Consider the following 143,413-nt stretch of genomic DNA (forward strand, 5'->3'; position numbering starts at 1 on the left):
TGTTGCTCTGCTAGTACCTTTCACTTTCTTGTTTTAAAAACTCTCATGTCCAGGAACTCCCTCTTAAGTGTGATAAACAACAGCTGTCAACATTCAGTCTACACAGAATCCAGTGTGGGCCCTCGACCACTGCTCGGGGTTAAAGACGAGTGTCCTACCTGCACCGGAGAGAAGAGGAAGAGGGAGAAGCGGCAGCCCTTTTGTCCCATGGCTGCCCACCGTGTGAACTGCTAACTAAAGGAACTCAACGGTGGCGAGTTTCGAGCCTCACCAGTGGCTGAGTGATCCCATTAGCTCATTAATCTGAGCAGATGGTGGCATCAGGGACAAGAAGCCCTTCCCCTTCATCTCTCAGCATGTGAGCAGCTCACGCACCAGAGGGAGGTGGACAGTAGGGGGCAGTAATGCTTCAAATATCTCAACCTCCCTGATTAGAACCAAAAAACCCTGACTCTGTTCTACGCCCTCTAACAACATCATCTGTGAACCAGCGGCTGTTTTGTTTCTCATTTCCCGTCACAAAATGTTCTGAGAGCTGCAAGATGCACTGACCTGCAGTTTCTCGATGACGGACGAGTTCCTCATCTTGAATTTAAAGGGATTTGGGGAGACAACAGTTTTCTGCAGGAGAACAGACCAGAGTTAGTGTAACACAAAGATAGATTCTCAAAATCAGCAGTTTGAAGACATGAAAAGAGGCCGAGCAGAGTGAGTGCTGCTTTGATTTAGTTTATAATGTGCACTGATATACTGGGACATACTGGGACATACTGGTACACGACCTGAAGGTATAAAAACTACAAGATATATTAAATAAAAATAGTTAAAGCCCCTTTTTCACTGGTCAAAAACCTCAAACACACACTAACGTCTGGCTTTGTCTGCAATGGGAACAATACAATCGTTATTCACTCTCAGGTCGAGTTACACGGCTGTAGACACAGGTTCTTATCAGCAGTGATGGAAACATGACACCCGGGTGAAATGGCAAATTTGGCAAGAGAGCGACCATGTTTTCTCTGGATTCAAGATGTTAAACAGAAAGAAGGAAATTGTAGTTTTATCTGGGTGACACACTTTAGAGATTCGCCTGCTCTGCTGCTTGTGTCAGACACATTTTCGATGCTAGTATCTGTATTGGAACATCGGTGAAAGTAAGATTTAGACATCGTGCAAACTTGTGATGGATTCGTCCGGTCATGCAAAGATTCTTTGTGTGGTTTCACAGTGTGTCATGCAGGCAGAGATAATAGGCAGAGAAATAGATAAAATTGCAGATTTAATACACTGTCTACTGTGCTGCAATAAAAACCTGAATTAAACAAATCGGTGTCTGTTTTCCAGGGGATTTCCTTTTGCGGCACATGGGTCAATAAAACAAAATAATAAATACTCACATCTGATTCTTCATTGTCATCTTTTGGTTTGTGTAACTTCAGGGAACACGGAGGTCGTCTTCGAAATGACTAGAAAAACAAGAAATGGAATCTGTCAACACACTGTGTGCTTTCACTATTTTAAGCAAGAACATAAACGATGTGAAAAAACAACGTGTTGTTCGACACAGGCTAAACAAGCTGTATTGTACACTGTTGCGTGGATACTGTTACACGCAGGATAAAAATAAAGAAGCACACCTCGTCATTTGTGGTGGGCATCGGTAGAATGTGACCTTTGAACCTGCCAGCCAGCTCGGCCACAGACGGCTTGGATGGAGAATCCTCCTGGAAAAACAGAAAACAGTCAATAAAACTACTCAAAAACACACATATATATATAAACACACACATATATTACAACAGTCTATCAACACAGTGTCACAATTTCAAATATTGCAGTGCCTCCCATGAGTTAAGGATACACATGTGGAATAAAGGTGTGAACACTTTAGTTGAAGGATTCCAGGTTTGACTTTTTGATTTGATTAGATTTTTTTTTAGAGATTCACGATACAAACTCCCCAAGTGCATCTGTGACACTTTTAAAACACAGACGGAGGTTTGAGAACTTTTACAACCAACAGATTAAGAAGAAGAAACATCTGCAGTCTTTCTACACTGTCATAATAAAGAACATTTCATTTAACATTCAGATCAAGGACCTTTTTCAGGTTTATGCTTAAATATGATTTATCATCTTTATATAGAGAAGGCATCAACAAAGCATTACAAAGTTTCATTAGTGGTAATAGGTTTCATTATATTGCTATAAAAATGAAGTCCTGTTTTTGGCTCAATAGAGATTCAAGTACGGACATGAGAGAAAATACAGACATACAACACACAATAATCAACACAATCAAAATGAGAAAAAAATGTCTGTGCTTTAATATTTGCACGAGAAACAAACTTTGACATGAATGCTTTGAATTCTCAAGATGGCGAGAGAAAGGATATTAAACAGCATATTCAGAAACTTAAGAATATGCTCTGCTTTAAAATATAGTAATTTCAAGTGACCACAACTACACAAAGTAGAAAAAAATGTTGTAAATGTGCAACAGGAAATGAGTTGATTGCATTTTTACATCAGGTCATTTCTTTGTGTTCACACTTGAAACAGAAAGTGTCCGTTTCTATAAGAATGTGCAGAGGGCAGCTGAACGAGCACGTGTTTTCAGAAAGAGTAAGTTTCACTTCCTGCTTCTCGACAGTAAGACGCAGACAGATTGAGAAACAGAGGGTCGAGATATATAAATATATATATATATAAAAAAAAAACCAGTTTGTTCAGTTCCGTCCTTGGAGGAACTCGTCTTTCTTCCAACTGAGAAGAGGGTTTGGACACAGGAAGTGAGTCTCTCTCTCTCTCTCTCTCTCTCTCTCTCTCTCTCCTCACAGCTGCTCAGCATCATGCCGCAGCCTCTGACAGGAAGGACCGGTCCTCGCAGCCTCGTCCTGTTATCACGTCTTGGCTCGTCCAACTCTCCGTCTCTCCCACCATTCCCAAGCTGATTGCTAAACATCCCTCGTCCACGCTGCCCTTTGATGACCACTGACTCACTCCACGTATCAGCCGCCTGTGTGATAAGTTGGCTCGACGCTGCGGGCCCGGAATGTGCAACCAGCGTCAGCCTTGAAAACAAGCCTCCAGTGTCTCTCTGTTTTTCCAGGATCTGGTGTTTGGGCTGTGAAAATGGGCGGAGCCGCTTGTTTACAGCTTCTCACTCTCATGCATCGTGCCACCGTGGATCGATCTGAATACATGAAATTAACTAATTGTGAGTTTAGGCTACTTGAGAGTAAGTAACCGTCAATGCCCACACGTCCTTCATATTGACATGTGTGTTAGGTAATCCATCCACCTGAGGGCGATGCAGAGTCAAGAGTTCCTGACAACGATAAACAAGCTGATGGTGAAAAAGGTTGTGACAATGTACCTCTGACAAAAGAGTCAAAAGCTGCCGTTCCGCCCAACTCGCAAAGTTTCTCCTCAAAAAGTTCCGTAATTGTGGAAATGACTTCCTTTAACTACTGGCTACACTGCCCCCCGATGATCTTCTGTGGTACTGCTCCGTTTCTTCCATTTCTTCCGTATCCATAAGCTTATTAAGACAAATACAGATGAAATGAACACAGTGTATGCACAGAGGGCTCCATCCGCCTGCGTAGACATATCTAACATATCAATCACGAACTTTCACCCCGTTTCAGCATCAAATAACTTAATTAAAACCAAACGTATCAAGAACAGTTGAACAAAGGAACAATAAATAACAGAAACCATCTTTGAAAAGAAAATCAATTCAGCATATGCTTTTGCCATGTCCCACCTGCTAACGTGGAGGAGACAGGGCCTATACCGCAGTCTGCCAACAGGGGGCGATTAAGTTGATTTGGCCTCACTTTTGGGGGACTGTCACATCGTTCATCCTGCTTTTATTTTCCCACTTTAAATCTCCCCTGTGGATCCTGTCATGTTTCCTGGGCTCGCCCCCTCAGTTCTCTCCCTCTCTTCTCAGTCACCCATGGAAACATGGATCTCTTACACACACACACACACAAAAACACACACACACACACACACACACACACTCCACGTTTTAATCGCACGCTTTAATTATTTTTTTCCCCTCCACCTCCTCAACATGACCTCACCTCCTTGCTCCCTCCACCCAAACCTATGACAGCACCGCCCCTGTCACTTTGTCCCTGAGTCTTAATCCACATCCCGGCCCCTCGTTCCTGAGCTCTCTTATCACATCCGTGATAAATAGTAATCACCCGGGACCACACAGTCACTGTAACCTCTAATTGTTTAACTCTTTCCTGTCTTGGAAAAACAAAAGGCCTCGAACTCGAGTCTCGATACTGCAGGCAAAGGAAGTGGAGCTTTGTTTGGTTCAATTGTTGCTCAGATTTTTCGAGTGCGAATAGAGGTTGAATTTTTCTATTGTTAAACTTTATTTAAATGACACAGGAAGATATTTCTGTTTTAATAACTTTAAAAAGTAATTATGGAGTAAAAAACATTACATTTCTATTTTTAAGGCGACCTCTGGAACTTGGCCATGTACAGCGCAGCTTATATTTTCCATATTTTAAACATTTATCAGTTTCTTTAAAAAATGACTTTAATGAATTGAGAGAATTCTGCCAAGATTCAAAAGGCTTCATCGGGGATAAGTGGGTGTAGAAGTTATTTCAGATTAACGTCCTTAATGTCTGTCCTCTCCCAGCGAGCCCTTATCTTTAATGAACTTCTTCGTGCAGAATGAAAATAACTTCGGACTCAATGCAAATACCTCCCCGACTTATAACAATGACCAAGCACAGAGGAGATGTTGTTTTATTCATGTTTTTAAAAAGGCTAACGCTGCTTTCAGACATGCACCGAACGCCGGATGTTCTCCTGAAATAACCTCCGGGGCTGAATGTAAGAACGTGAATGTCCGAGTGAGTAGCTCTGACATTTTCTGGGATCACTTATGTTAAAAAGGTCAGGAAATAGTCGATCGTGAGCCAATAGGAGACAAGAAAATAACTAATTGTGGGTGAGTTGGAGAGATGATGACGTTTTTAGGACGTGACGGATGTAAAATGGACAAATGCATCAACTTGGAAACACAACAAGACTTATTTCACGTCTGAAAATAGCTAACGAGTTGTATTGTAGATTTTTTCTTATTAGTTTATTCCCTACAATCATTTAAACAGGATTTTACAGCAGCAACCATAACTAAAATATACTTTAATATACATAAAAGTACTCAAACTACGCAAAAATCCTTTTCTCTCACTTGAAGTCCCCGGATTTCACAAACTGTATTCAGGGAGATGACGAGAGAGGCGGATTATACTCCAGTGAGCCATACAAGGCCTCTGGTCGGACATGAGGACGGCGTTCAACTCAGCTGGGACCCCGCACTCTCAGAACGAGTGGGAAACTGTGGTTCACTGCAGGAGAGGAGCAGGGCAGACGCTATTTCTGGGGCCCTCAGCCTGGGAAAAAGCTCCAGAGCCGAGCAAAGCAGCCTGGATCACAGCTCTGCTCTGTACACCCCCCCCCCCCCCAGCTCCTCAGAGAGAGCGTCCCTGGATAAGCTGGACCACATCTGAGCACACACTGTAATCTAGCATACAGAGGAGTTGGTCATGTCTAAACAAGGAGATGATAAAAAAAAAAAAGAAGAGAAGCTGCTTGAAGCGAAGCCTTCCCCCATGTGATTGTGGCTTTTAAAAAACAGGCTCTGGATCGAAGTTAAAGTTTGTTTGTTTGTTTTGGGACGATCCTTTATGACAAATCATATCAGATTTAGGTTATCAAACCACTGACTGAGGGGTAGAGTGGTCGTCCTCTAACCAGAAGGTTGGTGGGTCGATCCCAGTCTTTCCCATGCTATATGCCGAAGTGTCCTTGGGCCAGATAATGAACCCAAGTGCTGCAGATAAATGCACATATTTGGGTGAATGGCAAAAACTGTACTGTAAAGCACAATGGTTTTTGATGATCCAAAAAGTACACAGTAGATTTAATGAAACCTGGAAAAAGGATGGGACATTGGTCAAAATAGAACCAGTTCATATTTGTTATATACTTTCTTTAACATGCGAGATTTCATTTTATTCAGTAATTTCCGTTGATGAGAAACATCAGGCTTGTTTAGGAGACTGATAAAGTATCTAAACTCCGCCCTTGACCTTGAACTTGTGTAATAAAGTGTCATGAAATTGAACATGTAATTGTATGAACGTGTGTATTTAGATGCAGCGTCATTGAATTTAAAAGGGAGGGTTCGGCCTCGGCGGACGTTTAAACTCGACTCTCGTCAATGAGAGAATGTGTTGGTTTGAATCCCCATCAGGCCAGTTATGAAACTTCACAAGTCACTAGCAGCGCAGCACACACACACACACACACACACACAACTGTGCAGACGTCTATATAACAAATATTTTCCTCCTGCAGTCATCTGGAGGTGCCACACACAGTCCGACAGTCATCGGCTATTCTCAGCCACACTGCCACTTAAAAAAATCTGTCTCGACCTCCAGTGTGGTTTGACTGGGCACATGACCACACCTGAAAATCTCAATTTCCAGTCTTCGGACGGAGACACGAGTTCTGATGTATGACCGGCACAACGCAGAGACAAGCAGATCGCACAAAGCCCACGCTTGTCTGCTCCCGTGAGGCTTATTTCCAGAGGCACAGCGGAGGAAGCACATGATATACGTCCCAGTAAATCCTGACATATCTGCTCGATGTAACAGCGGTAGGTCAGAGAGCAGCAGGCCGTGTGATCTACCACGGAGCTGATGAAGATGAGGCCTGGCTCGGGATCTCTGACCTCCTCTCCCTGCTTTAACCCTTCAATCCTCCTAAGCTTGTGCTCTGAGCACGGTGGAAATCTGTGAACGTAAAGATAAATAACTCGCACTGAAGCGCAGCTGTTCAGCAGAATCTTGTTCATTAAGCTCACCGGGCGACTTGGGCTTAGTTACCAGTGTTTTCACGAGTCGACGTGTTCTGGCAGGAGGGGAAAGCAGCACAGTGAGCGGCTGCCTTCGGCCTTCACTTGTTAAAAAGGTACGAGGGACGACAGGCACCTTCCCTCTCGCTGCCTATCCAGGAAAACGTGATGTGTCTCTGGACCAGACCTCATCTGAATATCTCACTTTTCCACTACCCACACTGACCATGTGTTGATGTTTTCATTGCCCGTGTTGTGTGTGTTTGTGTGTTTGTAGAAGTGGAGCGGAGAGGGCCTCAGTCTGAGGGGTGAGGTAAACAGGGCGCACGGTTCTATGAGCCACTGCCGCCGCTGCCTTATGGGAAACGGGAGGTGATGCAGACTGGTGTGACAAACTGGAGGGCGGAGAAAAATAAAACAAGCATCCAGAGAAAAGTGACATGCGTCTGAAAGAGTTAGATGAAGTTCCACTGCATCACAAACTGCAGCATCCAAAGAAAAAACAAACAAAAAACTTTGAATCAATGTAAAACAGTTGCAGGATTTATTACAGGACTGTTGTTTTAAGTGTACCTAATAAACTGGAAACTAAAAATAACATGATGAAATAGTAAATGTGTATTTATTTTCCTCTACAGTACAGTTTAACCATTCACCCACTCTTAGTAGTAGTGGATCCAAAAGATAAATGGGTATATAACGCGTTCAAACTCGCAGCATGCACCTGCCTCCTCGCATCACCAGAATGAATCAAACACGGGGGGATGAAACCAGAAATATTAATTATCTAGATTGGGATGTGATCAATATTGACAAACAGCCTCAAGCAAATATGCAAAACCTGTCTTTTGATAAACTGGCCCATGCACAGTACGCGCAGCTTGCAGCAGTAACTGTGTTTGCTCTCCGTTCTGCCAAAAAAAGGAAATAGAAGAGGGTGGTAGTGGAGGCGCAGGCTGGACGGGTTAACTGTTCTGCAGGGAGATGTGGAAGCAGGTTAAAAAGTCATGATGATGGTTTTTTTGTTTAGCAGTTTCCACTTCCTGGTTCGACTTTGTCTCAATGAATCTGCCGCTCGTGCACTTTATGCCCAAACAATGCGACACGTCAGATAATCTGCAGATGGGTCTGAGAGGAGTCACAGCCGGCGGCACATTGACCTCCTCAGACCAAACCAGCCTCGATGGTGAAAACATGCTCCCCATCGAGACCACACCGACATGACAGGTTTGAGTTTAGTCTCTCACAAAAGCTGGGGATTGCTAGAAATCCTCATATTTCACAGACTTGCACACATTCAACGAACAGCGTGTCTGTGTGTTTCCTCTGCACAGGTCAGCCTCACCCCCCCCCCCCCCACACTGAAACCCAACCGAGGCCGAACCTGACGCAACATCCTCCCTGATAACCCTCGACATGTAGTTTGAGTCCACGTGACGGCAGAGAACAATAACAAAGCTTAACAAAAGAACAACAACAACCAATCTGCAATAAAAGAAAACAAAAAAAAAACAGCTGAAGCGGTTAGAGGCTTTACGAAGCATTTGATTGGTCGTAAAGGTGCAACGAGCCAGGCGCCCACAAAACCCCCTTAAGTGGTTTAAGACGGAGCAGAGATTTAAATACAGCCAGTAAACCAGAGTGAGTTAGTTTCCCATTAGACAGCTCTGCCAGTACGATACTTTATATCGATGGTTTTAGATTAAAACCATTTACGGACAATTTAAACGCCTCAGTCAGCATTTCTGTGTTTCAGCATTTATCTCACAAATCATCTAACGAGCTGCTCGTCACATGTAAATAAACGTTCCAGCCGATACTGGATGTTGAAGGAGAAGGAGAAGTATCATGAATTCTGCTGAGGGACGTTCCAGTTGGTTTGTTTGTCAGCAAAAAACTGTTTTATCGAAACTAAACCAAAAGGGTGGGACATGGCCCAGCGCCTCTACTTTCTTTGATGTTGCATTTCTTTAGATTTTCACAGAAGAACTCAAAGATGTTTATGAAAAAATCTGGCATATTAAGGGGAAGTGGTTTTGATGAGTTTGTGAACTTCGGTGCAGCTTCTTCAGTTTTTTTTAAAACCTGCATTATTTACATCGACAGCAGGTTCTCTCTTCATCTTTCATCAGCACATTTTACAACATGGGTTCTGCTCACGGCCAACACGTGGTATCGCCCTCAGCTGCCGACACCGGTTCATATCCCCTCCATTCTAAACTCTATGGAACCAGTGACTGGAAAACAGCCACAACTGGTGACAAACTCCACAAAGACTCTCCTGTGAGTTACTCAGATGAACTTTGATGAAGCTGTTGCTCACATGGTTCGTTTTTGCCCGAAGCACTTTTTTTACTTTACACGTTGTTACTGTTTTCACCAGGGAAACCAAATATGTTGTGAAACGGTGTCAACAAGAGGAAATATGAAGATTCTGCAGAAAGCGAATTCCCACTTCCCACTGTCTGCGTCTGGTTACCGAATGTTTGTTGCAACTACTACAAAACGCTGTCTGAGAAACACACAAACACGCACACACAGGGGAACAGAGGTGGAATCTAAATTGTGACTATGGTGGTTTGCTCTTCATCAGACTTATCGAATCAGGACTCGGATCAGAAACTCTTCAATCACTAGACTTTAAATGAATCGTGTAAACTATGAAAAGAAGGTTTATTTTATATACAAGTGGCTGCACAATGAGATTCGACCATATCGTCACTGAGACTAAGAGAACAGCTTAAAGTTTGAGTTACATGTTCACTTTGTTTTCATATATTTTCAAAATTAATAACGAGAGACGAGTTGGTCCATTGATCCAATCAGAGCAGGCAGATAACAGAGGCCATCTTTTAGAATCAGCTCATATTAATTAATATATAAACGTTTGTTTTCAGTAGCATCTACTGCAGCATTCTTTAATAAAATTATCAAATCTTGTATTAAACATAATAAATAGTAGACACAGTTAAGGATGTTGTATTAGGTTATAGGCTACTCTCGGCAAGTAACTACTTTTACTTAAGTAGAAAAGTTAATGTGGTACTTTTACTTTCACTTGAGTAAATATTTGTCTTTTTATTTGTACTTTTACCTAAAGCTGGAGTTGGTAATCCTGGAAAAACTAACAAGAGCCGTCAATGCTTTATGTTTGAGTATTTCCTCCACCACTGGTTATAAATACTACTACTAATAATAATAATACTGGTTTAAAGCAAACAAGGAAAACACTAAGTCATGACTGGCTGGTACAGACTGGACTCTTCACTTTACTGTGGATTACATCATAAATGTGCTCACCATATGGTTGGCAAGTGGAACCCAAATACTCACTCCTCTCTGGCTGTGTTGTTTTTCCATCAAAGAAAAACCACAACCCTTCCACCACACACACACAGTACACACCCTCAGGTGCACACACATACACTGTGTAAGTACACACATTCACACAATTTCCAGTTTGTCATCTCAGTATTTCGTCATTCCAACACAGTAAAACATAATATAAAAAATTATTCCATCTCGTTTAGGGTCTTGCTCGAGGCAGCAGTCTGCGAACATGAACGTCTCTTTCCTGAAGCTGGAAACACGCAGCTCAGACTGATGTGTGTGAGGTCATCAGAGCGTAGAGCTGAAGCAGCACTTTACAGGAAACTTCCTCGCTCGCTTACAGGAGCTTTAGGCCAAATGCTGCATCCAGATATTCAAGATGAGGCTGCAGCACAACAATCATCCATACTGCTCATCTTTTGAGGGTCCCTGCTGGCCGAGGGGTGGGGTGCACCCAGCGTACAGACACACACAACCTTTTACAATCTATGGACTGTGGGAGGAAGTGAGAGAACATGCAAACTCCACACAGATGAAAGCAGGTGACAAGGAACAACTCAAAAACCATCCTCAGCTGCGGCAGCAAACCGCTGCAATAAACTGCGTCGATGTTGCAAGATCCTGTCTAAACTGATTCGGTTTCATAAGTGGATTCAAACCAGAATAACCAACAGAACCTGTGGACAGCCTGTGGTCTGACAGACCACAGGCTGTCCACAGGTTTTACTTCAGGTTTTTAAGAATGGATAAAATCACTGTGGCTGCCAAAGAGAAGTCATATTTTACCATAGACTGCAAATAAAGATAGACGACTAGTCGCCACTTCCTCCGGAATTGAAGCTTAATTGTTATGGATTCAGGCGCCACCATCTGAATCTGGAGCCAGAGTCTGTGCAGCAGTACTCGTGGTTTGGAGCTAATGTATGTGCTCGACCGATCATGAGTCCGTCTCAGCTGTCAATCATGAGGCTTCCTCCTGTTGTTATAGCATCAAAGAACTCAAACCAAACTGAAACACGAACATCAGTGTGAGATCCGATCGTCGAGAAAAATGTATTTAACGTGTTTTTTGACGTTTTAGTTTGGTCCTTGTCCCATCTACTAACATGGAGGAGATGGGGTATATGACCTATAACACAGCAGGGAGGGATTAAGAGGATTGGGCTTCACTGTCATGTCGTCCATCTTTACTGTAGCCTGTGTATGAAGATGAACGACATGACAGCTCCCCAAAAGTGAAACCAAAGCATATTGATCGCCCCCTGGTGGCTGGCTTCAATATTGGTCATAAATCCCACCTCCTCCATGTTAATTAGCTATTTCATTCGATAAACATGGGATGAGGCGTCATAGAGGACAAGTGAGACTGACTTTGCTGCTGCGCAGCCTCCGAATGTGCGAGATGGCAGCATTTGTATCTAACATCTTGTAATGAAAACGGAGCTTGTGAGATTCGGGTTTGGTTTTTACAAACTTCGTCCAAAAAAAAGCAGAACTCAACAATAATAGCTGAACTTGCTCTCGCCCTCAAGTTCAGGGTTTTTCTCTCATAACAGCTTCATCTCCCAGAAACTAAGAGGTTCCTCTTCTTTCCTTTTATCATCATTCTTTTCTCATTCTTTCATCTTTTCCAGATTTCAGGGGAAAGTCCAAACTCTCTTTTCTGGATTCTTGCAAACAGTGGAAGATGAATAAAGTCTTGAACTGGAGCTGAGTTGTTCCAAAACACACGCGAGTCGTAAAGTTTCAGTGGTGAAAGTATGCGAGGGGGATTCTGGGGCAGATTACTGGTGTGATCCCTCGTGGGCTGTGGGAAAAGAGAAATGGGCGTTTCTGCTCCTATGGGCCACATGACATTAAATACATGGGAGTGATGTTAAGAGTCTGAGGGAAAAGGGGAAAGGGAGGAGGAACATGTGAGAAAAACATGTGTAGAAGTCGGGCTGCTTATAGCTCGAAGACCACGCAGGACTTTTCTCTTATTTTTAGCTTCAGTCAGTAAAAGACAGTCTGTCCTCCGAGAAGAGGAAGTGGAGCTTTTTTCAGCAAAGGGGCAGAATAATAATAATCTGAAGATTTACTCTTATAGTAAAGAAGAATCACTTGTTGGTACTTCATGGTAATGGAGCTCGTGACAGATGTTGTGTCAGCTCCACTTCCTCTCTCATCGTGGTCATGAAGGCGTGACCGAGAAACACAAGCATATCAGCCGGAGCCGGAGGAGAAGCAGAGACTTGGTGTGTGTGTGTGAGTGTGTTTGTATGTGTGTGAGTGTGTTTGAGTGTTTAAGTGAGTGAGTGAGTGAGTGAGTGAGAGTGTGTGTGTGTAGCATAACCATTGCCCCCTTAGGAAACTTACTCATGCAGTCATTCTTTAACAGAGTTTAAAATGACATTATGCAATTACCTCATGCATTTAGTTGGGTGTGTGTGTATATATATATATATATATACACACACACCCTTTAACAGGGTTTAACTTACATACTACATATTATATCTAATGCATCTAGTTTGAATATAACCACACACTGACACAAACATATATATATACACATCCATTTTTTTTAAATTACATTATATACTATGCATCTAGTTAGTTATGTGACAAATAAAGAAACATGTCATATTTATACACATATATACATAAGTATGTATATCCTTTGACGGGGTTTCAAATTACAATACATAGTTTTGTATTTGATAGGATATTTGTCATATGTATCTAAAGACACACACACACACACACACAAACACACACACACACACACACACACACACACAATCTCACATATGTACAAAGAGTATTTATACATAATATGACCACATGTAACTTTACACTTGCAGCCTATGAGGACTTTTACACTGGTAGTAGTCAACACAACTACACGTGTATACAATGTTTCGTGTATTGACTCGAGCCAGAGTAACATAACAATCATTTAAATAGTTGCTCACACAGTTTGAGGCTCCTGCAGAATATATGACAGTAATAACAGAGGCTCTATGATGTAATGCATTCATTTCAACCACTCTGTTGCTGCACGGAACCACACTAGAGGATGGAAACACGCGCTCCAGTGGTTTTTCAAAGTACAGGCCGAGCAGAGAAGTCAGAGTTAGTTACCTCCATCCTGGGGAATGTGCCAGAGATCCTCTCCTCCTGCTTCTTCTTTCACTTGTTTCCCTCCCTGTGTGTTTGGCTCTTGGATTGAACGTGTCCGCTGGAGCTCCGTGTTTATATGTGCAGCCCGGTGGAGGCACATCCATCAGCCAGGAGCCAGAGGAGGAGACCGGTTTTTACGCACAGCTCGGCTCACTGTCAAGTCTGTGGGAGGAAGATATACTACTTCTGCTCAAGAGTTTCAAAATAAAATGCACTTTTTTGGTGAAGTCCATTAAGTATTTGAAGTATTAAACCTCAGGTTTTCCCTCTTAGCTTGGTTGGTTTGGAATTAGAAATGAGATATTTTAACAATACAACAAGTAAAGTATTAGGTATTAGGATTAGCATTTGATTTAGCTTCTTCAAGGAGGTTATGTGTTCACCCCCATCTCTGTCTTTGTTAGTTTGTTTACGCAACAGTCACGGAAACTTTAAAGACAGATCCAGGATCTAACAATTTCCGCCAAGAATTATTAATGAATCTTGATTTTTGTTTTAAATCTGGTATTTCCAATGGAATGATATGAGTTTGTGGAGCTTCAGTTGGGTCTTGGGATGTATCCGTCGAGGAGGTTGTGTTTTCTTCTGGGTTTTGTGTTTGTTTGTTTGTCAGCAGGAAAGGATGCAGCATGGCTCAGGAAAGAATCCATTCAATTTTGGTGCGGAACCAGGAATTTATTTTATAACGGTCTTTAAAATTGTGAGATCTTTTTTCTTTTTTTTTACATTTTCGTGGATTTCTCTGAGAATACTAACAATTCTGATGAAATTGTGGGAAAGTGTGGGAAATTTGGTGAATGTTGGACATTTGTGAGACAAATCACAGTTTTTTTTCATTGTTTACAACGACAGCAGGTTTTCTCTTCATCACACTTTACGACACTTCAGCTCTGCTAACGGCTAACATGTGTCATTGCCTTCTGCAGCCAGTTAGTATCACCTCACTCCTTCTCATCTGGGTCCTGATAACATGCAAACTCAGACACTTTTTCTTTATCATTGCAGTGTAGAGACTGGACAGTGGAGCAGAAATCAGTTATTTCACCAGTCAGACCACACGGTGCCACAGTGGGAAAAGAAACGCTGCTTTTTAAGAGCTGAAACTCTCCAACATGTTTCAGTCACAACCCATTCACTGATGTCACCGAGTGTTGTTTGTCTTTTCCAGCTGATGGAAAACACCTGCTGTGACATCAGGGTTTGAAACGAGGCCAGATGTGAAACAGGGTTTTTTGCCCAGAGTCCTTTTTGCATAACAAACAAACCTCTTTTTTATATCTAGAGTTCCGCTCAATGTTTACAGCCATTTCTACTTTTATTTTGAAGGCTGTGTGAGTGTGATTCTCACTACAACACTGTGTAAAAGACCCTGAGTGTAACTCTGCTCTATATAAGCAGCTTATATCGGGTTGATTTTTAGATATTTAGCAGGTACTAAGTTTGCACATTATTGAATATTCTTATATGCACCCAAGTGTCAAGAGTCAGGTGGAGTTAAATCATTATTTTCATTATCTATAGTTATTTAATCTAAAACAAAATATCTGGCTTTCTCAAACATACACTTAAACTTACTGACTTGGCAAGATGCTAATTTGATGTAATCCGAAAATACAAATGCAGAACTGGAAAAACCACAGCAAATATTTATAGATATGAAAATGAGTTGCACTTCATGCATGGACCACAGGGGCAGATTCCCCATTCGGTCCAGGTTTAAATGTGTGTGTCTGAAATGGCTCATTTTAGGTGTCTGTGCTCGGTCTCAGAGATAAAGTGAAGAGCCTGGACATCTGGAAGGAACTCGGAATTAAAAACAGAATAGAAATCCCCAAAACTTCAATCAAAACTCCTGGTCCTGGTCAGGTCGCCTCCAATGAGCAGGTTCTGTTGGAGGTTTTCTATGCACGTTCAACTGGGAGGAGAACCCGGAGAGATCCAGAACCCACTGAACTGGGAACACCACTGGATCCCCAGGAGGTGGAAAGTGTTACTGGGGAGAGTAATGTGTGGAAAGCCCTGCGTAGCCCACTGACTCTGTGACCTGACCTCAAATAAGTAGAAGAAACACCTGCAGTTAAAGCTTCCCCTCCTACTAGAACCATATGCATGAGTATGAGTATTCATATATATATATATTCCTGCTTCTTCTTTTCCAAACGTGTTAAATGTTGCACACATGAGGACTCTCGCTCACAGCTGGAAAACCGGCCAATGTTACAATTAGCTGCTTTTCAGTGATGTCTTCACACACTGGGTTTGGGCCCGAGGTCTGGAGGAGGAAGAAGAACCAGTTGCTCCAGGAGCTTTGTAATGGTGCGGTTTCTTCACCATCAACCCTTCACACAGATCTGCATTTGTCTCTAAATTACAGGAAGCATTGACTCTTGGAAAGTGTTTTACTAAAAGCTTTGGAAGAGGAGGTGATTAGTGCTTTATAAATGATGCTTATTATCATTATTAGGGCCATTAGAGGCTTTTAGAAGGTGCTGCGGGAGTTTCTCGTGGTTTATAAAAGGAAAAGACGCACCGGAGGTTTGTCGTCTTACTGTCGCCCGATTGTGGATAGTGAAAGTGATCAGGAGGAGTTCTTATTCAGGGTCATTTTGGGGAAAAGGTTTAGATTCAGAGAAGAGGACGGAGAGCAGAGAGAACTTCTTAATAACCTCCATCTAAGCTCAGCCTCCTGTCGCCAGACGCATGGAGCAGCAGCCACATGGAGCCAAACAGGAAGTGAAAAAGTGTTTGCTGATAATTAGTGGAAATGGAGAAGCTGATAAAGAATTCTTACAAGGAGAAGTGAAGCCTTTATCTATCAGGCCAGTGTTTCCATTGGATTAGAAGCCAAGTTTGACCAGTTTTTATCACCGGAAATGTTTTCATATTTATAATTTTAATTATAATTTGTCTGTACACATGCACGTACATGCACGAGTTTGCTACTCCTGGTAGCTTTATACTTTGTCTCCCTCCTCTGGTGGAAAAGGACCATTGCACTGAAGAGATGTTGGTGTGCGCAGCTGTGTCATAACACAATGAGAAGTTACATTTAAACTGCAGCTATGGCTTCAACCTAAGCCGTCCATATGCCACAACGTTGCCAGATTGAAAATGTTGAGTTATTGTACCAGAAGCTAAAAATTATCATATTTTAAGGAAATGATGGTACATGACCAGTGTAGGATGGATACATATACTGGTACGCTGACGTTTCAAAGCTGTGTCCGAAATGTGGTTGAAAACACTCATGTCATGTCATACGTAGTCGTGCTCACTATTTGATAAATATGATGCCATTTTCCAAAACTGAAATTATTGACATCGAGAATAAAGTTGCAATGTTGAGAGTAAACTTTAAATTTCAAGAGTCGAACCTCTAACAAAGTGTCAAACTACTAATGTTAGTGCAGAAAACGTTTCGTTGTTGGTCCAACTTAAAACATTATGTCAGCCGGTAACATATAAATGAATTAAGTTTGTTCAAAAAGGGAGAAATTGATATTTTCCTCAGTTTTAGTATCAAGGAAATTCATGTAAAGCTCATAAACACAGTGTGGCGTCAGCATTCAGTCACTGAACTCGAGCTTTGGACGATGAAACAGCTCATATATCTGTCACGCCTTCTTCTAACTGGATTTCAGTGAACTTTATCCTCAACATTTCACCTTTATTCAGGAAAATAAAACCCTGCTCCTCTCATGTCTGGCCCTGCTGCTCTTCTGTGTTTAACAGACCCGATAGAGGAGAGCAGTGTGTTGATGGAGTGGAGGTCAGGGCCTTTAAGGAGAAGCCTGGTGAGACAAACAGTATATTTCTGAGGCCGAATGTTTTGAGTTGGTGTGAAAAAGGCCTCGGGGAGATGTTGACTCGAGCCGCTCGCACACACCCTCTTCATTATCAGCAAAGAAAATAAGCGAGTGAGGTCGAGGTGCTTGTTGATCTTTCCCCAGGTGATGGCAGGACGGTCTGTGGGATGAGAGCTTTTCACATCCCACGTCGCTCCAGCTCATCTGGCAGAGACAGAGCGGCTCGGTTAAAGAAAAAAAGAAAAGAGAAAACTGTCATGGGGATGAGTCAGCCCAGAGCGACTCGGTCTCTTTGTATCTGTGCAGAACCAAGGCCTGATGATTCACTGGCAGCATCATGACAGTTCCTTTCTAAAGAGCAAGACGGATGGTCGACAGACACCTGGTAAAGTCTGGGTTTATTCTGGGATTAGACAACGTTCAGGGTTACAGTTACACAACTTTCCTTGTGCAGAGGTGCATGAGGTACGAGTACAACTTTCTCATTCAAAATGCAACACACCGACAGAGGAGTTGTAAAATCAATATTATGCAAGTGTAGGACAATAAAAGCAATAACCTCCGCCGCAGCTGACGACCTAATATCTTTTTTTCCCTCTTTGAAATACACTTAGAGCGGCCATTACTCTGGATATGGAGATGCAGGGACGTCGTCTGCCGGTGCAAATCCAATTCAGAGCCCTGGTAATAAAATAACCACGTCAGATTACATGTGACGGCCGGCACGTAAGCAGCCCCGGAAACCTGAGGGCTCAGGTGGCCTCTGGAACACACAATCACACACACACACACACACACACACACACACACACACACACACACACACACACACACACACCCATGCACATAGAGCGAGATAGAGGGACAACAACTGCCCCATTTTCATACTAATCTGCTTTTATCAAGTCATGTTCCATCTATTCCCTGGAGAGATTGCACACAGCCCTGCAAAAAAACACACAAGCACACACACACACACACACACAAACAAACACACACCGGAATACCCCATCTCACATCTGCACAACTAATGGCCCACGGCTGATAGGTTATTTACTTGTTTTCTTTCCTCTGATTTATGACGACAACCAACAGCACGATAACAGTTGCTCGACATGCATTAAAACAAATTCGATCACAGGACAGAGAGGAGCCGAGGCCACAATTAAACATAACAAATGAACAGTCGCATGTGAGGAAACATCATCTGTCAGGGACGAACGCATTATTCCGTGCACGTGTTCAACAAGTGTTGACGCCGAGCAAGACGAACAAGGAGCAGCGCACAACGTAGAGGTAAATACTCATTGCATTAGCTGCATAACACTGAAACAGGAGAATATATATGATATTTTTTGTTTGGAATCGAAACATATGACATAAAAACTATATGTGACATGGTGGACATGGTCCCTGTGAACAAAGCGCTGCAGGTGTTGCACTGAGGAGCTGCAGCTCTCAGCCCTGGATTCCCACTCAGACCTTTCCCCTCTGCACATGTTCAACGGGTTTCCTCCTCGGCTCGGGTGGAGCAGCTCCGGGCGCCTCAGACGCCGGTCAGGCTCTCGTTCAGGGTGGAGATGTGGCTCGTCACGCACAGCTGTCTGGGGCCGTGGTGGGCTGGTCTGGGCCGCTGGTGCAGCAGGAAGAGGCGCTTGGCCGCGGCCCGGTACTTCCGGGACATGAGGTTGTAGACGACAGGGTTGATGGAGGCGCTGAGGTAGCACAGCACCATGGAGGCCATGTTGAAGTTCTGGCTCAGCATGGCCGTCTCGTAGTCGTCCACCTGCGCGAAGAGGTTCCTGCCGATGTGGTACGGCAGCCAGCAGATGATGAAGGCCAGCACCACCACCACTGAGAGCAGAGGATGAGATAGAGAGGGGATCAGTTTCATTATAAGGAATCGTTTGACCTGCTACTCACTGCTGTAATTTACCAGCTCTGGCCTTCATGTGCAGGGAACCCTGTTATACAGTGAAAGACGACAGGCCGATCTGTATTAACCAAATTTGAATCATGAAGCATCCATCAGGTTGTTCATTAGTTGAGCACAAACGGCACAGAGCTCATGCTGGCCGACTCGCTGCCATTTGTATCCACGGTGGTTGAATCCTGAAATGAACAGACGCCTCCATAAATCAACATTAATCGAAATGTTCATGCTTCTTGACTCCTGGTCGTGTTCTGCTGCTGAGGCTCAACGACATGCGATCAAGAGTTGTCCCTCTGCAGATCTACAATATGTCTTTATCTCATTAATAACTCTTACTGCTTATTATCCAATAACTGGGTTCCTGTAGGCCGCATATTCCCCTCTTTAATTTTTAATTTGACATTTATTATCTTCAGTGAAATTGATTGTACTTTAGTGTGCAGGGTCTTGTCGATCGATAACGGTGACTCAGCGATTACCTCAGACGGCACCGACATGTCAGGCAGCTTTTAAAACCAAAAAGTTCTTCTTCCTTTTTCTTTTTTTTTAGATTCATGGCGTCATGCTGTGTCCTCGCTGGATGTTTTTCTGCTGCTTACTGTGTATTAGCTCTAATTAGCTCGCTGCTACAAAACGTGACCGTGTTGTTGGAGCCAATCACAGGTCGCCACCACTCAGGAAGGGACATGACGGGTTGTGCACGTGATTACTGGTTGTTTTCCGTTTTTGGTCACAAACTATGAAAACAGTCTGTTCAACCAAAACATATTTTTGTAGCTATTTCTAGTCATATGTTTGTAATATGCAGTTTACTGGAGTTCAGGGAGAAAACTTATCAAACAAAGTACAAGTAACACAAAAAAAACTCCCTGTATCTAGATACTGTTTGAGGTAATATGAGAATATGTCATAATTTGTAAAGAGGCATTGATTGCACCAATTTGACATTTTAGGAATAATAAGCCAGGGTTAAATGAGAAGATTCATACTTTATGGTAAATAAAGAAAATATGGTAAATATGAGAATGTGGATATTTTTTAAATGCAATTTCTATACGTTCCTTTTTAGTGGAGCTTTTACTTGAGTTTAAGTTATTCATCGGTGTATTACTCTGAGTCAGAATACAAGAGTCGTATATAAAAACCATGTCTCACCCAGTATCTTGACAGTTTGCCTGTGGGATCTCTCCCGGGCCAAAGTGCTGGGGCCCTGCAGGTCATTTTTGCTCTTCCACAACTTGCACCCGATGGAGCCGTAGAGGAAGATGAGGCAGAGCATCGGGCAGAAGAAGTAGGTGGTGGACACCCACAGCATGATGTGCAGCTGCCCGGAGATGATGGCGTAGTTGGTGTGCTTGCACTGGCCCGTGTTGTAGTCCGGGTGCGTGTCGTTGTCGTACTCCACGCCGATCAGGAAGAGCGTGGGAGCTGCGGAGACCAGGGCGAAACCCCACAGGGCGACGATGATGTACTGCACCCGGCGCCTGGTCACCACCACCTTGGTCTTGAGGGGGAAGCTGATGGCCAGGTAGCGCTCGATGCTCAGGGCCGTGATGTGGAGGATGGTGGCCGAGGTGCAGCCTTCGAAGATGTAGTGGTAGAGGCGGCACACGGTCTCGCCGAACAGCCAGGGCACGTACTTCCACAGGCGGTAGAGGTCAAAGGGCAGGCAGAGGAAGATGATGAGGTCGGACACCGCCATGCTGGACAGGTAGAGGTTGGTGGTGGTCTTCATGTCCTTGAAGTGCTGGATGATGAGGATGGTCATGGTGTTGCCGGTCACCCCGACGATGAAGATGAGGATGCAGATGACGGTGACGGGGATGAGGGTGGAGGTGGGGAACAGGGAGCCCTCGTAGTGGTGCTCGTCCGCGCTGTAGTGGTCCATGACTTCTGCTACAGCGGCGTGAGGGTCCACCTGGGATCTGGTCCAGGGCATGACGACCTCCAGTGGTGCGACTCAACAGGCGGCTGAGGGGAGACAATGAGACGTTAAAGGACCAAACCTGTGTTTTTAGCTCCTCAACTACAAATGATTAAGATGAGGTTTTAGTTGGTTGAGGTTTACTTCAGTCTCGTGGGTTATTTCAGTCTGAAACTAGTCTAAAAATTACATAATACAGCATAAAAATATAGAATTCAAGCATTGCACATTATAGTATTTCCACTTAGTGTCACCTCGGTTTAGACCCTTATGATAACATTTTTTGAGGCAGTTCATCTGATCAAAATTCTGAATTGTGGCAATTCCATCATTGCCACATGAGGGTTTGTCAGTTTTGCATGAATGTAGCTGCACCACAAGTTACCGTGTACAGTGGAGTACAGTCGGCTCTAAACATTATATTCTAACACAATCTGTGCACATAGAAAATTTGCATGCCAACCTGTCAGCTTGTGCAAACAGTTTACAGCACTTACGCTGCACAAATCGCTCCTTATGATGTGACCCAGATATTCTTATTTGTTCTTTACATTCAGATTCATTCGGATCATCCTTGGTATTAAAAACCTTTTCAGTGTCATAGTGTCGCACCATAACTTGGACATACTGGAAACAGCTGCTGGAAACCAGCACCGTGAGGAGAATACCAGCATGATGATTAATAAGACCATCCCCCACCGTACAGCTCCATCTTAAACTCTCTATCATCTTCTTAGAAAGACCTCGAGTCTAAAGACTGAAGAGAATTGGTGACCAACTTCCACCTTGTCAAACCCAAAAGTTTGAACTATATCTACTTAAATTGTGTATTTATTTGAATTTTGAAGTGTATTTACCTAAATTTTGTATTTATTTCAATTTTAATGTGTATTATTAGTGAGTTTTAAAGATCAGTTGGTTTACATCGATCGTGAAAACCTATTAGCAGAATGATAAATGATAAAAAAAACTGTGTTTATATAGAACTTATCGATTCCTGAAAGCACTTTACAGGATCATCATTCACACACTGATGGAACAGACGTCGGGAGGGGGGGGATCTGGGGGTTCAGTGTCTCAGGCAGACAGGAGGAGCCGGGGATCGAACCACCGACCCTCTGAGCAGCAGCCACACAGATACAACTGTGTTAAATCCACTCTAGTTCCTTCCAGCAGCAATGAAAACTAAACTAGAATACTATCAGTGAACAACTGACTAGAACTATGTGCAATGACAATAAAGCTGAATTTAATCTGATCTAATCTAGTATTTAAAAATCCAAATTCAATTTTCACTTGGTGCAGAAAAATATATTAAAAACCAACATGATTTTTGTTAAAGCAGAATATAGTAAACTCACTTTCATCGTGAAAACTTTAAATTCTAAAAGCATAACTAAAAAAAGGAAATATTTGACGTTACCTTTTTAAAATGAGCTGGATTTTCAATCGTCCAACTTCCTCTTGGTCTCAGTTTGTGTCGATGGAGCAGCAGCAGGAGAGTCACATGAAGTGGCAGAGCTGGTTCCTGTCGAGCTCTGGTGAGAGACGAGGAAGAAAAGAGACCCTCCTCTTCCTCCTCATGCAGCACCCTGAGGAGTCAGGGTGTGTGTGTGTGTGTGTGTGTGTGTGTGTGTGTGTAGCGGTTTGTGTGTGTGTGTGTGTGAAATCTGCGTAATCAAATGATGATAGGATGGATGGATGACGTTAACAGGCGTAAGAAGGAGGGCATGAAAATGGAGGGAACCCCAACTCCATCAACACCAACAACACCACCATAAGAAATCTGATTACACATAACAAAATATACATATGAATAATATAGAACTTCATTAATGAACTCATCCATCAGGGAAACACCAGCTTGTTTGTGGAGTCACTTCTGTTTGCTCGATCTTCCTGGAGCCTCATCTGTCTCCATCACTCCACACCCACCAACTTCATCACCTCCTCCTCCTCCTCCTCCTCCTCCTCCTCCTCCTCCTCCTCCTCCTCCTCCTCCTCCTCAACACCCTCACCCTCCTCCTCCTTCTCACCCATCACGCTTCTTATAACAAACTCTACATCAACCACTGAGGGAGGATGAGGCCTGGAAAGGTCAAATTTAATTTAATCAGTGGAATCTGTCAAATCTGAGCTGATACTTTAGATTCATGTGTCAGTTTAAAGTTACAAATTTGGTTTTCAATATAAAGCTACAACATTTATAAAATTTTTAAGGTTTATTGGGGCTTTGTTCGTTTTGATTCATGGTACATGTTAAAGTATTATTTTATTGCTTAAATAAGGCATGACAAACTAAGATAAAGTAAGCTTATCCAAACTAAACTAAATCAAGTTAAATTTAGCTAAACCAATCTGAGGTAAACTAATCTAAACCAAACTAATCTAAACTACGATAGGTTAAACTAAGATTAGTTAAAATAAAATAAGCCACGCAAAGCTAAACAAAACTAAACATAACTAAAGATAAAACTAAAACTAACATTAATTTAGCTAAACCAATCCAAACTAAACTAAGCTTAGAAAAAGCCGAACTCAACTTAACAAACCAAACAAAGATAAGATAAAATAAGCTAAACTAAACCAATCTTAGACATGTAAAATAAGCTCTACTTAAATAAACTAAGATAAGTTTGAATAAGCTGATCTAAACTATGTAAGTTAGACTAAACTAAATAGTGTCACTTACTGTGAGTCAGAGCACAAAGTTCTAGACATAACATAAAGAAGTAGATCAAAATAAAAAATGGAAACATGTGGTCGCTCCCTGACTGGAGCATCTTGAGTAGAGGGTTTTTAATTCTTCACTTCCTGATCGGATCCAGATCGACAGGTTTTCAGGTTGGGTCCAGAACCAGTATTCATCTGGAGGCCTGGTCGACCTGCTGGATGACTTCTGTGCTCTGTTGGTTCAGAGCCACCAGCTCCATTAGATCTGAATGAACCTTCACAGGAGTCACACTGACATCAGGTCTGAGTGTTTACTCTGAGCTGACCCGCGGCCGGATGCAGAGCTCGGACCTGACGGGGCCGCGGGACCGTCCCTCCTCTGTTTACTCCTGTCAGCCACAACGAGAGCTTGTTTGTTCTGCCCTTTGTGTTCGAGACCAGCAGGTCCACTTTCCCCCTCGTCCATCATGACTCTTACACCACTCAGGTGTGTTTGTTTCTCTCAGGGGCTTTTTGTTCGACAGCATCACTTACATTGATTTCCTGGAGACTTATTCTCACCTAAACCAGTTACTACATACCTAACCCAAAACCTCAACAATTAACCTAACCTTAACCATAAACCAATCCCTAAACTAAACTTTGCCCAACCTAAACCAAACCCAGCCTAAACATAAACCCTTAACCTGTCCCAAACCACACCCCTAACCTCATCCTATATCTTAACCTAACCTTAGACTATGTCTTCACCTGTAAATGTAAGGTTACGTTATGGGGACTTATTTTTTGTCCCCATTAGCTAAACAAGTCCCCATACTGTCAGTGGGAAAACAGATGTAAGGTCCCCACAACCCGGGTAATACCTTGTCCACACACACCCAGAGCAGCAGTGATGGGCTGTTCCAACATTAGACCAGATTACTACCCCTCGTTCATGTGGACATATTTGTTTCTAGACTTACATTCACTGGTGTTTTTGTGTGTAGTTTTATATTGTGTACTTCTTCTGCTACAGCTGCACATGCTGTCAACTATTATTCCCTGTGATTGATTCTGATAAACAGTGGAATAAAATAACTAAAACCTCCACTCTGAGTGCATTATTGTGTTAATACTACAGCCACCTATCACCTTTTAGTTAGTTTTTCTATCTTAGTTTATTCAGTAAAAGTTGGAAGGGTCTGAAATGTGTATATGTGCAGTTTAATGTCTCTCCCACTGATTAACCGCAGGATATCGAACTGTTGTGTTGAACCACGTTGCCTTTGTACAGTTTCAACAGCACAGTTACTGCCAAAAATCCACAAGTCAGATTAGAACCATGTTATAACCAGACACACACAAATACCCAAGCCATTAAGAATTATAAATCTTTTATTGTGCATGGATCCTTTGTAGATATCATGGCTATACAGATACACTTTAGATACATACCTATGATTATACATTTTTCCCATAACGAACATTTTAAAGTGATATGTCTGGTAGTATGTATAGTATAACAAATTTCTCATTTTGGAATGTACGGTGTATGAGGTAACTGCAAACATTAAAATTACATAAAAATGGTCTATTTTTGTGCATATTTTACTCATTTTTGTAGCATTTTGTTGACCCTCCGCCCCGCCCCACCACCACCCCCAGCCAGAGGTGGTGAGCCCCCCGGGTGAAGAGGTGTTAAAATGGCACACGTTGCAATCGCTATCAAAAATAGGAATTTGACTTCTTTAAATGACAAAGAGAAGACATTTGCAGAATGTCTCAAAGACCAAATCATGTAATTATCCAAGACGTTTTGCAAGGTACCTGTATTTAATTTTTCTTTTCTTTTTTTAAACGGTGCTCAGAGGCAGGAATCTGCCACCGAGACCAAACGACACTAGACCTAACCTAACAGCCAGATTACCAGTGAGAACTCTGCGTTAGCAATCTGTTACGAATACTTCAACACACAGAGAAAGAAAGGCAAATTTTTGATTCACAGGAAGTACATGATATTTTGTATCTGCCATTTGCGTTCCATGATTCATGAGTACTCAGGATTTATTATTTTCTCTGGAGAGTATTAACTTATATTACTTCAATATTATAAAAAAATATACTTCACAAATGTATGACCTGACAAAAAAACAAAAAATCAAAATCAAATCATAGGTAATACAGTTATACTACTTTCAATATCTCGCACAATTACGTAGGTTTACTAACATCAAATAAATGATGCAAAAAATAAAAAGGAAATAAAACACAGCTTAGTGTTTTCTAACACTAAAAGAAAAACATTGAAAACTTAAGAGATATTAAGAAAAATTCTCCCGAGATTTTTTTTTCCTCTCCAATTAAGGCCTCTGAAACAACTGGTTCATACTCAATTCAATTAATTCTTTTTTTGTAACATTTTTTTTTTGTTTTAAATGCAATTGATTTTTTTTTGGCTGAGACAGATCAGCTGTTTCAGTGACATAATAATGTGGTAGTACAACTTTTAAAACACCCAAAACACAAGTAGGGCTCGCACAATCTCAAAGTGTGTTCTATAAAATGCATCACAAGACCAAGACGCTGTCGGTCGAGGTTTTTCTTCCACTAAGGTGCAAAATCAATTACTGGGGGGGGGGGGGGGACAACAACAAAAGAACGAAATAAAAGAAAACATACAGTTAAGCATACATTTTTTGTGCTGAACAACAATATTTCGGAGTAAAGCAGCTGCATGATTGTAAAAACAAGCTACAGTATAACTATATGATAGTAAAAATAATTAGAATTCACTGTTAGTTTGGTTTTTGTTGGTTTTTCTAAACTTTATACCGAGCATTTATTTTTCCTCAAACTTACAGGTCCTTTTGCGTCTTCACTGTACAAAAATATACTAACATTTCTCCAGTCATTTTTGCATCCTTAAACATTCGGAACATCTAAAAGGATGGAAAGTGCTAAATGAACGTGAGCGAGATCTTTTTTTTCTTTTTCGTTTGCGGTTCTTCTCTCACTAGATCCCCTTAGACTCCAGCGGGGGCTCGAGTCCCTTCATCTGGCCCTGGAGCTTCCCAGCCGTGTACCTCGGTGGCACGAACTACAAACAATACACACATCTGGACACACACACACCTTCACTGTGCAAACACTGGCCCACCAGGTCCCAGGATCAAATAGCAGATAGGCTAATGACACACCTATGTACTATCTTAGGAACACACCTAGCAAAAAAAACAGTTTCATACTGGACACATAAATGGAAATATAAATAATGACTATATATACTGTAATCAACGAGTACATGAGTCGAAGCGCCCCCTTCCCCCCCTTGACCCTCTCCCCCAAAATAAACCATTTCCCTGCTCTTTTCGGAGTTCCTTACGCACAGGAAGCTTATCGTAATTCAACAAAAATCTGAACTGAACGACAGATATCACACAAAGTCGGGGGCGGGGCTGACGAAGGCAGGAGTGTCAGGACGATATCGCAGGTGCCAATTAAGGTGTTACATCCTTGATTCATATCCGGTTTTCAGCTGTCACTCATCGGCCCTTCCTCTCCCCACACACACCACAGCGAGTAATGCGATTACTCTGTCGACGACGAAAAACAAATATGTATAAAATGAAGGATACAAAACAATAGAGACCAGGAGGGGGGATGGGAGAGAATAAAGCTATAACCCTGCAGCTGGGTTGCGCAAAACCGCTCATTTAATGACAAAGTACTGGATGACAAAAGCGATGAGGATGGCGATGACGGCGAAAACCATGAGGAGTAGGAACGCGCACTGCTCGTCCGTCAGGCTCCGTCTGGCTCGGTTGGACTCGGTGCCGGCTCTTGATCCCGAGCCGGTCGCGCCGCCGCCCACCGCCACTTCGTTCCGCTGAGGGGAGAGGGTCACCGTGGGGCTGTAGGGGCCGTTCAGCTCGGGGGCGTCCTGGCACTGCCTGATAGCACACACCCGGAAACGGTAGTCGCTGCTGGGCTGCATGTTCTGCACGTGGAAGGATGTGGCGGAGCCTTTGTAGGCCTGAGGAGGAGGAGGAGACGAGACAAGGAGAGGAAACAGACGGTTTAACTTTAATGTAAACATAAGACCACAACTTTTCTGAATTGTTTATTCTCTAAAAATAAAAGTTTTTATATCAGCAAACCGATTTGTCTGTGAAAGGCTCTTATTAGCAGATAGAAAAATATTTCAGGCTCTATTTACCTTCCACATAATCCTCGAGTTCTTACACTGACTTTATTCCGTTGCTTAAAAGAATCTTGATAAACTGAACCTGACTCATATCAGAGAAATTAGGTCGTTTTTATTGACCATGTCCTGAACTCTGAAAGTGACAAACTTCCTCTCATGTCACCTTTTAGCTCCGTGTCAGGAATAATGGATGATACAGTTTTGTCTTCCTCTTTTAGCTCCGACTATTTTCAGATGTATTTTGAAAATTTGTGAGAGTTATTTCGTTTTTTGGCAGAAGTGTGGAAACCATCTGCCTTCACTCTTCACCCAGCCGAATGAGTTTTTTGGAGAGCCTTGATTTGTCTGGTTGCTAAAGTGACACTTTTTTGATTTTCCATTTTCTGAGTGAGCCAACTTTTCATGTGAATTATAAAAGTGGGTGTTAATGAAAAAAATAATTTCTTGTTTATAATTTGGCAGGATGAAAACACGAGGCAACCGGAGGAGGGTACAGACCTTTTAGAATATATATTGGGACTGAAAATAACCATGGAAACAAACTGGAAACGAAATTTCACCTCCCTGATTCAATTGCCATGTATCATGTGGGGAGATTAGCATAATCCGGCAGTAGCCATTATTCCACGTTAGCGTGGTGGAGGCCACTGAGAGCGATGAATGTGCAGGCAGGGGCCCCGACACCTGGGAAACCTCAAGGATCAATGACGTTTGCATAATGGGCCATTTAAAGCCACTAGTGACTGATGCAGGACGCTGCAATGCCACACGGTGAAAACGTTAAGGCCCCCGGTACCATCTGCATCCTGATCTGTGACAAAAGGCCCCCGTGATGAATGGGAGGTCACCCGCAGGTAACAAGGGAAGGACACAGAGCCCGAAGAACCTTCACACGACGACAACGCTGCCAGTACCTGTTTGAACTCAGAGTTTCCCATCATGGACTGCAAGGTGTATGTGATGGGGTCCCCCTTCATGGGCGGTAGGGCCTCCCATGTGACTTCACAGGAGTTGTCATCGAGACGCTCCACTTTAGGGACTGGAGGGAGAGCGCGAGAAATGAAATATGAATAAAACTTAAGACTTAAAATCAACAAGAACTAAATTACACTATAACAATCAGATCAGACTGTTGACCACTGAGATATAATCAGTTGATCAGTCTCAGTGAACATTTGATTCTCTTGATGCGTTTTAACACGTGCACAAGGCAAGATCAGATTTGCACACATACATTTTCTCAAGTTTCTATTTGAATCAAAGCTTTGAGATATTAAGTTTCTGAAGAAAGCGTTTGTTTTAATACAAAAGAACTTGCTTTGATATGTGAAGTGACTCAGCTGAACCTGCATGCAACATCTAACTTTTTGCCATTAGCACAGTCGTCAGTGTGACTCATGCTCCTCTTTAGGTAGGTGGCATTTTAAGCAAAACAATAAAAATACGTGGTGGTACTGAACTGCTGAAGTCATGATACACAAGTGTGTGGGTGGGGTTTCATTCTTTGTATCATATTGATATTAAGCTTTAGACCCGAAGTTCAAATTGGACCGAATTCAAACAGTCGAGAGTCCACTTCACTGAGTGGAGACCAACTGTTGAGCAACACTGACAAACTGGCACATAGGAGCCAATCAGGGATCAAAAGAGAAACTGCAGAAGAGACTCGACACATGAGGATGACGTGAGTCTCTTCCACACGAGTCTTATCAGAGCTGAGAGAGAGAGAGAGAGAGATAGAAGAAAGAGTAAAAAAAATAAGAGAGAAAGGGAGTAAAAGTATACAAAGAAAGAGAAAGAAAGAAAGAGTGGATAAGTAATAAAAGGAGAAAGAGGAATGAGAGAGAGAAAAGAGAAAGAGTGAATAAAGAAATAAAGGTCAGAGAGAGAGAGGGAAAAGACGGAGAGAGAGAGAAAGAAAGGATATAAAAAAAGAGCGAAAGAAAGACAGATTTAAAAAGAAAGAGAGAAGGAGAGAGAGAACCTCTGTACCTTTGACAGGAGCTGGAGGAGAGCGTGGGGTGGTGAATGTGTAAACATTGGAGAAGGGCCCTTCGCCCGCCTCATTAAAGGCCTGGATGCGGAACATATAAGAGGTAGACTCATTAAGCCTCTGGACTTTGTGTGTGTGGCAGGGTCCTTTACACAAGGATATAAATCTGAGAGAGAGAGAGAGAGAGAGAGAGAGAGAGAGAGGGAGAGGGAGAGAGAGAATTTAATGAGCAAAAGGGTAAAGATGACATAAGGCAAACAAGAGGGGCAACTCCTCTCCCAGGAAATATACAGTAAATCATCAGTTCTCCTTATAGAGCTCCTTCTGGTGCGTTATGGTCCACGTGCCCCACCCTGCTCTGCCCTGATCACACCTGGTGCTAACACCTCGTGTGTGATCAGGTCACCGGTCGTTCAGATTACATTCACAGTTCTTTCAGCACATGAACGTGCCCTCAACCACCCACATGCGCCGCCGTTGAATGGCGTCCTCTCCGTAAGCAGGAGTGCATAATTATCCTGCTTTGTTCACCATGTCTGAACATTTTTGAAAAAGCAACGCCGATATAGAATTTACGAGTGAGTCAAACGTGATTTGTTTTTTCCTCCTGCAAAAAAAATTATATAAGTGTTTATTTCCTTTTAGATCAAAGAAGTGAGATCTGATCCTTAGACGTTATAATCATATCACCTAGGAAACATCTTAATCTTAACAATCAGGTATGATCAGGACCCTTAATACAGTTATCTTGAGGTTTATAAGAATGTGTGTGTGTGTGTGTGGGGGGGGGGGGGGGGACACCAACCTGCCACTCTTGTCCCCCATCTGCAGCTGATACTGGAGGGCGTCTGAGGTGGCGGCTTTGGCTGGGCCATCGCCCCACTTGAGCCTGAGGGTCTGGTGGCTGAAGGCAGTGCACTCCAGGCGGGGCGGCTGCGGGGGCAGGGGCTTGGTCTTCAGCTTGAAGGTGTGACTAAAGGGGCCGGCTCCCAGGCTGTTCAGGGCTTGGATTCGGATCCTGAGGAGGAAGAAGAGAAGAGATGTCAACGTCAGAGAGCTGCAATGTGCTGAGGCTACATCCACATGAATACGTCCCTGTTGCTGTGTTTAAGCCTCGACACTCTTCAGTAGTTTTCTGGTGCATTAACCTGCAGTTACCCACATTCACTCCTTGATTGGCCCTTATCAGCCACAACTCGACTACCAGAGGAGAATGCAAAGCGATGCCCAGACTTCCTGTCGGTAACAGTTTCACCTTGTTGTCGGTCAAAGACAAATTAAATCCCAAATCGTACTTTTCACCACTGCTGTTCCTCGTTTATAAAATGTTCTGCTACTAAGCAAACAAGAAAATCTGCTTCCTCTTAAACATCGAATGATGATGAAGCTTCTCAGTGTGTTGGTTTGGACCATGGAGATAATTTTTGATAAGAAGCTTAAATTACTCGTCTGGACAGGGATCGTTTTAAAACTGTTTTTTTAAATTAGCCTTGATATGAATGTATCCTGAGCCGACCTGAGCTGAAACCCTGCAGTGGCTGTCATCATGGTATCAACAGTATTTGATCTCACTGACAGATGTTTACGTTCACTCACGGACTCCGCACAGTCCGTGAGTGACATGTTGATATTGTTTTGACTCTGGGTCTCCTGAGAGCTAAAAGTCGGCACTTTAATTCAAACTCTGTGTTTCAGTACAAATCAAACGTGTGGGGGCCAAGTCAACGGAGAACACGTCACCGTCAGACTTCACCGTGATTCTGCCACAGAGCTGTGTGGGCTTGAGACAAACGGCCTGTAATTACACATCCTGTGCCGACGACTTTTGAGATAAATACAAATAAATTGATGAAGAGGATTGCAACGATGCACAAGAGTAGTTTCCCCGTAAAAATAAACCTCTTCTATAATCCGGAATCAAAAACAAGCCGCTTTCGTTTTGTCTTTGATGGTAAAGGATGTAAAGTCCAAGTCTAGTTTAGTCTAAATGTTGCCTGTCCTGAATAAACCAGACTTTACAAATGTATTGAATCATATTTTGTTTTCCTCTTTTATGCCCAGAGTTTAAATTGTGTGTATAATTTGATTTGTATCACATGTTATGTTCTAGAAGTTTCTTATCTGTTCGCACTTGTTGACATTGGAAAGGTGCAATGTTGTGTGGTACAAATTTCGTGACCCTTTGACCTCATGACGAAGAGGAAGTTTCTACCTGTAGCTGGTGTCCGGCTGCAGATGCTGAATGATGTGTTTGCTGACGGGGCCGATGGAGACGGGCTGGCGCTCTCCGAGGTCAATCAGGTAGGAGGTGATCTCAGAGCCGTGGTCACACGGGGCGTCCCAGGAAATGCCCAGGCAGGTGGACGGCGAGTAGAGCGGCGGCGGCGGCCGGGAATCGCTTTCCTCCTCTTCCTCGTCTTCATCTGCATCCACCGGGGTCTCGTACCTCTGCAGCTCGGACTCCTTCAGCGTGTAGATGTTGCTGACAGCTGCAGGCACAGAGCAGGGGGTCTGGCACAGCACTGCCTCGCTGAAGGGCCCCACACCGGCCACGTTCACAGCCTGCACAACAACAACAACAACATCAACAACACCCGAGTCAACGCCAACTCATACGTGTCATGTGAAACAACACGTGTAACAACCATATTTGACCACAAGGGGGAGTGCCAATGTAAACAGCTGGTAAGATTCAACAAGCCCCTACAGGTGTAATGTTTAAAATTTCTAGCCATGGATATTATATTTTTTGAAAGGAAAGGGTTATGTTGTGTTTTTAAACAACTTCTAAAATAAAAGTCTGGATCTATAGCCCGACTAAAGGGTACTCTTTAGGGTCGGCACTGCCTGGACTGAGGACTGTGTGTGACGAGGGAAACCAAAGTGTGTGTGTGAGGGCTCATAAGCAGCCACTGTTCCTTCCTTCATCCCTCGTTGAACCACAAAAGAGGCTGCGAGAGAAAGAACAGCATGGTCTGAAATTTCAGCCTAGACGAGACCCAAAGGACAAAGCCGAAGTTTTAATGCCAGCCTCTAACGTCTCCTCGAGTAGACAAGTGCTGGATTCATTGGTGGCCGGTGAGAAATTCATTCAGTGCAACAGCACAACCGAGATGTGGTTTAACTCGCTGCTGCACCAGTAGTACTCATCATGATGAGATCAAAAAAAAAAATTATTGCACAGTGTATCTACACTTTAAAAAAGCAAAATCTGAAAATCTTTTAAAACACCCCCTTCCTTTGATCAGCTGATCTTTGCTGTATTCAACTTCCTCCATTTAAAAAGGAGGTGTGAATTTCCATATTTTATATACTGATGCTGTTAAAATGATTTCAAACCTGTGAGAGCAACAAACCCACTCACTGGATCAGATTAATTTCCACAGACCCACACAGGGAATTATTTTGTTGAATTAGTGAAATTCTTGTATTCTGCTGAACGGCCCTGAATTCTTAATACGTTTTCACTCAATATTTAAACAGAAATTACTCAAACAGGGTTTGTAAGATGAGCTTTTAATGATCTTAATGTTTAATGAAGAAGCCTCACAGAACAAATCTGTTTAGCATTTGTTATTGCTCACCTGCACCCGGCAGAAGTAGTTGGTGGCAGGCAGCAGCCCCTTCATTTCATGGCTGAGCCCCGGTCCACTGTAACACACCTGCATGCTTCCTTCAGCAGCGCCCCACTCCAGGCGACACTCTGTCACCGCTGCTCCGTTGCATGAAGGAGCCTCGAAGACAAAATCAGACAAATTACACATCAGCACTCACACAGAGGAGACTGTGATGTCTTTTTAATAATGTAACCGATAGGGTTCTCAGAATGATTTATATGTGAAATGAGAATTTGTGTGCATCTGAGGGGGAAATAGTGGAAAGGAGATGGCTTTACCTCCCAGGTCACGACTACACAGCTGGGGGATTTGCATGTGATGGAGGGAGCTCGACACTGCTCCGGCGCCCCGGGGCCGGTTGTGACTTCACAGCGCTCTGAGAGAGGTCCGAACTATCCACACGAGAGAAGAAACAACATTTTCATACAGCTAGAGAATCTAATATTAGACGTTTCAAATCAAATATATTGAGAGAGGGTTGAAAGCATGAATCAGAAAAAAACAACCCCTCTCCCTGTTATTGATGGATCAGCTTTGACAGACGTTCTCACCCCAGCTTTATTCGCTGCCTTGAGCCGGAAGCTGTAGGTTTTTCCAGGCATTAATCCTCCCACAGAGCAGTCCAGCTCTGGACCCTGGTAAACCTCCCTGCTGTCCTCAGACTGCAGCCCACACACTTCCACGCTGTAGCAGGACACTGGGCTGCCTCCGTCTACCTGTGGAGCACCTGGAAAATTTGCGAAACCAGTGGTTATAAATCTATATCCTTTAAAAGTGCTGTACGACACAGTATATTTACAAAGATAATCTTCCAAACTGCATAGTCAAAGCTTGCAGGTTTGAGGTTATTTGCGAGACAAATAAATGCATCAACAGAAGCTGCATCCCACACAGATTTGAGTTGGAGAGGAATGACTCACCCCAGCGCAGTTGCACCTCCCTGGCTTTGGGCTTGCCCACCAGCCGAGGGGGCTGGCAGGACCCTGGGGGCACCGCAGGAGTCTGGACCTGCAGGGTCTCCGACAGCTTGAGAGGGAAGACAACACACCAATTAGGACCCAGAGAGAAAAAAAATTAAAATAAACAATCGCACATCCTGCCCGTCTTTATCTCCCGTACAACACAAAGTCAATGCGTACATATTGTCTTTTTCAGCAGCTTATGGGATTCAGGCTACAACACCCGAGCGAGGAGGCAAATGTGACTGCAGCGTTCAGAGGTGCGTTCTGTGTTTCCTTTCAGAGCCTTGGGTAAAGTTAGGCAGATTTGCTGGTGACAGAAAATAGGTCTTTTCTTTTTCTTTTAATGCAAACTGAACTACTGTGACAAAAGGCAAACATGTGAGTGTTATGTCACATTGTGCTGCACGGAAAGGCAGGAGCTCGCCACCGTGAGTCATGTTTCTTTAGAGGCCCCATCATGAATAAATGCATGCACTAACAGCTGATGAAGAAATTAATGAAAAGGGTCTGTGAACTGAACTAATTAAGAAAAACATCCTCTGACACATGCAAGGAGGGTTAATCGATGAAAGGGCTTTGACTTGTACTCGAACACCAGGAAGCACTGTCTCATCTCCCAACATAAGAGACTGAGAATGACAATTTCCTATTAAAACTCACCATAAATAGAGAAGCATATCTTGACTCATGCAAAATTTATCAGATCAACCACAGGATGTGACGTGGGGAGATTCAGAGCTTCTTGGCTTAACAACTGCAGTATCTTTAACAGCCAAGAAATGCATCAGCAATAAGAAAGCCAACAGAAGAACTGTACACAATAATCAGGGGTACTACATTGTTTAGTGGGCAACCAATATTAGGAGGGTGTTTACAAGTACATGTACTTGGGGATATGGATTCATTTTTTAAACAAAAATAGCTGATTTGTGATCAATGTACTGATCAGCAACCTTTTTGAATTCCTGTGGCGAGACACAAGGCCCATGTGCGCGGCTGTGTCTGTGCACGTGTGCTGATGCTGATGCTGAGTGACTCACCGGGCTCTGCCCCCCCTCGCTCATGCAGTAAACTCGCGTCTGGTAGGAGCAGCCCGGCTTCAAACCCTCACACACGTGCTCCATCGCTGGGCCTGAGTACACCAGCTCCCATGACATGCCTGGGCACAAAACATTTCAAATAAATTGCAATAATTTCAATGTTTTCAAAGTGCAAAACATCATTTGAATATTTCGTTTTTTTAAATGTAGAACTCACCACTTAAGCCCTCAGACAGCTCCACAACGTATTTAGTAACTTCTGCTCCACCAGTATCTTTTGGTGGCTCTGAATTTCAAAACAAACCAATACAAACATATTTGTATTAAACTGCATTAACCAAATCCCTCACCTAGGTAAAGCCTCTGAATAAGAGTAGTCTGGACATCAACTCGAGAATCGATTATTTCCAGCAAAAATGTGCTTGAGTGCCTTCATGGTAGCAGATTTCCCAATAATTCCCCCAAATCATGAACAAAAGGGAAAATATGACTGTAGATGAAGCACTGCTTTTCCAATGATGTGGCTTTTCATCACTGTGGCCTTCAGAATCTCATTTTATTTGCAGATTTTTATGATCTACAAACATGGCATTTCCCAGCCTTCGGAAAATGGAGGCAGTGATTGATGCGTGTGTCCCATGAGAAGGAAGAACTCATGCTGACGTCTGAATGACAGAGACCGTCACTTCATCTTTTATACCAACTAAAAGGAAAGTCATCTGTCTCCAGTAGAACTACCTCTGATCAGGCAGAGCTCAATGAGAACCGTGAGCGTAACTTTGCCTCGTCATGCAAGACTTGAGTGTCTTTATGTAAGAAAGGGCACATGATAAGTAAAAGGCTCACCCCAGGCCATCTTGAAACTGTTGGGCAGGACTCTTCCTCTGATGACAGGCCTGCAGGGACCACTGGGTCTGTCTGGGTTCGTGATGAACTCAACCACCTGGCTGGGGTTGCTCTTCCCTTCCGAGTTGTATGCCGCCACCTGGATAAAGTACATTGATACAGCCATTGAGGTGTCATATCACTGATGTCAGTCAGTGCATGGTGAGTGCATAAAGGTCATTATGTTTCCTGATAACAAGCACTGACTAGACTCAGAGAAGGGTAATGTAGGGATCTGAGACACAGAGTGAGTGTAACATCTCAAATGGCCTCGGAAAAACACCACATCAGAAAGATTCAGCTCCTTAAATCTACAGGGTCATTTCAACAAAACAGTTTCTGCACCACAAGCACTGCAATTGAAAAAATGAGGCAATAAGCTTTAGTGGCATTTGCATTTCGGCACGGCACATCTGCAGTTATGTGAAAATCTCCGTGGGCCTGCTGAGTGCAGCTCACATCCATACTGTACCAAGACAAACGTGCACAGCACCCAGCCCCTGCTCACACTGCACAGCTGGATAATTGGACATGAGGGAGAGAGTGAAAGCGGGAGAGAGTCTCGAGGGTGACTAATGAACCTTTCATTTGGGCATATGGTGGTTTGTTTGGGTAACAATAACTTTCTGTGAGTATTGTTTGAGAATGCTGTGGTGTGGTTTTTTCTGGCTTTGTGAGTAAAGCCTTCTTATTCTCAGTGTTTACATTGGGCTCTAAGCAACATACCTACCAAGTTTGAAGGGGATGGGACAAAAGTTTTTCGAGATAGGTGAAAATGCAGAGATTCCATGCATTATAGTGAGATTACCTGAGCACAATAATACAACTGATATTCACTGAATTTATATTCGTTATACTTTAAATTTCAATGTTTATATTCTTTCTTTATCTTTATTATTGTCAACAAGTCCCATAAAAAGACCAAAACCAACAATGAACTGTGACACAACTTTCTAACTTTCCTGTATCACTCACTCTCAAGCTTGTTGGTTCTTCTTGCTAAAGAGAGTTGATCTAACAATAGGATTACAAATATACACTGATCACAACACGAAAATTAGACTTAGACTAATCGATGTATAGTTTCATTTCTAGAGGTAAATGTAATGAAAATTTAACTAAGTATGTGTGAAACCTATGTTGTAGTTGGAAAGTAAGTTTTTGCAGCCCTGTCTAAAGACTTTTATTACCAGTATCTACATACATATACAAACTGTCCAAATACTTTATGACCTGGAGTGTTTTAATGGTCTGAACTATGTATGACCTGAAAACTGTCAACTGACCCTTTAGACTCCCCAAAGAACTGAATGTATGTCTGCTCATCTCCAAAGGAAACATATGTAAATCAGTTGTCTGTGTCTAGATTCCTCTCCCATCCTGCGCTTACAGAACCAGTCTGAACTGGTTCTGAGAGAAAGCCTTAGTCCTCCTATATAAGATCGTTGTATTTCACTGTCCTGCATCTTCACTGAGATCCTTGTGCCTCTCTGTGTTGATCCTTTCTGCAGAAAGCCCCTTATTAAATACACAAAGGCAAATATGGTGTTCCAGCCTCTTGTATTTCCATCACATAAATTATGTATGTTGTTTGTATGTTTTCTGTACATTAATACACCTAGCTGAGTACTTATAGAAGTCGGCTGGTATATGTGGGATCATCTCAAAATACAGCTGTGGTTTCACTGGAAAAAAAAAAATCCACCAGTGCGACAGAGAGCCTCATTGAAAATATTGAAATGTTTTTGGACAACAGCGACATTTGGCACAGGAGCTACACACTCGGAAATTATATAAATTTACCGTTTGTTTTGGTCTTTCCATGGGCTTTGCTAACAATAAGGAAAATTGTGAACGTTACGAGCCAAATCATTTAAAAAGGCAATAATGTTTATGTTTTTTTAAGTTGTTATACATAATTACATTACAGGCCCTAGCCCTGGTTTGAACAAGTTGGCTCACGCTCAGTCTGAATGCCCTGTGGGGCTGCCAGCCGCAGGCAGAGCTGAAAACCTCAAGATACATTTATCTTAAGAGCCTTAGAGAATTATGGCTGCATATGTATTTAGCATGAATGGCCCGAATGGGGATTAAACCACTAATCCCAGCAGCGTTAGAATCACATTTGAGTCGGTTTGGTCCTCTTCAAAATTTGCCTCAGCCTTTAAATTCATTAACAAACTCTTCATTCATGTGTTGTGAGCGAGAAGCGAAGAGTCTAATTCTGACACACGTTGCCGACACATTGCACAGAAAACCTGCAGCTTTGACAGTCAGAAAATTTAAGATTTACAGCCCGGAGCAGATTCTATGAGTTATTCAAAAACCACGGGATCGAGTAAAGCTGTCAAAACCAGCAGATTCTATTTCCAATATAAAGGTGTTAAAAAAGATATGTTGTAAAAAAAAGACAAAGAACTATAAATCAATCCAAACAAATGTGAGATGTTTAATACTGACCCTTCCTGTCAGTTGCCCACCACCCTGTTGACACAATCCTGCACATGGATGAGTCATAGGGCCACTGTGGGCGTCTGCACTCTCCCTGGCAGAAGCCTGTCCCCTCTGCCCATACACACTAAACTGCGGTTCAAATTAAAGCCGTGGATCAACAGCTTTGACTGCAAAACATCACAGCGCGATTTTCTTACCCTAAACTTGTACTTGGTGCTCCTGTGGAGACTCCTGACGGTGCAGGATAGCTCGTCGCCATCGTAGCTTGGCTGGAAGCCATATCCCTGGGACAGAGACAAACGACAGTGGGAGAAAGAAAACAACCAGGTGAGCAATGACTTACAAGACAACCATTGTAGCGCAGAAAACAAAGTGGTCTGCTGGAGACAAACAGCTACAGGGGATAGGAGCTTTTTTTGGGTGATTTCCCTGGGAGGCCCTATGTCTGCAAGTAGAGGTGACAGTAGGTATAAATGACATGTAACTTTAAGAGAAAACTGTGAAAGTATCACGGGACATAATGCGCCGTTCCATTACACCTCGGAGCCCGGCCCGTGGCGTGAAGTCACATTGACCTGAGTGGATGGTGCTCCAGTTTCACAGCAACAACGTTTACATTAAGCAGCGAGAAATTGTTAGCCATAACAGTTCATAATAAAGCATTACGCTGCATTTTACACATACTAACACCGTAATACATCGTCCACAGACAGTAATTCAACAGTCCTATGTGATTGACAAATTTAATGACATAAGTGCTACTAAACAGTAAAAACTACAGCTTTCACTACTCTTGATATATGGAGGGGCCATCTTGGGTTTTGAAGTCAGGGTGGTCCAACTTGAGGGGACTTCCAGTTTCAACTTCTGACTAAGGGTTGGTAATTCCGAGCGGTGAGGTTGAATGTAACGCGGCACAAGGGGCGAGTTAGATTTCTTATCTTGGCCAGGTTGAAATGAATAAACTAAGAAGCTGTGAGAGGATGCAGGAACCAGGGACATTGATTTTTATCATTCTTTGATTATAACTGTGAAAACTGTAAGTGTACTTTGTTAATGCTATAAATATTTAATGCAGTCAGACAATCAAGGAGAAACACTTGGCGGTTCCAGCCTCTAAACAGTAATGACTCTCCAACTGCAGAAAGCACTTTACACAGAGCGGAAACAATACGTTTAGTATTTTGCAGATGCTGCTAAGTCATTCGTGCAACTTGTAAGAAACAAAATATGCGAGACATACCGAGCCTTCCTCCTCCATCTCCAATATATAGTAGATGTCATCCTCCTTTGGCGAGCTGGTGGGTCTCTGCCACTTCAGACACAGCCAGGTCACCCCCGCCTTCTCCAGCTCTGGAGGGAAGGGTGGCAATGGCACACTGCATGAAGTGAACAGGTCCACCACTTCACTGAACTCGCTGGGGAGGGCAGAGAGAGAGAGAGAGACAGAGGATGGGAGAGAATGGGAGAAAAGAGACAGGAGAGACCGAGTGAGAGAGACACACACACACAGATGGAGACAACGAATGGAAGGAACGGTAACATAAAAATGGACAAAATGGGGGATCCAGGGAGTAAACTATTAGCGGGGGGAGGGGGGGGGGGCTACCTTTCTCCCATGTCATTTTTGGCTGCGAGGCGGAAGGAGTATCTGGAGGCCGGTGAAAGCTTGGTCACTCTGTACTGCTTCTGAGGTCCAAAGTAGCACTGTTCATATATCCCAGTGCCCTTCCCCTTCAGAAAGAAAGTCTTTAGTTTAACTCGTAATTGAAAAAGAGTTTGGTTCAACGTTTTCTTTCGGGATAAATAAATAAAATTACCTCATCCCATTGAAGAATGTAGTTTTGGATTTTGGAACCGTTGTCACATGGAGCCTGAAAATAAACCACAGACGGGTAGATCATATAAATATATAAACAAGCTAAATATTTCCTATGACTGCGACTCATCTCTGTGAAACCACTTTCTTTTAGTGCTTGCAACTCTGTGACTTAAATGGAGTCAATCAAGTTTAAGTACCACACCGATGGGAATCTCAGCAGCAGTTGTCAAGATGGGGGAAATTTTGCTCCGCCAAGATGGTTATGGTTTGTTTGTTTGTTTGTTGGCTGGTTTATTTATTTGTCAGCATGATTAAAGCAAAAACTTCTGAAACTGAAACTTGGAAGGATGAGAAATGGGCTTAAATAGAACCCATTACATTTTTATGAAGATCCCCAAAAAATTATTATTGCGAGATTTCGGCCGTTTGTCGTATTTCCCAGGAAATTCAGGGATCTTGATAGAAAAACTGAAATTTTTGGGACTGATAACAATGAGTGCCAATTGATGCCGATCCAAATAAAAAAATCTTGATCTATTAAATACAAATGTGGTTTCATAAAGAGGACTGATGGGCCTCATGAAGATATGAACTCTACTGAGTACATCTTGTAAATCTACTTCATGATTTTTTTCTCTCAGTAAAACAGTTCTTTGATGTCAAATAAATGCCTGAATAAAAGTTCTGAATCCATTCATCATGTCCCCCTGTTTTTACCTTCCACTGGAGAACGAGTGTGTTCTTGGTCCCACTAGCCTTCCTGGGAGGATTGGGAGGTTCCGGCTCAGAGCTTGAAGTGGTGAAGCTCACAGCCTCCGACGGGCTTCCCTGTAAACAGTTACACACGGCCTGCACCCTGAGGAAAGGAGAAGAAGGCAGTTGCAAAATGTTTCACTGTGGATTAACACTAGCTAAAACCAAGGCAGCTGGAGGGCGAGGCCAACCTGACGTGATAGTCTGTAGCTGGTCGAAGGTCTTCTAAAGTTGCACTTATTTCTTCCCCACTGCATCGGAAGAAGAAACAGAAACATATTTTAGTTGGTGTTGAACTTCATGGCATCCTAGCGCTTGTGCTCATCCTACTGCTTGTGCTCACCAATACATGCTCTTGTATTTCCCATCTTTGCCGCTAAAAGAGATGGAGACTTCATAGCTGATGGCCTCCGGAGGGCTGCAGTCGTCCTCTGCACTGCTGCTGTCGCTCTCTGGCCTGGAGGGCGCACTCCAGCTCACTACCACTCCTCTGGCCTGGATGTCTGACACCTATCATGTGAAAGTGGATCATTATCAGGTCTATGTCACACTTAGGATGTGTATATCAAACCAAGACATGGAAAGAAAGATTGTATTCCTCCAGCTGCTAAATCTGCCACTTCTTTCCTACGCTAAACCCAAAGGGGCCATGTCAGGTCAATATTAATGTTTCAGGTTTCTAATTCTTATTTTTAAAGATCTAAAAATATCACAAAATTCTAACTGCCTGCAAATAACAGAGGATCAAAAATATTCCAGCTGACGCAACTTCTGAGTTTTGCGCACTTGGTGGGGTTGTGCTGCGCAATCCTAGGATTTTTCATTCTGTTTTGAGGAGGTTTAAAAATAGCCTGAGCTACGCTGCAGGGGGGATTCATATGAGGAATAACTCAATCAGGTCAAGTCTGCACCTCCTCCTCCCCTCTGCCCTAGGGAGAGGGAAGAAGGTGCTGCCCTGGTGAAGAGGGCCTTACGACTTTACTTCCTACACTTCAATTCTAAGACCTTTAACAAACCAACGTGGCAGAGAGAATGACTTTCCGTTGAAGCTGAACCTTCCGTGTATTAGACGCCCCCCCCGCCTTAACCGTAACCATCAAGTCCTCAATAGACTTGTTTTGCTAGATTTACAAGGCAGTCTGACCTTCGTGTCTGTGTGTGACAAATCCATCTTATATTAGGTCAAGGATATTCTATTTCCAATTCTACTGCTTCCCACTCGGCTGCTGGTGAAACAGCAATTCTCCTCTTAGTTTATGTACACAGCTGCTGCCATTAAAGGGGACATATGATTTTTCTGGTATTTCTTTCCTTTAATGTGGCACATATGTTTTTGTAATGTATTCCTAAGGTCTGCACTAAAGGGACTGCTTCCCCCAAAGCTCCTGAAGCTCCAGAAACGACCTTTCAGTCGCCTGGTCGATACTTCCTGGTAATTGTAACATCACGATGCCCCACATTTGCATAATGCATAGTTTTCTAACCATCGGAGAATGTAAACCTCTTCAAGTAATAACATCAAGTAGTCAAATTAGGAACCAAAATATAAGCATAATATGTGTGCTTTAAAACTATTTGAAAAGGGGTTTCAATGGTTATTTTAAAAGAATGAAGTGTCTTATATTGTATTTTGGGAATAAACATATAGTGGTCTACGTGCCGCAAAGAACAGAGCAGATGTGACAGCTTAGAATGTGTTCAGTTAAAAGTCAGTGCTTATTTCTAAGCAAAGCTCAGATCTTTTAGTAACTGCCAGCACAGTTGTTTAGAGGCAAATTTGGGAATAGGAATTCCCACATGGATTCTAGTCAGCAGGACTGACTCCATTAGCAGGTTGTCAGCAAGAATTCATCATGGATGTTAATAGAATGTTTAATGATGCACTACATTTGCATCATTACAAGTTTTCAAGAACGTAGCACTAATAGTCACATAAAATCATGCAAATTGCATTAATTAGATGAAAGAAAGAGAATTGAATACTAACCACTGGTTTACTGATGTTGCTGAGAAGTGCCTGCAGGGCCTGGGCTTCCTTGTCCAGCTCTGAGAAGACAAACAAACAGAAATGTGGACAGCTAATAAAACCTTGTTTCATTTTTTGAGAATAAATGCTTCTGAGATGTGACAAACCACGTCAGCTATAGATAATACTGACTAATTCTCTGATTTTAATTATAACTGCTTTATATTTTGAGCACTTTAAAAATCGATGTGTTACATTAACACCTGTACACATGTAGTGTAGTAACTGGTGTTACTTCGCACCATCTATCCAATATGTTATCCAGTGGTACTTGCTGAATAAATATGTGAGAATAAATTGAATGAACCTGTAGTGCAATGACAAATCTCAGTTGCTCTTAAAGGAAGATTATAAATCTCATTCTAAATCCACCTTTACAAATACTTTTGGAAAAAAGTTGTGGTAAGAACTTCTCTGTTCCCACCAACCTCAACGGACCTGATTCCAATGAATTGTGGCTAAAAGAATGAGGTTATGTTTCGTTTCTACTCGAACTTCCTCTACCTTCTTTAGGAATGATCAAAAGTAAGAAAGAAAGTTATGGTTCATAGTGGTATATTTTTTTCCACATCACGTTACATTTTACTCATAACTTTTCCTCCTTAAATTTCTGCCATTTTCATGAGGTCATAGAGATTATTCTTTTCTTTTGACAGTAATTCCTTAATTATGTACTGGTGTCACCAGGAAGCAGTGTTAAATTCTGTGATTAATGAGCAGTCAGATTTATTGTAATCAAGAATAATGTTGGCCGTGTTGCTGATACTTTCTGCCACCGGCTGCAGCAGTTAATGAGGCACTTCTCTCTGCACCTTAACGCAACACAATCCACTCCTAACATCTTGGAAAATTCGGTGTCAACCCAAACTATGAATTTTCACAAACCTCCACCCCTTTAAAACATCCTTACCTCTCGACTCGCCATTTTTCCCTCTGCCTGCTGCCTTGTCCGGGCTGGCCACTGCATGACTGAGCTGCTCCTGCTCCACATCCAGCCCTTTCCCTCCAACGCCATTGTGAATGTCCGCCGTGGGAGGGCTATTGCAAGACTTCTGCGGCGAAAGGGGAGGGCTGTCCTTCACCTGCCCTCCTCCTCCACATCCCTGACGGTCCTTCAGTTTCTTCTGCAGACGCTCGAATGTTTTGCTAGTTCTGTCGTCTCTGTGAACAAACGGCGGGCGTCCATGTTGGGAGTGAGAATCTGCAGAGACTGGAGGAACAACATGACAAGACTTGTGAGTTGAGACACATGGACACAAAAGAAAGAGCGTGAATCTCAAAATGGACACACAAATAAACTTCTTGTCTTGCAAATGAGGCTTTGAGAACAAATAAAATACATCTTAATATGACAATACAGTCCAGACACTGCCGGTTCAAACTCACCCTGCTCTGAGTAGATATGAGCTGGATGGTACTGGGAGTTATACTGAGAACTCATGTCCCCCATGCCTGTGTACAGGTGGTGTGGTGGGGGCATCATGGCAGGATGCGGGATGAAGGCAGGCAGGTGGGCGTGGGGTGGAGGTGGAGGGTGGTGAAGAGGGGAGTGCCCCCCTGGGTGGAACTCTGGTTGCTGAGGTAAAACCAGAACCCGCCGCACTCCGTTCTCTTCTATGATCTAAGAGGGAACAGGCAAAGAGCACAGGATGCAAAAATCTAATGGAATCTGGGTTAAACAGGATGCCGATCAGATACACTGGACCGGAGGTAGGGTCGAGTGAATACCTGTGAAACGTATCCAGGAGGCACATAGATTGGAGGCACTGAACCATTTGGAGACATCATGGGAACCTGAGCAGGACCTGAGAAGAAGCAGGAAGAAGAGAGATCAGTTTTCCGTGGTAAACATCCGTTTCATCTGCGGTACATTTGACTGGAATTTCACCCCGACTCCGACCAGATTCATCAAAGCCCAAACCTGAACTCTGCTGAGGAAACATGTGTTCAGACAAAACCCAATTTACAATCTCTCTACATCAGAGAATGTCTCTCACATACAAATGCATAAACATGAAGTGAGCTTTTTTTATACCACCCACCAACATTAGACATTTTGGTTCACATGAGTGTTTGCTTGAATAATTACAGTTACAATATCAGTTGTAAGTTTGGTAAATGACTAAATACTACTGTTTACCTTAATTTAAGAGTATAAACAATGCAAAGATTTTTCTTTTTACATAAGAAATATGAATATTTTCTTCATTCAAGTTTTATATATTTGGTTGTATTTGAGTGACCCTTTTAATTTTTTTAACAATAAAGTTTATCATTAAACTGCAAAATATCCAGCCTGAATTACATTTCATTGTCAGAAGGGTTTGATGATGACAGCTTAAGAATAATTTTATTGATTTTATGAATTGGTATTGCATATTATTTCCCTGTCATATCGGCCAACAAAAATTAACATCCCAGAAACACAGATTTGGAGAATTAAGAGTTTATTAACAGTGGTATTGTGCATCTAAGCCATGATAAAGACTTTTAGTCACAGAGAGAAGACTTCTGCCTAGAAGGCAGAAAATACTCACAATAATAACTAATTAAATATTATCTCTGTAAGGGGGTGGAAATCCCCAAACAAACTGCCTTTTAAGTACTATTGCATTTTTTTTATATCCGAGTAGGAAATGGCAGAAAAACACATTAAAAAAACTGACAAATACAAGAAGACACTTCACAAAAGTGCTGAGGAACAACAAAGTTTCCTGCGGGGCTCTGTTGTAGGGGCCAGTGCAGAAGCTTAGCTCAGCTCAGCTCAGGGAAGTGACAACTCAGCAGAAAGAGAGAGGGACCTCTGTGCCAAGTTTGCACATTCACAGATTTCTCTTGTTACAAACCTAAGACATAAGCACCACGTGCAGAACAACATGTGTCATGCAGGAGAACAAAAGAGATCCACAACACACACTGACCTCCCCGCAGCGCGCTTGAGGAAGAGTTTTCCTTCATGTTTTGTTAAAGTTGGTTTACGCAGAGAGGCGCTTCTAAATAACCATCCACAATGGGCCTGGACTACAGGAGCTGGCTTGTGCAATGAGTGACTGAAGCCTCCCACTTCTAGCCCTCAGCACCACCCCTTCAGGTGCTGAAGTCCAGGCTCCACCTCTCAGGGTGAAACACTAAGTGAACGCTGATGCGGACAGCAACCTCATTTACTGAAAGTTATTGATCATTTTCTGGTACAGGACATTGATCCCAAACACCTGACTCTTCAACTACAAAAAAACAACAAAATAGAAGACAGAAGATGCACCCACAATTTATCACACTCTCGTTCTCTTGGTTTGAAAATCATTGGGAACATACTGCATTAGTCTACCTGCTAATAAACTTCACTGGACAAGACAGATTGCAGGTTCTGCTCTTAAACTGAAATCAAAAGGGCAAAGAGCCAGCAGAGTAATAGGCAGTGAGTCATTTCCCTACCTAGCTGTGAAATTCCCTCCCCTTTTTTACTCCCGCACTCAGGGAACATGGGAAAGCTCAGTCTGAATCAAGGCAGCCACACAGGCTCAGAACCCATTGATTTCAGATTACAATGTCATCTGAGTGGGAGTTCAAAGTGTGTATTGTTAGCTCCACTCACTTTTAAGTCTAATAAAGTCTGTCAAGCTAATAGGCAGGTGCTGCTGTGCACCGACGTGATGACCAATTAAGGAGGAGGCTCAAAACGTAGCAGTGTCTGGGCACGTGAATGCACTACGCCATCATGTGCACCTGAGAGAACTTAATGCTGGTCGCCACAACGCGCCCAGCCAATGACACTGTGAGAGAGACAGCACATGCAAAAGAGGAGAAAAGGATTCCTGCACAATTCCAAAATTAAGTGACAGCGCAAAACAGACATTTGACTGTTGTATTAATATAAGCTAATTATGAGTAGGGCCTGACGGATGTGGGCAACAGATATAAGGGAGAAAAACCCATGTAAAATAATAGCTTTCATAATGGCACATATCGGGAAACGGTGATACCAATATGTCTGTGAAAGGCTCAAACCAGCCATTTTATCTGCCATCTCAAACTAGGCTCAAATTATAAAAACCTCTGGGACAAATAATTCTATGGCAGTCGACTGATTTCAAGGTAGAAGTTTAGTTTTTGGGGATATTCAGACCAACCTTTTGCAGATGAAGGTCAAAATGGTCTTTATCAATTCTGAAATAAGCTTTGACCTCCATATGTGCAAATTAAGCTCCCGTTTCAGTTTGCGTAAAGGGCAGGTGCAGCCAATAACCTTGGATGAAAGGGGTATTGCTGGCGTTTTCCACGTGTTTTTAGCCACACAACATATGAATGGTCCCTCAGGCAAATCTGGTTATTGCAACTGATGCTGACTAACTAGGAAATCTTATGAATCACAATCTTTTTTTAACTCTCCACTACTATATATATCATTGTTCATCCACTTAGAATGAAAGGCATTGTGTGTTCTTACTTGGAGGACATTTGAAGAAGAGGACCAGCAGAAAGCATAGGGTGAGGGAGGTCACACAAACAAACACACAGTCACGCAACCACACACACACACACACACACATCTAAGAGAGTGAGAAAGAGAAGGAAAAAGAGAGAAGAGAGGTTGGGCGGAGAATCGGGAAGGGGGGGACATCCACTCTTTTACATCAGACTGACGCACGAGTGCTGACAGAGATCAGATAGAAAAGGCCACATCCCTCTTCCCCTCCCCCTCCCCCCTTGAGTCAACTGGAGCATTGGTTGTGCTGACGTGGCCGTGGAGTACCAACCTTCCAGAGGAAGCAGCCACGGGAAAAACATCGGTCCTCCTCCACAAAACAGCAGGCTGCCATGGAGCCAAGAATAGCCACAAACAAGCTGCCCATTCTAGCAGTGTAAATTGAGGCTAGGTAACACTTTGGGAGCACCATCATCTCTCCTGTCAACATCACACAACCCCCGTTTGCCTCTCCGCCACCCCTGGCAGGCCAACAGGATCTTAACTCATAACTGGTGCACTCGCGTTTGAGTCAAGTGGGGGCTGGAGGTTATGGCAGGGAGATGGGGATAATTGTGTGGGTTGGGTGAACAAGCAAAGGGAGAGACTCGTGAAAAGGACGGACACATGTCCACACACAAAAACACACACTCACATAGATGTGCGAGGATGGTAAGACTCCCACCTGCTTCCTCTGCAAATGGTTAGAGATCACAACAAAGAAAGATTTAAGTGGGACTTCACACAGGTCTTATAAGGCGTACGCAAACGGAGGGGACTTGGCAGCATCAATCCAAGCAGACTGCCAGCTTTAATCAGATGTACAAATAAACCCTCAATTAGATCCGGAGAATAAAAAGAAGCGTGGAAGACAGGCTAGACAGCGGCTGGCTGGATTAAGATGAGAGAAGAGGGGGGGAGAAAGGAAAACGCACACAGCTGGAGAAGGCAGGAGTAAGATTGGCAGAAGGAGAGACGGTGTGGTGTCATATGGGAGCTCTCAATAAGCTGTGAATGGCAACATGATGAACTGTGAGCCTATAAAGATGGAGCAGGCTTGATTATTAATCAGAGCTAATAAATTGTCTCCATCCACATAAAGAATAGGCGAGGGAGGGCAAGCAGGTTGACTGACAGGGTTTTATAATTACAACCAAGCAAGGGAAACGGGCTACATTAAATTACAGACAACAAATTCCAAGATTCAAGCCTTACAATTGATTTTTTTATTTTAGTGATGACCCTGTAGCAAATTGTTCTCTTTCTGCATGGCACATCCTTCTTGGAAGAAGGAAAGATCTTCAAGCCGTTAATTGGGTAGTAATTTGCAATAAGTGTAGCATTCAATTAGTAGATTGTGGAGGCATGACCAGGCTGCCAGTTCAACCACCACCACCGATCCAGGCAGAACGAGGAGGGACGCAAAAGGGAAAAAGACAAAACAGGCCGATGCTATTGATCACTTCGCAAACCAGATCCTGAGGGAAAAAGCTGTACAGTAAACAATGAAACAATTTAATTAGAGCGGCTATTTTCTTATTAGGTGTGAGAAAACTCTCTAAATTCCTGATATTTCAAGGCTCCTGCGTGGCTCTTGTAATCCTAGCAGCGTGAGTGGCGTTTTAGAGGAGGGGAGGAAATCAGTAACCTTCATGCCTAAGCTTATTACAGAACATCAGACGCTGCTGCTGCTGCTTCTCTCAGCCAGACGGACCCAGAACAAGAGAAGAGCCATGACCACAGGGGCAGGGATATTTTCTTCTCTTTTTCAATAACGAGTTATTTTGCTCAGTTCTGAACATGACGATAACACTCTCAAATGACTGTCTCCTGCTTCAACACGATGTATACTTCACAAACCGAGTGGCGTTCGTGATTTTAAAGAAATTATACGATACGAGTGGGTATGAAATCACCCTGCGTTGGACCTTCCATCCCCTGACTAAACTTGGCTAAAAAACAAAAAGGTTGTTTTTTTGGAACAGCCCTCCCTCTCATCATCCTCTATGATCCTCTTTAGGCTCTCTCCCTCTCCCCTGGTATCAACGCAGCAATGGGAGAATGAGTCACAAGCTCAGTCATTCATAGAGCTACTCGCTGCAGAAGCTCTGAATGAACAAGTGCCTGTGTGTGCGTCTACACTCACATGTTTGTGTACATGTCCTTGGAGTTGGGTAAGGGGAGGGCAGCGAGTATAAAAATAATGTGCTAATGTGGCCATTGTGTCTGATGTTGGCAGCGCAATTATGTGAACCATATGTCATGAGTTCTGTTTGGAAGACAGCGCTGGGGGTGAGGAAACATGCATCCGTACCACAACTGTGCACATGGGGCTAGTCAGAATGAATATGATCATGCAAGCCCATGTAATTTTATGTGCTGTGTTCCAAGTTAAAATAAATTGACTGACTGCACTGGAAGCACAATTTGTGTGCCACTTGTTCCCCAGTGGAAACCCGATGTTTCATGATGGTTATGAGTATATCATCTGTTCTCTCCCTTAAAAAGACTATTATACATGTATCTTGATATTCGGGCCATGATGGAATCCTGGGATGGAGCGATTAGGTGCCAAGGGATTCTATAAAATTCTATAAAAGCATTGCTTATCGTCAAATAGATATTTCATAAAAGATCAGGGAACACCACATTTTTTCCCGTCAAATGTTTGATTTAAAAGCACAGCAAACCATGTCGGTGTTGTCAGACATGTTGCTTTTGACTCACAGACAACACTACCCTGCCAAAGTTACTTTAACAAGTCTCGCACTGAACTCTTACAAGGTTTGAAGGCGCGATGCATCCCAGCAGCTTCAGTCAACCGATTCATAATTGTTTATAGAAACGGTAAATTTAGCTTCATCAATGAGTCTGAATGTCAATGTAAAAATGTCAAAAACAGCGGTAGAGATTTCTAAAAGTAACTTCCAGTTGACGATACCAGTGTATCGACAGGATGGATACCCACTCACCACACAGTCAGATGTTCAACAGTGCACATCCTGCCTGCTCAGTATCAGACACAGGGTACATGACAGCTCTAAGTCCCTCCGATAGAAAATAGACTAAGCATATCTGCTGCACTATCAGGAATGACACAAGGTATTTCACAGCTATGGTATCAGTGATGAGGGACGAGTCGGCAGATGAGCTGGCTGACCAACCAGTATCTAACAGGGAGATAAGCCAGAGGACACTGGAACCAGGGCCACAAACTGAGCCAGGTGTATGCATGCAGACACACGCGCACACACATGCAGTATTGAGCTTCCTGTTGAGATGCCAGAATGGCTGCCTTGTCTTTTGTGGGAAAGCACATCTCTATCAGGCTCAATAAACCCAGTGGATCTAGACGGTGCTGTCAGCCATCAACTAGAGACTGAATCATCCAAAGTGATGTGAATCACCGGCATGCTAAGTCAGATAAAGAAGTGGATCTAATCAACCCAATGGTCCTGATGCAGACTTGCGTCATCAGTCACCAAGCCTATTAGGTGGTCCAATGCTTGGTGCCAGTGATATAGCCTTCAAATCTACAGTGGCAGATTCTGAGAGAGGCCGACCCTGGTTGAAGCAATGAGGGACTGTCCACTCACGTACAGAACTCCCATTATGGCAAGGAGGATAGCGAGCAAGAAGTTGCTTAATAGCCACTCTAATTAGCCGCCCTCGCTAAAGGCCCCTCCTCCAAGGCAGATATATAGATATAAAAAGCCTAATATACTGCATTTTACAAGAATGTCTCTTTCTATTAAACAGGCTGTCATGCACTAATACGAAGCTGTTACGCACATTAAACTGCTAAAAATACATGATTGAATAAACAAACTGTTGTGGGATGGAGCACATCCAGAAGGAAATGCGTGTAAACCAGATCATCCTGGTTTTGTAACTGTGTCATGATGTACCTGTCAGTACATACTACATTTAAAAGGTGAAAGCATGCATATGCACAACAGACAAGTGAACAGGGATAGTCTGTTGTTGCAAACACACAACAAATCAAACCAACCAACCACCACATGCGCGTACATGCATGCATGCTCACCCACCCGCACGCACACTCTTCCTCCTCCCTCCTTGCACCGCAAGCGGTGAGTCATCCCTCTATTCACGTCACAGGGAGATGAGCGCACCCTGTGACAGGCCAGTTAGTAGCAGTCACACTGATCTATGTGGCACCTCTCAGCTCTTTGTTTCTCCTCTGATGGAGAGACTATGTATGCTCGCTCCCTATTAAGAGGGTTTACTCAGCTCGTAATGGGGGGCCGGTGTGGGAGCTCAGTCAGACAGCAGTAAGAAGAAGAGCCCCGGTGTGAGCAAGCGGTATGATGGCTTCTTGCCTGAGCAGCATCACTTTATATTTCTGCTTTGGCTCCTTTGTTAAATAAACATGGATGCCTTAGGCCTTTTGTCCCGTTGTTATTCATATAAATCACAAAGCACGCTCAAAGTCAGCAGACAAAAAATATCTATATGTCTTCCTAAGTGAACACTACACACATACATGTTTCATTGGATGTATGCTTAAATGTTGAGCACCTGCCTGCTGCGAGTATCAAACATTATTCACACATCCCTTATTTTCTTTATCAGAAAAAAAAACAATGGCTGTGAGCTCACAGAACGCATCTGTGGAGTAAGCCATAAACATAAATTATCTTCAGATCAATGTTTTCCAAAGCAACTGGATTTGATCATGATCATTTGAAATTATGAGCTCTACCTCCTACAACTACTCCAGCTGTCTTCTGTTCACAATGTCAGCGACATGTTGGAGCCAGACGGCATTGTTGCTGTCACAAAGACAAACAGAATCACCAACAATCGAGGAACAGGGAAATGACAGCCATGACAAATAAGAACGTGTAACACAGCTTTACTCCAACCCCATCGTTTACTCCTCCAGCAACACACTGTAATTACAGTAGGTTTAATTTACATTGTGACGGTATATCAGGACACAAATAATTTGTATCACCTGTCAATCTAAACAGGATATGCAGGAAACACATAGGGTTGATTGAACACAAGAGTATAAGGTTCCCGGTGGGGAAATGTTGCTGTGAAAAGGTAAACGTTTGTTTAGTTAAAAGAATGAAGGTGTTGGTACATTTTGTGCATTTGCTGGAGTCCAGCTGTTTTTTTGCACTTCTGTTATTAAGAGGTGTGGAAATTTCTAGATGCCAGAATGCTCCGTCTTGAGCAATTGAAAGCTGGTAGGTGGTGATAAAGTCTACTTCAACATTCGGTCAAATACCAGAGAAGAGCGCTGTGGTCCAAGTGAGAGTGGGCAAGGCAGACGTCTGTGAATGCAGGTAATGTGGAGCGATTATTTTAAATGTAGTTGCACAGTTGTAATTAAACCCATCAGCTCTAACAAGACTGGTATAAACATTGTTGTTGACTAGGGTCGGGCCTCAGTAAAACACCCGCACACACAAACATTAAGACAGCAGGGCAGAGAGAACTCAGTGGAGCCAGTGAACCAGGTAAACTCAAGGCAACGTCAAACTGGAGCTGATGTCAGCTAGGTAAAAAAGCAGAAAAAGTAGAGCAGCGATGTGCAGTCTGCAGCGTACTTGTTAAGCTAATAGCAATCTGTTATAGAGACGATAAAATGAAAGCGGTTTTTATGTAGCCTCAGTCTGTTCATGTTAGTTTCCCATGAATATTAAAATTCTTGTAAACTAGCTATTGCAGCCCCTCGCCCGCCCCCTTCCCGTCTCCTCCAGCTGTACCTGCCGACAGTGAATCACACCAGCAGCCGACGGAGGAGGACAGGGCACAGACTAATACTCACGGACGTCCGCATTCTTCATTCTTTCTAAACTGAACTCAGTATTTAGATGTCGGGATATAACTTATCTTACAGGCATTTTAAATTTGTTTCCACTGAGGTATTGCATGCAGGCTATAAAGGGATTTTGACTGATATAAAATGTACTGCTGCTGCTCTAGAAACAACATTAAGTTTAGTTCTAAAAATCTAAAATCATTCTAATCCTGTTGTGAGTAAGAGAAATAAAGATTCATCGTCTTGATGTATAATGGGGTATGCATCAAGATGAGTCAATAATCATTTGAGAATCACACTAACGCTTTAAAATCAGAATTTAATAGAATCGTGAGGTGCCTCGTGATTCACACCCCTGCTTGCTGTAGCAGCTGTACTATTCATATTATTGGCTGAAACCATATGATGCAATTATGTCATTAAGCAACCTGGAAGCTATGAGACATGACCAACATCCTGTTGTCATTTCAATAAAAATACATCGGTGCTTTCTGGTCAACCCCTCCCCCCCTTCTCACTGCAAACACCAGGGGAAAAAGAACGAGTGAATGTGGGTGAAGGTGACGCCGTCTATTAGATTATAACTACACCTATTATTTCATACTTCTCGATCCTCAACACACACACACCTTTATTTAAAAAAAAAAATTGAACATACAAACCACAGTGTCTACGTATCCTTCAAGTGATAAAAGAAAAGACTAATAACATAAAACAGAACACACACATAAACTCGAGTGCAAGGCAGCAAGCGGGAGGTTAATGAAGTAGTAGTGACAGACCATTAAAACACATATTTCAGGTGCTAATGTTATCAGTGTTTCTGTGTGGATTTGGTTATTTAGCAGTGGGAGCACCCTACCCCCCCAACCCACCCTGGAATGAGACACATCACTTTGTGCCAGTCAACAAGTGACTCTGCTCCCCTCCATTCAACCACACCTCAACAATAACCCACTGAGCTTCCGTGTTCCTGGATGAACATCGTCAACGTTCAAAGTTGTATTAATTACTTCACATGGCTAAACTTGTATAACCGGTGTGACGGTAAACATCTTGAATCTTGGTAACATGTGAAGAGTTGTCGGATTCCAACAACTTATTGCACTGAATATAAGTTTTATATTCTTTAAATGTGATTTTGCTTGATTGTTGATTTGCGTATTATGTGATATACATCGATATTAGGAAAAAGTAATGTTCACCTCGACTGTATGACCAAGCACTATATATTTTCTATATTTACTGTATTAATGAATATCTCAGGTTCATTTGAAATAAGCTAAACGTTATACAGGAGGTTTGTGAAGATTGTTGCCAGGGGGGCTGCTCGTCTTTCCCGATGCCCGGAAACTCCCAGAAACTATATGTGCGTCTCCTCTCATTGAAGTACTTTCGGCTTTGTGTAGAGGTTTGCCTACTGAATACAGTGTTCCTCATTTCACAGTCTTCATATTGGGGACATGCCCTTGAATGAAACTTAAGATAAAACTATTCCATTCGTTTCTTTTGTGTTTGCAATATGAGTCACAATTTTAGAGGCAGTGGTCATTATTGCATTTCATTTTCAATGCAAAATAAAATGATGCAAGTTAGATATTTTTACATGAGTCTGTGCCATGGAAGCTCCTCTAATTCTCTAAAGAGTAATAGCATCTCTATCACAACACTTAATTCACAGCTGTGAGATGTGACAAATAACTTCTTTTATAAATAATGCAACTCCTGAACTTGGCTATGTTGTGATTTCAGTAATTTTTCCACTGTAAAAAACCCAAATGCGTAAAACAATGACCAATTAATATTTTTAAATGTTGGCGGAACGGCGCACACATGATTTTTATAAATGTTCTCTCTTGTGGGTTTACAGTAAAAGACGATTCGGGACTTATTGAATGAACATGGGTGCAAATATACCTATGTGATACGAAATTCAGATTTTTTTATAGCTAGATTTTTTTAGACAAAATGCATTTAAATCAAGAATATAATGAATGTAGCTTTCTCACCTGTGATACACTGAAACTGACCATCCTCTCGTCGAATAGTGAAGGCCTCACCTGGGTTTACCTGCACCAGGATTACCTGTAGAAAAACAAAGAGACGTTAAATTTAATAATATAAGTTCATTCCTTCTGAGGGAGGGAGATAGAGCGAGACAGACACAGAGAGCGAGAGAGACAGACAGACAGACAGAGAGAGAGAGACAGCATGTGACAACTTGAAGAGAAACAACTTCCACACACCTTCTCCAAAACCTGATAGTGACCACAGCAACCAGTAAACACCACAAAGGGAATGCAAGTTTCTGCAAATGCAACCAATATAAAGATGGTCAATTTGTGGATAGTGGGAGGAAGTGGAGACGTTTTGTCCATCTTCATATACATTCTAAATATGACAACATTATTTTTGTAAATATTCCCTAGTGGACCTTTAGAACTGAAGCCTCCACAGCTATAGTGTGAATAAAAGCAGCATCATTCCTTAGGAGAAACACACAGTTTATCTTAACAACAGTAGTCTGCGTTGCACTGACGGTGTTAAAACACTGACAATACAGTCAACAGAAAGTAGTACGAGGAAAAAATTGCTTTCCATCTATCATTTGGAGCCTATCTGTAATGATGTGAGGCAGGTGAGGCAGGCAGAGGCAGGTACAAGCAGCAGAAATATTACAGTATCAATAACGACCAAAACTCACAAAGCTGTCTGCTCTTGCTACAAGTGCTTCAACATGCTTGAAATATGTGCAGCAGACTGTGCAGCTGGAGGGATAAACAGGAATTAAACTGCAAAAAATAAATAAATCAGCAGATAGATTTTCTTTCCCTATGGGAGACTTAATGAGAATACCAATAATCTCTGAGATACCTCGATAATTGAATCTATGAATAATAGTTTAAATACATGCATGTCTGAGAGGGGGTGTTTACTACAACACATTTCAGGAAGAAAAAAAGAAAAGAAAAGAAAAAAATCGATGGATTGTTGAGAAGTCTCATAATAAATTCACTGTAGGATCAAATATGTATTATCAATTAGTTTTGGTCATATAAATCCGACTATGGAACTGATGAATGGTTTAAATGGGCCAATAAATGGAAAATAAGATGAGAAATGGGGGGAAATAGTCCATTTGGGATATGACCATTGTGTGCAGGTAATATAGTAATACAGTTAATGGTTAAAAAAACATCCTCAAACCTCAACCCATGGGATTTTGGTTTGGTTGTTTGCCACAAAACTAAAACAGCTGCACAGTTTTAAATGAATCTCATAAAAAAGGGATAAATCTGAACTGACACTTGACGTAAACGTACTTTTATCTTTTCCAAACGTAATTAGTGACAAAAGTCTGTAAGCTGTATTTAATGTGTATATTCCAAGAACATTGAACAGATGTTGCCTGAAGGCAGTGAAAGACGTGAATTCACTCGTCTTTTAAAATGGCAAAAAATAAAAAACTATTTGCCTGCAAGTTTTAAATAATGGATTGTGTTTATAACATTTACATTTTTTTTATAGTTTTTAATACCATCTCAACTGAATAATGAATTATAGTTTGACTGTTTTTGCTTATACCTGATGTTTATATACAGAAAAAAATTATCTGTCCTCTTTAGTTATTGGGCTAAACATGCATATAAAAGCTTCAACCATTAATCTTAAACCTCTAAACCCAATGATTATTAGATTAAAAGTCAATAACCTGTATATTGCAGGAACATTCAACAGATGTTGGCTACAGACAAAACAAGCAAAACCCAGGCAGCAAATGACAGCTTGCCTGTTTCTGTTTATATCTGATATTAATGTGCAGGAAAAATTTACTTAAACTTTCAAAACCAAGTAACTATCCCTACAAGAGTCTGTAATCCCTTGGCACTGAGACTAATTGTTATGTTTTTCTGTTTTAGAAAAAGGTATAAATATTTTTTTTTTCCTGGAATACAATGCTTGTGTAGATATTTTAAAAAAAACTCCTGAAAACTGTGCCAGGAATCATGACTTATAATTTGACAATTTGTGCTCATATCTAGTATTGGAGTACAGAAATAAACTGCCTCTAGTTACCACACTGTACATGCATTTTTAAGCTAAAACCATTAACCTAAACTAACCCTGACCCCTTAACTATTTATATCTCACACCATTCAGAGAGTTCATCGCTGCTACCACACACCTGCTTCTTTAAATCACTACAACACACCCGAGCGTCAGAACTGAAAAAGAGGAAGCCTCAGGAAATACGTCAAACTTTTTAAACCATTAAACATCTCTCACAATGCCACCTGTTTTAATAATAAGCAAATATCATGCAAACTATTAAACAGACCTGGAGACAAACACTTTTTCAACCAGTGAGATGATGTCAATGAAAATCCTCCTAATCATCTCAAATCCATCAGGTTCCTCATCCTGATAAAACGCCAAGAGAACCCACGTATAATGTGTGTGAGCGCCGGTTACCTCGCTCTTGTGGAAGTCGCCGTCATAGAATCTACACTCCCCCGGCACAGGGCTTTGGACACGGCTTGCTTCAAGCACAGAAATCATCAGCACCTCCATCTCTGACACTGCTCCCATTCATGTGCTCGGCAGGGAGAGGAAAGAGCCCTTTGACTGCCACACACAGAAGCTCATATGTTCCTACACACCCACACAAGCAGCGTCAGCAGCAAGTGTAGATGGTGGTGGTGGTGGTGGTGGTGGTGGTGGGGGAGGGCTGGAAGTGGGTGGGGGTGTTCAGGGGCAAGGGAGGTCTGATTGAATCAAAGTCTCTGCACTTCACAGTCGGGTGCGTGTATACGTTTGTTGTCCACCACCTCCAGTGTGAGGAAAACACCCTCCCCTAGATTTACTTCTCTCTTTTCCAATCTGATCTTTATGGTGAAAGTTACATTCGAAACATACACATGACAGAGTGACATTCACTGCCGGTTAATGAAATAAAAAGGAAGGAAATCTGGCTTGCAAAAGATCCAACTGCTACTTACTGTTGCCCGCATTGCTTGTTCTCATTCAGGCGTCGCTATACACGCAGTCACAGCAAAAGAAAATGATGCTCCAGGGTCTACCAGACCCTCCACCACTTCAACCAACCCTCATGAGAAATCACATGACCGGCGTGGCTAACACATCTGGCTGGGATGATCCTTTACACCCTCCGCTTCCGTCAACTCTTGTGCAAAATCCAGGAAGAAGCTGGAGAGAGGCGTGGAGTGCAGCAGGAGCTTTGTAGGCAGATGGGGCTCGGTCTCCTGTGCTGGATGTAGCCTTCACAGAAAGTGTGGCGTGAATCTCATGTTTGCTTCGCCCGGTTCAGCCTCATCTGCTCCATAGCGGCGCGCTCTGCAGCAGGCGGCTCGCTCACTCTATCCTCTAGCTCCGGCGCTGCCTCCCCACCGTCAGTATCCACAGCAACCCCTTCAACAAATAAGCCACGGCGATGTCCGCACCAAACCTTCAGAGAAGGCACTGAAACCTTATCAGCAGCGGCCACTCTCCGGAAAAAGGAGGCGAATGAACCAAGGAAAACAGTTTGCTTCTTGCCTCAGTCACTGACTGTGTGCCGGTGCCAGCTCTGTTAATGCCTGCTGTGCTCCTTAATGCTTAATTTCAATAGCATTCCATCAGGGTGTGATCATAGTACAGCTGAGCCGGCAATGGTTTAAGGGTTCCATAGCTTGGGGAGTCCTTTGTTCTGCCTTTTTTCAAAACAACAACAATGGCGTGAGGGAGCTGAGCGACCCACGCAGCTTCTGAGGCTGACATACACGACTACGCTACAGTCTCTGCCTCCCTCCTTTTCTCTCCCTCCCCCTCATACTCTCCCCTGGCTCTCTCTCCCATTCACAGAGCGACATGCCATACACCCTCTCTTAATACTCCGATCGATGCGAGAGGAGATGAGGTTGTGGGAGTTCAATTGCGGAGCTCCAATGCTGCCGACAATTGCAGCCTCGAGTTCTCCACCGTCTCCAAAGATCACAAAGCAGCCCGCTGACAGTCCAAACAGAGACACGATTTGTGCGGCGACACAATAAACAGGGCTTCTGTAACATCTGTCCTCATTCATTTTAACAAATGGTCCTTAAAGCGACAGCGTTGATCACTCGATCAGCATGTGCCAAGTTAATAGTTACTGTGCATCACTGATACTACTGCGCAGGGGGTAATTCAAAATCCTCCACAATATGAAAACCTTCTGTTTAATTCATTCTGTAAAATGATTGAAGCTGAATTTAGGGATTCTGATGAATATGGCGAGTAGAAGGAAAGATCAGGTGCCAAAATACTCAAGGTTTCTGAAGTGAACTGTATTTATAAAAATGCAAAGTTAATGTTATAAATTTTACACTAATCAAATCAACAATCAATTGTTTTGATTATGTTGGACTCGTGAAGTAAGGACTTTTTAAACAACTATAGACTAAAGCGCCTATATCTAGAATAAATATTGCCAATACCTGTGGTAAAATGTCAGTGTGTCAAAAAAACGAAATTGGAGAGGGGCTGTCGAAGTCAATAATGACAGACAGTTCAGATAGCATTCAGCAAATGAACAACAAACCCCACTAAAATATACAAAACCCACAAAAATACACAAAACAAGCAACCCCCCTGCTGTGGCTTTGGAAGAGAAAGCACCTTTTTCTAATTACTTGCTCTCATTTGTCCTCATACTTACTGCAACAATGGAGGCTGGTATTTTTAAGAACAATTTGCATAAACCGTCTGGTACTGAAATGGGGTTCTTGGCCAAAATGTTCTGATTTTAACTGGTAACACTGTCTTCCCTGTTTATCTTTAGTAAGAATTGACTCAAAATGTTACAAAAAATATTGAATAGACCGAGAGAAAAACTTAATTGCCAGGGAAAAGTGCCACAATGAAAAATAAGCAAATTTTGAGATTAGTCAGGTTCCTCTTCTGATAACTCCACTTGCCTGAGGCAACTGTCAGTCACAGTTAACCTTACGCCACATTTTCAGAGAGACACTTGCTCAGTGCTAAAACAGTTCAAGGGCCTGCGTTGGTGGGAGTGTGTTGTTTCATGTACCGGTGACACAGTGAAATAGCAGCCGCCGAGTCCAGTTGGAGGAACAGGCTTGCTCGCCACTTGCATACGTGTGATTGGCCAACACGGTGCCTGTACACATGACATCACACTGCTTTGGAGCTAAAGCTGAACCAGGTTGGACTGTTTTTTTTGCCAAGTGTCGCAGCACTGGAAAGACTTGGAAACATTGCCAGGACGCTGCAAAGGTTACTTTTCACACAGATGACTAAGCACTGCAACGTGCGATGTTTTCCTGGTCCATTCTCGACAAAGATGATCTTTTGAGCAGAGCACCGGATGGAGGTATTCGTGCATTAAGAGAACGGGAACAATGAACATCACCTGTACTTCTACAAATTTATAGGAGGGGATGTTTATATACCTTGTTCCCACCACTGTAAAGATTTATGTCCTTGCGGGTGCCATGTGCAAAGAGATTGCAGATCAATTAGTACACACTGTCACACAGGTGGCCACTGCTGTGCTTTATTACCCAGGAGAATGGGACCACTCTGTGTGTTCATGGCTGTTAGCTCTGACATTTCTTGGCCAATGGTGACTCAGAGTTCAGGTTTCTCACCATTTGTTCCTCTTAATTGTTTACTGTGCGTTGATGTGATACAGCAGCTGCGTGGACAGGAAACTGGAGGCAAATGATGGAGAGAATCCTGCCACTGTCGGAACTAGCCAGGCACTAGAGCTGTCTCCTCGCAGCTGATGGCATATGCTTAACTGTTCAATTATAATTCGAGGCAATTTGATGATGCCAGATTCTCTTGGAAATATTGTATGATGGGATAGCTGGACAGAAACAGGCAGGGACTTCCGTGTAAATATTAATTATCTTTTTAGAAATATTAATTCACATAGGAGATAATCTGTTATTTGTATTTATCCGAGCAACCACAAAATGTTATCTAAGCACATACTCAGAGTCTGGGTGCACGGTTTGGATTACTGTCCTGCTTAATGCCAGTCAGCATCCAAATAAATAACGATTTTAATCGAGCCTTATTTCTGTCTTCTCTGTGGACTTTGATTCTTTTTGTCTGATGCTAACATCGCCAGGCTTCACGGAGGAGCTGGTGCAAGAGGGGATGGACTGAGGTGGTCCTGATACAGAGCTCTCCACTACAGTTGATCTACCACAGTATCCTTCGCCTCAGGCCTTTGGCAAACTTCACATGAATTCCTGCAACCTCCGGACATGCTGTCATGTGCTTTTCTTCTCTTCAGGAGCACCTTCCATCTGGCTCCTCTACCGCAGAGACCAGACTTGTGAAGTGCTGCACTTGGTGTAACTGTTCCGGAGCGATCTCTCATCAAAGTGAGAACACTTTGTACTCGTGTTAGGAGTTGTCCTTGGGTTCCAGGTCAGCTTCCTGGCGAAGGTTCTTGTTTGGTTAGTCAATATGCTCGGGGCAAAGACCAGGTAGTCTTGCATTTTAGTCATTTTTAGTAATGATGTCTTATGTGCTCCTCTTGGATATCGTGTTTAAATATACACACATGGACAAATGTTTATATTTGATGGTTTTTAGCTTTCAGGAGAATATGTTGATCACCTGCAATACTGGTTTCTCTCAAGCTGTTTTCAGAGATTAACTCTGGTAAATGTGGGTCAGGACTTTTGTGTTCTCACAAACAGTCTCTTGAGAACATTTCAGGAGAAAGTCCGGAATTCAGTCCATGTCTGAAAGCAGATTAACTGTTTCAATAGACCATTCAGTCAGAAATGAATGGTAACTGAGTGGTGCTAAGATCGATGGACTGATTTACTCGGACAGCACTTGTATCTATTCTGTAAATTTGTATGGTTTGTCTCACTGGCTTAGAAGAAAGTGTCCTAAACACTGCTGAGTCACGCTCTGTCCACCTCCTCACAATAGCTGACAAATAGTGGGCTCACCCCCATCTTCACAGATGAATCAGTGGCTGACGAGGAGAGAAAATGAGTGGGCTGCATTTTTGTCACAACATCTCAGGCCCTCTGGCAACTTATAAGGGGCACAGGTCCAGGGCCCTGTCTCCTGTGTCTGGCTATAGCTTACAAGGCCAGCACGAAAGACGGCTGAGTCGGGAGTGAGGTCTCACTATCCCACAGTAACATTAGCCCACGCATGGCACGAAGCCACAAGCAGACCACACACTCATGGCTGTGTGCTCCCTGTTCAATTCATGTTGTTACTATTCATTGCCGGGTGTTCTCACACACGACCGGAGTAAACATCAGATCTATAAATCTCAGCCTATCCCACAAAAGACTTAGAATCTGGCATGAATAACAATATGTCAGAATAAAGAAGTACTTCGTTAACTTTTTATATTTGTCATAATACATATTTCCCCATAAGCCTTGATGTTTACTAGTAAAATGTTTCTTACTGAAACTGCTAAGCAGCAAGTCTGTAACAAGGAGCAGTGCTTTCCAATTGAGCATTTATACTAGAGGCTTATCGAATATTTTTTTTTCTCCAAAGTGTTTTTATCACTTACATGCTGTCAGGTTACAGACAGACTTTCAAACCCTCAAAGCAGTGGAACATAAAAACACAAGCACAAAGAGCACAGGAACATTAAATGATAGGTCTAATGAAAAGCAGTAATGAACTAAATGGAAGAATATATACATAACCATCAGCACAGACAACAGCTAAGTACATAAGCCATTAGCTAGGCTTAAACATTGACAGAAACAGACTGATTCATCTGTTACCAATTTAGCTTCAAACCAAATGGCAAGAGCAGGAAGAACTTCGGGATGAGAGGGGCTTAAATGGATGGAAGCAGTGAATCATACTGTACCCAAAGTCATCTCTAAAAAGGAATCATCTCAGGTAATGACCGCAAGACAACAGCTTCCTCTGTGACTCAGAATAATTGGTCCAACAGAGCGTTAATACCAAGCCGAGACTGGGATAGAGAAACAGAGAACAAAGAATGAGGTGTCCTTGTAGCTTCTCCACCTAAAAAGGTCAAAATCAGAGGGGTCAGACATCGCTGTGAATCCTCTTCACTGTCACCGCAGCCCCGCCTCGCTCTGTCAGGGCCCACGCAGACCCCTCCAGTGGTTCCTGCTCCTCACTCTGCAGCTGTCATGATATTTACACACCTCCTCAGACACACAGCACACACAAGCTACATCTTAGTCGAAGAAACGCTTAAACCACGAATGCGAAGAATGATGTGCATCAAGCATTTGTATCAGAGGTGATCATGAGTCAGACTGAAATTATTAAAAAAGGTACTAAAACCTTCCAATAAGCAAACTAATACAGCTTAAAGATTAACAGAATTCAAAAGCTTAATATTCATTTCAGAACCAAAGATCAATCAATACAGATGTCAGAAACCTAGTTAGGACAAATTACAGTCCTAGTCTCTGTGCTCCCGAGACTCTGGTATATATGCGGTTGTTTATGAGCCACCACACCTCTACTAAAAAATTAATGAATACCAAACAGGAGACATCCGTCTTAACCTTGCAAACCCTGGCAATCAAATACTCAATCTCTTCTCCTGAAAAGGTAATAAAAGAAGTAAGAAACCATGTTTTTGTCAGAACATGCACCAACACAGCATTGTTTAAAATCATAGATGGATTATAATGACCCTGAAACCACAATGCATAACATCTAGTACTGACAGTAATTCTTTGAAACAAAAGCAGAATAGGCACTGCCTATTGACTGGAATCCTTACTAGAGATGTTCTGATACCATGTTCCCTTCAAGGTACTGATTCAGAAACCTGAACTTTGCATACTGATACCAAGCACCTATCTGAAAGTAGTGCATTTAAAAAAGAAAACCTTATGTAACGGATGTTAACAGCTGTACGCTACTAACTTTGCATGGAAGTATTGAAGCCATAATTGAAAGAATGTATGCTATACAACCTATTTTATCATCTAGTTTGAGAACCAGAAGTGTAAAAGAACACAACATCATTTGTAAAATGGGCAACACTAGTGTTATCCCTCAATACTGGAGTCTTGCATACAGTACATAGGATGGTGTAGTCCCTGATGCCCAACCCAGCATTTTCAGTATCGGTAAACCTCTAATCCTTAATCAATAGCTAGCTACTGAGATTCAAGCCTCGTACATTCAATTTAAATCAATAGATATCAAATCTCAGCTCAGTAAAAATACATTGTTTTTGTATCCAGCTGAAGATTTTGCATGCGAGTATTCATACGTCTAAGACCGAGATACAAACACCCTGACTGCAAAAACAAAATCATCATGCAGTAGCTCGAAAAAAATTATAAAACATAGATACTGCTGTGTTATCTGATACTTGTTTTTCGTCTTCATGGGAACACATTTCAGTGTGTTTCAGTGATCATGAACATGCAGTGTCTCAAATTGGTCTGAGCAGCAGGGTGGTAATGATGTCAGCCAGGAAGCAACAGCAGCATTTTATTCCTCTAGCTCTAATCTTCTTCATCTTCATCTTCTTCAGCGTAAACACAGACACAGGACATGTTCGGAAAATCAGGTAACCTTTGTGGGACGTGGTAAGGTAACAGAATTCCATGAGAACGACACCCTCACACAACAACACAGCCAGGAATATTTGATCTCTACGTGAACAAAGCCTGATTCAGATGTGGGATTTTCCACTGCGGAAAAATGACGGTTGGAAAGGCCTGTTATAGGGCAGTGCTAATATTAGCTGGTCTTATCTGGACAAACGGCACAAGGCTGAGGAAATGACGGAAAAGATATCACTGTGGGTTCAAGCTATCCCCCAGGAAGTCACGGAAACTTAGGCAAATCGAACTGATGACCATCAAAATGACAGGGAAATCACCCAGGCTTGTCAGGGCCACTCAATCTCACTCTGATATAGTTAAGAGAAGCTGGGCACTATCACTCCACATCCTGTACCCATTCAGCAGAGGCTGCTATCAAAACTGAGAGGCATGTGGTTCAGAACCATCAAGCACCTGTTGCCTGTGAAATATGTTACATGAGAAACTGAAGTTAGGACAGCAAATCCATTTTGGGTTGTTTCACTACTTGACTGAGTAAGAACCATAACTACTTATCTCGTCTATCAACAAGCCACCAAATGCTTTTAGGTTTCACAAGCGGTAGATACTACACGCTGCTGTCACTGAAAATGTAGCAAAGACAGTTTTTCAACTATTTGTTTGGTGTAATCTCTTTGGACTCTTAGCAAGGCAAGAGGTAAATATACAATAAATGAGTTAATATAAAAAGGTAAAATTCACATTGGATTGCAGGCTTATGTAGTCAAGACTCCTCAGCTCAGAAACTCATGCTTGCAGAATAAGTGACGCCCTTTAAATAAAAAATATTTGACATTTTCTCACAAAAAAGCTGACACACACCATCATGACTTCATTTTCAAGATGGTAGACTCAGCTGCACAGAGACAAACACAAACAGTTTGACAACAGCACACTTGATGCCATTCCCTGACTACATAAGAGAGGCACCACTCAACTGTGATTATGAAATCCAGTTGGGCAAAACAGACTTTGATGCAGTGAGTGTGACTAATAGCAGAGAGAGACGTGAGGATGGAGAGGTTATGAGTGTACCTGCTGGGGGCCATCCCCGTTGACCATGGCTGGGGGTGGTGGTGAAGGAAGCATTGGGAGTTCAGTGCTGAGAAGCTGGCCGGACTCCAGAGGTGGGGTGTGGTCTGCCATGTCTCCCTCATTCACACTACTGAAGAGGTTCTCCTGCAACAAAAGACACAGCAATCAATAGAGTGCTGCAGGGATGACGCACTTTGAACGCCAATCCGGAAGTAAGCAGCACACTGGTTCCTTTGACAAATGCCAATGGGATTTTTATGGTGGCTTTTTGATTCCCTTGATTCTAAGCTTAAGATACTTGCATGGTTTTTGTGTTTACCGCCATAGTCCCACTTAACTGCTTGCTAGCAGACACACAAAAGCTGTAAAAAATATGCAACTATACTGGGATATTTACTAATGTATTTTCAGTCTTAGAAATTACATGACAATGTCTTGAGCTTGATGGATAGATTCAAGGGATGGATGTAGATATTGCGATTGCCTAATGCAAAATTATTATATTACATTGCTCACTAGAAAATCAGATTTGTTTTAACCTGCTGCCTGCAAGCAGTTCTCTATTAATATTAAATCCAAGTGAAACATCCTGAATTCAATAAGAATCTAATAGTTTTAGGATATGACTGTTTGGGAAACAGGATGAACACATTTGCTATCAGGCATGAGGCAGATAGTCTCTAACTGTGCTGTTGTTTCCAGTAAGGAGATAGTGACAAGCTGAATCACACTGAGTGGGAATTTGATTCACATCCAAATTAATCTTCAAACACATCTATTGCTTTTCCTGCTGCTGATCATTTTGTGGCAAAGGAGCCCAATTGCTTACTCTGAAAGATATTTACTGGTGGCAGCCAGGTTAGACCATCTGATTCATCTCAACTAAAGAGGCCTGATCACAGACCACAGGGAGGGTATAAGTGATTGGAAACTCTCATCTGTGCTCCTTGTGATAGTCTGTGTTGTCCATCACTCCTGTAATGTCTTTTCAACAGTACATGTTGCATGCTTTGTTTGCATGGAGCTTGTACAGTCGATATAGAGCCATAAAATAAAATGGCAACACATGAGCCACAGTCAGGAAGAGTTTGTCAATAAACATCAGAAGATGTCTCCTCTCAAGGGTGATGTAAAACAAGATACTATATTAATAACAATAAATCACAGTGATATTCTCAAACAGTGTACTCACATCCTGCTAAGCATTGTGGTGTATTAGGTCTATTGAATTCAAGCAATCAACAAATGCAGACCAAGAGGGATTATACATAAGGTCATGTCAAGTCAAACTCTTTCAGAGTATGGAGAGAGGATAGATAGGGTGCCTTTTAAGACACTACCATGCAGTTAGACACAGGGTCACAATGAGGGCAGACCACTTGTGATAAAAAGTTGAAGCTTGATCACACGGCAAACAACAATTCTGCCACAAAACAACATAACAGCGTGAGGGAAATGTAACATGTGTCCTTGAACCTAATTACAATCTCACGCATGCGCCCGTCGACAGACAGTGATCTGGCTTATCTGTTGGCTTTAGCCCCTCCCTGCTTGAGCTTAGACAACAAAGTCAGTTTACTTGGTCAATGAACTGTATTTGAGGAACTATTGCTGCGGCGGAGGACTGCTATGGGATTAGCCCAGTATTACCAGCAGGCTTCAGATAATGGCAGGCTTCTTCAGCGGCCATTCGGCCTCCGACACACTGCAATAAGTTTGTTTAGTACTCAAAGCCTATTTTAAACCGATCCATGTAACATCTTAAGGTTGTTTACTCTGGACAAACTTCCAAAACAGCTCCATGGGGTCAGGGAGGGAGCAGATTGTTAGAATAGAACCTCTTGTGATTAGTGACCCAACCTCCTGTGATTAGTGACCCACCCTATAATATACTCTTACAATTTGCCCCCCGAGCAACCACCTTTGACACAGTAAAAAAAACCTACTTTGGAGTGGTATTATCACACAAGAAATTAAGATTATTCATTAATTTCAGCTATGGTATTATTTGATTGGGGAGAATGGGTAACTTATACTCCTGTTATTGAATGCTTGGAGGTTGTCAGTGGATCTGCATGAGTGCCAGGTTACCTACAATAAAATATGACATGTAATCCTAAACCTCCGCTACAAAAATAAAGTTGATGTTACATTACTTCTATAGAGAAATAGTGGCAGTGTCCGATTTCATTCTGTATTTGACTGTGGCTAAGAGAGCAGCCGTTTCTCGGTTGCAGTTTTGGTGATACCAGGGAAAACACCCTGAAAGGTTAGTATCACGGGCCACTGCGTCTTCTGCTTAATCCTCATTAGACCAAAGAATGGATGAGGAACTAACGTGAACTAAAGTGTACAAAGAAAAACACTGTTTGTGTGAAAACCTGCTTAGCAATAAACTCGAGAGGGAAATGTTTGGTTGTCAGTTTATACTGATTAATCTTATTTCCAAACAACACTTTCGTTAAGCTGAAACACCTGGAGACATGTTTTTCCACTCATCAGTGTCCAGTTGAACAGCTGGCTTTCCATTCAGTGCATGTACGTGACTTGGCATTGATGTTGACCTAGCATTACTGTTAGCAGGACTGACACTTGTGTTCAACACGTCACATTATTGAATACAAGAATAAAAGCCAATGTGCAGATTAAGTGGTCCTTTTTTGCCATATATATGCTAACACTTGTTGTTAGCCACTTAGCTAACCCTGCTACTTAGCCTTACTGCTAGCAGGACAGACACTTGTGTTTAAAAAGTCTCATTATTGAAGACAAGAATAAAAGCCAATGTTCAGATTAAGAGTTCCTTATTTGCCATATATATGCTAACACTTGTTGTTAGCCACTTAGCTAACCCTGCTACTTAGCATTACTGTTAGCAGGACTGACACGTATGTTTAACATGTCTCATTATTGAATATAAGAATAAAAGCCAATGTGCAGATTAAATGTTCCTTATTTGCCATATATATGCTAACACTTGTTGTTAGCCACTTAGCTAACCCTGCTACTTAGCATTACTGTTAGCAGGACTGACACGTATGTTTAACAGGTCTCACTATTAAGTATATTAATACAAGTCCATGTTGTGGTGCACTGCTCCCAGTTTGCCATATTAATGCTAACCAGGTTAGCCGGATCGCAGCCAAGACAACTATTTACTTTAGCTACAGGTGTGTGTGTCTGTGTGTGTGTTTGCTCCGGGTTATGTAAAAGCTCTCGTTTGTTATCTAACTGCGGAATAAAAAACGTAACAACACTGACGGCTCGTGAACAAACGACCACAACATTTTTCGTGTGCTCCCCGAGTCCCCAGCCCCTGCCCCCCCTAGAAACCCGGTGAACACGTCGCGCACACAGTCTGCAGCACCGGAGACGTTATTATAACCTGCGGCTAACGTTACTCACTCTGTCAGTCGACACAGCAGCGGCAGGAGTCCCGGACACACACGCCGATGCACGGGGGATGATTCCTCTCTCCCTTCGCCCTCCCAAAAAAAGAAAATGTCTTCACGTCAGCGAGCTCCGGTGACCGGCAACTGTCTGCAACACCTGAGACGGAGAGCTAGCTGGCTACCTAGATAAACACACGACCAGGCAGGGATGTGACATGCTAGCGCTAGCCCCCCCTCCTCCACCACCTCCTCCTCTAATGCTACCCAGCTTATAGTTAGCAAGATGAAGATGCGCTCTTCTTCCTCGTGAGTACGAACGACGATCGCGTGCGCCGGTCGGCTGCACCCAAAACAACTAGGAAGAGCTGGCGGGCGTGCGAGACGGTGCGAAGAGTCGATGTCTTTCTCCCGATCGCCACTTTTTATCGAGATAACTTTCCATCCAACCCTGCTCCACGCAGAAAAGGCAGGAATTTCACCATAGCTCACAGGGCCGTGTGCGCATGCGCGTCACGGCAGATCATGACGAGTCCCAAATTCCGCGATAAAGTGCAGAGAAACGTTCGGTCGCGGCTGGGTTCAGTTTCGGTACATATCGCGGGGACTTGACCGACATCCGGTTGGTTTAGAGTCAAACTTCCTGCGTGTTCATCCCCTTTGAAGAAGAGGTTAAGGTTGACGTGTCTGTGGTTGGTTCGTGGGATCGAGTCAGTCATGGAGGAATACGTGCACTGTGTGGTGGGGCCAGAAACAAAATCACCTTTTGATTTTGCTTTAACTGTGACATTTCACTGTCGGTGTCCATCTGCGTGGATTTAAATGCACTGACACACGGTTGACTCGCTGCCAGTGTAGTAGTGGAATGTTGACACGCTGTGTTATGAACAGGGTCATAGGAAATGGAGGATGAGGCAAGTTTGCACAGCTATGCTTGTAAGGACTTTGCGTTTACCATTAATAAATGTGGACAACCTGACCCTAACCTTAACCAATTAATCAATCAATCAATCAATCAATCAAATTTTATTTGTATAGCCCATATTCACAAATCACAATTTGTCTCATAGGGCTTTAACATGGTGTGACATCCTCTGTCCTTAACCCTCAACAAGAGTAAGGAAAAACTACTAAAAACCCTTTAACAGGGTGAAAATACGTAGAAACCCTAGAGAGCCACATGTGAGGGATCCCTCTCCCAGGACGGACAGAAGTGCAATAGATGTCAAGTGTACAGGAAAACATCAGGATAAAGGTTTTAGCAGCAATGATGAGGGTAAACAATTAACCTCTGACCAATTCATGCCTAACCCCTAACCTTGACCAGGACCTCAGCAATTACATTTTGCCACATCACCACTGAGTTTTGGAATCTATTAAGTCTACTGGTCCTAACAAGGTCAGTGTGATAGTGGAAAAAGTCCTAAAGAGTTCACAAAAATAAATACGCACACACACACACACAGTGTAACTTCAGGGGACTTTACATTGTTACTTTATATTATGAACAGGGTCATAGGAAATTCCCCCATGGATTGAAGTACAGACTGTTATTTTGAAATATGCAGATCACCACTTCCGTTGTGACGCTTATTTTGTTTGCTAACTATTGTTGAAATCTCATTAGTAGCTTCTTTCATAGTTTTGTAAATAAGTAGGTTGGGCATTATATTAAGGGCGTGTGTCTTCTTAAAGGTTCAGTGTGTGGGATTTAGTGACATCTAGTGTTGAAGTAACATGTTGCAGCTGAATCCCCCTCACTCCACCCTCCCCTTCTAAAAATTATAGAGAACCTGTGGTAGCCTTCAGTTTTCATAAAAACTCAAAAGGTGTTTAGTTTGTCCAGTTTGGACGACTGTAAAAAAAAAACATGGCTGCCTCCGTAGAGAGGATCCGCTCCTGATCTAAATATAAAATATGTAAATGTAATGGGCTCATTCGAGTAAAGAAAACAACAATTCCTGCAATTTAAATGAAACACACTAATGAAAACCTCACTGGGATTATTTTATATTCAATGTATCCAAGGAGCTCCTCATATATGGCATAGTTTTTCATACTTGACTGCTTTTGTGCGTGACCAGCAGGCCGCTCTGAACAACCTTCACAAGCAGACTGGTTGTTGAATTATGAATATGGTACAGTGTTAGCACGTATCACCGTCACAAGGGATGTCAGAAGGATCATATTCGACCTTGTTATTGCCACAGATGAGGCCTCAACGTTACCAACCAATGTGGCAGCAGCTATCAGCCACGCAGGGAAATATCTGAAAGTGGGACGGTTGAAGGGTTTCCTGATGGTTTGCTGGAACTTGGTGTCTTCCAATCTGAGCACAGACCTTGTGTGGAGCCAAAGGGATCATTTCCATATGCCTAATTGCTTAATAAAAGAAGTGTGGACCTGATGGATAGTTTGACTTTATCTGTGTCATTGTCAAAAATATATTCAATTGTGTAATAAATATTAACAGTGTTAGAAATTGTATTTCTAAAGCACTTTTCTATTGCATAAAGTGCAGTTCAATGTTCATTGTTAAGCTATGAAAAGTTCCTTATAAATAAAACATTGTGTACACAGCGCACTGTTTGTATAGTCCAGTTAATTATACTGTCTTAGAATAACTGTTAGAACTAATATCTAAATTGTCCCTCCCTTAAACATAGCTGAATTGAAACAAATAATCCAAAACCACTCCCACAATGTTCCAAGTATCAAGAATCTTTTAGGACTGCGACTACATATCTGTCACTGTCAAAATTATATGAGAGAAATCTAAATGTACATGGTAATAATTCACTTTATGTAGATAATATAGCAGCTTTTGAAGCATAGGTGCTTTTTTAATCAATGTAAAGTGTTAATTATAGAAAAGGCCTTTAAATGTGAGAAGGTATTTTCCAAGTAAAATATTAGCTTTCAAAATTATTGTCTAGAAAATATTATGCATATGTAATACACATGTACCTGTGTGTATCTCTCCACTGCCCCCCCTGCTGGACGCTATTGAGGACTTCAATGTTGCCTCTGCCACTAAAGTGAGTAAAACACTTTCTTCTTCAATAGAACGCATTCAAAAATATAATGTGAATAAATGTCTATGACCATTGATAGCTGGTTTCTGGCCTTGTACATGTGACGTCATCTTATCATTACTAAATTAGACCACACCCACAACCTGTGACCTGGGCCTGAATTGTAACATCAATTGTAAAGTTTAGTGACTGTGACTAATTCTGTCTGCACAAATATGCCAGATTTTGCCATGATGGCACCATGGAGGATGAGTCAAGTTTGAACAGCTATATTTGTAAGGACTTTGCGTTGACCATAAGTAAATGTGGACAACCTGACCAAAACCTCAACCACTAACCTCTGACCAATTCATGCCTAACCCCTAACCTTAACCAGGACCTCAGAAATTACATTTTGCCTCAATACGACTGAGTTTTGAAAACTTTGAAGTCTACTGGTCCTAAGAAGGTCAGTGGGAAAGTGGAAAAACTCCTGAAGAGTTTACAAAAATAAATATGCACACGCACAGACACACACACTCACTCACAGTCTAACTTCAGGGGACTTTACATTGTTACTTTCTCAGATTTGCTGGAGACTTACTCTAGCCTTACCCTTTACCCTAACCTTAAGCGTAATCCTAATCTTTAACTAAACGTACCTTGACTTTATCTAAACCTAATCTTAGTGTAAACCTGATCCTAACCTAAACCAAATCTTTACCTAAACTTAACCTTAACTTTAACCTGAACCTTAACCTTAACCTAAACTAAATCCTAACCTAAACCTAAACCCAATCTTATCCTAACCTTAACCTTAACCTTAACTTTAACCTTAACCCTAACCCTAACCCTAACCTCATACATGTGTTCACTTAAAAAAAAATGTCTCATGATTTTTGGCCTTTATTTTTATCCCCATAAGAAAGACAAGTCACCATAGTAATAAGTAATAGTAATTCTTAGAATACACACACGCACACTCTGAAAACACTAGACATACTGTAATTATGAACGCAGATAGGAAATAATAATCAGAAGCTCCGATCTCCGACTGTCAGTGAACGCAGCAGCTGGCTACAGGAAGTGAGGAGGTGCGGTTGTTGTTCAGTCGGTGGCGATGTAGCGGCTAAATGCTAAAGCTAGCGACACCAGGCAGCAACCAGGAACCACTGACGTGAAGTTATGACAACCGACATGATTCTACCAGCAACTTGATTCGCCAATAATGTTGACGGCCGACTTGTCAGCGTCACTGTCGAGCAGGAAGCGACGCCGCGCACGAGACGCTCGCTAAAGGGAAACTGTAAAGGTAACTACAACACTTTGAAGCGAGCGAGCACCAACAACAACACGTTAATTAGCTTTGACGTTAATTAGCGTTGTGTTGTTTTTCCCACTGTTGCGTTGAACTGCTCTCATCGTTAATGTCACGGCCACATTCACTTGTGGTGCTGTTAGCTTGTTTGAGCTATAATGCACAACACGCCTAGCTCATCTTTGTTGTTGTCTGTTTGCAGCCCTGTTTATTGGAAGTGTTGCGTGCTCAATGCTAAGTGCAACTTTGTGTTAGTGGCTCAGTGAGGTGCACCCGCTGCAGGGTTTACAGGTTAGCCGGGGACACAACCCGAGCAGGAAACGATGGGCTTCGTTAGCTATGATGCTCTGAATCACAGAGAGAACTTCTGCATAATGATATTTAATATGTTTTGGCCCTTCTGTGGCTTTTTCCATTTTAAAGTGCCATTCACAGTCTTGAGTCTGCAGGAAGCAAATGTGTTCCAAGAGACGAGTAGGGTTTTTACGAGCATATATTGATCTTTGGAAAAAGGGAACCTGAGCCAAGCAGATAAACCATCTCCATTAAACACAGACAGTATATTTCAAATAACTTTTATGCACATCTGGTAACAGCCAGATTGGGAATTAAAAAGGAGTTTGTTCTTGGCAGAAATATTGCATTAGGCTTCAGATATGGTGGAGGAAAGAACTCTGTCAACACAGTTTAATGGGTTTATCCCAGTCAACACTGGTGCATGTTTTAATCTGCCTGTGAAGATGGACTCTGTGCCCAGTTGCTGTCTGTGCCCCTGAGTGCCTTTTTGAGATATGAAAAACCCAGTGGATAATTTACCCACCTAGTTTTGACATTAAGCATTTGTTGCTGCAGACTCGACAGCACTTAATTTCCAATTTCTTTCTTTTCTTTTAAATTAAATTCTACTCTGACCTTACTCCGGTCTGATTTTGCAAGACTTTATTGTAATCACTGTATTATTAAAAAGAAGAATGATTTGTATGCAGTCAAGGATTTATTAACTGGAGTGGGAATGGCTTTTAACATAACGACTTCAGCATATTTCTGCTTGGCTGTGACTCAGCATTTTGCTTTCCAGCATAAATCACTAATTCTTTCAAAGAATACCTCAAAGTACAATGCTTCAAAGAATTAAGAAGACAACACACAACACGTCTTTTCCAGCATATTTTAATTCTTATCTTCTCTCTATGACGTTCCACATTTCTAGCCTCAATCAAATTCTCTCGATGACTCATTTTGACATCTGTTAAACTTTGCTTTCTCTTCCGTTCACAGCTGAGTAGCATGCTGGACGTGGGGAAGTGGCCAGTGTTTGCACTCCTTCCTCCTGAGGAACTGAGGCTTATCCGGCAGGCCTGTGTCTTTGGCAGCGCTGCGAATGAAGCCCTCTATGTCACCGTTAACGATGAGGTAACACTCTGACCTTAAGCCAGGTTCCCTTTAATCTTTTTGTTTACATTCAAACAATTAGCAAGAATCGACTTAACATCCTTTTTTAAAATACCAGTTTGATTATTTTCTGCCTGCAAGTGGTTAGAAAATAGCCTCAGTTCCCTCTGGTTCTCACCGGCTGATACTAGATGGGGTTTCCAAGCCTAGGGATAAGCAGATAGAATGAGGCTATCTTTAGCCATATAGGCCTAATGCCTGAGCAAGCTCCACTTTTATCCCGTGGGAAGGTGCCTCATCTTTCCACCCTTGCTCATTTGTTTTTCCCTTTAGTCCAATTAGTTTATATTTCACGGTAGATGATTGAGGTGTAGAAATGAATGTTGGTTGAACTTATTACTTTCATTTATCAGTTTGTCATTTGGAAAGATGACAAACTGCCACTGGGACGGTGTGATGGACATGTTTCTCTATTTTCTGACATTAAAGAGACTGAACAGACCATTAAGATGACAAGACCAATTAATTGATAATGATTTGTAATTGATTCACGCACCAGTCTACTTTGCTATCTAGTCCCCTCCCAATGTGTCAACTCACCATATTTGTGCCGGGGTGTCAGTGTCAGTGAACACCTGAATGTCACATTCATGTATAATTTCTCAATATCAGAAGCATCTCAGCAGTGATGTCTGTTTGGTATTTGCAGGTCTTTGCGCTGGGCACCAACTGCAGCGGCTGTTTAGGGCTCGGAGATCTTCAAAGCACTATTGAGCCGCGCAGGATTGATGTCTTGTGCGGAAAGAAAATTGTGTCCCTGAGCTATGGAACGGGACCACATGTGGCTATCGCTACTGCAGGTAATCCAGTTCAGTTGACTTGTATTTGTCCCAGAAGGCAATTTCCCTCAGAACGCAAAGGAAAGGCATCACAGAGAAATAACATCACAGACAGACAAAGATGACACATGCAGAGGTCTCAAGTCAGATTTTATTATGTCGCTGTTTCTTTACTGGCAGGGTTATTTTATTTAACCTGTAGCTACAGTTTAAATGCTAACATTAAAATATGTAATGATTTAATTAACATATTTTGATAAATAAATATAAAAGTTGAGGCTGTACACGAGAATTTAACTGTTCAGTGGAATGTGGAATGAAAGGGCCTGGACTTGGCTGCAGATGTTTCACCTCATCAAGAAGCTTCTTCAGTATCTACAACCAAGTCCAGTTGCCCTCAATTCAACTTTTCTTTAACATGTCAAGTGGCACTGGTGCAGCTAAATAATATATAAACACAGTTTTGCATCAAAAAGTAGATGTGATGTACTTATTGGACTCCTTAATGGCTCAATCAGTGTTTTCCTATTATATAAGGTTGATATTTATTCACATACACTATATTATAGATGAACAACAGCTTTTTATTTCCCAGAAATCCAATTGCCAATATGGTGTTAGTGATATAAATAAAAAATATTATTCATACTGCTAAATCTACTTTATGGCAAGTGTGAAAGTGACTTTAACTTTCGGTATCTTTGGAAATGGGGCTTCTCTTGTGCAGGATCAATAACAGCCTCTTTCCACAGCCCCTCTTGAACCTCTTCCTCTCCCTTCATGCTATTCCCAGAGCTGTGAGGATCCTCCACACAGACTTGTGGAAACCTATGCATTCATCTGGAAATAGCCAGCGCTGCCCCCCTTATATACACTGCATTGTTGTCTCAGTTCCTGGTACTTGGTGGCCTTCCTCTCTTTGCATCCTTTTCCCTCCCTCTTGCCTCCTCAGACCATATGGCTATATCAGCCCTTAGGTATGTTTGAACAACCACAGAAATGTGCAGTTTTTCCCCCCAGTTTCTTAATCCTCTGTCTTCTCGGTGGTCTCCTCTTCCTAATGAACTGCATGAATGGAACTGGTCTCACGTATCTTATGTTTTTCTTTTCCATCTGTCCTGCTCCGAGTTGTCAGCCTGCGCTCTGAGGACTTTGTCGTGTCGCCATCTGTATCCCCCCTGGCAAAGCACAGTCTTGAACCTTGTCAATATGTGCGCCAACGTGTTTCTCTTTCCACATGACTCGCACGGTGAATCCTTCTCATTCCACTCTAGTGTTGGAAGACTTTAGCTCATCCATCAAAGCGTGACAGCGATATGGAAGTGCTCCAGTCTCCAAAGTTCAGGGCACGTCATCTTTTGCTTTGATCGCACATGGTCCACATTTCTTGTGATCCACATTCCACATTCCACCGGCCTTTTACTGTAACCCTCCCTCCTCCAGGTGTCGGGCCTCGGCTTGGATCAGATCTTTCATCTGCCTTCAGTCTTTTTTCTCCCTTTTGCTGGAAGTGGGTGGGTCTAACTCCTTGTCTGTCTGTCTGTTCCTGACAATGCCCTTCAACCTCAGCCTGTTGTCTGCCAGTGCCACTGTGTGACTGAGCTGTCCACTTGTGTCCTGAACTTGTGGTGACACGTCCGGCATTTTCCATGATTGGTGTCTCTGTGCATCCTCTGAAACCTGCACTTTGCCACCTTGGACTCTTTGATTAGTGATGATGGGGGCAGCTGTAACCGGCCAGACTTAATGTCTAACCCTAATGACAGGAAGTTCGGTGGAATTCAGAGCCACACGCTGAGGTGTTCAATGGCCCGTGAACTCCTTCCACTGACGTCATAGATACTTCACCATGGTTCCTTTTGTTTTAGCTTCAGAATCCACCGGGCTCGTAGATGGGATGAAGTTGTTATGGGTTTGTTCATCCATTAAGCCTCTTATCGAAGGTTTGGAGGTAGCTTGACATAATTAGTGGCCATCTGGATTCTTTTCCTGCGGCTGTGAGCAGATTCATTCCCATGATAAACCAGTTAGGGGCCTGTTTTATTTACTTTTCCAGGTCCTGCCCCTGGGTTATGAAGTGGGCCTTATTCTTAACTCTTCATCAGTGTTGTACGTCACATTAGGCATAATGTTATAATATGTTCTGATTATTTTCCTTCTGCAAATACATTTTAGTTTAATAAATGCCAATTAAAGAAAATTTAGATCTCTTGTAATTTCTACTAAAAGTTGTACTGGGGCTTTTCTGTAATCTATGTGAAGTCGACTGGTTCTTATCTGTTCATGTTGTCACAGTGGTTAATTTTTTATATTGCCTGCTGGTGTGTAGATGGAGAGGTGTTTGCGTGGGGCCACAATGGCTACAGCCAACTTGGCAATGGGACCACTAACCATGGACTGACCCCTGCCCTGGTGTCCACCAACCTCCTGAGCAAGAGGGTGACAGAGGTGGCCTGTGGCTCCCACCACACCATTGCCCGAACAACTGATGGAGAGGTGATTTATCCTCACTTTTCTCGCTGCTTAATCTGTGTTTTTCTTTGGACTGTGACAATATTTATCTCCGTGTTCAGGTCTATGCATGGGGTTACAACAACTCGGGCCAAGTGGGTTCAGGCTCCACCGCCAACCAGCCGACACCACGGAGGGTCAGCAGCTGCCTGCAGAACAAAGTGGTGGTTAACGTGGCCTGTGGGCAGCTCTGCTCCATGGCTGTTCTGGACAACGGAGAGGTAAAGCATCACATCAGTCTGCAGATTTTTAACACGAATAAGTGAATCACTGCTCTCAGCAAGTCAATTTTGTGGCAGTCAGCAAATCGTAACTATTTTTTTAAGTGGTTGGCCAATAAAAATGTTTATTGCAGCTTAGCATAAGATAATCATGAGCTTAGCAGTTTGTACATTAGAGGCCTGGCTCATCGTTTTATGAGAGATATGGATTAATTTCATCCGATTTAATGCTCTCATTCATGCATAAAGACAGTGTTCATCATAGTTTACAGTGAAATGAGTTTCTTGCAAATAGGGACATTTCAGAGTAACTATTCCAGGAAAAACCTTTTTTTAAATATATCTACCAAAAGAAAGTGAGGAGAAAAGTTTAGAGAAAAAGTAAATTATTTATTTAAACTCTGCACTTAACTAGAACTGCGCTCAGTAGGGCGCATACTTCCACGAAGACCCAACCGTCTCATTACATTTAATCAAGCTGCACCATATTATACACTCATAAATATCAACCCCCTAAATACATTTTATTCGGATCTATCCCAAAGTATTATGGTTTCTTTCTTGACCCATGTCCCATCTTTCCACCAAGTTTCTGTTAAGTAGTTTTCACTTAATCCTGCTGAAAACAAACCAATGGACAGGGGTGAAATCCTCCTTGGCGGAGGTAACACTGCCTCGACATAGTGTGTGCATTGATCTGAATTTGTCCCGTTTGTAGATCTATGGTTGGGGCTACAACTGCAATGGGCAGCTCGGTTTGGGCAACAATGGAAATCAGCAGACGCCATGCAGGATCGCTGCTCTTCAGGGTGTCAACATCGTCCAGGTGAGAATCAAAAACAGAGCTTCATAATAATTCTCTCTTTTTCAGTCTTTCTCTATATTTTTCTGACTATTTATCTGAGTTAACATTCACAGTAATTTCTCCCTATGTGCAGGTTGCCTGTGGATATGCACATACATTGGCACTTACAGATGAGGGGCTGGTTTACGCCTGGGGTGCCAACTCGTATGGGCAGCTGGGAACAGGCAATAAGAGTAACCAAGCTCTTCCCACGCAAATAAACACAGACAAGGACAGGTAAGTGTTTTGTTTTTTACCCCCAGCCTAAAAATAGCCCTGCCACCTTCCTGCCACCATGACACGTCACCAAGGGCTTCATGACAAAGTCCTTCAGGACATATGTCAACACACAGTCTGCATGATAAACCTCAGCAGCACTTCAGAGTTTGAATTCTATCGTTGTCACTAGGATGGTGGAGGTGGCTGCGTGTCACACCAGCCACACGTCAGCTGCCAAGACCCAGAGTGGGCAGGTTCTGATGTGGGGTCAGTGTCGAGGTCAAGCTGTTGCCAGTCCCCACGTCACCCACTTCAGCGGCACAGACGATGTGTTTGCGTGCTTCGCCACGCCTGCTGTCACGTGGCACCTCCTCTCAGTAGGTAAGTGTCGAGGACGAATATAAAGGAAAACTAAAGAGCCCCAGAACACAGACATTTTTATATAACAATGTATTATACGTTGTTTGTTCAAAGGCAATCATCCCCTCTTATGGCCACAAGTTATAGTTAGAATTTCCTGGAACTAAACAGGAAAATATGTTTCCTCTCCACTTCAAACAATCATACATGGTAGTGAGTGATCTCAGCTCGACCTGACTACACAGGCCACTTTGAGGTGTTTATTTTTGACATGCTCCAGAAAAATCAGTTTATCAAACAAGCCACTGAAACCACCAGCACTCTGTTACCTGCTATAGTTTTCTGATTTGAACCTTTTCAACTGAAGGAGCGATTTAGATTGATGATTGCCTTCAATTTCCTTTTCAAAAGATCTACTAGAGAGTCTTATCTTTTCATCTTTTCAATTCAACATCAATGCGATATTTGTACAGAGAAGTGCACCAGTTGTTACATGCCTGCAAAAAAGGCGTAACGCACAATAAAGCGATGGTTTCTTTGAAAAAACAAAACAAAACTTGTTTTCTTTGTTTTTGTCAGATGGTGACGACTACCTGACTGTGGCTCAGTCTCTGAAGAAGGAGTTTGACAGCCCGGAGATTTCAGACATGAAGTTCTTGGTTGATGGGAAGTGTATCCATGTCCACAAAGCCCTGTTGAAAATCAGGTACAGAAACCAAACTCCCTGTCCAGTCACAAGGGAAAATGTTGAACCAGTGCTTTTTGGTTGTTGTGATCAAATCGCAATGTTTAAAAATGTTGGTCTAGCAAAATGTCCCGAAACAACACATTCAATCGCATGCACTTTAAGAGCAGCTATTGTGTCTCTGGTTTTTGAATTTTACCCACCCACACAGAATTACCACACAAAAAACCCTGGGTGCAGATAATGATCCTTATATAGGATTAGAAACTGTGTCTGTGATGTTGTGCTGCTCATCTCTGCGTGACTGTGTTTTCCATTCTGGTCACATGAGTGTATTTATCACTTTCAGTGGTTGAGCGTGGTCATGAGGGATTAAGGTGCTCTTTATAGACCACACTGAACACTCATGTTAAAAAATTTTAGTGACCTACAAAAGCATCGTGAATATTTTGCTATAGAATTTACCATACATATACATACACACCATAAACCGACTAGTCCTGTGTTGCCATCTGTTGAACATTGTGTCCTCGTCTTTCCTGTTAATGTCACAGGGAAGCGAAGACAGACCTTTTGTTTCCCATTTTTCTTTTTTTAACCACACTTGGACACAAAGTATCTGCATTCCAGTCGCTTGCTCTTTTGCACCGTCAGTAGGAAGGAGTCAGACTGTCTGCGACATCAACCACGGTGCACATGATCACACGAATATGCAGCAGTGGGGCGAAAGAAAACAACCTGCTCTGGCTAAATCCCATGCAAGTGATATGTTTGAGATGGTTTATTCAACCATGTCCTGAGAAGGAAAACTTTACATATCAAAGCAGTTTGAGCAAGTAGACGTCAGAAATCACAAAAACAATACAAATATCTCAGGATAGAGAAGTGGAGCCGGCAACGAGATTCATGAGCTTTGGGTGATAAAGGCTGATGCTGGTGTTTTAGTGCTGTAAACATATATACTCAAAATTATTTCTTTTGTGGAATTTATACATTATGGCCTACCCCCTGCTGCTCTACAGCCCCCCCCTCACCCCAACACTGACCCGATTATCTGCAGCCGCCTGCTTCACATGTGAAAGAAAAACACTAGAAAATGTCTGGACCAGATTTCCGGGTGATTTTCCAGGGTTCATGTCTTCAAATAGCTTAAGTAACCAACATTTTTGGCTATTTTACTGTTTAACAGTTTATAAACTAATTAGGCTCTTAAAACTAATCAATCTGAACAAGTCTCATAATTGTTTTCCCCTTAAAGTGGTAAAATACAAGTAGCAGAACTGTAAAAGAGGCATCATTTTCTAATTGTTATTGATGACATCCTCTCATTATGTCTGCATCCTTTTATTATGTCTGCTTTCCTTCCCGCTGTAGGTGTGAGCATTTCCGTTCACTGCTCAATGAGACAGACGAGGACTCCATAGAGGTCCACCAGTTCTCATACCTGGTGTACAGAGCCTTTCTGGAGTACCTCTACACAGACAGTATCAACCTGCCACCAGAGGATGCTATTGGTAAGGGCCCGAGCTCAATCCCAGTCGCTCTGAGAGCACCAGGAATGGAGTCAGTGCATAAGTCTTGAGTAGACTCACTTGTGTGTCGCGTGTTGTTTTCACAGGGCTGCTGGACTTGGCTACTTTCTACCGAGAGACGAGGCTGAAGAGGCTGTGCCAGGAAACCATCAAGAGGGGCATCGCCGAGGAGAACGCCATCACCCTGCTCTCTGCTGCTGTCAAGTATGAGGCGCGGGTAAGCTCATAGCCACTGACACACAGTCAGACACCATGGTGGTGGGTGCCTTGCCTTCACAGTAGCTAGTCGGTTATACCCCTCAGCATTGACAAGACGGCCCTCTTCATTTTTAGGACCTGGAGGAGTTCTGCTTCAAGTTTTGCGTCAACCACCTCACAGCTGTCACGCAGACCCAGGCCTTTGTGGACATGGACCACGACCTGCTCAAGAACTTCATTAGCAAAGCCAGCCGCTACGGGGCCTTCAAAAACTGACTAGGCTGCCCCTGTAGTGACTAGTTGAAGCTCACCCGGGTCTGCAGGGTCGACCCTAGACCAAAGTAAACAGGAGACCGATCAGTGCTTCAAAGCCTTGTGGCCGGGGGTGCAAACACTGGAGGGGCAAAGGGTTTAAGGTTTCCCCCCCTCTAGCTGATGCTTCTGTGTGACTGGCCTCACCTCAGCCACACACAGCGGCTGCACTCTGGGTAAATACTCACCTCAGTCCCGAGCAGACAGCGTGGTCGTCCTTCTGTCACCTTTGTGTTATTGACTAAACGCTCGGCTGATTCAGTATCAGATTTTATTTGATCACACTTGTCACCAGCCTGATGTGGTGCATCGGTGAGCAGCTCAGACAGGACACGTCAAGTCACGGCATCAATCTTTGCAACACCCGAGGTTTGTTGCTTTGAAGATCACAGCCCTGCATCAGGAAGTAAAGCGAATGATCAATAGGTAGTTAAGTGCACGCAATGTGTGATCAGCAGCGACAGGAAGTGATCGGAAACCAACGCGTCAGCCAGGACTTGACCTTTCACATTGGGCTGCTTTTCTTTGAAGCCTTTTTTCCAGATTGAGGAGTAGATTTTAACGAGGGGGGAAAACAAGCTGCTGTTCTATTTTACAAACTTCAACTTGTTTTCTTTCCTGAAAAATTATAATTTGCATCTGATCAACAAAACCCATTTCTTGTTTAAGTCACTGTTAAACTTTGCCACGTTTGTTTTGTATCGTAGTTTTTCACCTTTGCCATCCGAACTTTCCGTTACCGTTGGATTAATGTATTGACATTTGCTCTGGTCGACCGTCAGAGGACTGATAGAGGAAGGTGTAGTCAGTTGCACTTCACCGGAGATAAGGACGTCCTCCTGCGCGTCAACCTGTTTTCAGATTAACCCTTTGTGTGCAGCTGGAAACTGTGTTGACTTACACAAGCTTTTATTGTGTAGCCTGTCGATGATGCGACGCTGTAGATGCAACTGATTTACGCTATTTGGTTTGTTTACGGAAGTTTGGTGGGCATTGTTCTCTTTTCTTTTTTTTAAATCTTGAATATGTTAGCATCAAACTTCTGCTTCTTTTTACGAGAGGTTTCTTAATATCTGTCGCCTGGTAGCACTTTGTGGAAATTAGCTTATTTTTAAATGCCAACTGTGACTGCGTTGAATATAGCCCAGTATATACCAGGTATGTAGTTACCACATAATTCCATATAAAATTCCTAAATGTGTCTAAATATCGTAACAAAATACTTTTTTCTCTAACAAGCAAACTATTATTATTTTTTATTTGGAATATTTTGATAATTTGTAAAAAAAAATATGAAAAAAAAGCCTACGCTGTCATTTTGTATGAAACATTCTGTACAATGCTTTCAGCTGTGACGGTCTAAAGGTAATAAAATGAAAAACTGAATAATTTGATGTATGTGTTATTTTTGTATTGGTCTGTTTATTGCATCATGAGCTCGACGTGAATGTTTACACACTTTAAACTGGTGAAGAAAATATTGCATTGCTCCATAAAGACATCTATCTACGTACATTCTTCTGTGTCACATTTACAACATAAACAACATGAGTGATTAGTCTCACTTTCAATGAGTCTTATTGGAGTTAAATATGTGAGTAGTTTATTTAGAGTAAAACTGCCTCTGGCTTTTCTTGATCTGTTTGTTGTTGGAAAGGATTCCTCTCCCATGTCTCTCCATCAAATTTATAGCCTATGCGTCTTTTTCCCATAATCCTTCGATGCCAATGATATAAACCCAAAGGCATTTCCCACCACTTTGATTTCTTATGACGGATTGTTGGCAGTTGTAGGTTGTACTTTCATGTCTTTATTCATTATCTAATATGCAAAATATTTCCAGATATGAACATACAGGTAGAATTTTCCCCTCAATGAAAATTGATTTACCGATTTACCTTTTCTTAGCCACAGGGCTCAATAAATAGTCACTATTTTAGCATATTTTTATATTTTATTTTTATTAACATTTTTATTGTATTTGTATCTTCTTGCCAAATTATGGGATTGATTTCCAGGTATTTTTTATTCAATTTTATTCACAATTCTTGATGTTTTAAGGGGGAAGTAAGTTCCAGTTCAATCAGGTTTGAATCCAGTTCAGAGTTAGTTTCCTGCAAGTGTTTGTTCAGCTCAAGAAATCCGAAGATAATTGCTGCCTGATTGTGATCGGCTCTGTCTCATACAGCTGGGCTTCAATCTAACAAAAGGGTTTCATCATAGTGATTTATCTTAGCAGAAATTACTGTGGAATAGGATTCCAGATAAGTCATTTATCTGTGGGAATATGGTCATGTTTGTTTTGATGTAACGTCAAGGGTAACTTACAGAAGTTGTTCTCAAACCTTTGCACCTCAAGGATCCTTTTACTGACACTGACTACACCACGTTCGACACACTTTTTTTTTTTTTTTTTTGTGTATGAAATTCAGGACCAAAATAGTCAGTGTGTTAGATATGGATGGCAATATAGTGAAAATAAAGGTTCCTCCCTTTCCAGGGACCCCCTGCAACCCCCTCAAGGACCCCTGGGAAACCCTGACCTAGACTGTGTAGCACTTGAATTTGTTTTCATACTCGTGCATCTCTGTGCTGAACTCCTGCAGAGCACACGTTGTGGTTTTCACACCTGCCCCCTGTTATCTAATGCCTTCTGTAAAAGACTAACTCAGCACTCGACTGCATGTTAATGCTGCTTTAACTGAACCATGCATATCCAACTGAGAGAAACACTTGTTATTCGTTAACCGCAGGCAAATGAAGCTTGCAAAATCTCCTGTTTTAAAAACGTGTATAATAGTCTTATCCAATTTAAATGCAATAAATGTGAACATGTGAAAAACATCATGTCTAGTTTGAACATCTCCCTGGAAGCCGAAGCTCTAGTAATTCTGCGTTTTGTTTCCTGATGTGCAACTTCCGAGTTTCACATCATTCTGTGTGATTTCGGTCGCAGGAAGTTTAAGGCTGTTGTCAGAACAAGTTCACAGTCAACATACGAGATAAGTCTCACAGAAAACAGATTTTTATATCTTGATAGAGGCTCAGCTGAAACTAAACATTAGAGGCCTTGTGAGGGTCAGGCACATTGTGATGAAAGCCAGATCAGCAGCTCGCAGACGATAATTCACTTACTGGGCTCCAGCTCATGGCTACTCCCAGAATTCATGAGCGTATGGCTTCGGTGTAATGTTCCCTGGTGACTGAGCTTCCAATTGAGGAAAGGTTATTGTCTTATACACAAATACATCAAGGAAAACAAACAGGGCATTTTATTTCCTTTATCACACAAATACTATTTGACATAAGAGAACAGATATATTTCATTTCTCCTCCTACGGTTTCCCCCTGCAGCCGTAGGGGCCTTGTATTGGTATATGCAGATTTGGCAGCCAGTCGAGATAAGACATTATTGGAGGAAAAGTTTTAGTCTAAACAGAGTTGACACAAACGGGTTCACGTGGAAATGAGGAAATGCACACAGCTGCCAACTGCCACTGGCGCTGTGCCACATGCGAAACCTCCCGGCGCCATTTCCCAAAACATATATTGTCGAAACTACAATTGGATTCGATCACAATGACGCCCTTTTGATTCTCCTTGTAAACGTGAAGGGAAGTAAAAGCTGCAGCAACGTGCATCAGTGTGCAAGAAACATTTACATGTTGCAGCAGGTCGGGGGCGGGGGCGGGGGAGGGGGGGGGGGGCAAATTGGGCAGCTGATAATCTTCTATAACCCGATTACACATTATATTCCATAATGTAATAAAGCCATCAGGAGTAACTCTGCCTTATTGTCTGCCAGCTTTATTTCTCCTAGATTATCGGAGCTAAGAAACAAAGCACCAGCCTCTGAGTTGATATTTGTGTGGACAGCAAGTTGTTGGCTTACTTGCAGAGAGATGTGCTTTGTGTATTTGATATTTTGCTGCGACACGTTTCTCAGGTGGTAGCACCGGCTTGTGGCTTCCGTGGAGTTGTCTCAGCTGCGGGTTGGTCTCCAGACCAGATTATAGTGATCGAACCACATCCTGTCAACATGCCCGTCGCTTGCTGAATAACGTGCAAAGCTGTACTTCACCTTTTTTTTTTGAGTTTCCTGCCCTCGAGTTTCTGAGGAACCCATCAGGGCTGGATTGACTCTGCCTCAGAATGGACTTGAAGCACGCAGCTTAGCTTCTTATTTTTAAATAATCCTCAGGACAAAATCAGATCAGTGGCCTCATGGTCTGCTCTTCCGGGATTTTAGACTGTAGCACTAACATGTAGTTAAATGGTGAAATGGGAAAATGCAATGTATTCATATACAAATCTGCTTAAACCAGAGAAGGGGAATGAAAGCAGAGGTTTTCAGAGTTTGTTTTACCTTTAGCTTCCGACTCCTGTATGTTTGTTTGTTACTTGGTTTGTATATTTGTTCATAAGTGAGATTATGGCAAAAACTACCGGACGGATTTCCCCACATTTCTGAGGAAGGATGAGTCAGAGAAAAATCCCTTTTTTTTACATAGTGAGATAAGGCGTTGTTTGGGTTATATGATATGAGTTTGTGAAATTCGGTGCAGCCTCATTCAATTTCAGGGTTTGTGCTCGACTTGGTGTCTTTCTGGTGAAACCTCGCCGTTCAGGCCTTTGATGCCAGAAACCTGAACAACATCCCTCAGACTTATTCTGAGTTTTCAGTGTCTGCTTGTTAACGGTCACAGATACTGTCGGTACTGAGTCACACAAACACACAAATCTCAACACTTTGATCATTCAGTTGATAGTTGAAGTCTTTTAATCAACCAAGGGCTTGTGGTTTAATTCCATCAAACTGACTGAGCAGGCTGCGGGGGGGCTTCGGCTCAACACTGTTGACACTGAGTTGAAAAAAAAACTCTTTTTTTTTTAAAATGACGGTACATTCAGTCCGGTGTGGGGAGGCTGAAGGGTTTGTGGGTGGGCACTGTTTGTTTTACAAAGCCTTCAGTTGATAGGGCCGTGTGGGGGAGCACACACACGAATACAGGCTTTCAAATACCCACAGCATAGACTCGTGGTTATCTTATTTTAAATGTCAAGACCCTATTTTTTTTTTTATTTCCAGATCAAACTTTACATGCACCAAGGTTTAAAAATAGAGGCGTGAGAATATGAAGTGTCTTTTCTCATTGCTCATTCAGACGCGAGCTTCTCTTTCGTTTTTCTCTCACATAAAACCCTGTTTCTTATATTTCCCATGTTGTTATTCCCTCAGAAAGTTGTGTGTGGTTTGAGTCGGGCCTCTGGTCTCCACTCCCTGAGAGTTTTTGAAGCAGTGGCAGCTCTGGAACGCTTCCTGAGCCTCAGGGCTTCATGTGCTGCTCTGCAGGGTTCTGCTGCCTCCACTTGTTTTCATTAATGTTGGTTTGTATGTCGCTGCCAGAAAAACATTCGTGAAGTCTCTTCTGCTTCCACGGGGAACGTCAGAGAATCAGGCTCCAAGGCTCTTCAACACGGTGTCATTCTGCCAAGTCACACTGTCTGTCTGTCTGTCTGTCTGTCTGTCTGTCTGTCTGTCTGTCTGTCTGTCCATCATTACTCTGTCTGTCTGTCTGTCTGTCTGTCCATCATTACTCTGTCTGTCTGTCTGTCTGTCTGTCTGTCTCTCTGTCTCTCTGTCTGTCTGTCTGTCCATCATTACTCTGTCTGTCTGTCTGTATGTCTGTCTCTCTGTCTGTCTGTCTGTCCATCATTATTCTGTCTGTCTGTCTGTCTGTCCATCATTACTCTGTCTGTCTGTCTGTCTGTCCATCATTACTCTGTCTGTCTGTCTGTCTGTCTGTCTGTCCATCCATCCATCATTACTTAGTCTGTCTGTCTGTCTGTCTGTCTGTCATTACTCTGTCTGTCCATCATTACTCTGTCTGTCTGTCTGTCTGTCTGTCTATCATTACTCTGTCTGTCTGTCCATCATTACTCAGTCTGTCTATCATTACTCTGTCTGTCTGTCTGTCTGTCTGTCTGTCTGTCCATCCATCCATCATTACTCTGTCTGTCTGTCTGTCTGTCAGTCTGTCTGTCTGTCCATCATTACTCTGTCTGTCTGTCCATCATTACTCAGTCTGTCTATCATTACTCTGTCTGTCTGTCTGTCTGTCTATCATTACTCTGTCTGTCTGTCCATCATTACTCAGTCTGTCTATCATTACTCTGTCTGTCTGTCTGTCTGTCTGTCTGTCTGTCTGTCTGTCTGTCTGTCCATCCATCCATCATTACTTAGTCTGTCTGTCTGTCTGTCTGTCTGTCATTACTCTGTCTGTCTGTCATTACTCTGTCTGTCTGTCTGTCTGTCTGTCCATCAATCATTACTCTGTCTGTCTGTCTGTCCATCATTACTCTGTCTGTCTGTCCATCATTACTCAGTCTGTCTATCATTACTCAGTCTGTCTGTCTGTCTGTCTGTCTGTCTGTCTGTCCATCATTACTCAGCATGCCCAGTCACTTGAGGTCTTAGTCTCTTACAGTAAGTTTCGCAAGTTTAAATCCATATTAAGTCACATTTACAACACAGATTGCAAAGTCCGGACTCGTCATCACCTCTGTAATCCGTCTCCGTCCATTGACGATCCCCCCCCCCATCCCCCCCCCCCAGGCGGGTGTTGTCACCCTCTATCTTTTCCTCGTGCATTTCTCTCTGGTATTCGTAAAGCCTTCGCTCCCGGCCTTGCGGGGTGCCAGACTGCTTCCTGTCATTGTGAGAAATGCAACAGTCCAGGGATTTCAAGGCACATGTTTTTTGTTTAGTAACCACATACTTGCATGTGAAGAGCTTGTTTTTATGTGCCGCATGGAGCTGTTTTGCGAGTCAAAGACAATAGCACAGGTTTTTCTGTTTTCTCCCGACGCTTGGCCCCAGCCTTGATGGTGTTTGTTTTGTGGTGGACGGACAAAGAGAGGGCGCACACTGGCTGTTAAACACCCACTGTCTCTTTGATTCCCCCCAGGCGAAGATTTGTTCCTTCATTTGTTTGGCTATTGTTGGGATCTCTGTGAAGTCCTGAAAAATCTACCATCTCTGGATTAGCGTGTCATGTTGCTGAACGAGAACGCACATGTCTGTATCGGTGGAGTCTCGTCCAAATGGCAAAAGCATTCAAAAGCAACGCGGCAAATGCTGTTAATTTGCTGTTTTCAAAATGTGAGCTTCAAAGAGACAATTTGGCAGAAAAACACTTAATTTGCCAAAGAAGCATTCATTAGCTGCCGGGAAACCCTCATCTGTGTGGTGCACTTCCTATTTGAAAGGGTGACAACCACCCAACACTAATACATTCACACACATCTCAGTATTCCCTCGCCTAACTGCCGATCAAAAAGCCAGAGAGATCTTTCAAGTTGTCTCAGATTAATTATTTATAAACTTCACATTCCTCCCTGCTAAGCTACTTCACCCTCCACAAAAGCCCCAGTGTGTTCTTTTTTTCTTTTTTTTTTTTGCTGACCGCCAAGAGAAGTGTTTCTATTAAAAGGGAGAAGTTGAATGCGACTCTCACGCGGCGCCGCGAGGAGAAAGCTTGTGGCCACGCACTGACAAGGGGCGGCCGAGAAACCGCTGAATAGAGAAAGTGCTCTGTTCTGTCTCGTGTCCCCTTCAGAAGAAAACGCTGTTCGTCTCTGACGCGGAGCGGCGGCCCACGCAAGGAGTCAAAAACAATCAGGAGACAGTTCAATTCCCACTGCACCTCCCAGCAAGGGTTTTATTGACTGTCTCTGGTACTTTTGACCTCCTGCGTCTCCTGTGACATCTTGACTGATAAAGGCAAAACAGGTCAACCGGCAACTCATTAAAACAAACTGGTTTCCCTCAATTTGTTGAATCATTTTTCATCTGTCAGGCTGTACAGTAGCACAACAATCTCACCGGAGTCAAAGTTCATGAGTGTTAGCAGTAAAACGATTGAAAGTAAAAGCAGCTGTGATGCAAATAGAAGGGCCTGTGTCTGTTTTAGAACACAAGTTAGGTATTATGAGGAAGATACAACCTACAGCAGTTCACTGTGTTTAGACGATAGGTTTTTATAAAGTTTCATAACTTGATCTGCACAGTAACTAGAGTGATTAAAATAAATATAAATTCTAGCGTGTGAGTCAGTAGAGTATATACCTACAACAAGCCCGAACAGAAAGAAACCAAAATATGTCTGGTTTTATTTCTTCATCAAGATCTGTGAAGTATTTGCAGCGGGGGGGGACATCCTGGATCTACCCCTGTTTACCGATCTGTGCCAAAATGTAAAATAGTTTGGTGTTAATCTCTTCAGTGTTTATTCCGTAGTTCTGTTCACAAACAAACAAACACGTGGAAACACCAGCAACTACGTGACCTCCTTGGTGAAGTTAAACATGTACATGTATATTTTCCTCCAAAAAGGAAGTCACTTTTGTTATCTGCATCAGTTCATCAGCCTGCTTACGCAAAGAAATACTCAATTGAATATTAGGAAACTCTGTGGAGGTGTGGGACGTGACTCACAGGAGAAATAAAGTGTAATTTCCACTTTCTGTAACATTGTGATATATTTTTTGTAACATGTCAGGTAAACTTTATTGTCATTTATCCACATATACAGTATAAACACAAATATACAACGTATAAAACTTTTTAAAAAAAACAAAACATATATAAAAACAACTAAAATGTGAAAACAGGGAAGAGCTATAAGCGTTTATAAATGTATTTCAAATGGTACACATAGAATAGAGAAAGGTAAATAAATAGGATATTACTATAATGTTATTGTAAGATTTCCCCTGATGGATAAAAGTCTGAATTTGAGAAGAACTCTGAACACTTAATACTCAATTTGATAAAAATAGAAAAGGTCATAAAGATGTTTTTTTGTTTGTTTGGAACCTACATTAAGTTGTCCCTTCATCATGCAACCTGAAGCACTTGTCATTATTCTTATATAATGTTTGACGTCACTCAGACTCATGTTTGCTCACTTGCTGCTGAAACGAGATCACTTCAAAACTGCTTGTTTTTAAACTCATCAGGATCTGCTGAGCACATTGTGGAGACTTGATGAATTGTTTGCCTGATTCGTTAACTGCCAGGGCAGACAAAGGAGGAGGAGGAGGAGTTGGACCCGGGGCAGAGGGAGGAGCTACCACTGCTGCTGCCTCTCCAACTCACAGCACAAAATCTGTCTGCCACAGAGGCACAAAGGAGAAGTAGGAACTGGGCCTGAGTGAGATGCGTGCAGAGCAAAATCCCTGAGGCTGAGAGAGAGAGAGAGAGAGGGGGAGAGAGAGAGAGCTGTAGATACTGAGTGTCTCAGCCGGTCAGACAAACAGAGGGAGAGAGAGAAGGAGAGAGAGAGGAGGGGAAACAGGAAACTCTGAAGACTCACCCAAGCAGGAGTTCAACTGAAGCTTTATTCCTGCTCCTGGGGGGGGGGGGGGGGGGAGAAGCCTTGTGGATGGTGGTCAGGACGCGAGGCAGACAGCTGAGGACAAGGAGCTGAAAAGGACAAAAAGAAACCCCCCCCAGATTGAGAGCTGATAAAGAGGAGGGATAATGCCATGAAGACATTTCCACACGGACCATGACCCTGTGGATGTTCCATCACCATCGCCGCTCCCTCAGCTTGCTGTGGCTGGAGACTCCCTGACTGAGCTGTGGACGTTTGTGTGGCTGAATCCTCTGAGTAAGTTTAAGCTCAGCCTTCAACTCGTGGGGTGAAGCCGGGTGGAGAGATAAAGCAGGGGGAGGGGAGGACGCACCAGCCTGGAGCTCTGTCCCCAGGGAGGGGTCTCTTCAACAGGAGGTTACCCCCAAAATAACTACATCAAGACAAGTGGGGGGGGGGGGGATCATGTGGTTGAGTTGGAGGAGAAATCTTTGTGCTGACGGCCTGAGTATCTTTTTGTTATGAGACTGTCCTGTGCCTTTCTCTCCATTCATGGTGGATTCTTCGCCTTGTGGGGCGGCCTTTTCATTATAAAGCCATTTCCTAACAGACACCCCTCATCCCTCCACTCTTTCAGAATGTACAACACTACGACACTCCTCCCTGGCAGCTCCACCTCGTCCTGGGCTGGGAATCACTCGGCCAACTGCAGCAGGAACGATGAGTTCAAATACCCTCTGTACAGCGCGGTGTTCAGCATCGTGTTCGTGGTGGGACTCATCACCAACGCCGTGGCCATCTACATCTTCACCTGCTCCCTGAAGCTGAGGAACGAGACCACCACCTACATGATGAACCTGGTGGTGTCGGACCTGCTGTTCGTCTTCACGCTGCCGCTGAGGGTCTTCTACTTCATCAACAGGAACTGGCCCTTTGGGAGCACGCTGTGCAAGGTGTCCGTCTCGCTGTTCTACACCAACATGTACGGCAGCATGCTCTTCCTCACCTGCATCAGCGTGGACCGCTTCCTGGCCATCGTGCACCCCTTTCGCTCAAGGACGCTCAGGACTAAACGCAACGCAAAGATAGTGTGCGTCGCCGTGTGGGTGCTGGTGCTGTCGGGGAGCCTCCCCACGGGGTTCCTGCTGCAGTCGACCTCCATGGTGGACAACAAGACCGCCTGCTTCGAGAACTTCTCGTCCAAGCAGTGGAAAACTCATCTGTCCAAGATGGTGATATTCATAGAGTTGGTGGGCTTCCTCATCCCGCTGCTGCTCAACTTCTGCTGCTCCATCATGGTGCTGCAGACGCTGCGTCAGCCCGAGACCATCAGCCGCGGGGGGAAGCTGAACAAAACAAAGATCCTGCGCATGATCATCGTTCACCTCTTCATCTTTTGCTTCTGCTTCATCCCCTACAATGTCAACTTGGTCTTCTACTCTCTGGTCCGGACCAAAACTTTAGCGGGCTGCTCGGCGGAGTCCGTGGTTCGGACCATCTACCCGGTGGCCCTCTGCATCGCTGTGTCCAACTGCTGCTTCGACCCCATTGTTTACTACTTCACCTCAGAGACCATCCAGAACTCCATCAAGAGGAAGTCGGTGGTCGGGCGCTCGTATGACGCCAAGTTCTCCGAGGCGCTGCAGTCAGAAACCAGCTCCAACCTGCAGCACAGCCTGAGGAATCTAAAAGCTAAAGTCTTTCACAATGAGTCTTCTGTGTGATCGGGTTGTTGTTGCACTCAGGTATTAAAAAAACGTTTCCAGAGGAAAAACAATCCAACACACGAGACCACAGGAATGGATAAGTGCTTTATCAAGCACCTGCCAAAGAAGTATTATCTTATTTCTCATCTCAGGGCAAATATTCGGACCTGTCACTGACAGACCCTGCTCTGCGGCGCTACTGACACCTGACCCTTTGTTCGCATCTGTGGATTTAATACTTATTTATTACTACTTATTAATTCCCCCTTTTCCTGTGGAAATTGCGTTAAACGCAATTACTCTGCCGGTGACCTGGAAGGGAATGTGATCACTGGACAGCAGGAGGGTTATGATACTGAAAGCTACATGTGCCTGTATATCTGTACACTTCCATGGTGAGCTGTGGTGCTAACTTTAGAGTAATGTCTTTATTAAATTAACAGAAAAGATATATCAAGCTTTTAAGTGTTACAGGGCTGTGTTGTGTGTTTTTTTTTTTTTTTTGTTGTGAATTACAAGTAGGTCACAGAAGTGCCTCCTTTGCATTTCATTGTAGACTGTCGATTCCCATTAAATGCACTGACATGGATTTCCACATACTGCACTCATGCCACAGTAATGAATAAAAGTCATGTACTGTCTAAAACTAATGAAACATGTTTTTCTTTTGAATGAGGAAATTGCCAGTTTGTCACAGGGACACATACGTTGACTTGTACAAAGTACGTGAAGACTTGGGATTTCAACACAATACGACAATACAACTGCATGTGAATGAGGAGGCAAAGAAGTGGAAGTAGAAAGTCTGTGTGCTTGAGCTTCCTGTGTGGCAAACAGCGAGGGAGAAGAGGAAGTCCTTGTAAATGGAAGTGAGAGGAACAGACTCTTCACAGTTTAAACCGTGAAATACATAGTTTGGATGTGAACGTGGCCGGACAAGAACCGCCATGTTCCATTTCTGCCACAGTGATTTGTTTTAAACAAAGAGAGCAGCGTTAACACAGCGTCATGTCTGTTTAACTTGAACTGAGATAGGAATTCCTGTTTTTTATCGTCCTGATAAATTTTGTTTTCTCCCCCCACAAGGACACTGTGTGTTTTAATAACTTACAGTCTGGTCTGCACAGCTCTGTCCGACAGACAAGGAGGTTTACGTCTGCGTTTGTGTGTTAGTTAGCAGGATTACACAAAAACTACTCAACTGATTTACATGGAATTTCATAGAGGAGTGTGGGGGGGCATGACCCAAGGAGGACGTCTTTAAATCTTTGTCTGGATCAGGGGGCAGAGTCAAGGAGAGAAAGGGGTTTTCAACATTTTCTTTGTGTTTAAGATATTGATATTTATTTATTGATATTTATTTATAAGTGTGTGCAATTTGCTGCACATCCGATACAAATATGGATCTAATCAATTTAAATGTCTCCCATGGGAACTGTTTTTTCTCCGTCCTATGCCCTAAGAACAGCACTGAACTGAAATCTCAGGGGAAAAAAATCCTTTTTGCGGTTTACAGGAGAAACAGATGTGTGAAATATTCCTCCCGCTGTGGACAAATATATACATAATACATCCAAGTGATGTGGCATCAGTGAGGAGTCAGCACAGCGTGAGGGCGTATAACAGAGAGCACATGGCGCTCTTGACTTTATTGACATAACCTGAGAGTCAGGCGGCGGCGCTTTGTTCACACACTCCACCTATAACTCTGCTTCTGAGGCCGTGTGAGCGCGTGAAGGACTCGGGTCAGAGAGTCGGCCTGGTATGAAAACAAACAAGTATGATTAAGACGCCGACGCGGTTCACGCCGTCTTGAAGTGGCGTCTTCCTCTGTGTAGTACATGATGACATTAAAGTGAACATCGTGAAGTAGAACCGAGTAATAGTAATAGTAGTAATGACTCATTTCCAGAGATTAACCACACATCACTGAGGATAAGGAATAACTGTATGAGTGTAGTCATCTGAGAGAAAGGTCAGTAACAGATGGAAACCCCATTTCGATGTCTTACTTTTTTCATTTTTTTGTTGCCGTGTTCCCATGTTGTGCGTTTGCTTAATGTCAAGAACACGAAGCTGTGTACACAACTCACTGGTTGTGTAAGAACATGGTGTCAGGGGTCGGACCCCTCACCTGAGCCCAGCAGGCTCCACTGCATACACAACAGTTATCTAATCAGCCTGACCTCTGCGGCCCCAGCAGCCTGCGTGGTGAGAAAACACAGACGCAGCACTGGTCCCCGATGCAAACATTGTGTTCTGCATTGCTCTGGTGATCTCAGATGACGAATCCATTTGGTTTTGTTGGTCAGTTGGTTTATGAGCAATATTACATTAAAACGAGCTGATGACCATGAAACTTAGTGGTGGGAAATGGTATCGGTTGGGGGAAGAACCTCAAACATTTTGATGTCCTTTTAATAACTTCCTTTAACATTCCCATGATGAAACTAATCCGGTTTATACAGGGAAATAACATCTGAGTGTGTGAAATGTGGTGCAGCTTGACTGAATTTAAGTGGTTTTAAGGTTTGTGCCACAGTAAACTATCAAACATCTAAGATTCAGGTTTGAAATGCAATCTTTTAATCTGCTTAATTCGCGCAAATCAACCTCTAGGGACATGTAATATAAATAAGTCGTTTTCACATGACTGCCGGATCCCTCCGAGGTCGCACAAAACAACAACAGGGTTTTGTCTGTTTTTGTCGTGATCCTCAGACAAACAGGAGCCTTGAACTCATAGCTTCAGGTTCCTGTTTCCCTCGTGGTAAAGAGAACATGTTTTCTCCAATGAACCTCTTAATGGCTGCTTTGAAGTTCTGTCAGTCGCAACTGACCGGCGATCCTCTGGCGTGGTGAGAACACTTGTCAGGAGCAATTTCTGCCGGGGCATTGACAGGGACCTCAGTGTGTGTGTGTGTCTGTGTGTGTGTGTGTGTGTGCTTTCAGGGGAAGAGGAGATTGGGTGGGGTGAGATTGGGGTTAGGCCCCTCACCCTAGGATTGATGATATATAACCAAGGGGAGCTGCTAAATGGATCCACCGGGGGGGGGTGTCTCTGCAGAGAATAATCAACCATTTATCTCCGCTCGGCTCACAGGATAAAGGAAATAGCTGTTATTACACTAATGTAGGCAGGGCCCATTTTCATATCTGCTCTATTTCCCCACAGAGTCTCACTCCACATCTCCGGTATTTACAGTCCCGCTTTGATTTTTAGGGTAAACAGGTATTATTATCGCTCTATAAAAAATAACCCTGCTGCCACTCTCCGGGGGGATGTCTTCTAAGAAGACTTAGAAGACATCTTTTTTTCCTGACTGGGGGAAAAAGGAGGAGGCAATAAAAAGTACACAATGCATGAGACAGAACATTGTGTTAAGTAATCATTTCGCAGGATGTGGGTTTGACGGACAAAAAAAGAGAAGGAGAGACGCCCCTGTTAGCACAACAGCCTCACTCATCCTAAAACCAGGGGCAGCACTGAACTAATAACCAGCGGTGGAGTGAGCTCAGCGTCTGCATGGAGGGAGGTAAACTAAATAACCGCACCAAAGGTCACATGTAATCCTTCCCAACTCCCTGTCGCCTCGGACCGTAAACAGGCCTTATCAGTCCAGTGGAGGGGGGGGGGGGGGGGGGGGGGTTGTTTGACCAGATCAGCCCGTGGTTGCATAACGTGTGCGGAATCAAATGGGAAGCATAAGCGGGCGTGTTGATAAAACACTTCGTTCATTCGGGGTCATGTTTAGAAAATCCAGTGTGCGGCATGTGAAGCGTCCGGTGTGTTCCGGAGGACAGACGGGGAAAGGTCACGCTGATCTCGTCCCAGCAGCCTTAGCGGGGACATTTTGAACACATTCCACAAAGAGTGCGTGGACAGCGGCCGCCATTGTTCTTCTCTCCCCTGACCACAAGCTTATTTACCTTGAGGTTAGAAATCTGACATTGTTTGTGCATTGTTATGGTAGTTGGAGTAAAAAACGTCCGGGTGTGAGGACATCAATGAAAATGTTGACACGCTTGGTCCACAAGTCCCAGCACGACCTGGGAAGTTGGGGTGGCGTGGGCGGTTCTCATAAATCCATTCTCTGCCGGGAAGTCCGATAAAATACTCACATGTGACACATACTGTTGTGTATCTTTTGTTTTCAGGACAACAGGTATAGAACCCAGAAACCCCCGTCTTTACTAATGCACTGTACACAGCAGGTTGTCTCTAACCCCCCAATACAGTACGCTGCAGACACACACACACACATACAAACACTCTACACACTCTACACACTCTAATGCCTCGGAGAGTTTCACCTCAGTGAGCATTGTGGCCTATTACAGCCAGCCCTTTAGGATGAGGCGTGTTCTGCTTGATGGAACCAGTCGGGGTTTCCTCAGCTTCCTCTGGAGGCTCCTGACATTTTCACACAATGTCCGAGCCGCCTCTGTGAAGACATTAATCCTCTGTTGTAGCTACAGCTTCTAACAGCAGAGGACGACCCACTGGTGTGACTGACAGTCTCATGAGAGATCATGGGTCATTGGGCTCTGAGCCGCTACATGTCCCACATGCAAAGACAAAAAGTCCCTGAAGCATTTGAAAGATGTAATCTGGATTCTCCGGTAAATATGTGAATTCTGTAACTAAAGATCTTAATCAGGACAAGTTGATGCGGCTCAGGTTCCACAGAGCGGCTCCACTAAGCACGTGGTGGTATTAGTGATACCCGGGCCCCGCTTAGTACTGCGGCACAGACTTATGAACAAATGCCCGTAGCACAGTCCACAGCACATCCACACATAAAAGCTGACGCTCACAGGTCAGCCTTTAGGTCAGCGTTCTCCCCATGAGGAATTTCAGCCCGACCACACAATACCTCTCTTCTTCTGCGCCTCCTCCTCCGCAGGATCCGGTCTCCTTTAAATCACTGTTCAATTCCAGGGAGACGAGTTGTCCTCATCTGCTCAACCCAGCCCTTGTCCAGGAAAAAGAAACCACAGCTGCGAGACAAATTCAATAATCTTTGCTGTTTACTCTATACGTTTGGGAGTTCCTACTCAAATGTAAAGATGGTGAAATGTGACCCCCACATCCTGTTGGATCAGGGGTCACGGAGAGAAGACCTAATTCCTTGATAGCGTTGCCTCAGGGTGTGAAGGACGTGGCTCATTGATACCAGAGAGGTTATCTCCAAAAAACAAACCACACAATTAGCTCTGTGCAGACAGATAAGACCGAGATAACTCCTCTTCCAGCAGTGGGACCATCGAGCAGGAGAAGCTTGCTGATCAGTTAAAGGGGCGGCGTTCTAAGAATGGACCGACTGTTGAATTCATTGACCATATAAACAAGAGGGAGCATGTACACCATGGGCTATAGTCAGACTGGCCACCGGGGTTAATCCCTCTGAGACGCTGTGTTGGTCACATTTTCACCTCATTTTTAAAGCATCATGTAAATAATTCAAACCAAACTTATCAGAAACTTGTCAGTGGGTGAAGAACTACAGAAAATGGCACAAACCCCTTTGAGTCTGACCCCTGTCCAATCTGCTAACATAGGAGAGGGAGTTTACGTCCGCCACTAGGGGGCGATCAAGATGTTTTGGCTTCACTTTTGAGGAGCTGCCATATCTTCCATCTTCTCATCTTCTCATACGCTCACAGGGCAGCTGTCGACTTGTTGCCAAACCTGCATGGATGTGGAAATCGTGTTTTCCACACAGGTTTTACTCTGCAACCCGATTGTGTAAGTGGCCGCATGTCAGAGATATTTCACACCCAGTCAGAGGGAAAGAGGTGGTGGAGGCAGGAGGAACCACGAGAGGTCGAGGAACCGTGAGGCAGGGAGAGCTGCTGGAGGAATCTCACAGAGAGACGTCGACTGTGTCTGAAATCACCAACTTGTTACAGTGATCACATCGGGAAAATGACGACAATGACCTGTAATGACGTCATTGTCGCAGGATTACGACGTACAATAACAGTAACGTCAATTTCAAATCTCAGTTTATTTATTGGTCGTCTTTACACGTAGAGATAAAGTTGTTTGTCTCAGTTTGTGTTGTGTTGTGATGCTTTGCTTTTATTTACTTTTGTTCGACTGGTCGGACTGTTCCTGCTGCCTATCGCCTCTCGTCTCACTGCCACGAGTGCAATGCATGATGGGACAAATTGCTCGGTTAGTGACTGTGGGCTTTGCACTATTTCTCGAGATGCATTATGGAAAACAAAGGGAGTGAAGAAATTCACTAAATGGCCATCTTATGATATAGTGATTGGTGAATGATTTCGGACAAAGCCCAAGTGTGCAACAACTAGTGGCAAAAACTTGGACTATGGGCAGAGAAGGTCTCTGGTTCGACTCCACGGAGAGACAACCAAAAGACGAACCTGGATTGATCTGTCCAAAAATCCAAGAGTCTCCTTACCCTGTCTAGTGCCCCTGAGCAAGGCACCTTACTCCCCAAACATCTGCTCCCCGAGTGCCGTACATGGCTGCTTACTGCTCTGTGTGTACTGAACCAGATGGGTCAAAAGCAGAAGTTAAATTTCCCTACCTGCATGAGTGTGCCTTTGCATGTCTGTGCATGTGTTTGGGACACCCCCATCTTTGACTGGAGGCTACAGATGCCATCACCCTTATCGCTGTTAAAGCTTTAGTGAACATAGTTTTTTTGACGTGGGCTGCTGCTCAGTTTAGCTGAAGCGTGATGCTCAAGCATCGAATGTCTATCACCTCTTTGAATAACGGCTCGTCACTGAAGCGCAATGAATCCTGGGATGGCCTTCGATTCTCACAGGTGGAAGGACGCTGCGTCAGCCGGAGTTTGAAGGAGCAATCGAAACGAGACAATGGAGTCGTGTCACTGTGACGCAATCGGTCTTGAAACGATTTTTCGATTCCACTTGAGGATGAATTGAAGCCGGTGGCCTTGATGAAAATAAATGAGAACATCTGAAACACTGCAGCAGTGTGGGCAACAATAATATAAAGTGTGTGATATAGTAAACGGCCCAGAGCATGAAGCCTCATTACTAAGGTCCTTTAACACATCTCAAACACTCACACCCCAACACAGAACAGCATCTGTGCTCAGAGTCCACGTGGCTGATAAAGACATCAACCATTAACTTGTTATCGATCGATGGAGGTTAGACTCTCTGGTGTCTTTATCAAACTTGAATGAAATAGTTTCATTTGGTGATTTTTTTTGTTTTTTATTTGACTACATTTTTTTTTGATTTTATTTGAAACACACCGGGATCAGAAAGCTTTATTGTCATAGGACAAAATAGAGCAACGAAAAACAATCCATACATACACATATCTGTCCATATTCATAAATTATGAATGATAGTAAAAAAGAGAAACCAGTATCATATCAGAAGCATCCTAATCGGCAAAGAATATTGAAAAAGATAAAAAAATGTTGCTTTTATATACATAACCACTGAGTTTTAAGGCTTTAGTTTATCTTTTTAAAACTCTATTCTTCATCGATAGACAAAAGTCGAAGACCTTTTGCTGCTGTTATTTTTCAAACTAAACCTTCTGTTTCTAAATCCTGGCATCGAGTGTGTGCAACCGTTGCAACAACAAACACTCTCTTAAAAAACCACAACTCTATTTCTGGACATGATTCATAGAAATAAGAGGAACAAGAATAAAGAACGTCTGTCACGTATCTCTTTCTGGTCAGTGTGCACAGATTAACTGATGAAAAAATCTAAATCAAAATCATAACTATGACATGTAAATGCACTTGTGTGGAACAATGTCATTCTTGCGTCGATCCAAACAAAATGTGTTGAGCAGCTGATTTCAGATCCACACACAATGGCAGCCCCTTTTTTCAAAAGTGCACGACGACCGCCACGGTCCCACATGAGGCAGGATCCAAATTTAACCGTTCCTGACCTTTTTTCACTTTGAAGCGGCTGATGAATTGTGCAAAACCCTGCTCGGCCACACCAGTCTCCATTGTCTGATACAGAGCAACATAACCCTGGCAGCAGACAATGGAGGGTCACCGCGGAGGGCCTGAAATAATCATAACAATGACAGCTCCCATATTTATAGTTGCAAAGAGACTCTCGACCACAGAGTGTTTTGTTATTAACAGGAAGAGCTGCTCCCCATGATACACTTCTCTTTACTGGGCGAGTCGGAGTGGCAGGTTTCATTGTTTTCTCCAGCGAGGCCGTCAACCACCACTAAAAAACTCGTGATGAAACTTTAGCTGATAGTTGAGGTGGAAATGTGAAAAAGCTAAAGTTCCACCGTTCAGAGCAGATCGGACTGAGCATCGGTGGCGAGGCAGAGATCGCTGGGTCAGTTCACATCTGCACGGCTCTTCCTGAGTGAAGCTCAGAAAGCAGCCATCCAAAACAGGCACTGCGACACACACACACACACACACACACACACACACACACACACACACACACACAAAGGGGAATGAGGTGGTTGATGTTACATACGGGGTGACGACAGGGGGGGTCGAGTTTTGCGGCCCAATTTCCCAGAAACGAAAGCACCTCTGTGAATCGGGGAAGTCACTTGATTGTTTGCTATCAGGTCCCCGGGATGAGCAGGATGTAGAAAATCAATGAAGTGGTTCAGATTAGCGGTGCAAGCCGTGGCCTGCAGATGCAACCCTCGCTGTGACTCAGAGCAGATACCGAAGGTGTGACACGCTGTGGTTTGGCTCACTCTCCAGCTCGTCAACAAATACACAAGCGGCGTGGTAACACAGGAACTATCACCTCTGAGATCGCTGGTTGGTGTTTCTGCACATGGGCCTCGCAGGCTCCTCTAAGGAGGACTAATCTTAAAAAGTGATTTAGCATAAAAGTTTAATCTCCACTTTGACCTCACGACCTTTAAACAAAGGGCGAGACTGTTCCCCACTAATTTATCCAAAGAGATATTTCTTCCTTGACCCATTTATAGCCATTGAGATACAGCAGACACGACTTCACATCCTTCCTGCAAGAGGAACCCCCTGTTCATCCGCTCGTTTGCCTCGATAGTTTCTGAGGTGCGACGGCAGAAAACTGTTCAGTCAGGGTTTTCTTTTTTGTCCCCCCCCCTCCCCCCCCCCCCCCCCGACCCTTCACCCAGCAGTTACAGGAACAGCTGCACAAGTTGATGCACAGCACGCCCTGAAAAGAGATCTGAAGTTTGTGAAGGTTATGAAGATTTTTGGGGGGGAAATAGTCAATTAAGTCACAGGACAGTTCCCTCACTCAGACATTGATACAATCATAAAAAGAGAAAAATGCATATTAGAGCGGTAAATACAATAACATGAGCCTGTGGTAGTAAACATGAGATTATTATTATTATTATTTGCTCTATTAAAATGTCGGAAGTTTTTCAAATGTATAAAACAGAGGATATTGATGTCGTTAATGTAGTTGTTATTTTTTAACCACGCCTGTACATCAGCTGTGCCTGTTGCCTGTGACCTACATGCACAGGGTGATTCATTATATTCAGCCCAGACTCAAAACCATAACCAAAACAAGTCTCTTAGAAATCAGTCCAGTTTTTTCCAGTCCGGCTGTCACCAGGGTTACTCATTCAAAGATTAAAAAAAAAAGAAAAAGCAATTAACATTTGAACATCAGCTCACAACTAGAACTGGAGCAGGTTTCAAAGGATTTCAAATAGGTGCCAAGAGGATACCAGAGAAGCTAAATGTAAGACTTTACAGATATCTAAACTAGGGGAATATAAGCGTGACACAATCCCTCAATTCATTCCCTAAATGAAGCAAACAGCTCAATACAGGAAAAAATATTCTATAGAGTATAATGATAAAATATGAGAAATTCGTCTTGATTTCGATCAGGATATATTAAACACCAAAGAATAAGTAAACAAACCAATTCTGATCACGTTTTTGATTTCAACTTATATATTTATATCACGTTTTAATACTTCAGCCTCTGTGACACGCACTTAAATAACTCCCCCAGACTCCCGGGTGTCCATCAGCTGCCGGAGCTGTAGAGACATCATGGACGCTGATGGCAGACCCTCCTATCTGCAGGGCACACACGACGATGCTGTAGCTCAGCCACGCTACTCAACTTTATCTGTATCTTTCCTGAACTTGAACAGGGCGGTTCAAGGGGAAACACTGTAATAATAATACTAATAATCATACATTTAAAAAAACAGGAGGCAGAGGAGGCCTGAGGAGAGAGGGGGGGGGGGGGGGGGGGGGGATTCAGTGCACCCTGCAGATAAGGGCCGAGCTCCAGCCATGAGCTTCCTCGATAAAACACATCAGGAGCAGATACAATATCTATCCGGCCTCTCAGCCAATGGGAGGCCTCTCCCAGTGGAGGGAACTGTGGCAGCAGGATTAATCCAGAGCTGGCACGACTGTTGGTGAATCAGCACCAGTGTGGTTGTGTTGACTAAAGAGTTTGTAGTATCTATATCCTGTCCATGCCAAACTGTCATGGGCGAGGCTGTGGTCTCACTGGTGTCACACGGGGTTAAACTCGGCTCTTATTTCTCACTGTCGAGATCTTCCACGACTCGGAGAAGCTCTGCTCGTTCCATCACATTCAATGTCAGTGTCTACTCTCTTTCATTCACATGGAATTAGGCTGAGCACTCAGATTCTTTGACGTGTTGCATTTTCTATGTGAACCTGGATGCAGGTCTTTTGAATTCCCCCCACGCCACAAGGTTCACATGACTGTTTCCAGCGCCACCCAGTGGTTAAAGACTTGCACTGCTGCCATTTCTCTGTGTCCGCACCACTATGGTGAGATCAACTTGGACTGGGACCCAGAGAGCACATCCTTCCACCAAGGTCCAACCACCAACCACATTTAAAATCAATACATTGAGATTTGTATTTGGATCTGCACCAAAGTCCCCTCAACATCAAGATCCATTCATTATCTTTAGTCCATGAAAATGTTAAAAGAAATTGCACTGATAAAGAAAGTGACATTTTTATGTTACAGGTTATTCGTCAGATCATGCCCCACCCCTATTTTCATGAAAAGGAGTTGATTAGTTCTTGTATAATTCTGCTAACAAACAAACAGACAAACAAACAAATAAACAAAAACATAAAAAACGCAGCTGAAAATACAACATGGTGTATAAATCCTTGTGAGCGTCTCTCCAAGGAGAATAACCCCCCCCCCCCCCCCCCCCCCAAAACATGTTTAGTCTACTTTTGATATTACAGAGGAAATGGACATCAAAAGGTGTGGGTGGGCTTCAACCCCCCCCCCCATCCAGACCCAGCTGCTCCGGGTCCATCATTTCCTGCTTCCCACCCGACGAGCCAAACAGGAGCCTCCAGACGGACTCAATCTGCCGGGAATGTTTTCACTGGTAACTCGAACAAGTAGACGGCAGATGTTCAAATCAAAACGAGAGACAGAGCCTCGGACGCGTCTCGAGGATTTTTTTATGTAAAAGAAACAGTGAGAGGAAGCTGCTCAATGTTCAATTAAAATGTTTATGTTTTTATAAAAAGGGATCAAGGGCAAAGAATCTGCTTGAAACATACAAACATCCCCAAAAGCAACATGGTGTCTCACTGTTGCTGCATGAGCTTAACTGGATTTCTTGTAAACTTAATAAATTAAAACTTGATGAGAACCATTGTAGGCAGTAATAATGTGCTGTGATCGTGTGAGCCGAGGAAGCAGCGAGGCTTCAGTGCTCTGAAAACATTCTTTCAACTTCCTCGATCCAGTTACACAGAGACTCTTCCTCGAAGTCTCTGCGGAGGGAGAAGCACAGTACAACACGTTTCAACAGTGTTTTCATACAAGAGGTCACATGTATAAATGATAACAGATACTAACTTTATAATTACAATTACTCTTTAGGAAGTTAACCAAAGACTTTGATGAATTTGCTCTAAGGTGCTGAAGGCTCTGCTCAGCTCGGCCTTCTCCAACACTTTCAGGAGCCGTTCTGGAGGATCCTTTACCCACTGTCTCCTGTTCCATGTTCCTCTGACATCTCACAGCCTGAGGGGGAAGCGTTATCTAGGACATTATTGCTTATTCTCTCACATGGGAGTTCACAAACACATCAGCAGCATACAGTCGATCTCCCAGAATCCTTCAACGTGGACCCTACCTTCAAATGTTGACGTTATTATTAAACTTTTCTCCCCCAGAAGTTGAGCCACCTTCTTCCCCTCCTCTCTGTTCCATCGGCACGACCGCCTGCCCTGCTCCTCCGCCTCCATCACCTGTAGAGCATCCAGAGCAGTAAATCAAACGCACAACATGAGCACCGCGGCCATCTGAACCAACACCAAGGTGTCTGAGGTCAGATTCCACATAGGGTCCCCACAGCTTGCGGGAGGCTTGAGTTTAAATTCTCCCTTTGACACCACGTCCTGGTAAGATGTGTTTGTGATGGACGGGCAGAGATAAAGTCACGTCAGAGTGACTGTCACCGTGCAGGAAGCTCAAACTGTGTGTTCTTTACCTGGGAGGGGGAATGTGAGCGCAGGAGTTTGGAGACCCGGTGAGAGGTCAGGATGGTTTGCAGGGACGGCCGGTCCTTCGGGTTGGTCTTGAACATGTGCTTCACCAAATACCGCAGCTCGTAGGGCAGGTGCTCGGGGAGGGGGGGGTACGCGCCCCGGCACACCTTCAGAATCAGACTCTTCCAGCTGGTTGCCTGGAACTGGACGTCAACAGAGAGGGTGTGAGGAACATCTCAGCCACGTAAAAATACACAAGAGGATAATCTGACTCAGCTGAAGCTACCGGCCCCTCCATCATTCCACAACACGCACCTCGCTGCCCCGTAAGACTGCGAGCAAGTATTTCATACAATGATTCATTAGAAGTATTTGGAGAAAGGCCCAGAGTCAAACAGAGGGAGCAGGTAGGAGGAGGAGGAGGAGGAGGAAGAGGAAGAGGAGTACCGGGTGTCGCAGGGGGCAGAGCTCGTAGAGAACACAGCCCAGAGACCACACATCACTGCAGGACACATAGAGCAGAAGAGAGGGTTATTCATTCACAGCAGACATTCGTCATGTGCTGCCAAAGAGAAACAGCAGCGGCTGACACACACACACACACAAGCTGCATATTCAGAGCTGAGCCACAGCTGTTTTCAGAACGCCTCATTGTTGGTGCATTGACTGACTATCCAGAGTGTCCACACAACACACACACACACTGCATGTTGGTATTTAATTCATAAGTTCGATTTCTGGATCGGTAACAAAACAGAGTCAATAAGAAGGTTTCTTCTTAATCAAACAATTCACAATGGGCAACAGAGGGATGCTGATTTAAAATTATATTAATAAGTTTCTACATTTGAAGAAACTGAATCTAATGTTACAGTGAACACATCGAGGAGTCAAAGGTGTTTTTCTTCTGTGTTTCCCTTATCATGATGAGTTTGTGATATCTACATTACTTCAACATTACAAATTCAAAAATGTTCTGGTGCACTGATGATGACGTGTAGTTATTGAAGTTGCTTCTCTGGTTTCTTTCTTTTTTATTCTTTTATTTAATGAATAATGTTGTTTGATTCAGGACACATTCATTTATTTAATTCTGTTTATTTTGGTCGACATATAAAAATGTTTACTGAAGAAATTGGTACAATACCATGAAGAAATAGGTAAAAAAGAAGAGCATATATATATGTATAGACCAAGAACGAGAAGGTAGACGCAATAAGTAAAAGACAGAAACAAGGACGAAACAACAAAGTATATTTCTTAAACGTAATATATACTGTGCACAATAATAAAATAAATCAAAAACAAATTTTCTATGATCATTTAATGTTGTGAAGATACACTGCAGCTCAGACTGACCTCTTATTGTTGTATGGCTTATTGTCCCAGATTTCAGGAGCCACGTAATATGGCGTCCCAACGTAAGTTTGAGCGTAAGCCTTCGAGCTGCAGCACAAAAAGAACAAGCATAAATCAGAAAAGTACCTTAATTTAAAATGGGGAAACTCTAAACTGCTGCCACTCTGGTTTTCTCTGCTCTACCTGTTCAGAATACACGCCGATCCAAAGTCCCCGAGCTTGATTGTCCCATTATCTGTCAGGAAAATGTTCTGGGTGAGGAAATGACAAGCGGCGGTTTAACATAAAAACCCGAACGAGGGCAGCCGAGCGTGGAGAAATGATGACATTGTGCAGAAATGCGAGATAATGTAGCGATCGACTCTCGATCAGCAGTTTTATCATTGTTCATTTCACTCCACAGCGCTCACGCTGATTAGATTCTATCAGCACGCAACCGACCAATAAACAAAGTTATTGACTTCGGATTCAGACAGCAAATATGAGCAAAGTCTGATCCTCCCCATGGGTCCGTAATGCATGCTCCAAGTATGAAAACAAATGATTTATTCACAGACTGAAATCTATTCATATATATATATATACAGTGCCTTGCATAAGTATTCACCCCCTTTGGACTTTTCTACATTTTGTCATGGTATGACCACAGATTAAAATTTATTTCATCGTGAGTTTATGTAATGGACCAACACAAAATAGTGCATCATTTGGAAGTGGGGGGAAATATTACATGGATTTCACAATTATTTACAAATAAAAATCTGAAAAGTGTTGAGTGCATATGTATTCACCCCCTTTACTGTGAAACCCCTAACAAAGATCTGGTGCGACCAATTGCATTCACAAGTCACATTTGCAAGTCACATAATTAGTAAATAGGGTCCACCTGTCTGCAATTTAATCTCAGTATAAATACACCTGTTCTGTGACGGACTCAGAGTTTGTTGGAGATCATTACTGAACAAACAGCATCATGAAGACCAAGGAGCTCACCAAACAGGTCAGGGATAAAGTTGTGGAGAAATATGAAGCAGGGTTAGGTTATAAAAAAATATCCAGAGCTTTGAACATCTCTCTGAGCACCATAAAATCCATCATAAGAAAATGGAAAGAATATGGCACAACCGCAAACCTACCAAGAGGAGGCCGTCCACCCAAACTGAAGAGTCGGACAAGGAGAAAATTAATCAGAGAAGCAACCAGGAGGCCCATGGTTACTCTGGAGGAGTTGCAGAGATCCACAGCTGAGGTGGGACAACTATTAGTCGTCTACTCCACAAATCTGGCCTTTATGGAAGAGTGGCAAGAAGAAAGCCATTGCTGAAAGGGATCCATAAAAAATCCCGTTTGGAGTTTGCCAGAAGCCATGTGGGAGACACAGCAAACATGTGGAAGAAGATGCTCTGGTCAGATTAGACCAAAATTGAACTTTTTGGCCTCAATGCAAAACGCTATGTGTGGCGAAAACCCAACACTGCCCATCACCCTGAGCACACCATCCCAACAGTGAAACATGGTGGTGGTAGCATCATGCTGTGGGGATGCTTCTCTTCAGCAGGTACAGGGAAACTGGTCAGAATAGAGGGAAAGATGGATGGAGCCAAATACAGGGAAATCCTTGAAGAAAATCTGATGCAGTCTGCAAAAGACTTGAGACTGGGGCGGAGGTTCATCTTCCAGCAGGACAATGACCCTAAACATACAGCCAGAGCTACAAAGGAATGGTTTGGATTAAAGAATGTTAATGTCTTAAAATGGCCCAGTCAAAGCCCAGACCTCAATCCAATAGAGAATCTATGGCAAGACTTGAAGATTGCCGTTCACAGACGGTCTCCATCCAATCTGACTGAGCTTCATCTTTTTTGCCAAGAAGAATGGACAAACCTTTCCATCTCTAGATGTGCAAAGCTGGTAGAGACATACCCCAAAAGACTTGCAGCTGTAATTGCAGCGAAAGGGGGTTCTACCAAGTATTGACACAGGGGGGTGAATACTTATGCACCCAACAGATGTCAACTTTTTTGTTCTCATTATTGTTTGTGTCACAATAAAATTTATTTTGCACCTCCAAAGTACTATGCATGTTTTGTTGATCAAACGGGAAAAAGTTTATTTAAGTCTATTTGAATTCCAGTTAGTAACAGTACATAATGGGAAAAAGTCCAAGGGGGGTGAATACTTATGCAAGGCACTGTATACACACACACAGTAATTTGAATGTCTAGAAGCTGCTGTACCTTGGATTTCAAGTCTATGTGCAGAACCCGTTTCTCGTGGATATGCTTTGCACCCGCACACATTTGAGCAAACCACCTCAAGATCTGGGAAATAAAGAGTGAAATTTGTTAAGTAAATAAAGTTAAATTGTGAGAATAGCTGAATGTATTTGAGGCCTCACATCATCGAGACAGAACTGCATAGAGCAGGTCTCCTCTGCTGCAGAACTCCATCACAATACACAGGAGGTCATCAGCTGAAATCAGAAAAACCAACCACGTTGTTTATTGTGTAATCAAAATGATAATAAGTGTGTCGTTTTTATTTATGCTAAATACAGTAGAGAGTCATCCACTTAGACAAACATGTTGTTAAGAAATATAGATCCTTTTCAGAACAACTAGAATTAAAGAAAATATAGGAATAAATACAACCGGAGCCAGTTTCTGGTTGAATTTAACCCTGAGGCTAAAATGTATACTTGGAAACCATCTGTATATAAATGAGTCTGATCATGAAGTTTGTGATAAGTTTGATAGTGAAACATGTGATTGTGAAGTGCAATGGGAGGTGTCTGTTACATCTTTGTCCTACTATAGGTTCCTCACTAGTAGAGGTCATATTTCAACTAGATTTAGGGGGAGCTAAATTATGGGATGGCTTTTCACAGATGTCAAGCAACTGTTGTTCAATGTGAATGTAATGCATATATGTATATAGCTATACAAGCAATACTACTAATTCTACTAATTCTTAATTAGTAAGCCATGACTGTGTGCCAGTTACATTGCATGAACAGCAGGACCCTGAAACTGAAGCAGCTAAATGAAATTCAGCCATTATGTATTTTAAATTATATTTATTTTTCATTTATAGTACTTATTTTTACGATATTAATACTTTTACTGTACTGTGAAGTGTTAAACACCCACTAGATGGGACCAGAGTCTCTAGTATAAGCATTATCTGTTGCACTTCTAAAGGTGCTTTATGAAACAATTGGAGGAGCTATTCTACTACCACCCAACTAGTATTACTACCACTACTACTTCTTATTTCCCTGTCTTTGTCCCAGTAAGCCCCCACAACACCAGGACCCTCAAAATGAGGTCGCTAGATGACATTCAGTCCTCATTATTGTTATTTTACTTTATGTGGATGGATCTTTCCTACTGGGGCATATTCAAATCTCTACTCTCTACTGCACTGGCAAATACTCACTGGACTCAATATCTCAAAATCTATCTGTATTCAGATGGTTGTACATGTATCTGAAATATCATACTGCAAAACTCTGAAAGCGCAAGTGTGAGGAAGTTGAAGTTTAATGCTGTTTTAAAAAAGAGCACTTATCACGTATTTCTAACAGACAATTACGGTCGTGTTTAGAGTACAATTTAAACTTTTTACTACTCCTTTAAAAGATTAGTAAATACCAAAATGGAAATTGTTAAAAAAACAATTGATTTATGATGTTATTTTTAGGCCTGGCAAGAGTTAAGGAAAGAGGTTTACAGACAACAATCAGAATCTGTTTATAGGAGACTGTCGATGATGTAGAGAACCTGATGATGCTGCTGCACTGCATTCCAAACTGGATGAAAAACTAAGAATGAAAGAAATGTAGAACCGCCGTAAGCAAGATTATAATGTCAGAGTGTCATGAAGGATGTGAGGATGTTACCCCGTTATGAAAGATGCACATAAAGACACATTCAACAAAGTATATTTATCAGTTTGTATTTCACAGGATATCTTAATTTAGATTCCACCACCACAACATGGAGCTGTTTGACATTAGTTCAAATTTAGAGAGTATACATCAATATCTGCATCCAGTTGTTCCCGGTTCATCTTTCTTAAAAATCAACAATTTCCGAAGATATTCACATAACATTTTATAAACACAAAAGGTGACATTTTCCTTGATCCACCCCCTTAATTAAAAATCGCCCCAAAAGTGAATGAGGTTTTTTTTGGGGTCCAGACCTCACCCTTCTATGAACCAGACTGACAGGGGTGAAAATCTTCATAGGAAATACTGGGTCCTGGGTAGAATCCAGTTAATATTATGATTCCTTCACCAAAGAAGTTCCCTTGAGTCCATTCTCATCAGTGAACCAAATGAAAAGATAGATTGACCAATGCTCTTATATTTAGTGCTATTGATCCCAGAACCACTTGGTAAGAGAATGACCAGCCTGGTATCCTCTGTTTTTTTGTAAGTAACGACAAGCTTTGCAGGCATGGTCTCTGCCAAACCAAGACCGATGAATTCTATATCTATTTTTCCAGTCAAAGAATCTCATGTATTCAGTCATATTCTGGTCTAGGTGAAGGAGCCTCTCTGCCAGCTCCTTTGGAGTGGAAAAGTCATCGACATGAATGAAAGAGTCTCGTGGGATATGGTCCTCGTAGTTTTCTCTTGAGGTGCCAAGAACTACTGGTACAGTTCCCAGTCTCATAGGATTGAATACCTTCTCTGTGATATAATCTTTGTACTGAGAGTTTTCAAAGGAGAGGTAGAATTTACAACTAGATAGAATGTTTTCATAGTTTTGATAATCTAAATTTTTATCAAAAGCCTTCCCATAAGTTTCTATCTGGATGTGTTTTTTCAGCTCGTTGTAGTACTGAACTCTTTTGTGCCCCTCCTGCCAGTTGCTCACGATCCAACAGACCAACTTGTCCTTGGTTGGCAGCTGGAAACTCTCCACCTCAGATGTTTGTGGCACCAAATGCCCATAAGGCACTGGGACATGTGAATCTGAGCGATAACAGGATGTCAAGTTGAACAAGTTATCAAGTTCGGGTAATTTTCCAAGGTTTGAAGGTGGCTCCATGTTCATCCAAACCCATTTCTGAAACCAGGGACGTGGCTCACTCGGCAAGTTTCCCAGATTTCCATTAATGTCCCTGTGGTGAATGAAAACCCCGTGGGCTTCGTGGTAAAGAGACTTGTCATCGGTCAAGCGGCATCCTTTATATTTGAACATATCGCAGGTGAGATCAAATTTGAGACCAAATGGCCAAGTCCAAATCAAGAGAAGAGTATCAGGCTCAGCATCCACCGGTACTTCCACGTGCTGCTCCGAGGAACGGTTTAGGTTTGAGCTCTGGTTCTGTGCTTCCACAGGGCACTCACAAGAATGATTGCCTCTCTTCAGATAATGACGAAAATCCGGGTACTCGATTCCCAGCTTGTAATATGTAAAAAAAACTAACAGGAAACACACCAACAAGAAGCATCCGGAGGCAATTTGCCACTGACGAGACATCTGGCAGCTTGAGAGGCACATGGCTCACCTCTGGAGAGAAAAAAAGTTGTGTTTTGAACATTTCTGTATTCACAGGTTTTTACTAAAGCACACTAATCAGTCAAAATATTATATAACTTTTAATTTCAATTTCTGAATCTGCCTTTAACAGCTACTGAGTTACATGAATGTGTGAATTTTGACGTGTGGTGTTTTTTAATTGACATTTATCAGTTCTGCTCTTCATCTAAACTAGTGCAAAGTGCAAATGGGGAGGCAGCATAAAGAAAATGGACGCGGGGCGACTGGATAGGCTGGTGAGGAAGGCGGGACTGCCTCACAACAGTGGCAGAGAGTAGGACCCTGAGTAGGTTGCGGACTATCTTGGAAGATGAGCACCATCCACTACACAAAACTCTCATCGGGCCGAGGAGCTTATTCAGTGGCAGACTCCTGTCACTGTCATGCTCATCGGACAGCCTGAGGAGGTCCTTTGTACCCAGGGCCATTCAGCTACATAAGGCCACGCAGAAGAGCGGGGGGGGGGGGGGGGGGGGTGATCTTCCCTGCATGAGTCTACCTCAGTCTTCTCATCTCATCTCATTATTATACCAACCCACTGTCCATCCCTTTACTGGCTATACTAGCCCCATGCACAGACTTTACCACTACATGTTCTTATATATTTAGATATTTATATATACATTTTTTTTTTTCTGCTGTTTTTATATATGGGTGGATGACATGACGCATGTTTTTGCTGTAATTAAGTGTGAATTTTTATTTAGAAGCATTTTTTCCACTTAACAACACATGGATGTGAGGCATATTATGGTACTTTGTTTTAAACATATAATTTTTTATGAAATATCTGTTATGTTTTGATTATATTTAAAGGTGAATACGCAAAATGTCCTGCGGTGTGACCGTAACATAGGTGAAGGATTAAACTAACATATTAACAAAATAAACCAGAAATATCTTGAGCACCTAATAACTGCCTTGGCATTATATTGTATATTATGACTTTATTAATATTAGGTTTTAATATGCACAAAACTAGTATATAAGTATTTACAGCAAAATAACTTTTGTAACTCAAATGCTGTCCTGTAGCCTGGATGCCAGACGAACTTAGCCCCGCCCACAACATTTGGGTCGGGCAGTTCGGTCTGGAGTCGCTCCATTGGGAAAAAATTATGGGGCGTGTTTCAACTGACCAGGAAGTAAAATTCCTCTTCGCTCAATTCTGTCAACAATCAGCCATAACCCTAACTTAGCCCATCCACCAAGCAATAGTGGGAAGAAAAAAGTGTGGCAAGCCAAATTGAGAGCCAAAGTTAAGAAGCTAGAAAAAGAAAACATGACGCTTAAATCAGAGCTGGATGTCATAAGAAAATTGAACAGCAAAATGAGGGTCCAAAAGCATCGCTCGAGCAAAAATAAGGAATCTGCCCGTCAATCCACCATCAGACGAGCAAAGAAAAAGGTTGCTACAGAAAAAAAACAACAAGTAATTCATTTTCTTACCAGAGATGAAAACAGTAGGCTCTTGGCAGGAAAAAAGGATACAGTAGGGCGGAAAAATAAAATGCAGCGGCGTGTTCTGACCAACACATTATTGGAGCTCCACACCTGATACGATCTGATACGCCAAGGAGCTCCACACCTTGGCGTATCAGATGTCATACCGTCAGTTTGTGAGGTACAGGCCCAAACACATCACTGAGGCCAGACCCACCGACAGGAATTCTTGTGCGTGTTATCAGCATGCATCTTCTCATAGAGTGTTTGGTACGCAAAGGCATGATCACAACCAAGAGCCTTTCCAATCTTCTGTCTGAGATCACGTGCAATGCTGAAGATCAGCAGTGTATGAAGAGGCAGTGCACAAACTGCTGTTTTGATGAGGTGCAGCTCAACACACATGACACCTCTGAATTGGCAAGGTGGGAGCAGTGGCAGCGAGAAGATGTGACTGTGGGGGACAAGGTGTATAAAAACTGGGTGAAGAAAGGGGTGACTGGAACACTGGGACAACTTGCAGAGGCCTTCAATCATGTCTTGGAGTCTATAGCATCCCACCAGTTTAACTGGATGCACCAAGCAAGGGAAATAAGGGAGTTGAAGGAAAATTTGGAGGAGGACGATCTAGCTTTACATATAGATTTCTCTGAAAACTATGGTTGTAAACTTAATACCGAAATACAGGCTTTTCACTTTGGTGGAAGTAGGAGCCAGGTAACCCTTCATACAGTGGTAGCATACACCAAAACGGCCACTCGGAGCTTTGCAACCATCTCAAAGTCTCTGAGGCACGATGAGCGTGCTGTGTGGGCTCACTTACAGCCAGTTATTGAAGACCTCCAGATGCAGCATGGCTCACCGTTTGAGTCACTCCATGTAATAAGCGATGGTCCTGTGACGCAGTACCGCAATAAAACCAACTGTTTCCTGATGAGCACTGTGCCATTTACCTGGGGGTTCCAGAGTGTAATATGGAATTACACTGAAAGAAGTCACGGAAAAGGGGCTCCTGATGGGGTAGGAGCTTGTGTGAAGCGGATGGCAGACCAGGTTGTCCTAAGGGGACATGATCTGCAAACTGCTGAGGCCCTGTTTGACTTCTTGTCCAGCAAAGATGGGATGAAAATCCAAATTAAATGGATAGAGGAAAAGGACATTGGTGAATTTGACACACTGCTCCCTCCTGTCCTACCAGCTGTGAGAGGTATACTGGGCACACACCAGATTTTCACAACGACACCAGGGGAAATATTTCACAGAGAAGTCAGTTGCTTCTGCAGCTATCCCAAAGTGTGTGACTGCTTCAACGTCACACAAGTCACAATGACCACTGACAGTCCAGGTAAAGAGGTGAGCCCAGTCCCTCCCTCCACAGAAGAAGATGATGAAAGTGACCAAGACGTGTTTGAGGTGGGAAGGTTCATCATTGTCAAGTATGATGAGAAGCGATATGTGGGCCAAATCTCAGATATTCAGGGAGAGGACATACAGGTGAATTGTATGGTTCAGAATGGACAGAAGAATACTTTCCAGTGGCCTGACAAAGATGATAGCATCTATTACTCACGTACAAACATATTTGGGGGGATTTCTGAGCCTGAGCCCTGTGGTAGAGTCGCAAAACTAGCCAAACTGGATTGGATCATGTTCAACACATAGCTTTGCCAAACATGATTTTCTAACATGATTTCAATGACATTCAACTGAGAAGCAAGATTTGTTTTGTCTTCTTCTTTTTGACGACTGATGCAATTATAGAAGTGATGCCTCTAATATGTTGATTATTCAGTATGTCTTGTTTACTTTTAGTTCGAATTCATGAATTATTTAAAAATTGTTAAGTTAAAATGCAAATGGGTTTGTTTGTTACAAAAGTTCTTAATACATTTGACCAATAAAGTTCATACAATGTCTCATCTCGTCCTGTGGTGTGACGGCACGTCCTGTGGTGTGACATAACTTCAAATACAATTAAATGACTTTTCCTAATGTTAACTAACTTTAATTATTATGTGCATATGAAAACATTGCATAATTTAACTATCAAAAGGAAAGCAGACATTTTCATTAGGTTTTTTTTTTCATTTTACAGAATATTTCCACTAGAGTGAGTGGTGAAAGATGGCACAAGTGAATAATCAAATAAAAAAACTGCTGTAAAAAAAAATAATATGCAGAATTTTAATATACATTCTGAAAGATAACTTCTTAAACTTAAAACATACCTGATTTGTATTTGAAAACAATAATAGTAAAATATTTAAATTTTGTCATATTGTCATGTCACACCGCAGGACAAATTATGGCTGAAGCTACACGAAAAGCTTAAAAAATAATGAAATATACAAATAATCCACGGAACACAACAAGTTTTAAAAAAATCAGCATTTGAACATTATAATTTCATACAAATGTATTCCTCATTAGAACTTTATTTAAAAAAATACTGTTTCACCCTTATTTGTCAACTACCCATCATATACATTTTATATTTTATTGTACTATCCACTCCAGCAGCACAAGAACACTTTCCTACTGGACACTGACACAATCACATCATTTCATTCCATTCCTGTATCTGTAAATCTGTTCTCCGTATGTGATTTATGAATGTATGTCAGTGATGTGTTAAGTGTACAAGCTACTGGATGATCTGAATTTCCCACGGGATTAATAAAGTATCCATCTATCTATCTATCTATCTCTCTAATGACAGCATCATTGATGGGGATGAGTCCTGGTCACCTCTGCTACAGAGCGCTGGTTGTCTGTTTATTTAGGTTTAGTAATATTAAACCTGTTGTTTGTCCAAATCACTCCAGCCTCTGTGTGTCCGTGACTCTCCCCCAGTCTCAGCTCCTGCTTCAGCTCAGGTCTTTTGACAATTTTTTTATTTCTCTTTTCGTCCGCCTACCTGTATCGAGCTTCTCTTCATTACACATTTTGACTCCTAATATCTTTAAGCCTCAACATTTGTTGCATTTGTTGTCAATCTGACAACAGTCATTTGAGTATGATCACTTGCTTGTACACAAAATACTTGTTTATGCTTTTACTCCAGTGCAAACAATTGCAACTGGACTCAGGCCAAAGGTAGAGGTTTTTTGGAAAAGTGTGGTTGCCAGGTTTTTACATCCAAAGCAACTTACAATTAGTGCACTCAACATATATGAGGGGCCATTTAGGGTTTCAGTATCTTGCCCAAGGACTCTTTGGCATTCACAGGGGAAGGCTGAGGGATTGAACCACTAACCTTCTAGTTATGTTTTGACAATAAAGGACACGAACTGTAACAGGTTATTCAGAAAAATCTAATATTGGTTGGTCATCTGTCCACGTCCCTTAGTGTCGAAGGTGGACAGGTTGAACAGATTCTGAGGGTTGTACAGTTCCTCCATGAACTCACCCTCTCTATTGTCTGTAAAGTATTTTTCTGTACCAAATAAAAACATCTAAGGGATTAGAACAGAGGAATGATTGGTTGGATTCATTTGTAAAAATAACAGTATAGAATAGAAAAGCAACTGTATAAAATATATGAAGCAGGAGCTTTGTTGCAGGATCTAATATTTGAAAATGTAATAAAAATGTGTGACGGAACAAGCTTCAAAAGTACAAAGGGAAATTCTTGTAAACATCTCAAAATTGATTTGAAATCTATAAGGAAATTCACTTACTAATGAACCATTTGTTTAGCACAATTTACAGACTCTTCTGTAACCATCAGTAGGATCCATTGAATAAGAGGAGGAGAGCAACAATCTCACCTTGAAGTTAAAAAAAAAATTCTTTAAAAATGTAATATTGCTCAACATTTGTCTGAAATTCTGTAAAGGCAGAGTCTAAAATGTCCTTTGATTCTTGACAAGCTGGTGCTTTCCTGCATTGTCCAAGAACAACGATCACATGTGAATGGTGGAAAGGAAATAACAAGAATTCAGTTATAACAGGTTTAATGTTTGTCATCTAGGCTCCAACTTAATCACTCCCCCTTATGATGAAACGGGCATGATTGGAGTGATAAGCAAATACTTGTAACACTATCTCAATATCTATATGAAATCAAATGGTTGTACATGTATCTGAAATATCATACTGCCCAACTCTGAAAGCTCATGTCTGAGGAAAATGAAGTTTCATGCCGTTTTTAAAAAAAGAGCATTTATCACGTATTTCTAACAGACAATCACGGTTTTGTTTAGAGTGCGATTTAACGAAGTTTCTGTGGTGATTGTGTTAGTTGTTGTGTGGTTTTTGCTGTGTTCTCCTCCTTCCCTTCTGTTTCTCCCTGTGTGTTGTGTGTGGCAGGGGGCGTGGCTTGAAATGGACATTAAAAAGGTGTGGGGGGGGCTTCCCACCCGACGAGCCAAACAGGAGCCTCCAGACGGACTCAATCTGCCGGGAATGTTTTCACTGGTAACTCGAACAAGTAGACGGCAGATGTTCAAATCAAAACGAGAGACAGAGCCTCGGACGCGTCTCGAGGATTTTTTATGTAAAAGAAACAGTGAGAGGAAGCTGCTCAATGTTCAATTAAAATGTTTATGCTTTTATAAAAAGGGAACAAGAGCAAAAAATCAGCTTGAAACATACAAACATCCCCAAAAGCAACATGGTGTCTCACTGTTGCTGCATGAGCTTAACTGGATTTCTTGTAAACTTAATAAATTAAAACTTGATAAGAACCATTGTAGGCAGTAATAATGTGCTGTGATCGTGTGAGCCGAGGAAGCAGCGAGGCTTCAGTGCTCTGAAAACATTCTTTCAACTTCCTCGATCCAGTTACACGGAGACTCTTCCTCGAAGTCTCTGCGGAGGGAGAAGCACAGTACAACACGTGTCAACAGTGTTTTCATACAAGAGGTCACATGCATAAATGATAATAAAAACTAACTCGGCAAATTCTGTTCCTTCACCACAGATCCGACACATATCAGATGTTCCTGCAGAACTAACTCTAATCTGCACACAAACACATACTTTAACATTAACACAGGTTTTAATGTGAATAATCATTGGATGCTACATTTGGTTTAGCAGCTCATATTCTCTTCAAGCAAAACTACAGCTACTCACATCCTCTCATGTATATTGTATTATATTTGATTTTCTTTTTCTTTATTAAAAAGTACTTTATATATATGTCTCTCTTTTTCTTACTTTATATTCTCTGACATTGCTCTTATTGCTTTGCTGAGCTGACCTGACACTTAGAACTTTGAATCACAGAAAAGGGCAGAAACAAGGCTGCTCACGTGTCCTCGTCATCAGAGCGCGGCTCCGATCGCTCCTCGTCTTCGGCCTCTTCCGGCTCGGGACCGTCAGTGTCGTCCCCCCGCGGCTCGGAGAGGGGTCCCATCAGCAGGTTGTCATCTGAAGTGAAGACAACACCACAGACAAACATTTATTGTGTATCATCTACTGACATAAGTAGATGAGTAGATTAAGTCATAAGGGAACTGTTGGGTACTGGAGGAGGAATCCGCTCTCTGTGTCACTTTATAATTACAATTACTCTTTAGGAAGTTAGACAAAGACTTCCTCTAATTTCTGTTGATTTGTTTTGCGCCACAGCAAATGTTCTTCTTTTCTAAACAACATGGAATGGATTTGGTTAATTGAACAGACCTCCTCTGTTAATTATGAAGGTGCTGAAGGCTCTGCTCAGCTCGGCCTTCTCCAACACCTTCAGGAGCCGTTCTGGAGGATCCTTTACCCACTGTCTCCTCTTCCTGGTGTCGTCTGCAACCTCCGACACACCTGAAGGAAAGAGAATAAAGTTGTGATATAATGAGAGTAAAGAAAAAACAAAAAAATGAGCAGTAGAAATCACAACAATAATGTGTAAAATTACGATTTTATTCTTTAAATCTCATTTACTCGATTGTAGTATTTCCTTCTTCAAACTTATTAAACATTTTTGTACAATTTCAGCAAATGAAAATGTTGACACCCCGGTTTTACCTTCATGAGTGGCTCCTCCGAGGGTCCGGCCGGTCGATGCCATGCTGTCAGATGAGATGAGGCTGGCGTTGGCCAGCACCTGCAGCACGGTGTCTGACGGCTCAGTGGCCCACTGCTTTCTGTGGCTGGGTCGTGTGCGTCCACCATGTTCCTCTGACATCTCACAGCCTGAGGGGGAAGCGTTATCTAGGACATTATTGATTATTCTCTCACATGGGAGTTCACAATCACATCAGCAGCATACAGTCGATCTCCCAGAATCCTTCAACGTGGACCCTACCTTCAAATGTTGACGTTATTATTAAACTTTTCTCCCCCAGAAGTTGAGCCACCTTCTTCCCCTCCTCTCTGTTCCATCGGCACGACCGCCTGCCCTGCTCCTCCGCCTCCATCACCTGTAGAGCATCCAGAGCAGTAAATCAAACGCACAACACGAGCACCGCGGCCATCTGAACCAACAGCAAGGTGTCTGAGGTCAGATTCCTCATAGGGTCCCCACAGCTTGGGGGAGGCTTGAGTTTAAATTCTCCCTTTGACACCACGTCCTGGTAAGATGTGTTTGTGATGGACGGGCAGCGATAAAGTCACGTCAGAGGGACTGTCACCGTGCAGGAAGCTCAAACTGTGTGTTCTTTACCTGGGAGGGGGAATGTGAGCGCAGGAGTTTGGAGACCCGGTGAGAGGTCAGGATGGTTTGCAGGGACGGCCGGTCCTTCGGGTTGGTCTTGAACATGTGCTTCACCAAATACCGCAGCTCGTAGGGCAGGTGCTCGGGGAGGGGGGGGTACGCGCCCCGGCACACCTTCAGAATCAGACTCTTCCAGCTGGTTGCCTGGAACTGGACGTCAACAGAGAGGGTGTGAGGAACATCTGAGCCACGTAAAAATACACAAGAGGATAATGTTAAGACCTCGTAATTTAAGACATTTTCCCTTGTGCTTCCTGCTTGTGTTTTTTTATGTCATGTCTTTCCCCCTGTTTATTTATGTTGTCATGTGCTTGTTATGTTTATGTTGTCAGGCCATGTGTGTTTTGTTATTGTCCTGAGACTCCGCCCTCTACTGTTTCCCGCTCTTTTCTCCCTCACCTGTTCCCTATCGTCACCCTGAGTGTTTGCCTGATTTATTCTCCTGTGTCTTGTCTCTGTTCCCCCTTCTATTTAAGCCCAGTCTTTCTGTTGTCGGATTGTATCATTTTTTCACTGTGAAGAAGCCATGCAAGGAATAAAGCATGCAATAAAGCTAAAAAATTCATACTGCAATTTTTTAGCTTTATTATCTGGTATGATTTTTGACTCTCTGTTTTTTTTAGCCTCTTTGTTTTTCCCTTTTTGGAACTCTATTTTGCCAAATTATTGAATTGGTTTTTCTGTTTTTTGCTCTTGTAATTTTTTGCCTTTTTGGATCCTTGGTTTTCCTTTTTTTGCAGTAAAAAGTATTTTTTGCATCCTGGTCTGCAATTGGGTCCTTGCTCTGTGAAAGCCTAACAGATAATCTGACTCAGCTGAAGGTGGAGGAGGAGGAGTACCGGGTGTCGCAGGGTGCAGAGCTCGTAGAGAACACAGCCCAGAGACCACACATCACTGCAGGACACATAGAGCAGAAGAGAGGGTTATTCATTCACAGCAGACATTCGTCAGAGATACAGCAGCGGCTGACACACACACACACACACAAGCTGCATATTCAGAGTTGAGCCACAGCTGTTTTCAGAATGCCTCATTGTTAGTGCATTGACTGACAATCAACAGTGTCCACACACACACTGCATGCTGGTATTTAATTCATAAGTTCGATTTCTGGATCGGTAACAGAACAGAGTCAATAAGAAGGTTTCTTCTTAATCAAACAATTCACAATGGGCAACAGAGGGATGCTGAATTAAAATTATATTAATAAGTTGCTACATTTGAAGAAAATTAATCTAATGTTACAGTGAACACATCGAGGAGTCAAAGGTGTTTTTCTTCTGTGTTTCCCTTATAATAACAAGACTGACCTCTTATTGTTGTATGGCTTATTGTCCCAGATTTCAGGAGCCACGTAATATGGCGTCCCAACGTAAGTTTGAGCGTAAGCCTTCGAGCTGCAGCACAAAAAGAAACAACAGTGAAGGTTAAAGTGCAACAACAAGCAAATCAGAAAAGGACTTTAATTTAAAATGGGGAAACTCTAAACTGCTGCCACTCTGGGTTTCTCTGCTCTACCTGTTCAGAATACACGCCGAGCCAAAGTCCCCGAGCTTGATTGTCCCATTATCTGTCAGGAAAATGTTCTGGGTGAGGAAATGACAAGCGGCGGTTTAACATAAAAACCCGAACGAGGGCAGCCGAGCGTGGAGAAATGATGACATTGTGCAGAAATGCGAGATAATGTAGCGATCGCATCTCGATCAGCAGTTTTATCATTGTTCATTTCACTCCACAGCGCTCACGCTGATTAGATTCTATCAGCACGCAACCAACCAATAAACAAAGTTATTGACTTCGGATTCAGACAGCAAATATGAGCAAAGTCTGATTCTCCCCATGGGTCCGTAATGCATGCTCCAAGTATGAAAACAAATGTTTTATTCACAGACTGAAATCTATTCATATATATATATATATATATGAATAGATTTTTCAATTCATTCAAATTACTGTGTAATTTGAATGTCTAGAAGCTGCTGTACCTTGGATTTCAGGTCTCTGTGCAGAACCCGTTTCTCGTGGATATGCTTTGCACCCGCACACATTTGAGAAAACCACCTCAAGATCTGGGAAATAAAGAGTGAAATTGTTAAATAAGTAAAGTTAAATTGTGAGAATAGGTGAATAGAGTCCTGGTCTTACATCATCAAGACAGAACTGCATAGTTTTCTGCAGCCGGATCCTCTGGAGCAGGTCTCCTCCGCTGCAGAACTCCATCACAATACACAGGAGGTCATCAGCTGAAATCAGAAAAATCAACCACGTTGTTTATTGTGCAATCAAAATGATAATAACTGTGTCCCAGATGTTTCGTGGAGGGTTTTAAAAGGGCTACGTGTGGGATTACCCTCGAAGGCCTCCCTGAAGGCCACGATGTTTGGATGTTTCATTCCGGACAGCAGCACGGCTTCTCGCCTTGAATTCTCCATTTTGGACCGGTTCTATAAAAATGCAAATGCAATCAAATTATGCAAAACAAGCAGCCTCCATGTTTGCGTGCAGGCGGGAGTCGGGTTATTGGGAATGGACAAACAACATTATTATCCGATCCCAGAATATGGAAAGTCTGGTTTCAAATAGGATCTGTAGAGTGTTAGCGTGCAGAGCATGTTTGTTTTTTCCAAATACATTGTAATAAAGATACAGCTGTTTATTGTTTTATTACCCCAGCCACAGAGGAGGTTATGTTTTCACCCCCGTCTGGTTGTTTGCTTGATTGTGAGCAAGATAACAGAAAAACCACATAACGGATTACCATGAAACTTGGTGGAAGGATGTAGTGTGAGTCCGGGGAAAACTTTTTACATTATCTCTGAATTCCCAGCTAATAATTCCCAGTTCTTAATAAAAACAAAATCGGGCATCTTTAGAGGACTGATATCTGAGTGTGTTTAAATTGGTGCAGCGCTTGATTGAATTCACTGGGCCTTGAGTTATGCGCTGTATGTGCTTTGTTTATATGGCACCTTTCTTAACAATTAAAAGGGCTTTATTTGTAAAGCACTTTTTCAAAATAAAAGTCACACCGCTTTCACAATAAAAGCACGAGCAGAGATATTAAAAGGAACAGCATATCTGTGATTCTACATACCTTTGAGAGCTGGATTTCCTTGAGCACATATTTCTGCTGAGTGTTTTTACAGCAGACTAACACCGCCCGGCCGAAAGAGCCCTCACCGATCACCCGCAGGAGTGAGTACGTCTCCATGGCGCGTGTTTCACAAAAACTAACAAAGAACGAACACAATCAAAGACAACATCAAAGGCATCTCGCCAGTGGAGGCGCCATTTTATATCTGCAGGTCTTGTTATCGCAGTCTCAAGTGTTCTCGAAAAGAAGGACTAACGGGACAAAAGACAGAGGATCTACCTTTCCTCGTACTGTTTCTGTTTGACCGACACTTCCTTGTTGTCGTGTGACGTAGGGGAGACGTCGCGCCCGTACTGCGCAGCGTCACCGCTAGATGGCAGTAGAGTACAATGCAATAACGTGTCCTGTCAATCAAATGGTTGTATATCACAGTATTTCAGTTTTTTTGTTATGTAGTAAATTCCTATTTTATGTGATGCACGTTATATAACGTTATTATTCCAACAGTATTGCAGGATATGTTCATGTTGTTGTTAATTATTTTAGGTTGTGTGGAAAGGTCATCTGACTTTTCATCTGAGGGTCCAGGATTCAAGGCTTTATTACTTTTTGCCTTCATATCGAAACTCATACATTTGTATTTTCTAAATCAAGTTAATTCATTTTCATTATTAAATTAATTAATGCATGCAGTCAAAGTTTAATGTAAAACAAATCCAGAGAAGCCCAACCTTCTGGTAAAACCTCCAGATCCTCAGAGGACATGAGGATGGAGCTCTGACTCTGTTTTAATGTGAACTCTTCCAATCATCCTTTAGTTTCCTTTTATTTTCATATGAAAATTTAATTATGAGATAAAACCGTGCAAACTTTTAGGATGCTGTACTGACGAAAACTAAAAAATAATGCAGATTTAACATGATGGATTACAACTTCCAAGAGTCTGCTCATAGATTTTCATATCACCAATCAGTGAGTAGGATGCGCTGGCTGATTGGAGCAGGAGAAATGCATGGAAAATAATGTATAACATGCATTTTTATACGGTCAGGACAAATGTAAAGTGAATGTGATTTATAGTTATGGAGCTGAAACCTGAACACACATCGTTAACTTTCAACAGAATTCCCAGAACATCTTGCACTGCATAAACCAAGCGCTCCACAGCCAAACGAATGCGTCCCAGGTCCAAATGTCTAATATTTGCCCCATTACGTCGTGTGTTCCGCTCCCTGACAGGGTTCTGGTCTCACCTATCAGCACGTTGTCTTCCTCAGGAGGAAAATAAAAGCCGTAATGAGGTAAATATTGGGCATCGGTGCAACAGTTTGTCCGCAGCTCCATGGATTATGCTACTCAAGTTTGGGAGACGTGATGGACATTTCTGCTTCTCTCTGAGCTGCAGAAACAGATTCCTTCCTTAACGTGGTCAGCGAAGATGCTTCGTACAAACAGCTGAGCTTCTGCTGGACTTTAGAATATGAGGAATTAAGATTAAGATAAGGCAGCAATTAGCTCTTTACTTTGCGTTAAAAACTTATAAAACAATTTGGAGGTTAATTAGAAAGCGGAAAAACTACAACTTCCTATTGGATTTCAATCAGGCAATGCTACATTTTAAAGATTGCAATAATATCATTTCATAATGACATGACATCATTACAAGATGGCAGTAAAATGTCATCATCCTATCATGTGATGACATTTTCTTTTTCAGCTTTAGGTCTTATAAAGTCCTATAGGAGGCAGAGATACCAGGAAATCAGCATTTTTTAACTATAGCATAATTTTCTGACTTCATTATGACTTCTTCATCACCTCATATGATGATATGACCACTTAATGCTTAAATTAAATCTCCAGCCCTATTATTTGCAGAGCTATCTTAGAGAACGGGTATTTCAGACCATATTTTGTCTGAGTTTGACCTTTGACCAATTAGCATCAAAAGTTCTTGGGATACTCTCCAAAGTAATCCTCCCACTAACTTTAGTTAAAGTCCATCCATGCATTTTCCACTTATTTTAGATGTACACACACTGATGGGGTGAGAGCAACACTCTGCATAGGGTGATGCTTGTATCCTCAGACAAGAAATGTAAAAACATTTTCTTAATGATAAGATCTCGACTCTGAGTTGCACAGAGCTCGATTCTCACTACCTAATACTCAAGTGTGAGGAAATCGACAGCGGAAACAAGTTTAAAATCAAATCATGTTCTTTATTTTTTGTGTTATCTTCTTCCCCTCAAATTACAGGCTCTGTCCTTCAGTGAAGTCTAACAAGACTGTGTTTATGGCTAAAGTACAACAGTGTCAGGCTGTCGGTTCTGCTCTGCTCTGAAGTGACGACTTCTCACATGGCCACCCGGCTAATCATTAATCACCGGTTATTAAAGATGGAGACCGAAGCACCAAAGCCGAACGAGCGTGTGAATATGTGAGATAGAGAGAGAAAGAAATGAAAAGAGCTGAAGTGATTGCAGTGAGAAGGTGATCGTGCTGCTGTGCTGCATTTAAATGTACGATATGGAATCAGTTACACGCTGTGACACATGTTTTCTAGTCTGAGCTGCTTTAACAATGACATACGACCGACATGGAGCAGCTGTGGGGCAATAAAAGTCCAGACTGAGTGACAATAAGAGCCTCGGGTGTGGAGGTTCCTCAGTCCTCAGACCTGCCTGGTGCACGGATCGGAGCATTTATTGATATCTGGGAGAATATAATGGAATCAGAGCTGCAGTTGTTCACTTGTGACTAAAAAAGTTTGGCTCATTAACATGGCAGCTCGATCGCTCTCCAGTGACAAGTTCTGGACCGAATAACAGAGTCAACTGCCAGAAAAAGGAAGTGAAACTCTGCGTGAACGACCGTCTGCAATGTCAAAATGTGTTCAGAGAAATCTGCCAGGGTCATTAAATCAGTCATTTTGAAGCTTCATTAGAATTTTTATGTTTGGGGGCCATCGTGAAATATCTCTCTCGTAAAATTAAAAAGAAAATCTTGATGTTTTGCCAGTTTCATTTCTCATAGACCCAGAAATCCACAGTGTCATTCGGGGTGAAAACTTAAGTCCATCAGACAGCCATTAAAAACCTGATATGATATTTAACTGTTAAATACAATGCAATAATAAACCATGACAATATCTCGTTAACCAACTTAATTAAAACAGAAGCGTTAAATCTTCAAATGTACGGCCTGAGAGAATTTAGATAATGAAAACAGAAAACTATGAAGAACCAGAATTTACTCTTAGGTTGATTTGATAATAATAATAATAAAAAATAAAGCTTTTAGTGGCAACATTAAAGTTGTTGCCTTGCTCTAAACTTCCGAACCACTGCCCACATCTTTAAAATGTTCAGTGATTCAGATAATAACAGAAGTGATCACACGGTGCTTTGGACCGTCTCTTCTGTATTTAATGACAGTTAAAGAAAACTAGAATCGTCAAATAGAGAAAAACTAATACAACACAGAGCAGGTGCCATATAAAGATGCACTATAATAATCATCATCATTATTTAAGTCTAATTATAATAATAATAATAACATCAATAATAGTAATTGCAACAGCAGGTGCAAGGACATGCAGCTTAAGTAGTGTTGTGACTTCAAGGCAGGAGCACTTCAAGGGATTTCGGAGGCCCTAGAGATGAAGAGGTATTTGGGGGGCCCTACATTGAACTACCCCCCCCCCCCCCCCCCCCACCCATCTTCAAATTATTCTTTTGTGTCAGAATGGTAAAAACAAAGTGCACACACATAAATAATAGTAAAGAAGTCAAGTTTAAGTGTAAGCCCCCCCACCCCCACCATCCCCGACTCATCAAACACACATTTAGACGATCTAATCTTCAGATGCGGACGATTCAGCAGTTTATGAACATGTCATGACAGTAGAGTAGTATTAGAAAACGTAAAGGTTCAGTGTGTCGAAACTAGTGACATCTAGTGGTGAGTTTGCATGTTGCAGCTGAACAGCCCTCACCTCACCCTCCACTTCCAAACTTTGAGATATAACCTGTGGCAGCCACCAGTTGTAATAAAAACTCAAAAGGTTTTAGTTTGTCCTGTCTGGGCTACTGTAAAAAACACGACAGCCTCGTAGAGAGGATCCGCTTCGATGTAAATATAAAGTATTTAAATATAAAGGCTCAGTCTAGGGAATAGAAAACAACAATTCATACAATTATGATGAAACACACTGATAAAAACATCACTAGGATTTTTTTATAATCAAGTTCTGCCAATAGATTCCTTTTCACCTATAATCTTACACATTGAACCTTTGAGAAAAAGCTAAAGAAAATTCTTAAGACGATATAGGTTGATGAGGCCCAATGTGTCCGGGCCTCTAAAATATGGAATTTCTCATCATCAGTACGAGTTGACTCAAACAAAGTTCACAGAAGCAGCAGTTGAAAGTTCGGCCTGTAGTTACTGGGGATTAAGGGATCAATGCTGGATTTTTTAAATATGGGAGCCTGCACTGCTGTTGGCTTGGAGCTGGATAAATACCAGTAGCCAGAGAGCTGTTTGTGACTGATAAAATGTTGGGATTAACTTTATCATAACCCTTCTGAGAGAAGCTCAGCGGACGCACCGTTTCGGGGACAGGTGATTCGCTCTGTAAAACCAACATATTCTAAAGTAGAAATAGCAGCCTGAGGTTGTGTTCCTCAACCAACCAGTGCAGTTTCAGTCCTTTCACATGTTCCTGACCGTCTTTATAATATGAGGACACCGCAACCTTTTACTTTGATTACCAAAATCTCTTGAGGTGACCTTTGAGTCCTATTGACAAATGGTCAGAATTGGAAGGATTCCTTGGAGGCATACTTAAGAGAACACATTCTCAAGGAAAAACAGGTTTGTGAGGCCCCTGGCATCTTGAGCTTTGACCACCAAAATCGAATCAGTTCATCCTTGAGTCCAACTGAACATTGGTACCAAATTAAAAAAAATTCCCTCGAGGCGTTCCTGAGATATCGTGTTAAATAAGAATGGGACAGACGTACGCAGGGATCGACGGATATCCTGAAACCACAACGCCTCCGAGGCAAAGAAAACGTGATCATCAAATGGCCTGAAAACAATTCTAAACAGCTTTACCACAGCAGCAGATTGGGAATGCGGTGCACACAGGCTTTCGGGGGGAGGATAAAAGAGTCAGTATGTTTCTCCTGGAAGCGTCTGTGCTGCAGATGTCTCTATCTTCCCCGCTTCATGTGTGACATCCGGCCTGCGCCCGCTCTGCCCTCCGCCCAAATCCGACCTGTGGCTGCCTCACCTCCTTGTAAGTCTTTTGTTTGACTTTGTGTAATAAAGCTGAACCTCATCCGTCGGCCTTGCGTCTGCATTCCTGGGTCCTGCCTCTGCCTGCACTGCTTCCATCAGCTAATTATGACCGCGGAAGGTTGATAGCGGAGTTTATCATAATGAACAGAAGCTCGGTGATGTGAGAGTTTTCAGATAGGGAGCAGCTCTTGGATCTTCTCTGCATATCCAGTATCTCATATACGCTCCTCGTTGTCTGTTATGTTCGGAATCTATAGGGTTTTATGTCCCCGGAGTTAAGAGGAGGCTGTGATGTTGTTTTACTTTTAAATCGTGCAGCAGAACTCCATTCGGGGCTCCACTCAGGCCCTGAATGAAAACCGTGCCATCTGCGCAAGCTTTGAAAAGCTCTCAATTTTTTCCTCCTTTCTTTTTTTTTTGGAACGCTTTGAGACAGTGCCCAAAGGTATGATTTCCGTTCTCTAGAAATTTGTGAAGCGTTATACTTTCTGAATTTGGGGAACTACAAAGTTGCTACAGCCAGGGTCTCAACCCCAGCTTGGAAATAATCCCACTGCCTGACTTTGAGCTTTTACTGAAGTGGGTTGAGAGGCAGCCTGCATTCTGCTGTTTTCATTCCACAGACTCTAAACTGCACGACGCAGATGTCTCATCTGTGGGAGGAAACCAAAGGTGTTGTTTTTTCCTCCTGCTCTCTTCCTGTCTTCCCCCGGTGCCACTCTAGCATGAAAAAACCTGGAGGAGACGACAGAATGAAATGGTTCGAAGGAGGGAATTCGGAGGCCATTTGGGATTTGAGAGTTTATTACTTCTCGATCCTGGAAAAAATGACATCTGCTATTGCTGAGATGGTCCAGACACACAGAGCCTGCAGGTTCAGTTTTCATTACTGATGTCAAAGGAAGGTAGGAAGCAAATAGAAAACACCTGAGGTCTGCTACAGGGGTATGCCTTTAACACTAGGGGGCAGCACTGAGGGATTGTATTTAAATAAATAAAGTCTTTAAAGACTTGAACCACAGCCTTCAGTTACAGATGGACGACATGACAGCTCCCAAAAGTGAAGACAAAATATCCTGAAGGCCCCCTGATGGCTGGCTGCAACATAGGTCGTAAACCCCCCTCCTCCATGTTAGCAGATGGAACACAGCCCAAATTTAAAAAGGTCAAAGCAAACGTGAAATAAACTTTTCCAAAGACGATCTCTTTCATTTTAGGTCGTTCTAATCACACTTATGTACGTTCTAGTGCTAATATTGATTTTAATAAGTTATTTAATGCTATAAAAATGATTGACAGCTGAGCCTCAAAAACTCGAACCTGGTCGGCTTTGCAAGTCAACATTATCGTTAGTGTCTTCTACGAGCATGACGTCTTTTTCATCCTGAGATATTTGTATTTTTTCCATGTTCCTCGTGTATTAGAAACGTTCAGGAAAATTATTCGAAAACTTTTGTATTCTCACATACAACCCCTCCCGAACGTTTCTTGGAACCTTTGGGACCAACCATAGTTTGTTATCATGCTGCAGTACTTGTAGTTTTTAAACTTGTTATATTTACATCACTGCCAGTATATTAATAAGTAATTTTTGTGGGTTACCTACGTGACATACTTTATTCTGCTGTAATTTGTATGTGGGCCCAGTCATGGCTGCCTCTCATGTTATCCTCCAGCACCATCAATAATGCACCATCTTTACGGAGATTGGTGTTAGAGTTGCACAAAACCTTTTTTCAGGCAGCGTTGCTCTTGAGGGCAGTAATTATCTCGCCGGGTTTCTGCTGGGGAAAAATTAATTAGAAAGAATTAATTGATGTGGAAGCGTTTTACTGGCTGTAAAGGCTGAACTCTCCAAAGGTGATTCTGTGCTTTTTTCCACTTAAATAATCCCCCCCCCCCCCCCCCCCCCCCCCCGCTCCATCAGTATTAAAATCACTGCATGGCTGTTTAAACCTGATGACATCCTGTAAATTCAGCAGTGTTCACTTACTGGTTTGATTGTCTTTGCTGTATTCCCCTTCAGGCATAAAGAAAATGAACGAGGATCAAAATAAAATATATAAATTTGATGTATCTTCCTAAGGTGTTTAAGTAAGCCTGACTCAAAACTGAACTCCCAAGATTAAGTTAAACTCTGAAATGCTGACTCACCGTTAATCCTGCTTGTCTTCCCAAAACCTGACTGCTGTGAATGAATGAATGAATTCAGCTGGAGATCAATGAAGCACATCCCTCTATCTACATGAATGTGAATGAATATATATTATTGTATTTTCTTTAAATAGGCAGTTTGCATGTTCTCCTCGTGTTTGAGTTTGTTTCCTGTGTTTTTGTTGAGAGGTGGGAGATGACTCAACAACAAACCTGTTAAGAGAGCTGCTTTTCTCCTTCTTTAACGTGGCGTGAACCTTGGCGAAGGTATGTGCTCTCATGTTTGTGTTTCTTGACTCTTCTCATTTGAGAGAGATTCCATCCCACAAAGCTTTTCTATCTAATCCTCAAACCCTCTTCGAATCAAACTGTGCTCCTAAAGGGTCGCTCCACCCAAACGGCTTCCTTCCTCCAACCACACTGACTCTCTCGGGCTTTATTTTCCCAGGTGTCGACTCAAAGGTCAAAGATTTCTCCCTCTACCTGCAGTGCAGTGAAGGTGAGTAGAGATCAGCGCGTGGTCCAGCATCACAAAATCAAACCCCTCACAGAGAACACATGTTACTCAGCGGCAGAGCGGCCGTACGTCTCAGCAAAACCTCACGTTCCACATTCGAGATGTTTTTTAGACAATCAGCCGCCGCCGAGTAACAAGACCTCACACTGCACAGGCTGCTGCTCCCGTCAGTTTGAGGGGTTTTACTGATTTAACAGAGGCGGTGCTCCGACTTGACCCCGATGTGTCACAGCCTGAGCTGATGAGGCATCTGTCTGACACTGTAACAATCACTGGTGATATCAGTCAGATCAGAGAGAGAGAGAGAGAGAGAGAGAGAGAGAGAGAGAGAGAGAGAGAGCTATTCTACCAGATTAAACAGAGCAAGTACTGAAAGAGAGATTTCTCAAGTGAGTATGGAGACAAGGCGGAGGAGGAGGAGGAGGAGGAGGAGGAGGAGGAGGAGGAGGAGGGAGCGAGGTGCCATTATCTGGGGGATGCCGCACATTGTGTGAAAACGGGGATGCTAATGAGGGCCAAGTACATTCCGATCAGCTGCATTGTAAACGAGCCGACTTCGTACACTCGGGCACGGTCGAGTCTCTGAAGTGTTGTTTGTTAATCAAAGGAGGAAAAACAGAGAGCGGAGAAGACGAAGATGGAAAAAAAAAAAAAAAAACGACTAAAAATAGTGAGCGAGGAGCTGCAGAGCGTTCATGACACACACACACACACACACACACACAGCGCGCTGGTAATTGCTGTGAAAAGGTTACCGTTATTGTTATGCACGCTAAGGAGGCAGAGTGCAGGAACTCGGAGACACCTCTTGACATTAAGCTGATGGTTGCACGGCTCCGCAGAGTCCCAGGGTGTGATCGCATCTCGGGGGGGCATTGTCTCGAAAGACGTCCCCTTGACGCTTTGAAGCAGAATGACCTGATCGAAAAGGCAAAATAAAAATCCGACGTTTCCCCTCAGCGGTTATCGGGGAGAAGCTCAAGTCGCAGGGCACCTCCTCATCCCCTGTATCGATCGGTGCAGGAGGAGGAAGATCTCCCACGTGCAGCGAACGCCACGGAGGTCAAGAGGTCATGGGAAAAGCTTTTTCAGGTATGCCAGTGCAGGTCTGTCGACATGTAGCTGAAGACAACATCGTTCCAATCCCGATTTTTCCATAAACATTTATTTACAAAACCGAAATAATGACAAAGGATACAGTGAATACAAAACATGTGCTAATATGATAAAATACATGGTCATACACAACGTATATCTTATGCATGTGTTAAATAAACTAGATTTGTTTTTGGAATCTGAAAACAAACTCGAGGAAGCAGGCGGTCAGTGTTGGTTTGCTTATTACGTAACAGGGATTATTGCATTTCTGTGTTTAAGGCAAAGATGAGCGATGAGGAGGAGACGGAGACAGTTCACGTAACGATGAAGCATTATTACTTTTCTCCTGATCACACGAGCACACAAAACATCAAATAACCCAAGAGGACAAAGAGGGGAAAAAAGAAGAGAACACTCTTTTGTACAGAAATTGTTATGTAACAACTTTACAAATAGGATTGGTCCATTTATTTTTCCATTTAAGTACAGCTTTAAGAGAAGAACCGGTTTTCAAAGCCATGTGTGCGCTGCTTTATGAAACAGTCCCTGCAGTTGTCAGATGAGTAGTGTCCCGTGATGTGCAGAGCGCCAGGACGACTTTGGCGTCTTTGGTGCCTGATGTGCTGTAACCGCTGCGACTCCACACGGTTTGGAGTCTCCCTCCCTATAGTCGTACCGCCCCCGAGGCCTCCGCCTACTCGCCGCCTCCCTCTCAGTAGGGGTACTGCTTCTGCTTCTTCCCCGCGAAGCAGGACAGCCAGGTGCACAGCAGCATGGCGGCCGCCGCCCCGGCCCCCGTGCAGTAGTAGGCCCAGCCGATCTGGCAGGAACCTGCGGAGGAGAGCAGAGGGATTAGGCTGGATATCTCTGCACGCTTTAGTTTATCGGGCTGTCACTGTGTCACCAGGATACGTCCTAAAAAAAACCACGAAGGGATTTGAGTGAAATTCGGACAGATAAGCTTTCAGCCACAGAGACAACTGATTCGTTTTCTGTTGGTGTCTGAGCATCGGATGAGACCTGAACTGTTCACTCTACATTTATAGTGTCTGATAAAGCCTATACTGGGTATCACAGTAAATGTCACATTATTTCTTTTAAATTTAATGAATAATCTTTGCTCCTGAGTGAAGGATGTGGTATTAAACTCTATATGGACAGAGAATCACAAACCTGTGATTGCAGTTTATATTCATATAAATATATATATATATATTTATACTTTTCTATTATTGCTAATAATCAAAATCACATTGCGATATTGTTTTGTTGTCCAGCCCAAATAACTAATGCCACTTTTAAAATCAGATACGAGCCTTTCACATCCATATCAGCATTTTTGTTTGCCCATACGTGTTTTTCTTTTTATTCATAGTAATTCATGATATCAAGCCTCGAGTGTATTTCATTTTCATAAGGGTTTCATTAGGAAATCTTTGCAAATATATCAGTATTGGAAATATTTTTCGAATAATCCATCTGGCTGTCGTCACTTTGGCATTCCTTCAGCAAGGAAAATAAACTTCTCTACAAGAGCTGACATGTCAAACTATTCACTGAAGGACGGCTGCAGGAGCCTGTGAACCAGGACGTGTTCAGGTTTCCTACCTGATATCTTAATACACTACATTTATCTTGACTTCTTCATGCTCACGGTTTTAAAACACAATTTCTCTTCTTTGATTCTCCCGTGTGTGCAGAGTGTCGACCATGACTGAGCGACTGTCACTGGGCCCTGATGCATTCCTATAAATCCTGAGTGTTGATCCAGATGTGAATGACTTCCACCACTGTACGTTAAAGACTTATTGTAGACTAACGTTCCAGGAGCAGAGTTTCTGGTCGTGACACAATGTCGAACATCTACTCAGCGTTAATGGATGTTTGCAGTGAATTACCATTGTGTGTGGGGTGTGTATTAATTAGAGCCAATGGAATATAACACGGATGCGAAGGTGACAGTTCATTCGAGTTATGGCTCATTTAAAATACATGGGTTCATTTGGATTCTCAATCAGTGTGCGTGCACGGGAACACACACACACTGTCTCTCACACTCTCTGACTATTGTTGCCTGAGTTCACGCGTTTGTGTGAAGAGCAGGAAATGTTGTGAAAAGGGCTTCGCATTTTGAGTTCGAGCCGCAAAATGTCACTTCTTCTCGAGAGGACAACAGTTTGCATTGTTGAGACAAAGGCGCTGAACATAGTGCGACTTCATCTGCAAACAGACGCTCTGGTTTGTGCACAGAGCAGGAGACGGGAGCTAAAGATGCAGGAACCCGGGGAAAAGGCTGCAAGTGAAAACAAATTAAAACAAAAAGTGTCTTCAATAAGACTCAAATCTTCAGAGGGAATTATGTTGCCTTATCAAACGAGGATGAGACCTACATCTGGTGCTCAATTTGGGTTGGGAAAAAAAAAGAAAATGCTGCAATGACCAACACGACTTCTCATTATAAACATCACATTGAAATTTTAGGGAGAATGTCTGATTGAATGTAGTTATCTAATTAGGAGCCGGGGGGGGAGGACGAGGAGGCGTCTCATTAACAAATCATATCAGCCGCCTCCTCACTGTGGAACAACAGCCAACACTGAAAAAAGACTTTTCTCTCCGAGTCGCATTAAACACATTTCTCTCTCTAATGAAAATGAGCTGAATCTCTTCTCATAATGTGGCTGGAGTTTAACAGGATCTGAGGGAATATTCAACAAGCAGAGTTTTTCCTTCTGTTGTTTTACTTTTTAACACATGAACAAGTTAAGTGTCCTGCAGCCACGCGCAAGGTTATCTTTGATTTACTTCAGCACAGGCGGCTCCCATCGTGATTAATGAACGAGTCGATGGAGGAGAGAGTCCGATCGCTGTCTTCTCACCGGAGAACCTCCACGTTTTCAGTCGTGACAGGAAGGAGGTGGCAAATATAATCAACCGCACTGAACTGATGCAAACACACTTGTTAGGAATAATTTACTGTAAATCTGTTCTTTCAAATTGGGAAATCACACGATGAGATATTCTCGTATTCAAAGTAATTACTTCTGATGTTGTCTGAAATGTGATCAGATTCACATCTGTTGGAATTACATGGGGATGGTTACATATCCCCTCCTGTTTAACTTTGTTTTTGTTCCTTTAAAATCATTATTTGATGACGATGAGTAATGTTTATCAACTAGAGCCTTTTACAAACATAATGTGCAGCTTACTTTATGTCTTCCAATATTAAGATTTGTATTTCATGGAATAAAATTTGTATTTATTGGCTGCCTTTGCGTTTTTTTCCAGTTTTAACCATCTTAGGAATTGAATTATTTTGTATATGTATTGGCTGATATATCGGAATCCCCCTCCTCCTCCTCTATAGAAACCCAATCAGAATGGCTGTAACTCAACAATTCCCTGACTAAACTGTCAGGAGCTGTGATAAGAATATTTCGTTGTCTGGTGATGCTGTGGTGCCGCTGTCGGGTCTAAACCTTCCCTGGTGTAATTATGGGGTGTGATAGAAATCGCGTCCTCCAGGGGGACGACCCCAGACGGATTAAACTAGCTGTTTTGTAACAAGCTACAACTTTAAACTCAACGGTTAATTGATCTTTTTGATCGTCCAATGAATTCGTAGAAGTTCTGTGGAGTGAGGAAGAAAGTTAGAGAAAATTCAAAGTGGCAGGAGCTCCAACCTGCAGGACACTGATGGAAATGAAAAGTGAAAAGCAGATCCACGTGTTCCCAGTGTCACCTGATTACAAGGTTATGGACTGAAAAGCTTTATCAGAAGTTTCCCTGTTTTCATTCAAATCTCCCAATCTGACCGAATGGATTTCTCCCTGCACAGCTCCGACGTTTGGGGGGGGGGGATGATGTTTATTTAAATTCTCAAACATCAGAGAAAGTAGTGAAAGATCAAACAGTTTTTGATTCGTAACAAATAAAAGACGAGGTGCGGTATCAAGAACCCTTCCACCTGCTGAGACAGTCCTGATGCTGCCGGCTGAATACAGAGCACAAATCAGGCTCCTGCTTATTCTCCACACATAGTCATCGCTATAAAACACTTCAGAAATCCACTGCAATGGGAGGTTCGGTTGATTTATGCATAATAAATACCGAGGAATCAGGTCTCTTTTGAACACGAAGGAGCCAGAGAATTTTGGCGGATTTTTTGTTGGTAAAAAAAGGGCCGGATGTTGAAGGCCAGGAAAAAGTCTGTCCAACTTTTCTGGGACCAGGACGTCCAATAAACACGAAAAACATATTTACACGCTCAAGGTTAGAGCATCGGGGAATCTGGGCTCAAACTGTACGAGTAAATGAAAAGATTTATGTTTTCATAACGTATCCAGAACCGGGCTGATGCTAACAAGGGGGAAATGTGCCACCTTGACTCTGTGCCATTCAAACATTTTGCCAACATTATGCCGGATCATTACGAGAGAAGGAGGAAACATCGACCAGCTTGACCGCCTGTGTTCTCTGTCCACGTGTCGTGTCCCTGTTTCCTGGTTTCACCTTCTTTCTTCACCAATTGGCGCAGAAATGGTGCGAATAAGGTTTTTAAAAATTGAGTGGTGACTGCGCTTCAACTGTGCAAGAGCCTGAAGACGGCTGAACAACAGCTCTAATGGTCGGGAGCCTTTGATTGCTCCATGCTCCCCCCCCCCCGAGTGCACTGCACGAAAAAAACTGCAATGCACAACGAAGCTGAGATTCAGTCTGACTCTGATACAATTCGTGCATTCACAGAAATCAGGTCATAAATGGGCGGAAATCACATTGTTTGTCGAACTCAAGTGTGCACATCAATAGGTGCATGTGTGTGTGTGTGTGTGTGTGTGTGTGATGCTGTCTTACCTAGTACGAACTGGTCTGAGTTGTTGTTGCAGGTCTGCTGTACCTCCTCACTGTCCCATCCCAGAGGATAGAGAGCGCATCCTGATCCGATGAGCAGACCTGAGGAGGAGGAAGAGGAGGATGAGTCAGTCGGTGGAGAAGATACAAAAATAAAAAACACACACCATCAAACGAGGCAGAGGGCAGATGAGACAGCGAGCGGTGTGTGTGTGTATGTATGTGTGTGTGTGTGTGTGTGTGTGTGTGTGTGTGTGTGAGGGGGAAAACGGCAGCAAGGACAAAGTGTCATCATCAAGGTGTTCAACTCCGCTCCTCGAGGAAAGGGAAGAAACTTTCTCCTTAATGAGGAAGAAAAAATACAAAATACTTTTTTTGTTGTGTCCAGATATCAGGCAAGGTGAACTGGTCTCGTTCTTTTATTTACGCTTTAATTAAAAAGACCAATGAGACAATGAGCTGCTGCGTGAGTGACCTGCATCTGACTTTAAAAGAAAACGCTATCATCTGTTCCCAGCCTTTACTGGTGGTGGGGGGGCAAATAGCTCCAACCTGTTCCAGCTGTTTTTTCACCTCTGAACAAACCTCACACCCCCTTTGTAAAATGACACGGTTTGCGACTTTAACACTTTATCACATTTTTCACCGTGTCGAAAAACAAAGCCCCCCCGCCCCTCTCTCTCTCTCTCTCTCTCTCCCAGCAGCAGCTCATAAAAAAAACAATGCAAATGAACGACCGACGTATGCAAATCGTTTGGCAATTTCTCACAGAGGCAACGGCGGGGGGGGAAAAAACAAGCATTTTTTTCGGTACCCAATAATTACTGTAAAACTCCGGAAAATCCTTGAGGGACTGCTTTATGTCGGTGATTAAAGAGAGGTATTACCGGGCTTAAAGCTGCACATAGAGACAAGAGTGGAATCTAGTCAAGGCCATTACGTTAAGGATTAATATCCTCAATATTTGCCTGTAGCCAGGTCTTGACAAGTTATTCCCTGGATGCCAAGACCTGTCTCTTGAAATTACCCTGAGGGGCCCCTGGTAGGTGGCTCTGCCATCGAATTAGCTTAATCCCCTCCAACGTGTCGGCCCTGCTATCAGTTTTTCGGGATGTGAAGATGGCAGCGGAGGACGAGAAGACAAGCGAGCTCTGCCTTCCAACCTGATTACCCCCCGTGCCATCCAGGACTGCCGCTCTACATCTAGGCCAGATAACAACCAGGAATTAATCCGCACGCTTAATGCAGATGGGCTCGACAAACTGGCTAACGTCGGAGGTGGAGCAGGGAGGAAGCGGGAAAGACATCTGCGTGTTCCCCGGTCGCAGCCAAAAAACACGTGGCAGGCCTCGTCGCTAACAGACGGCTGAGTAGGGAACCTGTGGTAGAAACTCATCTCAGTCCAACCCCAACGTGTTGAGAGCGGGGGGGGGGGGATATAAAGAAACGTCTCTGACCGAGGCTGTGTCATTACAGCTCAGGATCAGAGGGGATCCAGGGATTTTCATATATAACAACTCAGCCGTTTCTTCTTCAGACCCTTAAGTGAACTTCAGACGAGTCGCTGCTTTAGGACCTTAATTCACTACCTTCAGAGGAGCACTTCAACAAAAGTAACACACAGGAGACTTTGATGTAAATCCCTGAACAAGCAGCCGCCGTGGACGCCTGGCGAACATAGAGAAAAACCCACTGGAGCAAGAGAACACTCACACGTACAGTCATTAGAATATTCCCAGTTACATAATGTTATCAAATGTGTTTTGATTCAGATTTGTAACAGTAAAGACTGTAGAGCTTGCCGGCGTGATAATGTATTCATAATTAATATTTAAAAAACATCAGCAATTCTCTTTCAAGTGTTGTGTAATGCAGAGAAATACAGCAGCATGTCATCAAATTGAATTTCCTTGCTGCTAAAAAAGACGGAAAAAAAACACACAAGTCGGGCAAAATGTGGTTTTGTTTCACACTGACATTGTTATTCCAAAAAAAAAAGATTCTCAATTATACTTTGACTCACACATTTGTCACAATGATCAAAACTTTAAAGAGCTGCAGCTCTGCGGCAGGAAACCTCAGAGGGAGGAACGGATAGAAGAAAGACCTCAGTGCATATTTTCCACATCAGGTCAGATGATGATGATGATGATGAGGAGGAGGAGGATGATGATGAGGATGATGATGATGGCGGCGGCGCTGACAGCGAGCACTGGAACCACATGCGGGAGGGAAATTATCGCCACAAGAAAGAACAAGAGCTCAGTTCCGTTGTGTAACCACAGAAGAATGAGCGGCTTCTGGGTGAAGAGTCGGTGCTGTCTGTTGGTTTTGGGGATAAACTCACTCAGCCTGCTCCTCCGCAGTCGGCGAACTCGGCACGTTAACACAACACTATTAAGGCAGATACCGTGCAACACAAATCACAGCAGACGAGCAGATGAGCAAAAAAATACAAACACACGCTGCCGAGGGTGTAATTCAATTCCAAGTCATATGTGCAGCTACATCTTTCCTTTGGCTTTTATTTTATTTTTTTTATATATTTTTTCCCCCCAGGATAGTTAATTCCATCAAATCCCATCCTCCACACTCACTATGTGGGTTATTGAGGAGCCGAGGCAGGGAGGCTGGTGACTGGGATGTGGGAGAAAAGACGGCACCTAGAATGAAAAATGTTCTCTCCCATTCTGTTCGTGAGCCAAGCTGCTTGAAAGAAATGCGAGAGGAAACTACCCCGGGCTCTGACTCTGCCTGCGCCGTGGTAGTCGGATACTTCCTGTCCTGATTTCCTAAGCTGACACCCATGCGCCCGGATCTGCACAAAACAGACAGGCGGGGATTTGTGTCATTTAGCGCGTGGTTGTTAGCTACTGCACCGAGTTAACCTTTTTGGCCCGAGACCCCTGAAGGCCCTTTTTGTTTTTTGTCTATGAATAATTTTGTGAATCCCCCCAAATTTTCAGGACCCAAATTTGAAGTCTTAGCCCTCAGTTTGAGGACAAAAGAGCAGGAGACCACATGCCAAGATAAAACTTAATGATCTCCTTAGGACATAACGGTTCAGTGTAGCGGGACAATAAAGCAGAGAATCAAAGAAAAACACAGCTATAGAAAGAAGAGCCTGACTGATATATAGCTTGGCCGATAGAAATGGGCCAATATGATATTTTCCAGACATATTAGTATCATTTTTTTTACAGGATGCAGAAAAAGATGTGTATTTATGTAAAAATATCTTTATTTTCCTAATTCAAGTTCTATATATCTTTTGGGGTTTGTGTTTTCTTTTTATTTCAAGTTATTTATAATAAAGTTGATGGTTAAAGTGTAAAATATCACGACATAATTACATTTCTTCTTCACAAAGGTTTGATAACGAAATGTTTTTAATATGTTCTGTATATATCGGCCAATACGTATTATTATTGGTATCGGATCAACTCCTTAAAAAACGCCCGACTAGAAAAAACTTGTCGGGCTTCAATGGAAAGTTGATAAATTCAACTCCTGGATGTCATGTCATGTTTATACTTCTGAAATTTTCATGTTTGTCGTATCATAAATTAAATTTGATATCCCTGTTAAAAAAAAGAAACGTTTTTAAATCAGCCAATTAAAATGTAACCGATACGAATTATACTTCTGTGAATTCCCTGTTTGTTTTTTGCCCCCAAACCACACAAAGGTTTATTTCTCTGTCAGACCACATGACAAAACTTCAAGAAGCGGCTGATTCCGCTGCGAGCAGATGGCCGCCTCATGATGAAATCCTTGCAGGACTCCACTAAGCTGCCATGAGGGGCGGCTGGTGGAAGGCGCCAGGAGGCCGTCACATCATGCAGCTACACGACATCATGGAACAGACGGGCAGAAGAAAGATCATAAATGTGAGAAAATCTGCCTCAGTGTTTGTGAGGGTTATTAAAAAAAAAAATTTAATCCAAATTAAAGGTTTCTGCTGCATCAATCTGGGCCTCGGGTCAAACCTGAAGGCCCCCCCCCCCCCCGGCTTTCTGGGAGAGGTTCAGGTGCTCTATCAACACGGGGCCTGGGAGGGTTGTTTGTTTACTTTCGCCGCTTTTCGCCAACAAGCAGTGTTTGGAAAACCTCAGCCCGCTTTGGGAGTCTGGTTTCAGTTCATTTGGCAGGGAAGCGAAGAGGAAGAGGAAGAGGGATAGGAAGAGGGATAGGGAGAGGAAGAGGGAGAGGAAGAGGAAGAGGAAGAGGAAGAGGAAGAGGAAGAGGAAGAGGGAGAGGGAGAGGGAGAGGAAAAGGTCGGTGAGAGTGTGTGCGGTGCTTGAATGTAAGACGACCGACAACTTGTTCGCGGATCAGCTTTCAATTGATCTCCGCGCGGGGCCATTATCACCAAGGACTATCTCAGGGCCTAATGGCTTCTCTGAAAGGCTGTTATATGAACTGGGAAGGAGTTCGCTTTAAATGGACTTAATCAGATACATCGGTCCAACATATCAGCAGCGTTCAATCCATGAAGCCTGCTCTAATGTAGTGATCGCTCTCGCCTGCACGTCCTTGCCTCGGATTTCGTCATCGCAGTTGAGTTCACTTATTTCAAAATCACATTTT

At 42.7% G+C, this 143,413-nt stretch overlaps 9 protein-coding genes across 13 annotated transcripts in view; 2 read left to right on the plus strand and 7 right to left on the minus strand.

The window, feature by feature from the left end:
- Positions 1-13,581, minus strand: part of zgc:153184 (uncharacterized protein LOC751652 homolog) — a 15,416-nt gene extending 1,835 nt beyond the window's left edge. The window contains exons 1-4 of the mRNA XM_053423540.1: positions 13,370-13,581; positions 1,638-1,724; positions 1,398-1,466; positions 553-621 (exon numbers count right to left, since the gene is read on the minus strand). Coding sequence (XP_053279515.1) covers positions 553-621; positions 1,398-1,466; positions 1,638-1,724; positions 13,370-13,375 — 231 coding nt within the window. The 5' untranslated portion in view covers positions 13,376-13,581. The remainder of the gene's footprint in view (positions 1-552; positions 622-1,397; positions 1,467-1,637; positions 1,725-13,369) is intronic.
- Positions 13,582-18,760: 5,179 nt separating this feature from the next.
- mlnr (motilin receptor) lies at positions 18,761-21,086 on the minus strand. The gene is made up of 2 exons (XM_053423535.1): positions 20,303-21,086; positions 18,761-19,068 (listed from the first exon to the last, which is right to left on the minus strand). The coding sequence occupies exons 1-2, from the start codon at positions 21,084-21,086 to the stop codon at positions 18,761-18,763; spliced, it is 1,092 nt and encodes a 363-aa protein (XP_053279510.1).
- Positions 21,087-25,100: 4,014 nt separating this feature from the next.
- fndc3a (fibronectin type III domain containing 3A) lies at positions 25,101-70,409 on the minus strand. 4 transcript variants are annotated; one of them, XM_053422368.1, is made up of 26 exons: positions 69,788-70,409; positions 66,383-66,526; positions 55,751-55,826; positions 45,208-45,284; positions 44,866-45,100; positions 44,390-44,689; positions 43,441-43,499; positions 41,797-41,963; positions 41,645-41,704; positions 41,418-41,556; positions 40,699-40,752; positions 40,488-40,612; positions 40,122-40,296; positions 39,076-39,162; positions 36,386-36,524; positions 35,757-35,825; positions 35,540-35,658; positions 34,458-34,563; positions 34,089-34,264; positions 33,816-33,929; positions 33,505-33,654; positions 32,133-32,482; positions 30,726-30,938; positions 29,920-30,086; positions 28,842-28,966; positions 25,101-27,756 (listed from the first exon to the last, which is right to left on the minus strand). In XM_053422368.1, the coding sequence occupies exons 2-26, from the start codon at positions 66,491-66,493 to the stop codon at positions 27,433-27,435; spliced, it is 3,717 nt and encodes a 1,238-aa protein (XP_053278343.1). In that variant the 5' UTR covers positions 66,494-66,526; positions 69,788-70,409; the 3' UTR covers positions 25,101-27,432. The 4 variants fall into 4 exon arrangements, with proteins under 4 accessions (XP_053278343.1, XP_053278344.1, XP_053278342.1 ...); XM_053422369.1 differs by lacking the exons at positions 66,383-66,526; positions 69,788-70,409 and adding an exon at positions 58,742-59,521; XM_053422367.1 differs by lacking the exons at positions 66,383-66,526; positions 69,788-70,409 and adding an exon at positions 58,215-58,409.
- A 3,451-nt stretch (positions 70,410-73,860) lies between these two features.
- Positions 73,861-84,605, plus strand: rcbtb2 (regulator of chromosome condensation (RCC1) and BTB (POZ) domain containing protein 2). The gene is made up of 12 exons (XM_053422642.1): positions 73,861-74,097; positions 75,382-75,516; positions 76,205-76,355; positions 78,664-78,830; positions 78,908-79,066; positions 79,785-79,892; positions 80,005-80,147; positions 80,320-80,510; positions 81,069-81,195; positions 82,549-82,688; positions 82,793-82,923; positions 83,040-84,605. Exons 2-12 carry the CDS (start codon positions 75,391-75,393, stop codon positions 83,178-83,180), a joined length of 1,584 nt encoding a protein of 527 aa, XP_053278617.1. The 5' UTR covers positions 73,861-74,097; positions 75,382-75,390; the 3' UTR covers positions 83,181-84,605.
- Positions 84,606-92,313: 7,708 nt separating this feature from the next.
- LOC128440607 (lysophosphatidic acid receptor 6) lies at positions 92,314-94,945 on the plus strand. Its single transcript, XM_053423360.1, has 2 exons — positions 92,314-92,890; positions 93,231-94,945. The coding sequence occupies exon 2, from the start codon at positions 93,232-93,234 to the stop codon at positions 94,315-94,317; it is 1,086 nt and encodes a 361-aa protein (XP_053279335.1). The 5' UTR covers positions 92,314-92,890; position 93,231; the 3' UTR covers positions 94,318-94,945.
- A 10,846-nt stretch (positions 94,946-105,791) lies between these two features.
- LOC128440419 (serine/threonine-protein kinase Nek3) lies at positions 105,792-110,984 on the minus strand. Its single transcript, XM_053423117.1, has 8 exons — positions 110,972-110,984; positions 110,384-110,467; positions 108,330-108,381; positions 108,147-108,233; positions 107,235-107,289; positions 106,790-106,990; positions 106,433-106,547; positions 105,792-106,067 (listed from the first exon to the last, which is right to left on the minus strand). Exons 1-8 carry the CDS (start codon positions 110,982-110,984, stop codon positions 105,919-105,921), a joined length of 756 nt encoding a protein of 251 aa, XP_053279092.1. The 3' UTR covers positions 105,792-105,918.
- Positions 110,985-112,087: 1,103 nt separating this feature from the next.
- LOC128440332 (4-galactosyl-N-acetylglucosaminide 3-alpha-L-fucosyltransferase 9) lies at positions 112,088-115,343 on the minus strand. Its single transcript, XM_053423020.1, has 2 exons — positions 115,151-115,343; positions 112,088-113,671 (listed from the first exon to the last, which is right to left on the minus strand). The coding sequence occupies exon 2, from the start codon at positions 113,660-113,662 to the stop codon at positions 112,526-112,528; it is 1,137 nt and encodes a 378-aa protein (XP_053278995.1). The 5' UTR covers positions 113,663-113,671; positions 115,151-115,343; the 3' UTR covers positions 112,088-112,525.
- A 4,278-nt stretch (positions 115,344-119,621) lies between these two features.
- LOC128440331 (serine/threonine-protein kinase Nek3) lies at positions 119,622-125,208 on the minus strand. Of its 2 annotated transcripts, XM_053423018.1 has the most exons (14): positions 125,173-125,204; positions 124,894-125,029; positions 124,150-124,243; positions 123,945-124,042; positions 123,785-123,868; positions 123,318-123,385; positions 123,110-123,196; positions 122,639-122,693; positions 121,749-121,949; positions 121,392-121,506; positions 121,112-121,297; positions 120,776-120,907; positions 120,403-120,520; positions 119,622-119,956 (listed from the first exon to the last, which is right to left on the minus strand). In XM_053423018.1, the coding sequence occupies exons 2-14, from the start codon at positions 125,008-125,010 to the stop codon at positions 119,890-119,892; spliced, it is 1,422 nt and encodes a 473-aa protein (XP_053278993.1). In that variant the 5' UTR covers positions 125,011-125,029; positions 125,173-125,204; the 3' UTR covers positions 119,622-119,889. The 2 variants fall into 2 exon arrangements, with proteins under 2 accessions (XP_053278993.1, XP_053278994.1); XM_053423019.1 differs by having other exon boundaries at positions 121,112-121,279; positions 124,894-125,208.
- An 8,810-nt stretch (positions 125,209-134,018) lies between these two features.
- LOC128440061 (LHFPL tetraspan subfamily member 6 protein) overlaps positions 134,019-143,413 on the minus strand; it is a 41,460-nt gene continuing 32,065 nt past the window's right edge. The window contains exons 3-4 of the mRNA XM_053422639.1: positions 138,827-138,925; positions 134,019-134,800 (exon numbers count right to left, since the gene is read on the minus strand). Of these exons, the coding sequence (XP_053278614.1) occupies positions 134,682-134,800; positions 138,827-138,925 (218 nt within the window). The 3' untranslated portion in view covers positions 134,019-134,681. The remainder of the gene's footprint in view (positions 134,801-138,826; positions 138,926-143,413) is intronic.

The sequence above is a fragment of the Pleuronectes platessa genome, chromosome 5 (genome assembly GCF_947347685.1).
Source record: "Pleuronectes platessa chromosome 5, fPlePla1.1, whole genome shotgun sequence".
Classification (NCBI taxonomy): Eukaryota; Metazoa; Chordata; class Actinopteri; order Pleuronectiformes; family Pleuronectidae; genus Pleuronectes; species Pleuronectes platessa.

Excerpts from the sequence above, each read along its gene's own strand:
- LOC128440607 (XM_053423360.1), top strand. The coding sequence starts at position 93,232 with ATGTACAACACTACGACACTCCTCCCTGGCAGCTCCACCTCGTCCTGG.
- LOC128440331 (XM_053423018.1), bottom strand. The coding sequence starts at position 125,010 with ATGGAGACGTACTCACTCCTGCGGGTGATCGGTGAGGGCTCTTTCGGC. Across the intron at positions 122,694-123,109 it reads AAGCCATACAACAATAAGAG|TGATGTGTGGTCTCTGGGCT; the intron begins GTCAGTCTTGTT and ends TGTGTCCTGCAG. Across the intron at positions 120,521-120,775 it reads CTTCATAATTAACAGAGGAG|ATGACAACCTGCTGATGGGA; the intron begins GTCTGTTCAATT and ends TCTTCACTTCAG.
- mlnr (XM_053423535.1), bottom strand. The coding sequence starts at position 21,086 with ATGCCCTGGACCAGATCCCAGGTGGACCCTCACGCCGCTGTAGCAGAA. Across the intron at positions 19,069-20,302 it reads GCAAACTGTCAAGATACTGG|TGGTGGTGGTGCTGGCCTTC; the intron begins GTGAGACATGGT and ends CTCTGCTCTCAG.
- LOC128440419 (XM_053423117.1), bottom strand. Across the intron at positions 108,234-108,329 it reads TCGGCGTGTATTCTGAACAG|CTCGAAGGCTTACGCTCAAA; the intron begins GTAGAGCAGAGA and ends TTTGTGCTGCAG. Across the intron at positions 106,068-106,432 it reads AATAACGTCAACATTTGAAG|AGACTTCGAGGAAGAGTCTC; the intron begins GTAGGGTCCACG and ends CTCCCTCCGCAG.
- LOC128440332 (XM_053423020.1), bottom strand. The coding sequence starts at position 113,662 with ATGTGCCTCTCAAGCTGCCAGATGTCTCGTCAGTGGCAAATTGCCTCC.
- rcbtb2 (XM_053422642.1), top strand. The coding sequence starts at position 75,391 with ATGCTGGACGTGGGGAAGTGGCCAGTGTTTGCACTCCTTCCTCCTGAG. Across the intron at positions 76,356-78,663 it reads TGTGGCTATCGCTACTGCAG|ATGGAGAGGTGTTTGCGTGG; the intron begins GTAATCCAGTTC and ends GCTGGTGTGTAG. Across the intron at positions 79,893-80,004 it reads AGGGTGTCAACATCGTCCAG|GTTGCCTGTGGATATGCACA; the intron begins GTGAGAATCAAA and ends CCCTATGTGCAG.
- fndc3a (XM_053422367.1), bottom strand. The coding sequence starts at position 58,331 with ATGGGAGCAGTGTCAGAGATGGAGGTGCTGATGATTTCTGTGCTTGAA. Across the intron at positions 41,705-41,796 it reads AAATACAAGAGCATGTATTG|TGGGGAAGAAATAAGTGCAA; the intron begins GTGAGCACAAGC and ends CTTCCGATGCAG. Across the intron at positions 35,826-36,385 it reads CAGTTTCAAGATGGCCTGGG|AGCCACCAAAAGATACTGGT; the intron begins GTGAGCCTTTTA and ends TTTGAAATTCAG.